Raw genomic sequence first — 107,392 nt, 5'->3', positions numbered from 1 at the left:
GGTTAAACATTCTGAAATATATTTTACCGTAGGTCCTAGGTAGTCATTTGAAATTATATTTTGCTATTCAATTATACTAAAATGTCATTGATTCATTAAAAAGAGGATAATGACATAAAATTTCATCTAATTAGGTAAATGATAAAAAGAACCATACAATGGGTAATTATTTTGAAGTTATTAGAAACTTATCTTAAATTAATTTTTCACAAATGACCATAATTCATCGAAGGTAAATGATAACTTCAGAGTAGTAAACGATTACTTTCATTAAGATGATTAAATTAGTGTAAAAAATGACTACTTCTACTTCTAAATTTTATTTTAACAATGTTATCTTTCTCCGAATTTTCTTTCCAACTCATTTTTCTCTTCTTAGCCAAGTAAGAGAAAATGTCATTTTCTCCCCACTTTTTTTCCCTAGTACTTTTCCCTTTTCTTTACTTTTCTCTCCTGCCAACCACATCATTATAATTTTATATTTTGTAACTATCAATTTATTTTAAATTTTTAGTATTTATAAATAATGCTTCTTAATTAAGAGAAATACTTCGGTAGACTGAGTGTGTACTACATCATTTATAGTCTATTCAATTAAAATATTTTAAATAATCTAAATAAAATCTTGTGTGATATTTTTTAATTAATTTTTATTTTTATAACAGAATGGGCATTTAATTTCTTGCCTTTTCTCTTTTTACTATCATTAATATCAAAATCAATTTATATTTAATATCTCTATCATGTTTTTATTAGTCAGACCACAAATGATGTGGAGCATCTAGCCTACCTAATTGTTTCTCCTTAATTATAATTGATTCTTTTTATTTTTATAATCTTAATTTAAATTTTATTATTTTTCTTAAAGAGGTCAAATTATATACCCACATATTATAACATTTATGTCATTTGAGTGAGAAGGAGTGGAATGGATGGAATATTTCATTGTCTGAAAGTTTTATTAAAAGAATGAACGCTTTTATTTAATCATTATAGGATTCAAACTAATTATAATTATTTTTTCTGTCTTAGAGAGGGAAGAAGTGAAAGACTGGATGAGAGGGAGTGAAAAAGATGAGGATAGTTGTGTTATAATGTTATTTATATTTTCTACTATTTTATTTTCAATTTCTCAAATTAGGGGGTTAGGATTAAAAAAATGAGTACAACAACAACAACAACAACAACAAGCTTTATCCCACTAGGTGGGGTCGGCTACATGGATTGCAAGACGCCATTGTGCTCTATCATTTATTAAGCTTTTAGAAATATTATTAATTAAGAGATCACGTTCAACAACTTCCAAGAGTGTTCTCTTAGGCCTTCCTCTACCTCTCTTAATCGGACTCAAAGTTATATGTTCCACTCTTCTCACTGGTGCCTCCCTTGGTCTTCTTTGTACATGCCCAAACCATCTCAACCGATTTTCTACCATTTTTTCCTCAATAGTGCCACCCTCACTTTTTCACGTATGTGCTCATTTCGAATTTTATCTTTACGTGTATGTCCGCACATCCATCGTAACATTCTCATCTCTGCTACTCCAACTTTATGCTCTTGCTGTCCCGTTAGAGCCCAGCATTCACTACTATATAACATTGCCGGTCTGATAGCAGTACGATAAAACTTTCCTTTAAGTTTATTAGGCACCTTACGGTCACAAATAACTCTTTAGCTTTTCTCCAATTAAACCACCCAGCTTGAATTCTATGTGAAATATCTCCACTGATTTCGCCATCATTTTGGATAATGGCTCCCAAATATCTAAACTTTTCCACTTGAGGTATAATTTGATCTCCCAATTTCACTTCCAAATTATTTTCGAATAGTCCTTTATCAAATTTACAATATAAATATTCCGTCTTACTTCTACTCAGACGAAAACCTTTCAACTCCAATGTCCTCCTCCATAACTCAAGTTTGCAATTAACCTCTTCTCTTGTCTCTGCTATAAGAACTATATCATCCGCGAAGAGCATACATTTCGGGATTTCCTCTTGAATATGTTCCGTCAAAACATTTAAAATCAAGTTGAACAAATAAGGACTCAGAGATGATCCCTGATGTAGCCCAATCTTTATAGGAAAATCCTTTGTTTGACCACTAGGCGTTCTTATACTAGTTTTTACCCCCTCATACATATCTTGTATGGCTTTAATATAAGCAATCCGTACTCCCTTTTTTTCCAACGCTTTCCAAAGCACTTCTCTTGGTATACGGTCATAAGCTTTTTCCAAATCAATAAAAACCATGTGTAGATCTTTATCTTTACAACGATACTTTTCCATTAATCCCCTTAGTAGATAAATCGCCTCTGTAGTTGATCTACCTGGCATAAAACCAAATTGATTCTCAGAAATACTTGTCTCCAATCTCAACCTGTGCTCAATTACTTTCTCCCACAATTTCATTGTGTGGCTCATGAGTTTAATCCCTCTATAGTTAGTACAATTCTGAATATCTCCTTTATTTTTATAAATAGGAATTAATGTACTTCTCCTCCACTCATCAGGCATTTTCTTGGACCGTAAAATCACATTAAATAACTTAGTTAACCATCTCACCCCTTCTTCACCTAAACATTTCCACGCTTCGATAGATATACAATCAGGTCCGTTCGCTCTACCATTTGCCATTTTCTTAAGAGCTTCCTTTACCTCCTTATCACGTATTTTTCGATAGAATGACAAATTTTGTTCTCCTTCACCAGTTACTAAATCCTCCAAGTTACTAGATGAATCCTCTCCATCATTGAAAAGTTTAGAAAAATAAGTCTCCCATCTATTTTTAATTTCATCATCTGTAACTAAAATTCTTCCCTCTTCATCCTTAATACACCTTACCTGTTCTAGATCTCTTGATTTTCTTTCCCTGCTCTTGGCAATCTTATAAATATTTTGCTCTCCTTCCTTCGTCTCAAGGTTCTTATAAAATTCTTCAAAAGCTTTAGAACGAGCTTCACCCACAGCTCTCTTAGTTTCCTTCTTAGCCATACGGTACCTCTCCCAATTTCCCTCATTGTTACACAAATGTATGGCTTTAAAACAGTTCTTCTTATACTTGATTTTGTCCTGTACACTATTATTCCACCACCAAGACTCCTTATCTCTCGGACCAGGACCTTTCGATTCTCCCAAAACTACTTTTGCAACCTCCCGTATCTTTTTAGCCATATCCTCCCATATGATGTTAGCACTTCCCTGAGAATCCCAAATTCCTTTATCCAAAAGATTTCGCTTGAAAATATCTTGCTTCTCACCTTTTAATTGCAAAAGATTAAAAAAATGAGTGATGGTTAAAAATGGCTTGGAAAGCCATCCCAAATCATTCCACTATTTCTTAATCTGAACAATATCGTATAAAGTTTATAATAATCGATCTCCCTCCATTCCATTTCATCCCCAAGATTTTAGATTTGCAAACATTAGTCTTAATAAACACATTAATGGCAGTTGTGTGGAAAATAACCCGGACAAGTGTTTATCATTAAGAATTAACTAAAAACTTTTCAAAACTAAAAAATAACTAAGATCAGTTTTTTAAGAAAATGATTTTTTAAAACATTGCAAAGATTTTTTAAAGTAAAAAATATATCTAAACAAGTTTTGGATTTTGAAAGTTACGTACTCAACGGAACTTTAGCTTCTTAAAAGAAGTAATCAAATCAAATGACAAAAAACTACTTGTAAAATATGCAAATATTGATAATTAGGTGTTTTTTTAGTAATAACTAGTTTTATTGAAAAAATAACTAGATAAAATAGCAAATTATAATCTCTTATAATCATGATAAATTCTTATTTTATACTTAAATAGGTATAAATTTTGGTTTATATTTAATTAAATTTATTAATATTTTATACATATTTAATTAATATGTATATATATTTATCACTTATTATCGGATTAGAAAGAATTTTTTTATAAAATTTATTTATATTTTTCTTTTTTTATATATTTTATAGGAAAGAGAATTAATCAAATTGAAGAACAGGAAGGAAAGAAGGAAAAAGGAAGAAAGAATCAGAAAATCAATAAAACAAAACAAAAGTCATGCAGGTCCCACGCTAAAGGATTGAAAATCGCTACATGAGTACATGGAGATTGGGAAATATTAAGCAGGAGTGAAGATCGCTTAGTCAATATTATGGAGAAATGATATAAAGGGAAGCAACGTTCGGAAAAAAAAATATAGAAAAATAATATTTTTGTATTTTATAAAGATTGGAAATTTTATGTTCTCATTATAAATAAAGATTTCTAGAGTTATTTACATTATCAAAGTTTATATTTGAAGACTAAAAAGCAATTTTGAAGCATGAATGAAGAGTTTAGAGGTCAGATTGAAGTTAGGAGAGTCATCGTGGAGCTTCTTGAGAAGATTTTTTTTTTTAAATTCTCTTCTTTCTTCTACCATATGCTTTTGATTCTTTATATTGTTTTTGAACTTTTATGCATATGTAGATCCATGTATGGCTAGTTTTTTTTTATCTTTAATAATTATATGAACTTTTTATGCTTTGTATATAGATTTCTTTTTAGTTATTGATTTTGATGGATAATTTAATACTTAATATGATTTATTTCATTCTGGATGGCCAACTTTAGTATGTGTGTGGATTTTGGAATTTGCCTTTAAAAAATAAATATCAATTAGACCATCTATTAAGCAACTTAAGATTAAAATTAATTTAATTCACGCTTGAGATAGACATATACTTAAGAGCCTCAGGTAATCTTTTAATACTTGTATAATACTTGGATTAGGACTTACTTAAGACATCATAATATAGTTAGATAACTAATTTTGTAATCGATAGATACATAAATCTAAATTAAAAACTTAATTTTAAAGTTAAACTAAAATGCGTTAGCTAGAACAAATTGAATTGCAAAATATAAAAAGAAATGCATATTCTTTGACCTTATCTTATTCATATTTATTTTTTAAAAGTCACTCTTTGATTAGTTTACTTAACTGAGACAAAAACAAAATTGGTTTGTGTCTAATTCCTGTTGTTTTAGTTCTTTGTAGGATGACATTAAATACTAAGTTAGATGAAACACTTTAAAATTTTGTGCTGATCAAGTCATCTTTATTTTGTTTATTAGAAGGGTCAAAAAGTCTTTTCATATTAAAATTAATACAGGAACTAGTTTTCAAGAACTAGAAAATAAATACTCTTTCCATTAAAAAATATAATACATTTATTGAGGAATTGATGTAATGCATTTTTAATGTTTCAAAGCTTAGTTATTGTGTTTTTTTTTTCAAAAGTGTTTATAATAAATAAATTACTTTATATTTATTTTAATATAAAATACTTTATTAAATAATAATAAATATAAAAAATAATGTTAGTTTGATAATAACTACCTACTTTATTAAAAATAAAATTTAATTAAAAATATTTTATATCTCTTAAAAGAAAATATTATATTTTAAAGTATATCATTATCATTCACATATTGAGAGTATTTCTCAGTCATTGTTGCTCACTCATATTCAAAGTCAAAAAACGTTTAAAAAAAGCAATCAATAAAACTAGCCTAAAAAAACGAGTCAAGGGTCAAAAAGCACTTTAAAACAAAGACTACTATTACCGGAGATCGTGTTGCCATGGGAAAACTTGCTTGAAGCGGTAAGATAAAATACAGGAAAATATAATAAAAAATAATTTTATATATTATAATAAAAATTGAATAACTTTTTCATCTTTAATTCCCTTGAACATGCGTAGCCGGCGGGGCACTTTTTTTTTTTTTTTGCCCCTTTTTTTTATTGGGAGGGGGTTTCAGTGCCAAACTTCTATATTTTAGTACTCGATAAAATAAAGAAAAAAGAAAAGATCAAGTCTTAATTGTCCTGACAAATTAACAAAGTTCAAAAAGAGTAATCGGCAAAAAGTAAGAAAAAATCAATAAGTATTATTCAGTTAATAAAGACTTAATTCGTAATTTTTAAAATTATAATTTCAAATTTCATTGCCAATTCAATGTAAGAGTAACTATGTTTGTGAATGATTTATAAGTATTTTTTAAGTCTGAAGGCATACTCTAATCTTAATAAACTTCAAGAGTAACTCACTTAAATTTTATTTTTACACCTAATTAACAAGAAAAGGACCAAGAAAATCAAAAGAAATCATTTCCTTCGGTCATTATTAATTAAAAGATCCTTTGTTAATTACGAAGTTAATTTTTTAAAATGGTTTTTTCTTTTATATTCTCTAATTAATTAAACAAGCCCTTAACTAAATGAATTGATCTCTCAGTAAAAGAGGATATAGTCCTTTAAACATTTGTAAGTATATAAAATGTTTTTAGAAGAATTACTCCTAATTAAACTAAACAATACTCCTCTCCCTCCCTCCCTCCCTCCCTCCCTCCCTCACATGATCCGATAGTAAATATGTCAAGGGCATTATTGAGATACTCGTGAGATTGTTATTCACTATTATAGAAATGGGCTTTAGTGGTATTTAAAATTTTAATTTCATGATGTTTATAAAACGTTATAAAATTCAATACTATATTAGATTTTAAGTAACATTTCATTAATTAATAAAACGCCACAAGAAACTAACAATAGCAATATCATTTTTAAAAGAAAATGCCACCTCTTTACTTACTTTTAAAAATAAAAAGGAAAAGAGGTTGCGTTTTTTATAGAAAATACCAACTCTCTACTTACTTTTTAAAAAATAAAAAGAAAGAGAGGTGACATTTCTTGCAAGATACACCACCTCTCTACTTAATTTTTAAAAAAAATAAAAGAAGATAGGTGGCATTTCCTATATAAGAAATGTCACCAATCTCCTTTTATTTTTTTAAAAAAATTAGAAAACATCACTTTTATATTTATATATATATATATATAATTTTTTATATATCTATCAATTCATATATATAATTTTCTTTGTAAATACACAGTTAATTTATAGAATAAATTTTATTCATATAATTAACAAAAATAAATAATCAATTTCATACTATATAAAGCTATGATAAATTTGGCAAGGTCACAAAAAATTAAAGATAAAGAAGAAACATAAATTAAATATTAGTTAAGAGATATAATAAGGTTTATCTGCAATTTTTGTAATATAGTTGTAAAAAAACAACACTCACAACAAAAATAAATGAACAATAAAATTAAAAAAATTATGACTAATGTTTAACAAGTTTCCTCCTCAATTATTAATAGAGATTATCATTATTACCTTTTTAAAAGTTTAAAACTTGATAAAACCAAACCATTTATCATTGAAAGCATAAAGATCAAGATCTCACTGTCTGTTCCCCAGATCTAAATAAAGATTTATACCTAGAGAATTATTTCACTAACAAATATGCTTGGTAGCAAATTAAAAGAACAAACCCTTCAATAATGGAAAGAAAAATTGTTAACTGAAGATAAACAACAGCAAAACCGTAAAAATATATATATGGATAGGTAGATAAGAGATAATAAAATGAAAAAAAGAACCCGTTACAAGCAACCATGGCTAGAGAAGACGACAAGAGCACCTTCAACAATTAAAAAATAGATAACTCATGGATTGTAAGATAGAAGAGTGAGCGGCTAGATAAAGAGAATGACTTAGATGAAGAAAATTAGAATTTAAAAATTTAAATAAGAGTTAAAATATATCCCTAACTTTTAAAAATAATTAAAACTCATAACGGTGGTGTTTCTTCATGTGATAGAAATGCCACACCTATCATTTAAATAATTTTTTAATATTTAAAATTAAATAAATAATATTTAATAATTATATATCTTAAAAATAAAATAATAAAAAAGGAAGAGAGGTGGCATTTTCAAGTTTGGAAACGCCACCTCTCTTCAATTATTTTTTTAAATATTATTTTATATTAATTATAAATACTAAATAAATAAATTATAATGAAATAATTATTTAACATGATAAAACAAATTTTTAAGAGAGTATAGAGAATGACATTTTCAAGATTAGTAAACATCAACTCTCTTATTTTATTTATTAAATAATATGATATACTGTATACAATCATTTATTTAATAAATTATAATAAATAATTATTTAATCTGATAGAACAAAATAATAAATCAATAAGAGGGCATAGAGCTAGCATTTTCAAGCTGAAAAAACACTACCTCTCTACTTTTAAATTATTAGATAATAATACACATTAATAATTAATATTAATTAAATAAATTATAATAAAATAATATTTTATCTTATAATAAAATAATTAAAAAGGAAGAGATGTGGCATTTTTAAGTCTAGAAATGCCACCACTCTTTAATTAGTTCTTAAATATTATTATATATTAATTGTAAATATTAAATAAACAAATCATAAGGAAATAATTTTTTACTATGAAAAAAAATTTAAATCAATAAGAGAGTATAGACAATGAAATTTTCAAGTTCAACAAACGTCGTTTCTCTTATTTTATTTATTAAATAATATGATATATTATTTAAAAAATTATAATAAATAATTATTTAATCTAAAAAATAAATTAATAAATTAATAACAGAAAAAGTGGTAGTGTTTTTAAGCTCAAGAAATGCCATATCTCTGCTTTTTAATTATTAAATTATAATACGTATTAATAATTAATATTAATTAAATAAATTATAATAAAGTAATATTTTATCTTATAATAAAATAATAAAATATTAAATAAGGAAGAGATGTGGTATTTCCAGGTTTGGAAATGCTACCTCTCTTCAATTATTTTTAAAATATTATTATGCATTAATTATAAATACTAACTAAATAAATTATAATAAAATAATTATTTACTATTGTAAAAAATTTTAAATCAGTAAGTATAGAAAATGGTATTTTTAAGCTCAACAAATATACCTCTTTTATTTTATTTATTAAATAATTTGATATGCTATATAAAATTATTTATTTAATAAATTATAATAAATAATTATTTAATCTGATAGAATAAAATAATAAATTAATAAGAGGACAAAGAGGTGGTGTTTTCAAGCTGAAGAAACGTCATCTCTCTACTTTTTAATTATTAAATTATAATACATATTAATAATTAATATTAATTAAATAAATTATAATAAAATAATATTTTATCATATAATAAAATAATAAAAAAGAAAGAGACGTGGCATTTTTGGCAACCTCACCTCTCTTTAATGATTCTTAAATATTATTATATATTAATTATAAATATTAAATAAATAAATTATAATGAAATATTTTTTTAATATGAAAAAAAAATTTTAAATTAGTAAGAGAGTATCAAAAATGGTATTTTTAAGCTCAACAAACATCATTTCTCTTATTTTATTTATCAAATAATGTGATATAATATTTGAAATTATTTATTTAACAAATTATAATAAATAATTATTTAATCTGATAAAATAAAATTATAAATTAATAATAAGGTAGAGAGGTGGCATATCTAAGTTGAAGAAATGCCACCTCTCTACTTTTTAATTATTAGATTATAATACATATTAATACTTAATATTAATTAAATAAATTATAATAAAATAATATTTTATTTTATAGTAAAATAATAAAATATTGAAAAAGGAAGAGAGCGGCATTTCCAAGTTTGCAAATGCAATCTCTCTTCAATTATTTTTTAAATATTAATTTGCATTAATTATAAATACTAAATAAATAAATTATAATAAAAAATTATTTAATATGATAAAATAAATTTTTAAATTTGTAAGAGAGTATAGAGAATGAAATTTTCAAGCTTAGTAAATGTCACCTCTCTTATTTTATTCATTAAATAATATGATATACTATATAAAATTATTTATTTAATAAATTATAATAAATAATTATTTAATTAAAAAATAAAATACTAAATTAATAAGAGGGCAGAGAGATGGTGTTTTCAAGCTAAAGAAATGCCACCTCTCTACTTTTAAATTATTAGATAATAATACATATTGATACTTAATATTAATTAAATAAACTAGAATAAAATAATATTTTATCTTATAATAAAATAATAAAAAAGAAAGAGAGGTGGTATTTTTAAGTTTGAAAATGTCACTTCTCTTTATTTGTTTATTAAATAATTGATATATTAATTAAATAAATTATAATAAAATAATTATTTAATCTCATAAAATAAAATATTAAATTATTAACAAAGTAGAAAGGTGGCATTTTCAATTGGAAATACCACCTTTCTATTTTTTATTATGAAAAAAAATTAATTTAATAAAAAAGAAGAGAGGTGGTGTTTCGCCACTTTTAAAACATCACCTCTTATTATTTATTAAAATTGTAAGTAAAAAAATAATTTATAAGCGCTAACATTTGAAATAAGAAACGTCACTTCTTTGCTTCGATTTTAATATTAGTGATGTTTTATTTTTTATTGCTGCAAAATATATACTATTAAATCTCATTTATACAGTAGTGATTGAAAATAACGATTACTTTAATAGATGTTCATATTAGTCTGGCTAAGAGGTGGTAGTATCCTCATATTTTTCAAGATAGCAATGATGGAATGAAAAAAAGAATGTGACCCAATAATATTAAATCTCATATAATCGTGTAAAATGAAAGAGTATCGGAACAAGCAGGAGTCTCCATGGGAAGACCTTGAAGGAATGAAGGGTATAGAATAAAATTACTATAAATAAAAATAAATATAAATATAATAACTAAATAAATACTTCTTTATTCTTACAACCGCAGAGAAATATAATAGCAGTGACGGACCAGAAACTTTGAACTATGGGTGCATTATACATCGACATGGGCACATACACTAACACACACATATATATAAGGATACATATTCTTGCAATACAAAAAAATGTATCATAAGAAACTTAAAAAAAAATTACTCGTAACCAAATCCTTTTTCATAAAAAATGGAGATATACACATTCCCACACGCACACAAATATGTTAATGTTGGGTTCAAACTTACTAAACTGTTTTAAGGAAAGTAATGTTGTCACTAGAATAACTAGTTGTTAACAATATCAAATTAAAAGAGACTATAGACAATTCAAATGAAAAGAATAAAGCAGTCACAAATAAAATAATAAATATAAAATATATGATATTTATTATGTGAATTATAAAACTTATATGAATATAAGAATAAAAATAAGTTAGGTGACATAAAAGAGTAATATTATCAATTATGGCCGGACAATTAATATCAACGTGAAACGGGGGCAAATGATAAACATATACATGTACCCTTCCGTTAGAAAATGCGAGTATCTTTTGAGGGGTTAGAGATTAAAAAATATAAGATATTATTTTTAATTTTTTAAAATATAATCATTACCTTTTATTAAAAGTGTCCCTATTGAATAAACCACTTTATATTTATTTTAAGGTGAAACATTTTATTAAATGGAGTTAAATATGAAAAAATAGTATTAATTTAAAAATAATTAACTACTTTATTAAAAAGTGAGATTCAGTTAAAAATACTTTACATTTTTTAATATAATATTTGTTAAATAAACTAAAAAAATTCGCGAGGGCAGCTGCTCCCATGTATAATACAGGTAGGTCAGTCCATCGTAATAAGTACATATTTGGTATCTTTGTACTTTTCATACTAAAAATGATTAATTATATCGCCCAACGCCATGTGTCTGAGGCCTGATAAGTTTACAAAATTCCAGTCTATCGCAAGAAATATAGCCATCCTCATTTTAGTTCGCAGTATAGAGTAATAATAAATATGAAGCAGAAAAGGGAACAAGGACAACGTCATGATGATGTTAATTAATAACAAACTCTGCCTATATATGAACATCGATGCTTTAAACGAGATTTAGAGGTTGATCTTATAAATATTTTTTAAAGAAGGATTAGCTCAAGAATGATTTTAATAAAGCTATAAAGATTAAATCCTTTTTTTTTTTCATGTCTGATTATGTGAAGCACCTTAAGTTCGCCTTCATTTAATTTATTCTATGATATACTCCCCCATCTTCAAATATAAACAAATTTTAACTAGCTTGCACAATTTAAAAAGACTGGTTAATCTTAATAATTATATTTGTACAAAAATACCTTTTGTAATTAATTCTTAATTTTTTCATAATTAATTTAATTCAATGACATTGAATGGAGGGTAATTTAAGGAAGATATTGCACTACAATATTTTTTGCTTCCGACAACACTTCACTTTATAACAGTTTTAAAAATATTGTCTAATATTATGTAAATAAGTGATATTTTTTAAGTGTTGCAATTGATCACTGCTCTAAACAACATACATTTGATAACATTTAAAAAATGTTGCCTCATTAAGAATAGGCAATAATTTTAAACTGTTGAATTTCAGTTTTATGTTGCTTATTTAAAAAAATGAATTTTTTTACACTAATTGGAAATTGTTCCCTTTTCTAATAAGCACTAATTATATAAAATATTGCTTTTAAATGCTTCTTTTTGCAATATTTAATAACTGCTGCATATTATGAACCTTTTTTAGACTTTTAAATATTTTTATTATACTTTTATTACTTAAATAAATAATTGATTGATTCATTAAATTATTAATTGGTTGAATTCAAAAATAACTTTAGAAATTATCTTTATATAAATTAATTTGCACTAAATGACATGACAGTGGCTAATAATATTATTTAAAAAAAATACTATAAACTATATGAAAGTTTTTCTCATATATATTAAAAGATAGACGAAATAATTAACATATACAGTACATCAAACCCTGCTTCTGGACAATTATGACAACTAAAACCGCAATCATGTTTAATTGTTAGATATCAAAGTCCCTTCCTTTTATCATGCCCCTCGGCCCCTCCTATATATGGGGTGTTTTTTAAGCCCACTTCTATAATAATGAACTACGTGTGTTAGCTAGTCGTCTCTCCTTTATTATGAGTCAATCGTGGCTTTTGTGTACAGTAGAAAAAAAGTCCCTTCCCATTTCCCTGCGTAAAAATATATGAACACTTAGCTTTGCATCATTTATCCAAATGTCATAGAGTCGAGTAAGATGAAGGACACTCATGAAAAAAAATAATAATAAAAGATGAATAAAACTCATAATTAAAGCATCAATCCTTTTGGGGGTCTCAAGTCCCTGACCAACAAAATCTTAACCAATTGTCAAAGTAAAAGCAAAAACAAGAAAAACAAGAAGAAGATGCATCTCAAGGAACAGAAAAATAAAAAATGGCCAGGAAAACTCATCTAAATCTGAAACGATCAAGTTGTTTTTAACTTATTATACACATGATCTTAGAAGAAACAAAGCACGAGTGATATATACATTGAATACAAAAGAAATTATCTACTCTGGCAAAGGACAGGCAAAAGCCCCTTAAGATCTAGCGAGGAAAAGATATACTTTGGGACATTTGGTCAACAGAACATTGATTGCGATCGGCAAGTTGAGCCTCCGGTGCTCTGGTGGTTGCTGAATCCATTTGCCCATGAATGAAGAATGCTGGTTCTTGAGGAATTGGCAAATGCATTGAATCATTACTTAGATATTGAACAACTCTATTCATGGAAGGCCTGTCTCCCGGATTTGATTGAACACATAACAAACCAATATGGATGCATTTGATCATTTCATTGTGATGAGAATCAGCTTCTACTAGATTTGAATCAAATATCCCTTTCAATGTTTCATCCCTCCAATGCTTCCAAGCCTGCAAGTCATCAAATTGTCAATTCAAATTAGGTCTCTGCCAATTTGATTATACAACATCGTTAACTATATATAAGCTCTGAAAGAGAGATGATTATATGAGAAAAATTAACGAGATCAAAAACATATGTAATTTAAACTTACACTACTTAAGAGCCCATAACTATACTGATGAGATTGATCTTGAGATCCATGATGAAACCCTGCATGCTCCTTTCCACTGACAATTTCTAATACCATAACTCCAAAGCTAAAAACATCTGATTTCTCAGAAAATACACCAAACTTAATATATTCTGGAGACATATAACCCCTACATTAAACATATCAACCCACACATAGAAATATATCAATGTTCAAATCTTAACAATATACAACTAGAGCAACATTATTCACTGCTTAAGTTCAATAGCAAGTCGCGTGCTTTGACTACACTCACAAACATTTAATTATATATTGATAAAAAGATAGAGAGCTAAGAGAAAGAAAAGTAAAACTTACAATGTTCCAACAATTCTATCAGTGCTTCCTCTAGTTTCACTAATACCAACCATTTTGGCTAAGCCAAAATCTGAAATTTTTGGATTCATTTCATCATCCAACAAAATATTACTAGGCTTGAGATCTCGATGAATGACTTTTAAGCGAGAATGTTCATGGAGATAAAGAATTCCTCGAGCAATTCCTCTTATAATTTTAAAGCGGTCTGACCAAGTTAATGCTCTTTCTTTTTGGGAACCTATATATATATATGATCAAAAATTCTGTGAGAATGGCACTTAATGACGATACAGTCTGCATAACTAAAATAAATTTTAGACAATAACAACTAAAGTATCAGCATCAATATAGGAATAATTGATGAGTGGAAAATGCACGAATAGAGAAAAAGTTTAACTAAAAGGTGAAATGGGTTTAGAAGGGACAGACCAAATAAGAAGAAATCCAAGCTTTTGTTTGGAACATATTCATAAACAAGTATTTTCTCCTGGCCTTTCAAGCAAAATCCTAATAATGCAACAAGATTTCTGTGCTGAAGTTTGGCAATTAGTAAAACTTCATTCTTGAATTCTGTTAAGCCTTGCCGAGAACTTTCTGACAATCTCTTCACAGCTATTTCTTTGCCATCAGGAAGAATGCCCTGTAATCATAAATTATTACATCATTAAAGGGGGAATATATGAACCGGCGAAAAAATCAGGGGAGAGGTGATATAAACATGCAATAATAATATATAAACATTAATTCCATTGGTCTAGTGAGCACCTTGTAAACTTCTCCAAATCCACCCTTGCCTATTCTATTTTCATTTGAGAACCTATTTGTTGCAGCTTCAATGGTAGCTAACTTGAAGTGTAACGACTCCAACGTTGCACTTTCACTTCCAACTACATATTATAACATTAAAAATTTAGTACACTTGATATATATTTTGATTAAGTTGAATGTTTTCTTTAATTATAATACATACAATTTTCCTTTAGAATAGCCTTGGAGCTCTTGATGATCTTTTTTCTCCGCCAGCAATAATAGCCGAAACCAAAAAGCACGGTAGAAACAACAATAAGGATCACCACAATTATAATCGTTCGTGATTTACCTTCATGTTTCCCTGCGAAAATTAACAAAACCATTTTCACATTTACATGCCATATACAGACAATGAATAGAGAAGATTGATAAAGAAAAATGGAGAGAAAATTAAGGCGATCTATTTATATGAATGGAATGAATTATCTTGGTGAAGCATGATTGGATCCTCAATTACTTCACCTGTAGTTCCTGGAGGATGAAAGGGGGGATGCGCAGGAGGCTGTGATGGAACAGCAATATTATCATAAAAAAATTGGTACAATTGGAACCTCAAGTTGCAGCTAGGATACATGACTGTTCCTCCTTGCTTTTCAATACAACACGAGATAATATCGTCTGTGGCATTTCGTAGACATTTTTCGCATTGTTTGCTGGACAGATCTGGTGTACATTGTGCAAGGGCGTAAAATTTTTTAAACCCTGAAGAACTGCCTGCTTCTTGTTTCGCAAAGTTCTTCACCTCCTTTGGCCCTGGTTTCGTTGTCTTCTTCACTAGTTCGTCCAAGTTAGTCGCTAATTGCCGATTGAAGTCTTCTTGCTCACCTTTTAGCATCTTTGCTGCAGATTGTGAAACTGCAGGTGGTTCTGTGTCCACGATAGAGAAGAAGGAGCGATTGGAATAGCGAAGCATGCACACGTCATACCACATGACAGCCTCCTTGCAACAGTCACAGAAAGCATTTAGCTTCTGAATTGCCTCATTGACGCAGTCACGGCAGAGACCACGAGACACGTCACCCCGACACATGAAAAGGCCATAGATGGTATCGGACTGCCTTCCTACAATCGTAGCATTGTAGAATCCATTGTTTTCGGTGCTGTTTGAAAATGTAGAAAGATTGAGAGTGAGACTTCGTACGTTGTTCCGATAGGCATTGTCAGCAGCATAGTGTCCGCAGTCGTAGTTTACAAGCTCAGGGTCATCCTCTGTTTATTACCAAAAGAAACAAAATCACAACCATCAGGAATAACAAGCCATGGGTTCAAATAATTTTTCTTAAATTAAACAATTTATTTCAATTCGCGTGCTATTCTTTGTTAAATTGAATCCCCCCAGACAGTTAAATAAAGTATCACACAAAAGGTTAAGATTGAATATAATATTTGATTATTTTATTTACTACTATCTTCTTGTTATTTCCCAACATTTTTTCTTTAATTTCACCACATGTGATTTGTTGTATTCCTTACATGCAAGGAAAAGTGGAAAACAATGGGATTGTTGTCAATGAATTGCAGCATGCAAGTGAAACACCGCACATTAGTTAATTACGAGCACATTTTTACTTCCGTGACTGAAAGGTCATCATATCTGTTATTACCGATCTCCTTACTTTTTCCCTCTCAGATCTCAAATATCAAAATACTCTTATGATTCTATTTATAAACAAAAAAAAAAGAGATTAATTTTGATTTTATTTATAAGACACTTCACTATTTTTATATATTTATATCTATCATTTGACATTATTAAATTGTAGAGAAAATTATTGAAAATTTTTTTTTATCCTGAATAGAATTGAGGTGGAAACTTGTTAGATTTTAAAATATAATTAATAATATTTTTTTTAATTCTGATAAATATAACATAAGTGGTATTGACTTATAAATAGGAGGTGCACAACATGTACAGACATAATCTACGATAAAAGTCACAATTCTATAAGTTATATAAAAAGTGTGGCCTACCTTATTATTGTATTGTTTATAAAAATTATATATTAATATATATTAACTATCAATCATTTGATATAGCACAGCTGCATAGCTGGAAAGAAAAAATATCTGTTGCATAAATTTTAACCCTTGACGAAATGAAAACCACGAAAATATAATCTTTGTACTTTGGTTGCGTTTTATTTTTAGTCTGCATAATTTTATACCAAGTCTTTTTAATTTTATTTTCTGCAATGTTAATTAATTTCAATAATTTTAAAAATATGCATAAAGACTATGAATTATCATTAAGAACTGTTTGTTTTAGATTAAAAAATAAATAATTTTTAGAAAGTTTAGAGATTATAAAAAGAGATTTAGGGCCTGTTTATTTAAGATTTAAAAATCAGTAATTTTTGGATAGTTTAAAGATTTTATAAAAAGAGATTTATTTTCTAGAGATTTTTTAAAAAAAATTATTTTATTTTTTTTCATAATAATAAAAAGTGATTATTAGTTAGTTATTTTTACATTTTAAAATATCTTTCTTGATTCTGTTTTATGAAAATAATTTATTATTGAAGTATTTTAAAATTTTATGATGTTTTCCTGTATCTCATATTTTAAAAATATTCTCTCTCATCTACCATATCAAATTATTTTTAGAAGGTACCTAAAGTAATTTATTAAAATAATTAGATTTCTAATTTTTTTAAATTCTGATTATTTTTAAAAGTTTAAACAAACATTATAAAAATTCACAAAATAAATTTTGTTTAAAAAATGTGATTTTTTTTCATAAAATAAGTTGAAACAAATGGAGGCTAACAAAATTAATTTCACTGTAACTTTACCAATCGCTTTGCTAATATGGGAAAAATATGTTGTCATGGAAATAAATTGACTATGCATGATTAAAAATACAAGGTAAGCTTTCTTGTATATATTTGGATTAAACTGATGTGGGAGATGAAGGCAAAGTTAAGTACACGTCAGGAAAAGAGTTAACAGAGTAAGTACATGTTAATAAAATTAACTGTCTTTGAAATAGCTCAGTCTGTATTATTAATTTTAATTAAAAAAAAAGGAACTAAGAACGACAAAAAAAAACTGCAATCAAAGTATATGGACCTAATTAATGATTTCAATAAAAACCATCATTAGAGAAGAGAATCTCTTAATTGTTACCCAATTATAGAAGGTGTTTTTGATATTTAACCAAAGCAAATGTGAGGGTTCAGGTCAAAAAAAAAAAACAAGAAGCAAATGTCAGAGTAGTTTTGGTCTAAACATGATATTTCAATAAAAACTGACGCAATATTAAATACTTCCTACTCGAGCTCAGACAATTATTTAGAAGATTTAGGGGGGAGAAGCCAAAAAAGTGACTTTACCTTCTGAGGTCGAACCAAAGGAGTCGGGGGGAGGGTCCTTGCCATGGTTCTTATAATAAAATCGGTATGTTCCAAATCTCAAGTTGCAGCTAGGGTTCACAATTCTTCCATAATCGAATGAAATGGAGCCCCATGGAATAAGTTGAATGACATGAAGCAGACACTTGGCACAGTTTTGCGGGGACAGATCCGGCGTGCATTGTGCAAGAGTGAACATAGTTTCTGAATCGCTCCTGTTTGCTTGTTTTGTCGCAAAATTCTTGACACTTTCATTGCCTGACTTCACCGCCTCCATCAACACATCAATCAATGTCCTGTTTAACAACCTACTAGAGTTTGCATCTGGCCCTTCCACCATCGTAGGTTGTTCCATTCCTGTTGGTTCTTAGTCGATGCCACCAAGGTTTGAATTCCAAGACTTTTTCCGGATCCTGCTATAACGCCCCAGGTACGAGAAGCTGGTTGCTGTAGGCTGCTCTTGGAGGGTAGAGAAGAAAGAACGGTTGGAATAGCGGACCAAGCACTCGTCGTACCAGATGATTGCCTCTTTGTTGTTGGGACACTCTGAGACTATTCGATTGGAGGCGTCTTGGATGCAATCCTGACAGACCTGCTGGGGAATGTCGCCGCGGCACATGAACTCGCCATATACGGTGGTGTCGGCGTCGTTGCCAGCGGTGGTAGTGCTGAATTTCGCAGTGTCACTGTTGGAGGCGTTGGAAAACAGAAAAGTATTGAGGTAGTACTGGTAGCGGCTATTGGCAGTGTAGTTTCTGCTCATTGTGCAGTTGTGGTCAAAGTAAGTTGGGATGTGCGGTTCCTTTGCAGCCAAACTAAACGAGGCAAGGAGTGAATAGGATATAAGTATAAGAACTGCCATTTTCATTTTGTCTGGGAAACTTTCTGGCTATCACGGGTTTGTTAATTAAACACGTAGAACCAAGCTTTAGTTAGGGCCATGGGGAAGACTTAGCTTGCTTTAATTCGCGGTCGTCTCTAAGAAATATTATGTAGTGGAGACACCTTTGATAAAGGCTGGTCTTAGGTCTCTGTTTCTTTTTCAATGACATGATCCTTTTGTATGAATATGCCGTGGAAAAAAAATTGTATCATCTTTTAATTTATGGATAATATAATTTGTTATGATTTTTTATATTGTAAACATAGAACAACAAAAATACAAGAAGCCAAAGTTTCTTTTTCAATGATATGATTTAATTCTTTTAGGGTAAAGGTGTAAATTTAACCTTGAACTATTTTTTGAAAATCGCTGGATAGTCTGTACTATGAAGTAATACGAAATAAATCCTGAATTATTAAAAACAGAGCAACGACTACCCACCATTAGTTGTATATAAATGGATGTTTATTTTACATTGTGGGGCCTATTTACACTCTATGACTCATTCACTATTTCACGCTTTCCTCCCCTCTGATCGCCTTTCCTGGGGTTTTTGCGTAAAGGCTGCCTATGTCCTAGAATTGAATGGAAGGAAAATCACTGATGCTAGCAAAAGAAGTGGAAGCAATAATTGATAAACCAAAATCTTCTCTGTTCCTCCTCTTTCTAGTCACTAACTCTTCACAACACAGCACCACTTCAATTCTCTAATGGCTCAATAACTCCAGCTTCACCACCAACCTTTCTATCATAAAGAACGTCATTTGAGTCCCAACTCAACCTTTAAGATGCCCAATGATCATGAGAAGGGCACGACCTTGAAGATGAAGAAGGTCCTGCTAATAATCAAGCCCAATTGAAGCCCTTTCCTTCTTATGAGATTCTAGAATCATCTCAATCTGATAGAAAGGATGAGCATAAGGGTATGGAGAGAAAGGATAAGAAAACGAAGAAGAAGAAATGCAAGCATGATGGGTACTCAGAGAAGGGGGATTGAATTTCTCTACTAAGATCATTGAGAGTATTTTGTTGTATTGATGGCAAGATTCTGATTACTTATATAAGAGTTGTAATCTCATAGCCTTGCTAAATCTCTCACTGCACGAAGATAACACACCGCTAGAGGTTAAGGTTCAAGACAGCAAAGGTGAAGGACTTCAAAATAAAGCTAGAGGGGTGGTTAGAAGGGAGGAAAGCGAGATGGATAGAGGCCAAATGTAATGAATGTGGGGCCCAAAGTAAAAATAAATAAATGGACATTTGTTTAGATTTAGTAGAGATTGCACTACTACATAATTGGCTACTTGACAGTTTTTTTGCTTATATTTAATGGTCAACAATCGTCAAGTAAGCCCCCATCATATATTAGGGATGGCTATATTTGATGGTTAAGAAATCGTCAAATATTATGCCTAAATATTTGATGGTTGTTACCAATTGTCATATAGAGGTACTCAAATTTGGATTATAAGAGAAGTTATGAGGTCATATTTGATGGTTATGGTATATAACCATCAAATATGCATCCTTTTATTTAATGGTTACTGCCATAACTGTCAAATATGATGATGCATATTTGACAGCTATATACCATAACCATCAGATATTATCTTTTAAAAAAAATTGAGGGTTATATATTTCATAGTCCCCTGCATTACAAATTAGAATACATGCATCCAGAATAATATTATTCTAGACTAAAATACTTTTAATACATAAATTTAGACTAATTGATTGAAAATATGTGCAACAATTATTTTCATATATAATATTATTAAATCCCTTAATAATCTAAATCGAAATTACCCCCTATGAATTTGTTGCATACTGAGCCAGCAATTGTAATGAATCTTGACATCATTCCTCAATAACTTTATTGATGCTAGCATCCCTAAAACTTCACAACATGTGTCTGGATAGTACTGTGTTATAAATAACTAAAGAAAAGTTAGTTGATAGATTTTTAATATTATAAAATAATTGAACTCAAATGACACACACACACCCACCCACCCATCCACCAACTGTCAAAGGAATGACAGTCTGCTGGCAAGTGATAATATCTTTAAGATACCTCATATGGTAATATCTACAATCCGGGCTATTATCCTTTTATCGAGGCACTTTAAAAAATATATTAATGAATTAGAACTAATAAACTTATAATAAAGACAATATTTAAAGGCAATACCTTAATTATGTTTCAAATGTAGGCTTGATTATTTCTTGCCTCTTAGAATATTGAGTTGCATTTGGGTGCAATACAAATGCCATAACCCTAATAAACAAACAAAAAATATTAATGTTTAGAAATTTGAAACAACAAAGAATATATAAGCTAATTAAGAAGCTTACATATTGAACATCTTCATCATATCCTATAGATTACTTAGTAGCCCGCCAACAGAATCCAAGTAGTAAAACCTTGTGCATGTACCAGCTAACTGGATGGCAACTAACATCTAATGGTTCCTAAGAGAATTTAAAAATGCTATAAAATGAAATCCTTAAAGCAAAAGTTAATTTGACAAGTTCAAGTAATTAACTCTCACCCTTGCACGTAAGGTGCGAAGAATAATAGTTCTTTTAAAGGGTTCCTTACTTCAAAATACGTTAACAAAGCAACTAATTGAGCTTCATGACTCTCAACAGATTGGTCACGATAAGCAACAATATCATAAGGACATATAAAGATAAACTTTAAGGCAAGGACGATGAAATTTTATAAAGGTACCTAAATAAAGAAATCAAGTATGCAATTTATTTGTTATAAAATAGAAAGTAGTCATGTGAAAAATAAGTACCTTATATGAAAGTGAACGATGGTTTAGCTAATCTCCTCGTCCTTAAGAACTTTATCAATCACTTTGATCTTGAGCATATCTCCTTGATCTCTGTTGTACATGCCATGATCAAATAAGATCCACATTGTAAGATTTTTAGCCCCAAACATAAAGGTAAACGCTTCAAGTACATATTGCCTTCTCATTGACAATTGAGACATACTTATCGAGGGTAGTCCAGCAACTTTGAATTCATGTGCCAAGTTTTTAGGGTAGTCATGTCCCTTAGACTATGAACTAATAGTGTTAGTTATGAATGAAAAGAAATTATGTATATACTTTATATGAGATAATGCCAACTATGATACATTTTTTGTCTTTTCTTCTGCATCTACTAAAAGTACAAGATTCCTGGGTCATTCAATAAAGGAGCCTACTGCATCCCCTATGATCATTGCCTCAATTATGGGCATAAGCAAAAAATAGTCAGCATTAAGAGGTTTATTGATCAACCCTCACTGTAATCTGCAAGAATTGTCACTATATGTAAAGTAGTCTCTCCCAAGACATTATACACTTTCCCTATCATGACATTGCATCAATCCAAGCAGTTTTCTAAGAAAAACTAGTCAAACATGCCCCTAAACATACAAAAGCATTAAGTCAGAAAATAATTGTGAACTAAAGTTAATACACAAAAAAAATACTACCTTAGGGAACTTTTTGAGAGGATGAAAAGGCTAGGCCACAGTACAACTGTATCTCTTGCTGGTGGGAGAAATCTTAAAATTAAGATGGCTTCTTGACTCCTTGGGAATTTCTAAAAATTTCTCAAATTTCTCAATCAATTTCGCTTGCCTTCTCACCTCTTGTCTCAACTCATCAACCTCTTTTGTAGTAGTCACATCCTTGGCCTTTTTCTTTGGTGGTGATGTTAGTATTTATTTTCTAGTGAAGCCAGGGCCAACACCTCTAATATGATTAGGGTGATCTTTATTGCCTAATGTCCTTTTCAATATATCTTCAGTCTTTGAAATCTCACCTTTAGAGACTTTTTTGAAATGGTAGCCTGAGCAGAAATAATGTTATATAATGAAGCACATGCGTATAAATAAAATTATTTGATAATTTAATTATTTAAACACTCATAACTTTTTCAACAAGCTTTCGAACTGAGTCATTAACAATATTTTCAAATTTGTCCATCCGACCCAATATAAAAAGTCTGTGATATCACTTTCTCTAATGCCTTCTTGCTCCAACTATATACAGGCATAAGTGGCAAAAAACATGTTAATAAACTTATTAAAAAAAATTTTTTAAGAACTTTAATCCATACCATTTGTTCATTAATGCTAGAATACCTTAAGCGCTCTTTCAAGAAGGGGTATGGATTCTTCAACCTCATTTCCTTATTCTTTTAGCTCAAATCCTTTAAAATAATAGACCAACTTGGTTTAGCATGATCAGGGACATAGAATACTTATCGAGCCTATAAGGCTAAAATGAAAGACTCATTTTTAGATCTTTCTCTATTAAGATTCACTATATAAGGCTTGACGCATTATCAAACTTGTAAAAAAAAGAAGAGATAAAGAAGGCATACCTAAGTGAAACCAAGCTTCAAACACACCTAAAAGTTGATGTTCTAGCAAAGAAAATACTCACTTGGTTGCCCTCTCACTGTTTCTGGTCTCACTCTCTGTTTTTGAACTAATTTTGCATGTTTAAAAAAATTGGTTCAAGAAATTATGCTAATTTTTATGTTGCAACATAACGCAAAGTAAGCTAAAAATCCAATTTCTTTCTACAACTTAAGCTCGAGTGATTCAATTCACTTTCAAACCCAATCCAAAGTCTAAAGCTAAGGCCAATAGCCGTCTTTAACTATCCTTAAACCCAATTATATTTAAATTTATAAATTTATCCTTCATTAGCTTAATCAATCAAGGGAATAATTTTTAGGATGTTACATAGCCCTTATTCTTGACTCTACCCTTTGATAGCATTTCATAAATGAGTGAAAGAAATCTTGTGAAGATCGTATCAGTCAAACCACCCCTTGCTTTTAAGTGGTACAATCTCAACACAGCAATCAATTCTGAGAATTCACTGCAATCGTTGTACCAAGATATCCCCGCATTACTTTTCAACCTCTCAAGCATTTCAAGATAGACCTTGAGTTCTTCCTCAATCACATTGGCCATCTCTTCAACACAGTCTACCTCTTCTGTATTTGTGTTGAAATCACATGATATAAAACTACCACAACTACTTTTGGTCACATTCCTTATCTCGCCATGCTCATACCAACAGTTGTAAGTTTGATCAATTATGTGATACACTAAATGATCCTCTAACTCACTTTTGCTAACACGCTTCAAGAGACCACATCTTACACAAGGGCACATAATATTGTTATGGTCATCTTCGTGCTTGAGTGTAAACCTAAAAATTATTTAACCCTATCCAAATATTCCTTTGACTCTAGATTCACAGACATCCATGTCTTATCCATAATTTTCATCTATCAAAAACTAACTTGGGAAATGTAATTAGTGGCTCAATTATATTGAAGGAGTACCTGAGACAAACACAAGGAATATTAACTACTTAAAATCATCCATAAGTCATGAGCCACCACATGCAACATATTCTCCTTTTTAAGCTAAATTAAGATAAATACTTCCAACTATACTTAATTTCTTAAGAAATTAAGTATATATTGCAAGTATTAAATAAAAATTCAGCAACATAATGACTTAAAAATGAAACTTCCTTGGACATATGCCCTCTATTCATACTTAATTTTATCCCTATTCAATCTAATTTAATTTCTTTCAAAGAAAAATCTGGCAGCATAATAACTTAAAAATAGAACTTTTCCTTGGCCTTTACTTCACACTAAATTTATCCCTATACAATTTAATCCAACCTAATTCAACTCCACTTAGCCATAACAACAAAAAGTTTACAATACAATAGCATCAATATATATTAATCCAAATCCTTTCACATTATAACAACCAATAGATAGAAAATTTCAGACAAAAATCACAAAGGTAGAATCAATTGCAAGTAGATCCATGTTTCCAACATATAATTGTAGGTAGATTTAACACCAAAAAATTCAAGTTGTATAGAATATCAATCAACCAAAAAAAGCACAGCAACATGTTCAAAAATTCAATTTTCACAACATAAAATTCAAAAAATGCAATTCCAACAATCAAAAAGCAAAATCATCAACAATAAATAATTCTAAAGCAATATAGGTAGAATTACTCACCAAAAATTGAGGAAAAACAACTCATAATGTTTCAAAATGGATACCCAATAGCAATTTGATGATTCATAACTGAAATGAGCATAAGAAAACCTTTAAAACAATTTGGAAAGTTCAAAAATGCTAAAACAATGATAAATTCCAACACTCATATGTGACAATAATGAAAAATCACTCAACCATAGTCGCAAAGCTAAAAGAGAGTGAGGAAGGATGAGATAGAATCCCAAAATGAGTGGGGGATGGTCAAAACTACAAATAAATGATAGGGGAGGGTCAATTTTGAGGTTGAAAGTTTGAAATGGGAGTGGGTTGGATGAAATTATGGAGAAAATGGATGGCATGGATGGAGAGGCGACTACACTATCGACGACATAATGAAGCAGATTGAGAATACAAGGGCTTTTTAAATTTCAATACTTGATGGTTGTTTATTGAAACTGTCAAGTATATTATATCATATTTAACATTCGTTCACTAAAACTATCAAATATATGACATATATTTTTTTAGAAAAAATTTTTTTCTTAAATTTGATAGTTCTCATTCTCAACTGTCAAATTGATGGTTAATAGAGGGAATTGTCAAATATAAAATCTTGCCTCTATATAAGAGACCATCAAATATAAAACGTCATTTATGATTAAATCTATAGTAAGGTTGTTGGATGTTAAGTTTTTTATAATTTATAATTTATTTCACACCTAGTTTTTAAAAATAGTTTGTCAGTAAATTTATACCTTATTTTTTATTTTCTTTTTATAATAAAGTGAAGAGGCAAGAAGGAGAAAATTGATGCGAGTTTGGCTGGCCAGAGTTTCAGGCTATCACAAGTTTGAGCGATCAATCAGTGGAAATCAGCTTTGAGAGAAAGGTAGTTGATCCCAATGAGGAAGACTTGCTTTAATTGGTGGTCTTCTTTGATAACAATTATTTAGGGACGGCTTTATCTAAGCCCTGTCTCAATTATTTAGGGACGGCTTCATCGATCCTAATGAGTAATTGATTATATCCTCTTTTTTATCTTTTATGCATCGGAAAGCATAAACAAACGAAAAAGAAACAAAAAGCAAGCAATAAAATCATCCACTAATAGCATCATTGTAATTCCCTGGCAATACTAGCATGAACCACGTGTAAGCCAACAGCAAGTGCAAGAGCTCGCTTTGTAAAAGAGTCTAACAACCTCATTCTTCCCTCGATCAACGTGAATCAACCTGAATTTAGATTTAACTTACAATTAATAATCTATTTCATTTTTTAAAATAAAGATAAAATTATCTAATTATTTAAAAATATTATTACCACCTCTTATATTTAGAGATAAAATAAATTTTTAAAAAATATCTTAATATAAAGATGAAGGGAGTATCTTAGATGTCACGAGAACATCGAGTTAATTTAATCCAATGGTTATAAAAAAGTTTATTATATAATACTTAAAAAAATATCAAATTTTAAATTTTTGAAAGGGACAATATAAGCAAAGAGTATTTTGATTATGATGATTGTGTTTAATTTTTTAAAAATATATTTAAATAATTTTTAAATATTAATAAAATTTAACAATTATAATTAAGATATTTATTGAGTAAATATGCTTAAACTTCCTACCAAAGCTAAATCCAAACCTTCCAATCTCTTTGCATTGGTTGTCAGCTCAATTGATTAGTAGTCTGGCCCATTAGCTTTCATTGTCCATGTGTATTTTTATTATTTTTTTTTTGAATGGAAAGGCAAGCCTGAGGCTTGAAGAAAGTACAACAAACTAAGTAATGTTTGAGCTATCCTCACGCAACATTGCGTGCAAATCAGGTGGTATTATATGAAGGAATTCAACTATTGTATCAGTCTAATGGCTATGTTTTGCCAAATAATCAGCACATTGCAGCACTTCTCGGTAAGCATGGTGAATCTCCACCTCTCTATTGCTATAGATGAGATCTCATATATCATTGATATCAGTCCTCCAAGAATGATCTACTACATAGTCTCGTAGTATCATGTTAATAGCATTCAATGAGTTAGAATATAGAATAATTTTGTTAAATCCAAGTTGGAAGGCAACCTCAAGTCCAGTTTTGATGGCCATCATTTCTACAAGTATGATTGGAACATCTCCCACTGCACATGTAAATCCACAAATCCATTCACCTTTATTGTTCTGAATCAAACCACCACATAAGGCATTCTTCCAAGGTGATATTGAAGCATCCACATCAACTCTTATAGTATTTTCTGGTGGTGGCATCCAAGTATTCTCCATTGCAACGAGATTGGGAAAAACATGTTTGAGATTCCCGAAGGCTATATGTTCATGAATGTGAAAGAGGCAACTATGAACTAGCTTTTAGGCGGTGAGTCTTGCTCCTTCAAAAGTGGCTTTGCACCTATTTTTCCACAGTAGCCAGCATCCCAGTCCAAATATTCTCATCCAAGGCCATTTAGAAAAGGTATTATTGGCCGGATTGTGCTTGGAGTTTCAGTTGAACTAAACCTGCAAATTGCATTGAAAGAAACTAGAGTAATAGTTAGTCAAAATCAAGTGTTTCCAGAAATCCTAGGCAATTTGACAGTCGCGAATAATTTGTATGACACTCTCCTCACTATGACACTCAAAGGGGTAGTCACCAGTGGGTAAAAGCCTAAGATTGGCTCGGAGTGAGTTAGTATTTAATCTCTCATGAAGTACTTGCCAAAGGAAGAATTTAATTTTCTCCGGGATCTGCCATTTCCAAATCTTTTTCCAAATGGGTTCTCCCACAGGTGCACTATTATGATAGATAAATTTGTAAGCAGATTTTACACTAAACCTGCCATCTGTAGAGGGTCTCCAACAGTAAGAATCTTTATTAGTGGAATAAGGGGGAGGTATGGAACAAATTTTATTCACGACTCAATCCAGTAGGAAGCATTTCCATGCATTAATATTCCAAAAGCCACTAGGGAGAACAAAGTCTTTGACTGATACACAAGGATTAAGAAGATGATGATTTTTGTCTACAAAAGTGATAAGGGGATGATTCAAAGGGGACCATAGATCCTACCAACATCTCGTATTAAGGCCACTTCCCAGTCTTCAACCAATACCTGAGGAAAAAGAGTCCCAGACAGTCGTAATGCTCTTCCAAATCTGTGAAAGGCTGTGTTTATTGCATATAGACGTAATAGGATTATCTTCACATCTATATTTGGCTTTCAAGCATCTAACCCAAAGGAGATTAGGTTGTATGAGGAGCCCCCAACAAAGTTTCATGATGAAAGCCCTGTTCTGATTGAATAAGTCCTTGAATCCTATTCCTCTATGTTGCTTGCTCTCCTTTGCCATCTTCCAAGATATTAAGTGCATTTTCCGTTTGGATGGGTTTTAAGACTAAAGGAATCTTTTACTATATCCTTTGATTTCTTTAATGATGCCCTTAGGAATAAGCAGAGATTGCATGAAGTAGTAAGGAACTGCTGAAAGAACTAATTTAATAAGAATTGAGTAACCAGCTATATTCAAAAAACGTCCTTGCCAAGAAGAGAGCTTTTGCTGGACTTTTTGGAGTATAGGTGCAAAGGTCAGCTTAGTTACTCGTGAATGAATCAAAGGCACCCCCAAGTATTTGCCTAAATCAGCTGTGAGATCAATACCTAAGATCTGGAAAAGGGCTCGACCACAGTTGAAATGCACATTTTTTGAGTTGAACGCTTTAGATTTTGCCAAATTAATCTTGTGGCCAGAAGCAAGGCAGAACTTTGCCATGATATCTTTAATCAGATGCATTTGATCGGAGGAAGCTTCTGCAAATAAAATGAGATCATCGGCAAAGAAAAGATAGGAGATAAAGGTCCTCGTAAGGAGAATCTGAGTGGTTTCCATTTTTTCATAACACAAGTATCCTTTATGAGAAAACTGAGTCTCTCCATGCATAGAACAAAGATATAAGGACTAAGGGGATCTCCTTGACGAACACCACAAGACAGTCTAAAAGTTTCAGTTTCTTCCCCATTCCATAAAACACGCAGAGAAGTAGTAGTAATGCAGTTCATGATGATCTGAATAAGCTTGTTGTCTAGACCGATAATGTGAAGAGTTTGTTCAATAAAATCCCAGTCAAGTCCATCAAAAGCTTTCTCCATATCAACTTTAATTGCCATATAGCTTTCTCCAATAATGTGAAGTAGTATTTTTATTATATTGGTTCATTCTTTTATTTGCTTTCTAGAATTATGTATTCCTGATACACTGGCATCTTGTGCATTGTACACATGTACCATTCTTTGATTATATACAATATAATATTTAGGTTCCCTCAAGAATAGAGAGAGAATTTCATTCAGCTTTTAGTATTCTATCTTGATAACTTTGAATCATGTGATGAACTTCACTAATGAGATTAAAATCTGCCTAGATGACAAATAATTGATCCTAGATAAGTTGAATCACAAGAGATCTTTGCATCTCCATAACTACCATGCATATCTCAAGTTCTGCGAAGCCCATCTACAAAGCTCCGCTGCCACGCTAACTCCTCCGTTCAGCCTCAATATTGAATTGCTTTTGCATTAACACACATAGTGAAAAATAAATTGTATTATTTACTATTTTTAAATAATGTGGAGGGTCTAGATTGATAATAATCAAGGGGAACAAGAAAGTTGTAACCCATATTATGTTATGAGTATTACATCGGAAAGTCTCACAAGTGGTGTGGGGTTTGTAAGTTCAAGGGACTTTCTTTTCTAATAGACTAGTCTTTTAAGATGGGCTCTCCCTTTAAACTTATACTCGTTACATTTGTACTTCTATTGAAAGGCCGGTGTCATGGAAAAGACAATCCACGAAGGGTTTTGAACTACAAAAGGCCAAGTCAAATGTCATGGAGTGAAGCCGTCGAGGACGTCGACTCTTGACAGAGTGGCATTGTCATGAGTTTCACATTGAGGAGTCTCACAAGTGATATGAAACTTACAAGTTCAAGAAACTTCTCCTTCTAATAGGCCAGTCTTTTAAAATAAGCTCTCTTTAGACTCATGCTTGTTACATATTATCGAGGTTAAGTGTCGCCTTGAGACATGAGGAAAGACCATAGTTACAGGCACTTAATTAAATCAAACCGCTCATTGATTAGTTCTAGCAAGATTAAGGCATTGACATTGATCATCTCCGTTGGGAAGCAAATTAACAAATGAAATACATATGGAGCTAACCCAATTGAAAGTAACACTATTGGGATCTCCATTCCTCTCTATGTAATAATTTCATGCACTGGGCTTAGCCTTTCCTTTTGTCAAAACTTTAATGATTTAACGGTAACCCATTAAAAAGGTTCACGGCTAGAAATAAAAGAGAGGAGGAGGTCGACGAAATAAAAGGTGGTACTTGGTTGACATGTAATGGAGTCTTCTTGTTTTTTTTTTTTTTAATTTTTGATAAAGATATGTAATGGGATCTGTGTAAACTTAGCTCCTGTTTTAATGACTTCGTTGGCCCAATCAACGGAAGAGTTTTGTTGGGGTTATACAACGATGGGCTAGGCCCAGAGACGTAAGAATCTGACTCAGAGGGAAAAGTCACCTGGAGTCGGACTCATCGAGTGGCCGAAGCAAGTTTGATTCTTTGGACCATTGTTTGTTCTCCAGACTCCAGTGGAGAAAGCGGGGGCAAATAATCCCAGAAAATGATTAACTATATAAGAGAAAATTGCTAGTAAATCCCTTCTTGATATTGAAATCGTGCTGGAGAACTAAAGGTTGATACAAGCAGATCAAGCAAAGGGCCATGAAATTCCAAACCCATTTACTTGCACCCTGATCCTTTAGTCTTTCAGCACAACTTTGATCCTGAGAAGAAACTTACTGGCAATTTCCCCTAACTAAAATTGATATTCCACCGTTGAGAAAGATGACAAAAAATAAATGCCTCTAAAAAGGCTAAATTATTACACAATCTCTTTGAATATTAAATCATTACTTACACTTTATAAAATCATTTGTACCCTCTCTTAGATAATCACAGAGACTGTATGTGGATTATACAGATTAAAACATCGATCTTATTTATTTATTTATTTATTCCTTTTAAATTAATTTTATTGGCAAACATAGAAAAAAAATAAAATGGAACTCTAAAAATACGTAATATTTTTATTGCCTATGACCTGTGACTGTGTCGGTGAGATGTGAGCTACCCCGCCACCGCGAGGCCCTAGTTCCTCCAGTGAGGAGATATTTCAGTGAGCTATATATCAATTGGTTTGCTGTTGAAGTCCATTTTGACGGCTGATGAATGAGTGTTGTCGTAGCAGGATGATAGCATTGGTTTAATTAATTAGTTTTTTTTTTCTTCTTCTTTTTTTTTTTGGTTACACATAGGTGGGCTTCTATCATTTCAGAGACAATTATTTTGGAGACACGATTAAAAATGTTAGGATCTTTCTTGTAAAGATTCAAATTTTAATTTATTATAACTAATATCTTTTTATTAAACTCAATCATTAGTTAATTAATTTATTCTTTATGAAAGTTGTTCATCATCTCATCTTCAAAGGGACCAATTACCCCCTTCGCATATGGTGAACTATGTATCACTTTTTTTTTTTTTGTGGGTTTACAAATTCTTCCACTAATCTTGCAAATAAATTATTGTCAAAACTCCCTATATAGTTGAATCACGACGTTCCCCCACTAGACACACTCATCACATTTAGTGCAGCAAGAAATCAACTGGTTGGCACATTAATTGGAGTCATATTTGGTGGCTCCAGATGATAGTCACCGATATTCAGGATCATGATATGCTCCATTATACTGAATTGTTATATTTAAAAACGGAGGGAGTATGTTACATTGACTGTTGGGAATCACTATATATATATATATATATATATTCCCTGCCAATGGTCTAAAGCTTATCATCACCTTATCATCTTTTTCTTTTCTTTTTTTTTTTGTTGGGCTAGGGTGGACAATGACGTAGGACGCTTAATCGTTCCAGAATCAGGATAATATACTAGTGGCTAATTAAAGATTATTGTTTATTATTTTTCATGTGCAGCAGAACCCCGTGAACGTATAAGCTTTCTGCTGTTAATTAAGCTCTGTTGTTACTGCCTCTCATGTTTTTGTGTTCTTAATGTTAACCAACTTTGATGCTAATTTATAAGATATTTAAATAAAATTACATACATTAATAAAACTTATTAAATACACTTTACAACTTTATTTTTAAAAAAATATAAATTTTTAAAAATACTCTTAGTTTAATACTCATCTAGTTCTATTTATAAATTACTTTCAATATATTTTACTGAAACTAAGAAAAGCTTTAAAACTTATTAACTCATAATCTCTCAAATTTGCCCCTATTGAATATACATATTTTAACAACATATTTTCTCTCTCTAATATTCAATGGAAGATAAAATAGAAAATTTGTGATAAAAATTTAATGATGTAACTGATAAATAAGGCAAAACAAAAATCTTATCTCTCTATTTTACAAAATAAGACTAGAATGTGTATCACCTTAAAAGATTGAAGAGAGAGAAAAATAAGGAGGGATGGGTAATATTGAAAAGATACATTTAATAAAACTTTATTTTTTTAATTGTCTTATATTTTAGAATGCAAAATCACTTCTAAAATTCTCTTACAATTTAGAACAGAGATAATACTATAAAATAAAAAGTAAAAAGTACTCATCTGATATAGCAAATAGTATTTATTTTGATTCTATTTACAGGACATTACATTAATTATTGTATCCCTCTTTACCAATGTTGAGAAAGTTATTAAACATTGAAGTGTTTTACTTTTATAATATATATATATATATATATTTAATAGGAATAAAGTTAGAATTTTGTTAAATTGTTAAATAAAATTAATGACATTTAAAGTTTTTTCTCCTTCCAATAAAGTAGGTGATTTATAAATAAGAAGGAACTGAGTAGAGCATATTCTTTTTGGCCAGAGAGTAGAGAGTATATTCAAAACATGTATCATGACGACATATATATATGGACAGGTTTCTATGTGCTCATTTCTGAGATGAGATCTGAACCATATAGATTTTAATTTAAATGGTCTAGATTTAATGCAATATTATATATGATATTTATTAAAATAAAAAAATATAAAAAATATAATATAATTTCAATAAGTTTTTTATTTTTAGCCTGATCTAAATTTAATTTAGGGGGTCCAATTTAATATTAAAATTTTTATAATTAATATATATTAATTATAAAAATTTTAATATTAAATTGGACTCTTTAAATTAAATCTAGACCAAATTTAAAATAAAAAATTTATAAAAAATTATTTTAATAAATTTTTATTTCAATTAATATAATATATAATAATATAATAATATCTTAAATTTGTACTATCCATGTTAAAAATTTGGATGGTTCAAATCTTATGAGCAGCACGTTCTCCTATGTATATAACCCTCGTCAGCTGCATTGCAAAGTTCACATTTTGAGAAGCTAATAACTGTAAGCCGTAGGTGGTGAATTTAATACAACAATAGTACAAAGCAAAATAAAAAGATCTTCAGACCTTATTGCTATATATAAATACAATATTGCCTGAATGAATGGCCGGCCCGTCATTCAAGCGGAAAACGAAGCAACTACAAACTCATACAGACACTTGAGAATTAAAACCTCCAACTTTCAATCCTATGGAGGAGGAATCACTTGATTAATTAAGTTTCAAGCTGGTGGAGGTGCAGGATCTTCCGTTTGATAGAAAGGGTACAATTCGTAGCGAACATTACAGCTAGGGTATAGAACTCTTCCTCCTTGCTTTCCAGTACAACACCAGTTAAGGTCCCCGATCACTCCGCTCAGGCACCTTCTGCAATCTTCCGGCGAAAGGTCTGGCGTGCACTGAGCTAGACAATACAGAGTTTGAAACCCCGAAATAAAAGCTTCTTTCGTCGCGTACTTCTTTTCACCCAAAGCCGGTTTCGCCGCCACATCTGCCGTCTCGTTCATTGTATTGAACAGTAATCTCATGAAGCTTACCGGGTTGGCGATATCGCCGGTGTTCAAGAGGCCGAGTCTTGGCCTCGTGTCCACGGTGGTGAAGAAGGAGCTGTTGGAATAGCGAAGCATGCACTCGTCGTACCAGATTATGGCCTCCTTAGAAAATTGGCACTCGGAAGTTAATCTTTGTTTTGCCTCAATGACGCATTGGTGACACACCAGGAGGGTGACGTCACCCCGGCACATGAAGAGGCCGTAGGCATTTTCTCCGCCACCGGCAACAGTGGTGTTGTAGAATTCAGTGTTGGCGGTGTTATCCGAAGCTAAGGAAGAGAGGAGAGTGGTGAGATCAGATTGAAAGGCACTATTGGCAGTGAAGGTTTTGTTGGAAGAGCAGACATGGAAAAGGTAAGTAGGTTGTGCTTCAGAGGTAGAAGAATAGAGGAAAGTGATAAGGAAGAAGAGAAGGATAGCCTTGTAGGAAGCCATAATCAACATATAAAGGCAAAGACTTACGAGTTACGACCTATACAGGCAAGGTCTTTATAGTTTGAGGAAGTTTTTGATTATTGGGTGCATTATAGTAGCACGTGAGGTAGATTGACGAATGATGATTGTGAAGCTCGAAGCTGGTCAATGAAATTGAGGAGATGGAGCTAAGTCAAGTTTTGCTACTTCTCGAAGAAGCCATTAACAAAAAATGAATTTGCAATTAAGATGCGCGCGCGCGCGCATATATGCGGAGGGTAAAATTTTAATATTTTTTATTTAAGTGCAAGATAAAAATATTAAAACCATGTTCTTCTAGCAGCCGCCGCTAGTTTTTAAAAGACGATAAAGTTTTATTTAATAAGAATTAAAAATAAAAAATTTTGGATTTAGTCGTCCATGCAAAGTTCAAACGTTGAATTTATTTCGATAATTCAAAGATGAGCACATATTTAACACCCAGCTCCAACAAGGCTATTAGTTTAAAGGAGCCAGAGACAGCGGACAGAAAAACTGGGCATATTGCTGGTTGTTAAAGCGTGATGAGGAAAATAAAGGGAGGCTGCCCCAAAAGTCACACTAAGACGGCGTCATGACAGTTATTAAACAGCATGCCGTATCGATGCTTCGAACAGAATGACAATATTTTTCGTATATTAGTGTTAGATTCGACTTATGACTTTTCAGAATCGGATTTCCTGCATGGTGCTAATTATTAATTAGTTGACCATCGTTAAATATTAGATAGTAATGCAAAAATAAAAAAACACAATAATATACCAACACATCTAGCAGAAGCAACTAGTCCCTAGTAATATATGACATATCAATGTTGAAATGCTTGCTTTAAGAGATGTCATCCACATTAATGGTCAAGTCATATCTCCAACAGGATTCCTTATTTCTCTCTCTTTTTTTTAATATTATTACAGTGGTTTGAATCTAGGCGTTACCGTTGTAAAAAATTATAGTACACACACCTCTTTCATTCCCAGTCCGCGTTAGTTTATCTTTAAAAATCAACGGATCTGAAGACTTAAAATAGTTGTTTGTATTCTTCAAAAACATTAGCATTATTTTGAAAATTATTTTCATGCTTTTGAAATTCAGGTCATTTTTTGTTTTTATGAAATATTCTCCAAATTAGAGCCTCTTGATATAGTTGACCTTTATTTCATGAGCACCTATGATACTTTCCTAATTGCAAACATTCCCACAACAAACTTCTTGAAAGTTGTCGTGAAACCGCAGCACTAACTAAAAAAATTATGTATATAGATTGCAGTTTTGACTAGTGTATCAAAAGGACAAGTCATAAACTAAACAGTAATTACGCCATGTCAAAGTTCATACTATGTACAAACCAAACCACATTCCTGAATTCAATTCAATATATGAAAAACAATCATTTGCTATATATTCACCATCTTGTCCTTGATATAGCCGTAATTTAGATGTTATTATCTTGCAGCAATTTAATAATATTTAGTAAGTCTTTATTTTTTTTATAAATACCCTTATGCATTGTGGCCTAGATGGATTATTTGAGAAAGAAACCTAATGCAGCTAAAATAGGTTAATTTTTATTTTTATTGGTGGAGGGTAATCATAAAAATTAATGATAATTTTTGACAATATCAATAATTTAAATTATTTTAACTAATTTCCTTAATTTACATGAAGCAATTGAACGTGGCTTTTGGTTAAGAAATAGTGGAAGTGGCTAAAGCATTGGCGTATTGGTATCAAGATTTGAAGAAGTATATATGAAAGTGCATTTTTTATTTTATTATTTAATACATCATAAATATGTTTCCACCTATTGCATCTTTTCCATAATAATTAAAAAAGACAAAAAGTAATGCACAAAATGCGCTGAGAAATGCATCAGATCCATTTCCAAGGCTCTCGATAGTCTACAATGATCCTTGATGCGTTTATGGTATAGGAGATCATGAGCAGCCTACGAGGCCGTTGCTTTATTCTTAAGCTTATATGAAGAGAAAGAAGAGAAAGAAGCTAAGTCCTTAATTGCACCAACAACGCTGTCCCGATAGTTTACTCTGCTGAATCGTGCCACTCTCATCTATCTATTTCCGAAGTATTCTGCAATTTTATAAGAGACAAAAGTTAGCAGCCTAGACCCAAATCTCAAGCGAAGAAAACATGTATAAATAATGATCACTTTAAAGGACCAAGTATCTATGTGGTACCAATGTCATGTTCGCACTAGATATAACATATATATATATATATATATATTATTGTTTCTCAAGTGTCTTTGATTTAAACCTGGAGTACCTGAGGGACGAGAATGCCTGGAATTGAAAAACGGGTAGAATTCATATCTGATGTTGCAGGCAGGAAGCAACACCGTGGCTCCTCTTTTTCCGTCGCAGCAATTAGGAATAGCAGCGATGGCGCTTCTCAAACACGTATTACAGTCGAACACTGTAAGGTCCGGGGTGCACTGTTCTAATCCGTACAGCGTTTCTGTTCTTGTGAAGTTCACTTGCTCGGTCGCAAACTTGGTCTGAGATTTCAAAACTTTCGCCGCCACAGAATTTAGCATCCCGGCCAGCAATTGATTGAACCTCTCCTTGTCCTCCGGAGCTATGTCCTCCGTACTCGACAGGTCCGTCGAAGGTACGATTCTGTTGAAAGATTGGTTCGAGTATCGAAGCATGCAGACGTCGTACCAGATTATGGCCTCTTTCTGAACTGGACAACGGCGTTTTATCTCTCCAGCCGCGGCGGAGACGCAATCACTGCAGGTGGCGACCACGATGTCGCCACGGCAGAGGAAGAGGCCGTTGACGATGTCGGGGGTAGCATCACCGGTTCTTGTTCGGTAGAAATGGCTGCCATCGCGGGCTTTAGAAGAAAGAGAAGAGAGGAGAAGGTTGAGGTTGGTTTCAAAAGTGGTGTTTGGTTTATAACTAATGGAATCAGTGCAAGCATGAGAACTGTAAATTGGATCTGCTTCCGTTAGAAAGATCAAGAAACTAAAGAAGGAGAGGAAAAAAAAGTACTTTGAGTTCGAACTTGACATCTTGATAATGTTAGGTTCTGGTGCTTCTCTCATGAAACTTAGCAGTTGTTTGGATAAATTTTCTTGAACCAGACACATTAAATTTTGCTTGAAAAAAGAAAAAAATCAAGCGGAGCTTCCCCACCTCTGGCCATTGGTCCCACCAAAAGTGAGGAAAAATCTCAGCGCACATAAAAAATAATAACAATTGGTTTTGCTGTTGAAGTCCAATTTGATGGCTGAAGAGAGAATGTTATCAAATAGCTAGCTGGATCTATAGAATTTTGTAGCGTTAATTAGTTAATTCTTAGAGAGTTGTTCATCGTCTTATCTTCAAAGCATATACAGGGGCGCCATCGTCTGATATAGAGTATAATCCCTTTCCTTTGCTTGTTTTTCATCCTTCTATATGGATGACGATGTATATGTTTTTTCAAATCCATCTAGAACGATGCTAAATAAATTATTGTTATAACTACATAGTTCGAGTCATGATGATGTCCGCTAGGCATGGTGGGAATTTTCAAATCCTTCAAGGGTTATATCGCAGGATGATGATGTTGCCTAGCTCGTTTCATTAATATAGACGACTGAGTACTGACAAATGAAAGTTGGGTCTAATAATAAGAAGTATCAATCCCTTACAGCGTGATGAATTAATGATTATTGGAAGAGATACTTTTTTTTTGACCAAAATTTAAAAGAGATACTTATATTTAATGCTTGACTAGTTTCAAACAAAAAATTATTTTAGTAAAAAGGATACTTGTCTCCAATTAAAAAAATATGGATTCACTTTCACTGTTCATGAAGAATCATGGTGGAAAGTTTATCACCATCTTTATTTTTTTTCCATTGAGGTGAGAAAATGATGTATTATGTGCGAGCACTTTCAAATCCATTTAAAATCAGCCTTAAACTATACGCTAGTTGCTTCATAGCATGGTTGTTCATTATTTATCCATCAGTTGTACAAAACCTTGTGAATGTATAAAAATGATGTGTTGTTGCTGCTGCTTGAAAAATGACAAACAATTTGACTCAAAAATCTTCCTTCTAATAGTTTCTGTTATCGTAATGTTGTTAAGGAGGACATAGAAACTAAACATAAACAGTTAAAATATGGGAAGGCATGTTATGTTACTATTTCCACGTCTTCTACGTTGTAAAATTGACATTTCAGGAGAGGCCAATAATTATTGGCAGATTCAACGCCAAATACTGCAGAGGGAAAATAAGAAGTCGTCTGCGGCCCACAGTTATGGGTGTAAATCCTACTCATACAGTTGCCTGGATGGATGACCCGTGATTCACGCTGAAAAGTCAGCAACTAGCCAACTAGAAAACTCATAATATTCTAAGAGTTCAAACTTTGGTCACAATGAACAATTGGTGGCCCAAATAAAAATTTTCGACTCGGATGACAATATATTTGTGTGTGTAAGATAAAGTATAAATCAACGTCATATATTTTTAAATGTTTTGAATTCATTAAAATTGCATGTTTGGTTTTTCAATTTACTTTCTCTGAATGCAAGAAGCAATATTCATTTGTTAGATTTGGTAAAAACACCTTTTAAATATTGATCAAATTTTCCATTTATATATATATATATATATGAAAATATGTATATCATTTAAACAAATCCATTTCTTACTATAATTTTAAATTCCCTTACCATAGTTGTTAAAAATTCTAACCATTCCAACTCCCTCATTCTCTTCGCATCAGTAATTCTATCGCTCTTGTCTTTTATCTCCTCTTTCATTTTTATCTCCGGCCAATTGAAGAATAAAGATACATTCGTTATTTATATTTATTTTTTTTTACTTCAAATCTCAAATTATATCTCTTTTAACATTTTTATACTATACAAACAAATGATTTTAAATAGATAATGTTTAAATATAAGATTTTAAATTCAAAACTCAAATCCAAATTCAAATCTATTCAGTTCAAACACCTCCTTAGAGATTTCTTTCTCTCTCTTTTTTTCATTTTCAAGTTGCTATATTTGTGTAAGAGCAATTGCTATGCTTCTTATAATACGTTCGACCCTAAAAGCAAGGGCTCAATGGCTCTTACGCTGTGTTTGGTATGGGGTCAGTTCAAAAAAATTTTGTAGTGCCTTTGGCTTTGGGGAAAAAAAAATTAATGTAGAGGATCCTTGTTTGGTTAAACAATTTTTAATGGAGGCCCCGCCCTATCCTGCTCGCCAAAAATGGGGAGACAACATCATTGATCATCCAATATTCCAAGAAGTGGTTGTATTGAAGCATATTAAGTCTGATTTTCAGACAACATCATTGATCATCCGTTCTAGGAAGTGATTCAGGCGGCTAGGATATTAGTCCAAAGAGATTGGCCAATGAGTATCTGCTAATACTTTGTCTAAAGTTGCTCATGATTTGATTTTTTTTTTTTTTTTTGAGTTTTTGATCATCCTCCACCTTGCAAACTGATGAATGATGAGATAGTGTCTAAAAACAGTTAATACATCTACATGTTAACTTGCTTTAGCTTGCTGCTTTAGTTTGAGTAATATATCAGTTTCCTTAATTTTATTCAAGAAAAGAGTTCAAGTTATTTCATCTTGCACTCAGTTGGCTCATATCACTATAAACTTAATGATAGATTAATGGAGCAGCTTGCTGGATGTCATGAAGCAGTGTTAGATGAAGAAAAAGGTAAGAAGAGCAGGGATATGATTTGCGAAATTTAAAGGCATTATGTCACAGAGAAGTTTATTTGATAATATTGCCAATCTATTATTAAGTCCATACTCCATTTGCGTCTGAGTTTGACTGAACCAATCCGAGGCCTACTCGGCCGAACTTGAGCCCGACTAGCCCATTCATACCCTATCTACTGTGTGTTTACTTATAAAAAACATCGGGCCGAGCCCGTAAGTGAATGATGAACCGAACGAATGAAAAAGCAAAGGACGATCCCACATATCACAGCTAAAATAGTAAAATCCATTTCCTTATTGTATAAAAAGTAAAATAAAATCCATGTTATTAAAAAAAAATTAATCCATTTCCATGTATATACATTGTGCTCGATCCAGGTATGATCTACCATTAGAGTTTCGCACTTGATCGCATTTCTTAATCCTCCTTTTTATACTTTGGTTCCAATTGCGATTCCATTTTAATTGGCTTAAATTATAGTTTACAGGCTTAAAAGCCAGTTAAGGGTGAAAAAACATATTTAGGTAAGACTAAGAGTAGTTGGCAAATGGGATTTTCTTTCCCAACTCTAGTTATGCTAAAAACTAAATTTTGAAGCTTTTACGTTAGTTACGTTAAAATATAATTGTTAGCAGCATTTAATACCTTTTAAATTTATTAAATAATCTATTTATTCTTTCACATTTTCTTTAGAAATTTGATATTTTTATTATTTTTAATTTGTGTGTGTTTATATGTTCTTTAAAGAGATCTAATTAATTTTCAATATTTAAAAATATTTTCTACCTTAGTACATTAAATTTTTTATTTTTATAGTTTTAATTTTAATTTTGATATTTTTTTCTTAAATTCATCAAATTGCATACTTGTGTGTGTAGAGACATTTCCTGTCCTTTTTAGTTTTTCTACCAATCCATGTCCTTTTTAGTCATTATATATTTAAACTTATTTTTAATTATATTATCCAAATAAATTTTAGTTTGTCAAATTAACTTTTTATAAAAGAATATCTAAATATAAATTACATTACAATAATTAACTTTTAACCCAACTTTAATTTGCAAACTGTACTTTATGCAAAATGTAGTCGTGCAAATGTTAATCCAAATAAGCTTGGAGTGATGTGATCCATCTCCAAATCTTAACTTCTTTGTCCTATTATTCATCAAGTTATTTTCAAGTATATAAAAGTAAATTAATGACATGATAAAATAATCATAAAATCAAAATATTATACAAGAACCAAGATCTGTTTAAAACCTCATAGCCTCTTCACTGAACCTCTTCTTTCTTCTGGGGCTATGTTCTATTTAGTGGGAGCCTTGGAGGTATTATGTTCTTTGAGCCATTAAAGTCTCTCCAACGGTAACCTTTAAATAAATTTTCAAATATAGTCCTTTTATTGAAAAACAAGTTATATGCCGATAAGCTCCTTGGAGCCTTATCGCTTGAAGAGAGAGAAGCTCAAAAGGAAGAGAAAAATATAGTACACTTTATAGTTGGAATTAGACATTTCTGAACCTTAACATTTGTTTAGAAAATATTGTAAAATTCCACTAATATTTGATGTATCGTATACAATTTTTAATCATAATTTTCTGATAAATACTAAAACAGAATATCTCTATTCATGTCCATAATATCAATAGATTAGTGTTTCTCAATGTCAAGGATCACATGGAATTAGGCAGTCCAAGATTGACTTTTTCAAAGCGCGTTAGTTAGTCTCTCACAATGCCTAGAACTATAATAACCCCAACTAAGGGTGGACGATTTGTCATCACCTTATCATCAGTGGATAATGATTTAGCAAGCATAACCCTTTTCAAATTCTTCTAGAATCAGCCAATCAGGCTAATAAACTAGCGGCAAAGGGCTTCATATTATTGGTTTTGTTATTCACGAGTTGCTGAAAACATTGTGAAAGTGCAGCAGCAAGCTGTACTGCTTGTTGCAAAATGACAATATTCATGTTTCAGTGTTCTTACTGTTAATGAGTAAGTGAAAACTGAAAGCTACGACATCAAAATATGTTGGATTGCAAGTTGCTATACTTTTCAAGTCTGCTACATTGCAAAATTGACCCTTTGAAAATCCAATAATTATTGATGGATACGACTCAATATCACAGAAGGAAGGTAAGAATATCGCTATAAATACAACTTTGCCCCAATGACCTGGAAATTCACACTGAAAAGGAAGGAACAACGAACTCAAATAGTATTCCAGCGAACTCTTGGACCACTTAGATAGAGGCACGTGTGCATTAAAACCTCCAACTTACAAGCTTACCGAGGAATTACTTCACTAACAGACATCTCATTGACTGACATTGGTGCTGACTTGGTCGTAGATTGACCAAATTGAAAGCCTTTTGGCATGTTAGGATCAGTTCCACTTTGCATAAAAAATGCAGGCTGCGAAGGGGTTGGCAGAGTCACGGAGTAACTATCAAGCATCAGAACTATGGAAGCCATTGTAGGTCTTTCTGCTGGATCTTCTTGAACACACAGAAGACCAATGTGAACACATCTCATAACTTCATTTGGAGTACAAGATTCTCTTATTATGGGATCCAACAGTCCCAAGGGCTCTCCATCCTTCCAAAGTTTCCAGGCCTGTATCAAAATATTGTAAACTATTTGTCATGCTGAGATCACAGTATTTTTCCTTTTCACAGAAAGCAAATGATTTGCTTGAATCAAACCAGAGAGAGTAGTGTTTGATATACTCACATAGCTCAGCAGGTCCTCAGCACCCTCCATTTGATAGAAAGAACTATTCTTCTTCCCACTTATAATCTCCATTAGAAGGACACCAAAGCTGTATACATCAGACTTAACAGAAAACTCCCCGTGCATGGCGTATTCCGGAGACATGTAACCACTAAAACATTGAATCATCAAAAGAGAACTGTTAGTGCAGGGAAAATTGCACAGATGTCTGGGCTGGTGGCAGTTCTTTCTTTGTCAAAGAGAAGATGCCAAGATATTTTATTAAGATTGCAGGGATATGTAAATTTGTTCTTACTATGTTCCAACAATGTGACTGGTGTTTCCTTGCGTTTGGTCCACCATAAAAATTCTTGCCATACCAAAATCTGAGATTTTTGGACTCATATCACTATCCAATAACACATTGCTAGCTTTAAGATCACGATGTATAATTTTAAGCCTTGAATCTTCATGAAGATATTGAATGCCCCGAGCAATTCCTTTGACAATCTTGTAACGCTTTGTCCAATCTAGTTGTCTTTGCTTTGCAGGGTCTACACATTCCACAAGAAAAAAATAAATTAAAATGTCAAATAAAAGAAAAGTAAATTGACTCAAAAATAAAAAGTGAAGCAATGCTTCCTCCATCTTAGTCTCAAACATAATGAGAAAAAGTTGGAAAACTAAAATCTAGCAAATTAAGTGTGAATTACGCAGAATTGATACAGATGAACTTACCAAAAAGAACGTAATCAAGACTTTTGTTGGGCACATATTCATAAACAAGTATCTTCTCTTCTCCTTGCACACAGAAACCCAGAAGCCTCACTAAATTTCTGTGTTGTAGCTTGGCAACCACTTCTACTTCATTCTTAAATTCTTGTACACCTTGTCCAGAGCTTCTAGAGAGTCTCTTCACAGCAATTTCTTGCCCATTTGGAAGTATGCCCTGAATTTCAAACATAAAGTCAAACACGAGTGTATGGTGCGGCCTAATTTTCTTCATGTCAAAAACCAAGAAAGCAAACAAACTTGATACCTTGTAAACTTCTCCAAATCCGCCTTCACCAAGCTTGTTATCTGCAGAGAACTTGTCCGTGGCTGCTTCAACTGTACTGAAATCATATTGCAGTGAATCCACATTGCTGATGTCACTTGCAGCTACACAACCAAATGGTGCATGCGTAAGATAAGATAAAGTGAAAACAGAAGAGCAAGCAGATATGAGACAAACGAGGAAAGAGTTCTTATATTTCCAATTGACTCTCTCACAGTCTTACTCAACATGAGATCCTTACATTTTCCATGGGGAACAGAGTCATACTTCTTCCTCATTCTCTTACTCAAGCAACAAATGCCGACTATAAATATCAGGACAGCCACTGAAATCGGAACCACAATCGCAACAATCGTCCCTGATGAGATCCCACTTTTTCCTGCATCATCCCAAAAACACAAAAAGGAAATATATGTAATAAGGTAAACTCATGAAAATAACAGAGAAACCAACTTGTCTCGACTAATATTCCACACCCAAGTCTGCTTCGTTCAAGATATTACAAATCATTCGGTTATTTTGTTCTTTTAGCCCACTTAGATTAGATGTTTTTCCACAGTTTTGAACCCTCCTCTTCTTTTCTTTCGCTCTCCATTCTACTTAGCTGTTTATTCACAATTTTAAACTCTCAATTTTGGCAACCTATGGCCCAAATCATCAAACAGATGAGAAATGTAAAGATGGTACAAAATATCCCAAGCATACAGGTAATAGGTTTACCTTGGGAACCTGTAGTATAAGTCGGAGGAACAATTGCCGGTGACGGAGTTGGTGCTTGAGCTGCCGATTGATAGAAAGGGTACAATTCATAGCGAACATTACAGCTAGGGTATAGAACTCTTCCTCCTTGCTTCCCATCACAACACCAGTCAAGGTCCCCAATCACGCCACTCAGACACCTTCTGCAATCTCCCGGCGAAAGATCCGGCGTGCACTGAGCTAGACAATACACCGTTTGGAACGCTGAAAAATTCGCTGTTCCCGTCGCATACTTCTTTTGCCCCACGGCAGGTTTCGCTGCCTCGTCTGCCGTCTTGTTCATCGTATCGTACAATGTTCTCATGAAGCTTGCCTGGTTGGAGACGTTGCCGGTGTTCAAGAGGCCAAGTCTAGGCCTTGTGTCGACGGTGGAGAAGAAGGAGCGGTTGGAATAGCGAAGCAAGCACTCATCGTACCAGACTATTGCCTCCTTCGAAGCTCGGCACTTGGAAGTTAATCGTTGGGTTGCGTTAACGACGCATTGGTGGCACACCGAGAGGTTGACGTCACCCCGGCACATGAAGAGGCCGTAAACGGTGTCGCCGCCACCGGAAACGGTGGCGTTGTAGAATTCGGTGTTGGTGGTGTTGTTGGAAGCTAAGGAAGAGAGAAGTGCAGTCCGGTCCGATTGAAAGGCGCTATTGGCAGCGAAGGTTTTGTTGGAAGAGCAGTTGTGGTCAAGGTAAGTCTGTGCGTCGGAAGTAGGAGAATGGAGGGAGGTAATGAAGAAGAAGAGTAAGGCAATTTTGTAGGAAGCCATGACCATGGACGTCATGATGGTAACGGTGAAGGATGCTTCAGATGTATTGGAGATGAGGCGTCAGCTCTATAGCTTCTGGAGTTATTACTGTGTGTATTTCCATGGCAAATAGGAGAGCATCTTTCATGAGGAACAAGAAGATATTACTGTGGCTGAGACTTGAGAAAGAGATGAGTTGACGATGAAGAAGGTGGAAGCAAGTCAACCAAATTTGTTCGCAGAAGACTTCTCAATTTCTTGTTGGAAAGCCTTGGCTATAATAAATCGGGCAAACGGCAAACCCACTCAACCAGGGGTTTCCTCAACCAAAAGGTGAGTACAGTAGCAACTCATTCAAAGCTATTCAGGTCATTTAGTTGTTTTTTTGGTCAACACGTCATTTAGTTTAATTTAAATTATATTTACTTTTTTGTATTAAGATTAGTGAATGGTAAAATTTTAATTTTTAAAAAAATTATTTTTAAGTAAATTTATTACACCCTAATGAGTAATGAATTAGTCCATTGTTTTTAGAATTATACAATCTTTTTATATTTATTTTTATTCAATAGTATGTTTTGATGAAAAATATTATTAATCATCCTTTCTAATTAAAAATATTTTAAAAAATATTAATTATATTTTAAAAAATTTAAAATATCTTATATTTTTAAATATTTTATCCTATAAAAAATACCATGTACTGTTTTCAAAGGGAGGGAGTAAGTAAAAGCGGAATGGCGTATAAATTAACCTATGCCTCTTTCATGAAAGGAACTTAGGAAAAACAAAAAAAAGCATGACTTTGAGACTTGAATGGCGGGTCAAATGGGACAAAAACCGCGTGTTGGTTGTGGAAATTAAAGGCCACGAAAGGTGGAAGAGTCGTCCGAGGATGGGAACCTGATTGTTTTAACTGAAGCGTTCTATTTCAATATTTGCATCAAATTTTGCGTTGAGATTTAAGAGAAAATTACAACGCAATTCAAATTTTAAATTTAAAAAAAATCAAAATCACTTATTCATCAAAAGATGAATTATCATTGTATTGAAAGTTAATGGCCCTGTTACACATTTTGTTGTATATATGTCACCTTCTCTTGTTAATTACTCCTTTTAGAACACAAGACATATTTTAAAAACATTACTAGATTTAAAACATAAGACATTAAATAATTTTTATATTTATTTTTATAATTATATCCCTGCTTTATTTATTATTTTTTTAAAAAATTATGTATGGAAATTTTAATTATTATTACCAAGGCTTTTACATAAAATATTTAATGAGGATATAAATTAAAAGATGTAAAAATTTTTAAGAATTTAAGATTTTAACTAATATTATTTATGAATTAATTAATTATAATTTATATTGTGATGTGGAATAATAATTATCAATAGTTTTGGAGCTAAACTAAACTGGTTTCCCCCCAAGTTTATGCTAAATTACACCTGATAAATCTCGTGCGTCCCCACATGAGCACAGTTTATAAGAGTATTTGAAAAGACCACGCATCACATTATCCATCAAGAAAAACGAAAATGCAAAGGGCAGGTTTGGTCTGAGACTGTGAGTGCCTTGGGGCCCCAACATTGAAGATAAGAAAATGAGTAGCCATCATACAATTAGCTGAACTGTGATATTTCATGAAAATGACAGTTAGATTGCCTTTAAAAAATAAATTAAAAATATATAATTATATATTTAAAAATTTAATTATAAAATATATATTTCAATATCAAATGTAATCTTAAATTATAATCAACATTTTTATTTATAATAATTTCAATTAATATTTATAACTCATTGTTTCGAAAATTTTGTCAATTTATTAATTCAAACTTTCATTTCTTACTTTTGGTGGGTACTTGCGCAATAGTACCTAGTGGGGAGGATCCACTTAACAAGTCGCAACATATAGACGTATATGTTTTTCATCCTTCTTAATTAATCATGTATGATAATTCTAGTTCATTTTCTGTAAAATCTACAGGAGTATATGATTAACAAAGATTCAAAGATTAATCACAGCTATATAGTAGTTGAAGTGAGTCCATCCATAATATTTCAAGTTACTTTTCTGGACACAATAGTTCAATCCATTTGATAAAAATGATAAGCAGAGCAGTACTAAACTCTTGCTAAAGTTACGTGAGATTTTCTTCCACGCACTTTCATTACTCATTACTACCTTTTTTTTTTTTTTTAAACTTCATTTGACTCTTTGGCATTTAAGTATAGAATTTTTTGTTATTTAAATGCCTTAAGGCAATCATGATGATACAAGTAAATTTACCCAACACACACCCCTTGTCACTTGTCAGTGGCTTGTCCTTTGGTTTTCTATAGCATCTTTTTTTCATTGACATAAAAGCATTCAAATTGGCCAAGATTCTCAAACAAACACAAAATAATAAATAATAATTGTTAAGTGGCAGGACAGAAATGAACCATCACCACCAAGTGCAGGCCTTTCTCCTAAGGGACATCACCAAAATGCCTAATTCCAGGTCATCTGTTCTAGTCTTCTTCCTCATTGGCCTCTTTTCTTTCTTTCTCAGTGAAGCTGCTCCAATTTACAGTTCTCATTGCTGCACAGATTCCATCAAATACAAACCAAACTCCACGTTCCAAACCAACCTCGACCTCCTGCTCTCTTCTCTCTCTTCCAACGCCACCCAAGGCAGCCGTTTCTTCCGAACCCGAATCGGCGACGGTACCGTCAACGGCCTCTTCCTCTGCCGCGGCGACACCCTCGCCGCCGCTTGCAGTGACTGCGTCTCTACCGCTGCCGGAGAGATAAAACGCCGATGCCCGGTTGAGAAAGAGGCCATAATCTGGTACGATGTCTGCATGCTTCGATACTCCAACCAATCTCTCAACAACATCGTACCTTCCACAGACCTGTCGAATATGAAGAACGTTTCGCCGGAGGATAAGGAGAGGTTCAATGAACTGCTGGCCGGGATGCTGAATTCTCTGGCCACGAAAGCTGTGAATTCTCAAAAGGGAAATTTTGCAACGGCAGATGTGAACTTCACGAGAACAGAGACGCTGTTCGGATTAGTACAGTGCACGCCGGATCTGACGGTGTTTGACTGTAATATGTGTTTGAGAAGCGCCATCGCTTCTGTTCCGAATTGCTGCGACGGAAAACGTGGAGCGACGGTGCTGCTTCCTGCCTGCAACATCAGATATGAACTCCACCCATTCTTCAACACCACCCCATCATCTGATCCCCCTGCCATTCAATCTCGTCCTTCAGGTATCTCAATATCAAATATTCGTTTTAAGGCAAAAAGCTGTACTTCCAAGTTCAATTTATACCAATCTTTTCAATGGCTTGTGTTTGTGTTCTCCAGTCTCCATAGTTATTAGCTATCAAGTATTATAGCATGATTATAATTGGAGGCTTTTGATTCAGCCTTGTATTTCAATTACATATGCGTATACTCTGCCAATTTGATTGATTTATGATTGGTCTGATAATGGCACAGGAAGGAGCCATGTTTCAGTAATTCTTGGATTCGTCATCCCTGTAGTTGCTTCGATAATGCTTTTTGCCTTCGGTTTCTGCTCTTTCGCGGGAAAACAAGGAAGAGAGATGCTTCTGTTGTGTAGGAAAACGGTAAAATAAGATAGAATATCATATCAATCCTTTTTAAAGTAATTCTATTTACTTGGTTTAATCTCTGGTCCAGGCATCTGACTTTTGTTTCCTTCATCAAAACGCAGCATTTGTCTGAGGTATAGATGAAGGCGGTATGACTCGTAAGAAATTTTGAGAAGCGGAGACATTGGGACAAAAATATTTTGATGAAACTTCAGTTTGCGTAGGTGGAACAGTCTTAGAAAAGTCTGTGGAGTGTGGAGTGCCACCTGCTGGCTGCAGCTGTGATGTGAGAAGTGAGACGAGAAGAAAAGTTGCGTGTGGCCCGAGTGCACGAGTTTGAACTTTAATTTGCAGTAATTGTTTTGTGCATTTTTTTCCTGATCTGTTCAACTTGTACATTTTTTTTTTTTGACCAAACGTTCAACTTGTCCATTAACCAATGGATATTTGGTTGATGACCTGTGGCCTGCCGGGCGCAATTAATGTCATGCCGAACGGGACACGACTCTCTTCAATTTTTTTTTCCTCCACTTCCTCCATTTCCATCATTTAAATTATTTTATTAAATAATTTTTTTAAATAATAAAATTAATAAATAATAGGGATAGGGAGAGTGGAGGAAAATGAAAAGAAAAAAAGTATAGAGACCCCTCTCTCATGCCGAACTCACTAACGCAATGTACGATTAGTCAATTACGTTACTCTGCGCCTACGGTCTACATCATATTCATTTGAATAATTTTGCTTCCCTCTTCTTGATTTTAAAATTAATAAAAATATATAACTTTTAATTTTATTAGTTTTTATAATTAGTAACTGTAATAAATTATTATCTAATAATTCAAATCATAAAAAATTCAATTTTAATTTTATTTTATATTAAAGACAGCATTAATATCATCAATTTTTAGTACAACAGTTTGTTAGTATGTATTTAATTTTCAGTTTATCAAAAATTTATTTAATAAAAGTATTAATTTAATAAAAATTAGTTATTATAATAAAATTTATATTTAAATATATTTTTTTAAAAATTAATTGGTAGACTGAAAATTGTTTGAAATATAATAGTGAAATATACTTTTACATGTATAATTATTAAAAAATACATTAATTTATAATAATTTATAATTTTTATTATATAAATATTTTAAATAACATAAAATTTAATCTACAATGCTAAAAATTGAATCTCTAGTTTTTTGTACTTTTAAATTTGTAATTTGAAAAAATGTGATAAAGATTTATAATTTTTATTATAGATTAATACTAAAAATTAACATAATTAATCATTTAATTTGTAATTTATAATGCTAAAAACTTGATATTTAATTATTATTATTACTGAAATGATAATTATATTTTTAATAAATGAATTATTTTTTAAATAAAAAATAAAAAATTAAATTTAAAATAATATAATTAAATAATACCTTATTTCTTAAATTTATTTTCAAAAGTTATAAAATGCAATTTTTATTTTTTCACATTTGAGCTCAGTTAAAAAGTTTTTTTTGAATCCACGTTTGATCTAATAAAATAACTTCATATAACTTTTCACATTTTAAAAATAAAAAAATACTTTTAAAAGGTCAAACGTAGACATGACAAATGGTGCCTTAAATTTGGAATGACCCAAAAATCCTGCCACAAGCAAGCGTCAGATTTTTTAGGACGATAAAGGGGGCTCGTTTGCTTTTTGTTTTTAAAAATTATTTTTTATTTTTTAAAAAAATAAATTTAAAATTTTACTTGAATAAGTACTTTTATCTAATTGTTTTTAAAAATTTTTTATTTAAAAAAATAAAAAATACAAACAACTTTGTTTTTATTTTTATTTTTTTATTTTTAAAATATATTATATTTGATTATTAAAATTATAGTTGCCTTAATCAATTTTTATTATTAATCACTTTCATTAACCATAATTATCAGTTTATTTTTAAATTTTAAAATTATTTTTAATTAACAATAACCAAACAGATTTTTATTTTATTTTATTTTAAAAATAATTTTAAAAGTTGTATTATAAATTAGTTTTTAAAAATAAAAAATGAAAATAGAAACAAACCACCTCTAAATTTCTGATTATGGACCGTACAAATGTCGGGATCAGTTCCTCCGGTAAATTTATCTATGGTACTCCATTTAATCTCATTTATAAAATAAATTTTATAAAATTTATTTAACCTCATTTACAAAATACAGCACAATTTTTAAATAATATTTAAAAAATATTTTTAAAATTATCTTTTATAACAGACAAAAATAACATAATATTATTTTTTAAATTTATTATAATAGACATATTTAAAAATTTATATTTTTTATTTTTTATTAATATTAATAAAATTGATAAAAATAATTTATAAAAAATATTCAAACAACGACTCATGGATAATAACATCTGCAGGGCGTCAGCCAGCCACCGATTTTGACTCAGACGAAGTTGGACTTCTCCGAAGAGAATCATTATCTTGATTCTCGCGCGTGAGTCTAAACTCTAAAGCCTTAACTTCTTCCTCCATCATGAATGGCGCGTGTATATCCCTTATTTACTACTCCCTTTATTATAAATTATAAAATATTTTTAAAAAAATTTAACATTTTAAAATATAAAATATTTTAATAAAAATAAAATTTTATTAATAATATTTTGTTAATATTATTTTTTATATATTTTTTAATATTATTTTATTAATAAAGTATTAAATGAATGATATTTTTATTTTAAAAAATAAAATTATAAAATATATTTAATAAATTTTATTAATATATAAAAATTTATTTAAAAAATTTTATAATTTGAGGCGGAAAAGTATTATTCTTTTTTAGATTTTTTGCATGCCATATCCCGCCTTGGAGATTCATTGGGCACTAGAGTACCGTTATACAGCTCATCAAGTCATCTTAGCCTACTGTGCTTATCCTGACTTTTATCGAATATTATATGCCGTCGACTTATCTACCCCCAATTAATGTGTTTTCAATTCTATATAATAATAAAAAAAAGGAATGTGACAATTAAGGAACTACAAAACCATTAATTATAATTAAAAAATTTTAAATTATTAAAATTTAAATAATAAACTATAATTTTTATTTAAAATTAAATATTTATGGGTTTATAAAATTATCTTTAAGTTTACAAAATAATAATTTTATTATTTTTTTTATTTTTCAAATGAAACTTGATTAGCTGTTTTTTATTTTTATTTGAAGACAATTTTACAAACTTATATTCCTCCGTTCAAAGATGTGAAATATTTTTAATCAAATTTCACTTTTCAATAAAATAGTTATCTACTTTTATTTATAATCAGAAGGATCCATAATTTTTTAATATTTTTTTATTCTCACCTCTCTACTCTCTTCTTCTTCACACTCGCAACATCTTCTTCTCCAACCTGTAACTCCGAACTTTCATCCCTTGAGACAACGATTGCTACAAACTTCCCCTCCCCCTTATTCGTCTTATCCGCTACCTTATGTACCGATAAGTATACTCTCTCTCTCTCTCTCATCCCTCTCTCCTTACTCTCCCCCTCTCTTTATGGATGGAAATGCAAGTCTAACATCGATGGTAGTGCCTACACAACCGTCTCTCTCTCTCCTCCCTTCCTACTTCGTCGTCTTCTCTATCAGAGTTGGTGGAGTAGGTGATCAAGTGGCAGTGCCTACACAGGCCCTTCAAGTGATCAAATGGCAATGCATGCATGATGGAAGAAGAGGCACCAATAGGGTTGAAGAAGCTGTGGAGAATAGTTGAGTTTATTGCCACCCTCCTCTTCCTTCGTAACCTCCTAAGGTTAAACCACAATTGACTCTAAATCATGGTAATTCAGGGTTTAACTCTCAAAGGATTACCACATTATAAAGTTTATAAAAGGAATTTCTCAAAATTCTTTTAAAAAAATTTTAATTTCGACAATTTAAATTTCAAACATAATTTAATAAGTCCAAATTAAAATTTTGAAAGTAAAGCGAAAGCTTTGAAAATCAATTGAAACCCAAAATAATGAGTTTTTAAACTCAAAAACAAACTTTGTGTAAAAGGTGACTTGTGTGCTGCGGCTTACGACATGTGCGTCGCGGCGTGTCTTCTTTGTGCCATGCGCTGTGGCGTGAGGCGTTGTGCTCCGCAGCGCGTTGCACGAAATTGACAGCATCAGTGCTGTCATTTGACAGCACGGGGAGTGAACTTCTGACATGTCTCAAATCTTCATCCGACATCTGATTGAGGTGATTTGGTGTCTACACGAAACTTTCTCCTAACTCTAGCTAATAGCACTGGTTTCACACTCAAACTCATTTTCTATAAAAAGTTAGACACCAAAACCCATTTTGATCACTCTTCACAAAATTTCATAAATGGAGCATTCCAACTTAACCACACGTGCTAATAGCTCATACTAAACATTCGACCACATTCAATATACTCTTGCGGACTCGTGCAATGCACCACACACAATCAAAAACACTTATGTCATAAAATCACCACTCAACCTTGATTTTCACAAAACATGGAGGGGGAGGAAATGTTGCACAAAATTAATCATTTTATTTTAAGTTTTTCAAAATACATATGTTTCTACTTACACAAGTATTTTGACTCTATCCATAGGTTCACAACCTAAAACTCATTAATCCACGGCATAAAATACACTAGTTATACATAAAATTATGCAAGTAGTGCATAAATCACGTCAAATAATTCTAGTTGGCAATTACATTAACAAATACACATGTAAATGATAAAAGAGAGGCATATAGATGATTATTCACAAATCCTAAGCCTCTTTATGTTTTCTCCAACTCGGATCCAATGAGCCAAATTCTGAAAATATTGAGAATTGAGAGGTGAGTACCACCATTCAGTAACCAAGTTTCACTTGATCCATACAGTTGCATATTAATTGTAAATAGATGCAATTAAGAAAATAAGCACAATTAGCACATAATATTCAATCGTAGTTCACAAAACTAAGAACCATGTAACTGGACTTGCCACGAAACACTTTATCACGTAATTCAATAAAAACATAACACAGGGTTACAAAAATAACAACCATGCGCCCTCAACACATGCCAGACCACAAAACTAACAACCATGTAGCCGAACTTATATGCATGATCATATGCCAACCTTATATCCACCTGTTACCTCTAATACGAAACCAGTGGCTATCACTTGGCTATGTCCTTCACGGACTTACCTAGCATTTTAGTTGTGAGGAGCTACCGGATCAGGGTTAACTCACTCACTTAATGTAATCTAGTTTCTCCCAATACTAACAATCATGGGGTGTCATATCTCTAATCTAGCCTTCTCATGAACCAGTAAAAACTAGTTAAGTTCGAGTCCATCATAGAACAAGTGAAACAGTCCCAAAACAATCATGGGACAAGGGCTATCTCTCGATTCTAACGGTCGGTGCCAAGGCCAATTCCCGATTCCAACGGTCACTGCCAATATCACGTGGTTTTCAACCAACCTACTTTTTTTCTAGGCAAACTCTCGTCGATGATCATACTGTGCACATTTATCACATAATATGCATCTAACAATAAATTAATTGCAACCAATCTCACATACTCATTTTAAATCACTCCACACATTCAACATATTGTATATATATCACAAATTTCTACTTTATAACAACATGCCACTAGTAAACATTTAAATCACAAGTAAATGGTATAGTCATCCTTTTCTTTTTTAAAATCATTTCACAAATCAAACACTTTACTAATATGCATCACTAATTTAAATTACAATTCATTTCACAAACACAATTAACATTCAATTATAAAGATTAAGTTTCCTCCGCTTACCTTAAACCTTTGAGATGTCAAAGATTTATCTCTCATTATTCTAACTTTTTTAAAGTTTCAACAAACTCGAATGGTGCCAAAAACAAACCTCTGCATCCATACCACAAGAATTTTATCATTATCTAACTTTTTAAGTTTTATCAATATAAAACTCCGTACACTCTACTTTTATTAACTCATAATCAGTATTCATTCATACCAATGGACTCATAAAATTTTATTAATAAACTTCATCATTGATAACATTTCAAACCATCATTAAAATTAAATATTTACTGTCAACTGAAATTCTCCCATTTATAATCTCCCCACCCAACCTTAATAATCGTCAAAAGGGTGTTGTCTTGACTTGTATCAGGAATGGCGTTCCCCACGCCACAACACAATCCCCCCGGAGTTCAACGCACTGCCTGAAAGATTGAAATCAATACAATACGAAACCAGATCGATACAGAGTTGTCAACAAAATACCATATATTATTACCCCTTTCATCAGAGTTGGAGCAGAACAAAACTATTGTTGAGCAATATGTCCTTCTCCAAATTCTCTGCAACACAATTCATACTTCTCGCTCTGTTTCTATTTCTGAGTTTAACAAGTGAAGCATCTCCTATTTTCAGCACCAACGCCTGTACAGACTCAGTCACTTACAAGCCCAACGGCACATTTGAATCCAATTTGAACGTCCTCCTATCTGTTCTTACCTCCAACGCCTCCCTCCACGACGGTTTCTACCGTACCACCTTGGCTCAGGGCACTCCCTCCATCATCAACGGCCTTTTCCTCTGCCGCGGCGATGCCACCCCCGACCTGTGCCATGAGTGCGTAGCCGACGCCGCCAAAGAGATAAGACGCCAGTGTCCCAACCAAACGGAGTCTATCATCTGGTACGATGTTTGTCTTCTTCGCTACTCGAACAACTCCTTCAACAACATCGTCCCTTCCACGCACTTGTCGGATAACGGCAGTATATCTAGCGCTGAACAGGGTCAGTTCGATCAATTGTTGTCAAACATGTTGCAAAATTTGACGGCAGAAGCTAAAGATTCCCAGACGGGGAAGAAATTCGCTGTGGGACAAGTAAACCTAACGTCGTCACAAACGTTGTACGGCCTAGTACAGTGTTACCCTGACCTGACGTCTTTTGATTGCAACATGTGTCTCCAAGGAGCCATTGGAAATCTGCCAAATTGCTGTAGCAACAAGAAGGGGGCAAGCGTTCTGTTTCCAGCATGTATCATTAGATATGAACTCTACCCATTTTACAACATAACCTTGACATCACTACCAGTTCCTCCTCGATCAGGTAATTTACTGATGAACACAATGCGCGATCAGCTTTCAATTTGGCTAAATTGCAATAAGAGAAAAACAAGTGCATGCATTATATTTATACATTGACTAACCTCTGGAAATAATCTGGTAATCTTGTTGTCCACTGATATATAGTTATGCAAGAGGACCAAGTTGTTCATACACTTGTCAGTTTACAGAGACTAAAGTTCAAATTGGTTTAAAATTGATCAAATTCTTCGTTCATGCTTTTAATTTCAGCCTTGAAAAAATTGATATATAGTTGTATATGTTCCTTTATGAGCAAGAGGGATCGTGTCCTGAGGTTTATTATACCGTAGTACTTTTTCTTTTCTTCACTTTATTTTTTGTTTTGTTTTTGTTTTTGCTTGATTGCAGGAAAAAGCAATATCTCAGTAATTGTTGCGACTACTGTGCCGATTGTTGCTTCTGTGACACTTTTTGTTGCGGCTTGCTGTTTCCTCCGTAAGAGGGCTGGCAAGAACAGGAAGTATACTTTCACGGAAGATGACCGTAATATATCCTTCCTACATTAATAATTATTGTTAATGAGTTCCATTTCAATCCTTGTTTCCAAAATCGGATAAGATAGTAATTTGGTGGCTCACGGCTTTATTTTCATCTCTTTGAAATGTAGTTCGAAATGATCTTACCGACATAGAGTCTCTGCAATTTGAATTGGCAACAATAGAAGCTGCAACGAAAGGGTTCTCAGATGAGAACAAGATTGGTCAAGGTGGATTTGGTTCAGTTTATAAGGTAATTAACTTTCTAATGTTACTTCTTGTTATATTTGTGCATTAAATTGAACGAAATTGGTCTAATTTCCAGCATGTTTACAGGGTATCCTCCCAAACGGACAGGAGATTGCAGTGAAAAGGTTGTCGGTAACCTCCTTGCAGGGTGCTGTGGAATTTAAGAATGAAGCTGCTCTTGTGGCCAAGCTTCAGCACAGAAATTTAGTGAGGCTATTGGGATTTTGCTTGGAGGGCCAAGAGAAGATACTCATTTATGAATACATCCCAAACAAAAGCCTTGATCACTTCCTATTTGGTTTGAACTTTGAATCTTGAAACAACTCTCCTGGTTCTTGATATCGCTGTAGAAATCAAGTCTAGGATGCAAATAATTCATTGCCATAAATATCTTATCTTTTACAATAATTCAAGAGCATAGTTATTTCTTGGTGTTCACATGATGTTACCTTTTAACTAAGTAATCCTGTTTGCATTGACTTGATAATTTCACTATGATGAATTTGCAGATTCTGAAAAGAAAGGAATGCTTGATTGGTCAAGACGTTATAAGATCATAATGGGAATTGCTAGAGGAATTCTTTATCTACATGAAGATTCTCAACTTAGAATAATACATCGTGATCTCAAAGCAAGTAATGTTTTATTAGATGACAACATGAAACCAAAGATTTCAGATTTTGGCATGGCAAAAATCTTTCATGGAGAACAAACTCAAGTAAATACGGGAAGAATAGTTGGAACCTTGTAAGTTTTAGACCATTACATTATCATTGGCAATATTTCATTGTTTTTTCTTAGCCTATGGATTAATATTTTTTTTTATAGTGGTTATATGTCTCCAGAGTATGCAATGCGCGGGCAATTTTCTGTGAAATCAGATGTGTTTAGCTTTGGTGTCCTAGTTTTGGAGATTGTTACTGGCAAGAAGAACACAGACTTTTATCAATCACAGCAAGCCGATGACCTCTTAAGCTATGTAAGTGAAAACTCAACAACTATAACATCTTCAATATCTGCTGCAAGTGCTTCCGAAATATGTATTTTTGGTGAGAAACAGTTGACAGATTCCAAAATTGAACACTTCTCCTTGTGTAAGTACAGGCCTGGACAAACTGGACACACAAAACACCTTTGGAGTTGGTGGATCCAACACTGGGAGGTTCATATTCAAGAAATGAAGTCACAAGATGCATTCATATTGCCCTGCTCTGTGTTCAGGAGAATCCTTCTGATAGACCTTCAATGGCAACTATAGCACTTATGCTCAGCAGCTACTCTGTTACTTTGTCACTACCTCGACAGCCAGCAACTTACATGCGCAGGACACCAAACAGGCAAAATAATGGTGTTGATTCTGATCAATCTACCTCTTCAATCCTATGGTCTACAAACGAAGCATCTATTACAGAATTGTACCCCCGATAACAGGTTTTTCTTCCATCAAGTGTCAGGTTAACTAATTAATTCTTGTGTTTAAATGAATTTGGTTGAGTTCATAAATTCCAAGTCCTCACAAGCTTCCGACTTTTTTCAGCTTCAGAACAAAACAAGCAAGGTAGACAGACTTATTATATGCGATCTCAATTACTTTCTTCTAGGATGACGTTAACCGGCTAATTCTGCTGGCGATATCATTCTGAGGAATTAGATTCTAGAAGCTGAGCCGAGTGCTATCCGCAGTGCGATTTACTTGTTGGGATAATCTCATTACCTTCAGTTTTGTTATATATTATTTGAATTTTAGAGTAATAGTAAAGTCTCTTGATTTGCTTGATCGGGCCTGTTCCACAATTCAGACATAATGCAGAAGTTTTTGTTGTCTCTATACAAGAGTTCAGAGACTAGAAATGCTATGGCCTTGACCTGACGACATGAACTTCCTGGCCCAGTTAATTTGAAGTATGTTTTTGGAAAACATGAAGACTGGCGAAACCAGCTGGCAACATTGAACGATTAACACAGCAAATATCATGTGTTAGGTCGTTCACTGCAACGGCATTTAGGTTGACTTGGACAGGATAGTTCCATAGACCTAAAGAGTAGAGACAAACTAAATCCATTTCTGCAAAATGGTTAATTAACAGACGCATGGTTCTATCCTACTGAACAACCTGCCTTGACGCAGTTTAGATTCTCGGGATATTTATATAGTAATTTATGCCTAAATAGTTTTGGAATTTTAAAAAAAATTACAGAATTGATAATTCAACGTATTCCCATCTTGAGATAAAAAACGTCACAAGTGGCTGATGCTGATTGTGCCACAGTGTCACCTACGTTTCTTTTCTTTTTTTTTTCTTTTTGATGAAAACAGTGACACCTATGCTTCTCTTGTTGCAATAGGAGAGGAGGCAGGTTCCAATCCAAAATGTTGAAATGTTAGGTGTAGTCTGTTATTAAAGGCTAAAATTCGAGAGCCCGTTTATGTTAAATTTATCATGTTTTTTAAGCTTGATCTTCATTGATAGGATTCAGGATCAAATTTGAAAGCCTGTATAATTTTTTATTTTTTAAAACAATTAAATTTGTAATTGTATTAATGCATAGATAAACTCAAATGAACCTAAATTAAAAATCTAAAGGATAATAATAAGCTCTAAAATATAACCAGATTTTTTTATTTAAATTTATAATTATGTCAATACACAATTTAACAAATTTTATTATTTTTATATATTAAATCAAAAATAAAATAAACCAATCGATTTTAATCATATTATTTTTAATATTAATAATTTCAACCAAATAATTTTTAACAAGATTGATTAAAAAAAGTGTGAAAAACAGCTTGTTTAAAACCGTAAGAGCCTTCAGTCAAAAAAAAAAAAAAAAAAAAAACCTTAAGAGCCTGATTTGAAGCCCGAACGTGAAGAAGGGAAGGGAGGACTTTCATGGACTAGCTTCATTGACTCGAGAGAGGAGACGTCAACGAAAAGATCTATTGCAGACCTCATCATATGAACAGCAAGAACTCATCCCTAGTGTAGGTTTCCAAGTTCCAACCATGGCTGGCGTCTCAGAGACTAACAGAATCATTACTATAACCAACTCTTCCTTCAACCTCATCCTCCTTCTTATGTTTCTTTGCTTCCTCTGTTCTCCCATCTCTGAAGCAGCAGAAGCCCCCATTTTCCTTCGGCAAAACTGCACAGGCACCGAAACCTTCGCTCAAAACAGTACCTTCCACTTCAACCTCAGAACCCTCCTCGATTCCTTAGCTTCCCACGCCACTGGCCACATCCAATTCTTCAACAACACCGTTACCACCGCCGCTGTCAGAAACCACTCCGACACCGTCTATGGCCTCTTCATGTGCCGTGGTGACGTCCCCCAGGACCTCTGTGAAGAATGCGTTTTTAACGCTACTCACAGATTCGGAGCCTCCTCTGGCACGTGTCCGTTTTCCAAAGGGGCTATACTCTGGTACGATGAGTGCATGGTTCGGTATTCCAACCAGTATTTCTTCTCAAAGATGGAGACAAGGCCGAGAATGCGCCTCAGGAACATCGGCAATGTCACCGACAATGTTAAAGAAAGGTACATGCGTTTAATGTATACAACCTTAAACGAAACGGCAGACAAGGCAGCGAAAGCTCCGATAGGGGTTGAGAAATATGCGACGAAGACATCCAATCTTTCTGCATTTCAGACGCTGTACTGTCTGACACAGTGCACGCCGGACCTGTCTCCCCAAGATTGCAGAAAGTGTTTGAGTCTTGTGATTGAGGATGTTGCGTGGTGCTGCACTTACAGGATCGGAGGAAGAGTTCTTTATCCAAGTTGCAACTTCAGGTATGAATTGTACCCTTTCTATAGACAACAGGCTTCAGTGGCTCCGACTCTCGCACCACCAGCACTTGTGAATTCTACACCTTCGTCGGAAGACAAAGGTCAGTTTAAAGATGATTCTTTCAATTAAATTTGCTTGTTTGTGTTGAAATTATTTTCTTGTACCGGAAAAAATGCAAGTGCCCAGATAACAGCAGTAGGCGTGAGGAAATTGAATGGTGATGAGTGAACCTAGTGAGCAGGGTAGACTAGACGAGTAATCAAAGAACTTCTGGAGTGTGAGTGAAGTGAAAGTGAACACATGAAAGGGGCTCACCACTAAGAATAACTGTGACTAGCTCTGCTAACAAGCCATTGACATAGAATTTTAACAGATAACCATAAAGCAGATGCAGGTATAAGGTGCTAAACCTTGAATGGAGATGAGCCATAAGCTGTCAATATGTTGAGAAAACGGGAATTATAGATGATTATGATGAAATTGCTTTCAATATCTGTGAAATAAATCTACAGCTAGTTTCATCATTTGGAACGATGCAGGTAAAAGTGGGAAATCTTCTGGGACAGTTGTTGCAACTGTGGTTTCAATTACAGTGGCTGTGCTGCTGTTTATAGTGGGAGTTTGTTTCTTGAGCAAAAGAACAAGGAAAGAGTATGACACTGTGGCAGATGGAAATTGTAAGGATCCACATAGTGATCTCAAAGTATCTAACTTTTTTCATTTATCTTACACATATACCATTTGGTTCTGCAGCTGCAAATGACATCGCTACTTTGGACTCACTGCAATATGATTTCAGTACTATTGAAGCCGCCACAAACAAGTTCTCTGCAGATAACAAGCTTGGTGAAGGTGGATTTGGAGAGGTTTACAGGGTATTGAGTTTGTATGCTTTTTGGTTGTCCTACATGAAGGAAATTAGATTGTTTTGCATATATCAGTTGATTATATGAATAAAACTCAGGGTATGCTTCCAAATGGACAAGAAATCGCTGTTAAGAGGCTCTCCCAAGGCTCTGGACAAGGTGGAGAAGAATTTAAGAATGAAGCAATGGTGGTTGCCAAGCTTCAACACAGAAATTTAGTGAGGTTTCTGGGATTCAGCTTGCAAGGACAAGAGAAGATACTCATTTATGAGTATATGCAAAACAAAAGTCTTGATTACATTATTTTTGGTAGGCTCATCTTATCTCAGTTTTGTGTAGGGAACAATTTATATGCTTGATCTGACCTTAGCTTTTCCTAATTCGACAATTTGCTCATGGTTCCAATATTGTTAAATGTGTAGATCATGAGAAGCAAAGACAATTGAATTGGAGACAACGTTATGAGATTATCAAAGGGATTGTTCGAGGCATTCAATATCTTCATGAAGATTCAAAATTTAAAATCATACACCGTGATCTTAAAGCCAACAATATATTGTTAGATAGTGATATGAACCCAAAAATATCAGATTTTGGTATAGCAAGAATTTTTAGTATTGATCAGACTCAAGGAAATACTAGTCGAATTATTGGCACATAGTAAGTACAGATTTTCAGAAGCTATTGCATAAAGTATGTTTTTGAAAACATATATATTTTAAGCTGTTCCTACCTTTTGATATTTTAGCATCATTGTTTAAGCAAACAAAAAACAATGTCACCATTGGAGAGTTTTGTGCCATTGGTTTTACTTTGCAGTGGTTATGTATCACCAGAATATGCTATGCATGGAAAATTCTCTGTTAAATCCGATGTATACAGCTTTGGTGTCCTCCTCATGGAAATTATTAGTGGAAAGAAGAATAGCTCTTTCCATCAAACAGACGGTGCTGTGGACCTTTTGAGCCACGTGAGTATATCATTAATTACGGCTTGATCCTCATTGGTTTGATTCAAGCAAGTCATCAGCTTCAAGTGTAAAGGAAAATTCTACTGATTTTAATGCAGGCTTGGAAACTTTGGAAGGATGAAACACCCTTGGAATTGCTGGACCCCACATTGATAGAATCTTACACTCCAAATGAAGTTATCAGATGCATCCACATTGGTCTATTGTGCGTTCAAGAAGATCCAACAGATAGACCTACAATGGCATCTATAGCTCTGATGCTTGATAGTTACTCTGTGACTCTGCCAACCCCCTTGCAGCCTGAATTTTTTGTCCCCAGTTATAATTGATATCTATATATATGGTTAGTTAGTTGTTTTCTATTAAAAAAAACCATTTATCCACCTGTCATCTGGATTGTCACTGTGATCTCTTGTTTGTTGCTAAAAATAGAGTGCAGCAGAAGTTGATGTTGGACTCACAAGTGGTAAGAATGTGAGATTACCATGGCAGCTGCATGAGACATCTATGTCTAGAAGTTTGAATTTTTAGTTTGTAGTTATTTCTTTGTATTGAATTCCTTAGGTTTTGGTTTTTGACTTTTTTCTTGTTTGTTGAGCATAAGCACTGACCACTGTATATTTGAACACGAGTAATCTTACGCAAGTGAGAAAAAGCAACCTATGTGAGATAATTTCATTTGAATAATCAATAGTGTTATTTATTTATTTTTTGGAAATCTGGTGTAAGGACTGTTAATGATAAAGAAAGACTAATTCTTCTGGGTAAACTTCATTAGATAACACAATTATCAATGTTTCCGTGATCCAAATTGAAAATTATCAATTTCAGTACAAGTGTTGACTAACACACATGTTTATGTTTGAGAGAACCAACAAGATTTGATCTTTCAATCTCTTTTTTCATTTCAGTTCGGTATTCCTTACTTCTAAAACATAAATTTTTTTAATAAGAAAAAATTGACTCTGAACATTTAATCTGATTAATCAGCAAAAAATATTAGAAATTCTTGTTAAATGTTGCAAGTATCACGTAATATTAAGAATTCATTAGACCAAAATTGTAAAAATAAATCTTTCTAAAAGATAGCTATTTGTTAAATTATTTTTAATTAACTGCAAGCAAGTGAGTTCCATAATATTCGAATCAGTTGACTCATCACCTAATTGGAGGCGGCGATATGGGTTGCTCGTGGACTCTAGGTGATATGGCCTGCTCGAGGGGTCCCTGTCAGCTGCGTGAAGCACATGTGGCGGGTGAAGTTTTACTTTCATCATACAACAATCATGCATGTCGGTGTTTTTTTTTTTTTTTTTTTTCACTTGAAATGAAAAGAACAAAATGGATAGCAATTTTTCCATTTACAGAGCGAAAAACTTTAACCACTGGCTGGAATCAGACAAGTCAAGTTGGGCTACAACTTCATTTCTTTCCCTTGGCATTGACTTCTTTAACGATGTAGTTTCCCCACCAATCTTATCTTCCACTATTTGGTACACATCGAAAAACAAGCTTAATCAACAGTCAACGAACTGTTCGTTAATAACTTTGACTACAACCTTATTGCAATCAATCCAAGTATCTGTTCGCCAACATGTCCATCTTCATCCTTCTCTCTCTCTGGGCATTTCTGAGCTTCACAAGCGAAGCAGCTCCAGTTTTCAGAAGTCATGACTGTACTGACGGAACCTCTTTCTCACCCAACAGTACATTCCAAGCCAATTTGCATGTCCTTCTCTCTTCCCTTGTCTCCAACGCTTCGCTCCAGGACGGTTACTACCGTACCACCGTGTCCTCGGCAACCCCTTCCACCATCACCGGGCTTTTCCTCTGTCGCGGGGACGTCACCCCGGACTTGTGCCAATCCTGCGTCGCCACCGCATCCAAGGAGATGACACGCCTCTGCCCAAACCAAACAGAATCCATAATCTGGTACGATTTGTGTATGCTTCGTTACTCAAACGGGGACTTGAACCCCATGGTCCCTGCTGTGAATTTGAGAGATGCCGATACCATAGCTAGCTCCGAACGGGATAGGTTCGACGCCGTGCTGTCGAGCATGTTGAATAACGTGACAGAAAAAGCTGAGACAGGGAGGAAGTTTGCTACGGCGGAAGTGAACTTCACATCGTCGGAAACCTTGTACGGCCTCGCACAGTGCACTCCTGGCTCGTCCGATTCTCTTTGTAATTCTTGTTTCAGAAGTGCCATCGGATCTCTTCCGAATTGCTGTAGTGGGAGCAAGGGGGCAACCGTCCTGGTTCCATCATGTAATATAAGATATGAATTTTTTTCATTTTACAATATGACCCACACGTCCTCTGAATCACTATTTCCTCCTCCTTCGGGTAATGATTGGATTTTAGCTCATTCATGATCATTTATTCATGATGATATTTGTGGTTAATATTACAATATTTTGTGCAGGAAGCAGAAATATCTCAAAAATTGTTGCGATTGTTGTCCCGACTGTCGTTGCTTTGGCACTTTTCGTTGTGGGTTGTTGTTTCCTCCATAGGAGAGCAAGCAAGAAGAACAACTCATTTACAGAGGATGGAAGTAATACTAATATCTCCTTCCCCATCTCAATGATTGTTCTTGTTTCGTTACTGACATTTTTCTCCCCCAAGGTTGGATATGGTTTCAGTAATTTGGTGGCTGACAGATTCCTCTGTCTTTGTTTTCATTGAAGATGGGACAGATCTTTCAGAGATAGAGTCTTTGCAATTTGACTTGGCTACCATAGGAGCTGCGACGAACAGGTTCTCGGATGAGAAGAAGATTGGTCAAGGTGGATTTGGGGCGGTTTATAAGGTAGTTAGTTTCTTAATTGTAAATTGCCGTCATTTTTGTCTGCTAAACTGGGGAAATTGGTCAGATATCTTATCATGTTTTTCAGGGCATCCTTCCAAACGGACAGGAGATAGCTGTGAAGAGGTTGTCGGTAGCCTCCTTGCAGGGTGCATTGGAGTTCAGAAATGAAGCTGCTCTTGTGGCCAAGCTGCAACACAGGAATTTAGTGAGGCTGCTTGGATTTTGCTTAGAGGGGCAAGAGAAGATACTTGTCTATGAATATATCCCTAACACAAGCCTCGGTAAGTTTCTATTTGGTTCGAACCTTTTGACTACTCTTCCTATTCTTGGGATCTCTAAATCTAGTCTTTTATGCAAACAATTCATTCTTATATCCAAATGATTTATTATATTCACATGGTTTTATCCACTGGCGGAAGGAGGGAGGACCAACAGGGCCGTGGCCCCCCAATGTTTTAAAATTTTCTTTATATTATATAGATGTTATATAATTTTGACCCTCTAAAATTTATAAAAATTTTGTAATATATATGTTTTTTAATTTTAGCCTTTCTTTATTTTTAAATCCTGACTCCGCCCCTAGTTTTATCATTTTTTGCTTCTTAATCCTGCAATTACTAACTTGAAAAACTCATTTTGACAAACTTGTAGATGTGGAAAGGAAAAGAATTCTTGATTGGTCAAAATGATACAAGATCATATTAGGCATTGAGGAATGCTTTATCTCCATCAAGATTCTCAACTTAGAATAATTCATCGCGATCTCAAAGTTAACAATATTCTATTAGATACTAATATGAACCCAAAAATTTCAGATTTTGGCATGGCAAAAATCTTTTAGGATGGTCAAACTCAAGTAAATACAAGAAGAATAGTTGGGACTTAGTAAGTTTTACATAATTCTCATCTCTGGTTATTTATTAATTGTTTTCCTAAGTTTAATGGATTGATATTGTTTATATGTAGTGGTTATATGTCTCCAGAATATGCAATGTATGGACAATTTTCTGTGAAATCAGATGTGTTTAGTTTTGGCGTTTTAATTTTAGAGATTGTTACTGGCAAGAAAAACACTGATTTTTACCAACCGCATCAAGCTGATGACCTCTTAAGCTACGTAAGTAAACTCGCCAAGTGCAACATCTTTCTTCAATGTGAGCAGCAAACGCTTGGGAAATATATATAGATAATGGATTCTAGTGTGAAACAATTGACAAATTCCCAATTTGAACATTGACTTCTTGTGTAACCGCAGGCTTGGAAAAACTGGACACAGAAAACACCTTTGGAGTTGTTGGATCCAACAGTGGGAGGTTCATATTCAAGAAATGAAGTCGTAAGATGCATTCATGTTGCTCTACTATGTGTCCAGGAGAATCCTTCTGATAGACCTTCAATGGCAACTATAACACTTATGCTCAGTAGTTACTCTGTTACTTTGTCACTACCTCGAAAGCCTGCATCCTTTATGCGTAGAAGAACACCAAATAGGCTCAACAATGATGTCGATTCTGATCAATCTGCCTGTTCGATTCTATGGTCTACGAATGACGCATCCATTACAAAACTTTACCCTCGATAAAGGGTTTTTCTTACACCCTGTGTGCGTTTGACTCTTCAAATTACATGTCTTTTATGTGAATCTGGTTGAGTTCATAACTTCATATATATGTGTGTGTGTGTGTATATATATCCTTACAAATTTCAGGCCTGTTGCAGGCTTGCAGTTTCAGAATGGGGCTAACAACCTTATTCTCCAGGATATGACTCCAAGCTAAGTTATCATTCTCATGGAGCTGAGTCCAAAAGCTAAGCCAAGTGGTTTTCACAATATGATTGGGACTAAGCCTCCCTCATACCTCATTCTTGTTGGGTTTGTCTCCTATTAGTCAAAGGGCTTTCGCTTTCTCTATGAGAAGCTCAGAACCGGCCCTCCTCTGTTCTTATTTTCATGCATACCATTAGAATTGCAGAATGCAAGTTCTTAGAGCTTTTAAGATACAGGTTTCAGACGTAGCAAAAGTCTTTGCTGTCATTTTATAGGAGTCCAAAAAGAACAGGAATTCTTGCTGTTATTTTAATCTGACAAAATGAGCTCCATTTTCAGATTAAAATTGTGTTGTGCAAATTTTATTCTTGTTCAGTGATATTAAGTAAAATACAATGGACTGCTTCATTCGTAAATTTGCTTGGTAAGGAATTACAGTTTAAAGCCTTCCCCTGCCTCCAATGGAGGAGGCTTCAACCACCATTAACATTTTGAACAGTCATTCTATTACTTTGTCTTTACCTCAGCATCATAGCAGTGGAAAAACAACATATTTTAATTCAAAATATCAAGACTCAAAATATCAAAGCTCAAGCTTATGGGTTATTCTTCTTTATTTTATATTGTTTATTAAGCTCAACTTTCAATTCACTTACACTTAGCATCCTAACAATATTGGCATATAAAGCTTGACTCTAATCAACCTTGCAACTCTTCAATTAGATGGACTAGGAATTGATTCATTAATTACTGGAAGTATACCCACGATAAAAGCTTGTTCTCATTGTATTACTAGATATGGGATCCCTATAATAATGGGATTAAAAATTTAAAGCCACGAGCCTGATTTACTAGGCTTGATCAACCGAATATAACATGGCTTCACTTCAGAGGCGTCCATATTTGGTGATGGGAGCTTTCAGTTGCATCCAGAATTAGCATAGCTAATTAAAATTAGTTGACCCATCTCAAGTCATAAAATCGGAACTCATCCTCACATTCTTTGATTGATCATAACTAGAGAAAGCATATATTGGGGAAAGATTGAACTTGCTGGTGGAATGCTTGCAGATACATAAACAAGAGCTACTTGCAATAAGTAAATGCACACATGCATTTTGCACACTCCTCAGATGATAATTATATATATACTCCTCTGTCTCTAGTTTTAAGATCTAATTTTGAATATTAAACTGTCCCTAATTATATAACCTCCTTCACGAAATTTCAAAATAAAAGAAGAGGACAACGAACAACTTCATCAACTTCTCCATTTCTCAACTTCACGTGATTATTCCTTGAACTGGAAGAAAGTCCTTCTTCAGTGACCACTGTCCTACCGGGGTTTGCGTCAGCTAAATTTTGATGCTGCAGGTTAATTTTATTTGTACCTAAGAGTGTAATCAAGACTTTTGTTTTGCATATGCTTTGTAACAAGCCAATAACACTGAATATGCAAAATGTATTGCAAACAGGTTATTTTACTAAATTAACAAGCAAATATAAATAAAATGACGAAGTTAAATTATTGTTTTAACAAGTCTACTTCCTATTATAAATGAAATAATGTTGGTATTGTATTAATGGGTAATAGTTTGATGATACAAGAGAGAAGTTCTGTGAAAGCAATAGGAAGAATAGTTCAAATACCAGCAAGTGATGCTTATTTGGGTCATGTTATAAATGCCTTGAAAAAACCTATTGATGGTTGAGAAGAAATTTCAGCTTCTAAATCTCATTTAATTGAATCTCTCGCTAACAATATTATTTTGAGATGTTTCACTTATGAGCCTCTTCAAATAAGACTCATTGCTATTGATTCGATGATCCCTATAGGGTGTAGTCAACGAGAATTAATTATTGGGGACAGATAAATCGAAAAAACAATAGTAGCTATGGATCCACCATTCTCAACCAACAAGGACAAAATGTGTCATGCTTATGTATCTATTGGCCAAAAAGCATCTTCTATACCTTAACTGGTGACTACCTTACTAGAGAAGGGAGCAATGGACTACACTATTATAGTAGCCGAAATGGCGGATTCACCAACTACATCACAATACTTCACTCCTTATACAAGAGTATTTTTGGTTGAATATTTTATGCATCGTGAATGACACATTTTAATCATTTAGGACGATCCCTCCAAACAAGCACAGGCTTATCACTAAATGTCTCTATCATTAAGAAGACCATTGGGTCGTGAATCTTATTTGAGAGATTTTTTTTTATTTGCATTCACATCTTTTGGAAAGAGCCACTAATTCAAGTTTTTGGTTAGGTAAAGGAAGTATCATTGTGTTACCAATAGTTGAAACCCAATCGAAAGAAGTTTTAGCTATATTCCTACTAATGTAATTTCCATTACAAATGGATGAATATTTTTATCCATCGAAGTCGACAAGATTTAATATTGAAAATGTATTGTTAACATGTTCTTTCACTGAATCAACAAATTAACATTAATGAAATAATAAGTTTCTCAAACTTCCAATTTGGAAACTTGGTTTACTTTATATATAAGTTTTTGCATTATATAATAAAGAAATATCAATAGCTTAGTAGTTATATTAGTTTTAGTGAATCAATGAGTTATATTAGTTTTATTGTTAGGAGTCGGAGCTATTGCTTGGAAATAGGAGAGGAGAAATAGGCAAGAATAGTGTATAATGACACTACATCTTAACTCATAACTTAAAAATTCAAGTTTATAGGCTATTTTTTATTTTATATTAATTATAAGCTTAACTTTATCTGATGCGAGACTTTTTATATTGACTTAGGTTGATACACACTTGAACAACATAATAATCTCCCTTTTAAATTTAAGCCTATAAGCTCCCCATATTAAAAATGTTCCAACACCAAATCATTGCTCCTACAATTAAGGTGAGCCTGGTTTTTAGTTTATAAACGGTGGGATGCATTCCTTCATGCATGATAAAATTAATTAATTAAGGTCTTTTGGGTCTTCTCATTAATTTAAGTTTTTAAAATTTTATATTATAAATTTTGTAAAGTTATATACAGGATATGGATGTAAGGTCAAAAGGTTGTTTGTCTCTGTTTTCTCCTCGAGGTAGGGTTAAAAGATATGTAGATTTATAAGATTTTTGTTTTTTATTCACCGTTCCATGCCTGTCCCACTTGTAAGGTTGAACACAAAATAAAAAAATATCAATAGAAAATACCTGAAAAAAATTTATATTAATCAATGATTATTTATTATCAAAATTTAAATAGATACTTATCAATTTTGATTAATCTTTTATCAATAAATATTCATTTAAGTTTTAATAATAACTTATTATAAATTAAGAATAATCTATTTGAACTTTCTTTATTTAAATTTTGACAATAATTAGTTTTAAATTGATATAAATGTCCTTCAATAGTACTTCATCGTTATTTTTTTTAAAAAAAAAAACACTCTACCTCTTCTCATATATAATATGGACCTCTAGATATTTAGTCCCATGAAAAAAGTTAACCCCCTCCCCTCTAGAAAAGATAAAAGAAGTGGATATTTATATACTGTTTTCTGTTATTCTACTTATAAGAAAGAGAGAATAGTTTTTAATTTTTGTCCTATTTAAAAATTATGTCATTAACATTTTTATTATAATTTTTTTATCTTTCATTATTTTCTACATTAAAAAATATAAGGCATTTTTAAGGGATTTAATGTTAAAAATATAAAGTATTTTTTTTATTTTAAGGTGTAATTATTATATTTTTTCAAAAATGCCCATAATAAATAAATCTCTTTATATTTATTTTAAAGTAAAATATCTTAGTAATTAAAAATAAATATGAAAAGATGATGTTTATTTGAAGATAATTAACTCTATTGTTAAGGGGTGAGATTTAGCTAAAAATATCTTACATTTTTAAATAGAAAGAGTAAATATTAGTGAGAAAAGTATACCATTAAAATATACATATTTAATGTTACGAAAAAAAGCAAGCATATTTAATAGGGATAAAACTAAAAACGTATTAAATTTTTGGATGAAATTAATGAATTTTAAGATTTCTTATAATTATAATAAAACATGTTGAATGTGGCTTATACAAGATCTAAGGATGATTTTCCCATATTTTTATTAAATAAAAATAAATATAAAAAGATAATATCAATTTAAGACCGTTAATTAACTTATTAAGAGGTATAAGTTGATTAAAAATGTCTTAAATAAAGAGAGTATATTAAAAAAAAATGGCCCCCTCTCAACTTGAAGCCTGGTTCCGCCCGTGCTTGGCTGATTAATAATCCTTTAAATAATATAACAAGCATTCAACAACGCATTATGTTTTGTAGATGCCAAATCCCAATCATATTCCACTGACCCAGAAAAGGTTTAAACAATGCACATAATATTAATTGATAATTAAAATGAAAATTTAAAGGGTCAAAAGATGGTTTGTGTATATGTTCATGTGCCCACAAATAATGTAAGATTGTGACTGCTTTGAGGCAAACGGCAGTTGTTTGCAGGAGTTAAAATTAAAAGTTTAAACTTGTCTTCTCAATATCTCAAACTATATGCGCGATGGTTCTTTTAATTGCGCCCATCTCTTCTTAGCTTTTTCCATGTACTTTCGCATCGCTGTGTTGGCGATATTTTGTTTGGTATTTGGCGTCAAACGGTCTGATGTGCCAGACTTGTCGATCATACGGTGAGTCATGAAATTTTCTACCACAAATTTTCGAGTCAAGAATAAAGAAAATGAAGAGAGATGTAGAAAAATGGAAAAACATTGTGATGGGAGCACATATGGTATTGATACTATTATAAAAGAAATTACATAAAGTAAGATGAAAACAAAAATAAAAGAAAAGGGCTGGAGAGGCAAGACTGCAGTTCTATTAGGTGCTGTTGCTCTGTTGGATGTGTAATGATCTACTTTAAATTAGTGTTCCGAAAGACTGAACTTATAGAAGCGCTCATGAGAGAATGTGCTCCTATTAATGTTTCGGTAAAAAAAAAATAATAATAAACAAATAAATAAATCAAGTTTCACTTTTTAGGATTATTTGTTGCAGGTTTACTTTAATTCTCTCCACTTGCCCAAGATGCTTGGATTATCATTTCGTTAAAAGCAATCTCCTCTTCCAGAAGCTGTTTTGGCCGAAATAACATCAGATTTTAGCTCAAATACAATGGCGTGTGAGTTTTGTGTTCTGTGTTTGAAATGAGAATTGCGTTTAATTATATCTTGTAAAAGAATGTGAATGTCTGTAGCCATTAAATATGAACAAGGCTTCCATAGAATTAATACAAGGCCATTCGGTATTTAAAATTGAATGTAAAAGGAAGAAAAAATGAAGTGAACATAATTGTATGAGTTAGAAATTTTATATGGGCCACTAGCCAACAAGAAACGATAAAGAACAATCGTTATTTAACAATGATAATATAAGTATACTAATTAAATACTATGTATATTGATGAGCGGAATTGTCTTCTAACATCAAAACAAATTAAAAGAGGGTGTATATGAAAATGACAAACAAACAATCACATTAATAGATACTTTACATGTGAGCAATTTAAAATGAGAAATAGGAAGAAAATGATATATGTATTGAGTATTAATACAAGTTGGAGTTCTTATAAGTTTTGGTTCCTTTAATTAATCAGAAGAAGAATAAAGATGGAAAAGTAAAACAAATGTTTTCCTATAGCAAGTCAACGGTCGTTGACCTAATTAGACAAAGGAGTTATCCAAAGTCCAAACCAAATGTGTGTAAAAAGAACTAGTTTTTTCATTAAATACAAGCAGACAATAATTTGTTTTATGGTGACTAAATAAAAATTCAGATAATATGCCAACAATGACCGGGGTTCTTTTTTCTTTTTTTTTTTGTGTGGACAGTGACTGAAGTTTGTTCCATATATTTTATTTTAAGTAACGTCTCAATAAATTCTTGTTCGAATATATACGTGTCATCCCATTGTCAGGTTGTCTAGCTCCATATATTATATATAAACCGATGAACACGTATAATCTCTTAATGGTTGTTCTGTCTCTATATAATCGATTTTTTATTAAAATATATAAGTTTCATAAATTAAATTAATTTTGGTTTACAATTAATTCTTATAAAATACAATTTTTGTAAATCTCATATTTTCTTGATATATAATATTATAAATCCTTTCCTTTAATTTTAATCTACAATTAATTTTTACATAACATGCATTTCTATCAAAAAGGTAGTTTTACATTATTGTTTTTACTGTTATAAAATTATATTAAAAATTATCAAATTAATTTTAAAATTATATATACAAAAAAATTCAAAAAAAAAAAAAGAAGGCCATATGCCAATACCCAAGGTTATAGCCAGCCATCAAATAAACTTTGCTATTTTATTTTTTTCCTTAAAATAGTGACAGACATCCTTGTAAGTTTCCTTCGGATAGAAGATCCCTTTCACACGTATTCCAAGAAAATTAAAATAGTTTTTTGCGGAGTGATCTACGTAACTACATAACTAGTATATAAACTAACACTAATTAATTAGTTTAGAATATGCACCAATATTCTTAGTGTTCGCTGCTGGTGAACCAACCGAAATACTTGGATCATCATTCAAAATAATTAATTAATCAAATCATTATATTATTTAGCCCCATCTGCATAGCTTAACGTTGCATTGAATACAACTTACCATCCGTCCATCAAATTTTTCGTAGCTCCACCGCCTCCACAGCATTTGTATGTCCGTTTACTTTGCATTTAGCTTGACTTACTTAGAGCTCCGTCAGCTCCTTGAAAATAAAATATCAAATTAAGATTAAAATTGTAATAAGTTAAGTAGAATGATTTTTTTTTTAAAAAAATCATATCAAACAATTGATATGATTTTTTACATAAATATATTATTATATCTTATCTCAATTATTAAAATATTACTTGTCTAATAAGTTGTTAAGCTCAAATATTTTTTATTTAGCTTAGTAGTGCAAAATATAAAGAGTATGATTGTAAAACTGCAAAATTTGCATTCAATGCTTATAATTTTCTGAAAGTGAGAACTGAGGAGGTGCAAATGGGTGAAAGGGATGCTTTTGTACCCTCTCACTAAGTCACTATGACGTGGCTATGTTAGTTACACGCGATTGCCAATAAATGGAGGTAAAAAATAGGTCAGATTTTTAACAAAACTTTATAACCTGATTTATTTCAGACCTAACTTAATTATTTATTAAATATATTTAAGTCAAGTTTAAACTTTTAATTATACCTATTTAATTAAACAGGTCAAGTCTATTTTTTTTTTAAATTTAACCTACGAGCCTAACAGGCCAATTTATATATATATATATATATATTATGTAATATATCACAAACATATTAATTTTATCATTTGATTTTTGATCAATTTATTCTTTTGTATTTCCAGTTATATTTTTAATCATATTAGACTTATATATTAATCTTAATATTATTACTTTATTGTTCTATTATATTGTAGTTAGTCAATCTTTTCAATTATTATATATTATAATTTATAAATCAGGTTATATATTGTATATTATAGTAGTCTCAAAGTATATTTGAGATATTTAAAACTAAAATGTGAGCCTATTTGTTTTTTAAATATACTTTTAGATTAGGTCAAACTTTAAATAGGTTTAGATTTGAGCCGTGAAAAAGACTTATATAAGTTTCAAGCAAAGCTTAAGCCTATAATTTATTATATAAACTCAGGTCTATTTGATTAAAGTCTAACTTGTCCTTGTCTATTTCCACCCTTACCAGAGACCAATAGTTAGTTTTAAATTTAATTTGCATAAATAACTATTATAAATTGAAAGGCAATACATATAGTTAGATTGGGCATCTAACCTATATTCAATTCGCGTAACAATAACAAATGGAATCCACCAGTACTCTACCAACTTTCTTTAAAGTTTCTGAATGAGATAAGCTACTTTAATTAATCCTTGCCATTTGAACCATTCAATTAATCATCAAAACACTTCTGCCTCCAAACACATTGGTAATGAATATTGTACATATGTTCTTTCCTTTCCTTCCTAAAATAATTAAATTGTGACGTGAAGTGACGTGACGACTTTTATGTTAGATTGGATGGTAAGTAGTGTGTCGTTGATGATTATAAAGAAAAAATATATATAAGAGTACGTTGTGCAAACAATTTTTAGTGTTCTGTTTTTCTGCAACTCTGTTTTATATTATATTTTGGGAAAGTGACAAAGAGTTCCCCTTTAAACAAGTTAACACCAACTAAATTCCAAGGAGCTGCTTAATTACAAATTAAATAAGTCTCAAGGAGTGTCAAGGGATTTAAATCAAGTCTTATTCTAATTAACTTATGTTAAAAGTCAAAATGCCTTTTTTAAACAATTTTGACCAACTCCTTTGACAGACTATAACTCCAACCAAGGTGCTCATCAAATGATGCTCATGAAAGTAATGAATTAAACTATTCAAATTTTTATATAAATAATCCAAAATTAAACTTTTTTATTTTTATTTTATATTTATTAAAATAAAAAATATAAAAATTATGAAAAAAAAGTATATAAATCTTTTCTTCATCAATTTAGACATGTTTAATCTAGATGGTGTAATTTAATATTAAAAATTTTGATAGTTTTATAATTTAACCATTCAAATTTATTTTAGATAATTCAGATTTAAAATTTTTAATTTTCAATCTTTTAAAAAATATTTTTTTAAAAGTGCCCATTTGAGGACTATCTTTATTTTTAATATTTTATTTATAAAAGTAAAATTTATAAAAAAATTAATACCAAGTTAATTGAACTGTCCAAATTACATCCAAATAGTTAATTTATAAAAATTACAAAAAAATGTTAATATTAAATTAGACCATCCAAGTTAAATCAGTATTATTCAGATTGATGATGAACATATTTACTAAAAAATGCATAAATTTTTATTTTAATAAATGTAAATTAAAAAATCTAGCCATCTAGATTAAATCTCAACGGCCTACATTTTTTTATTTCCGGCTGCTGAAATGCGCCGGGCATCCAAGACGGACCCCTCGAGTCATTAGTCAGTCGTTGGACCGCCATTGGTCAGTGAATTTCTTGTACAATTACAAGTCAATTTCTCCTGCCTATAAAAACATATGTGCATATTTTATATAAGTTTTTTAACTTTTATAAATTGACTTAAAACTTTAATTTACCACATATTTTTATAAGTTAATTAAATTATTTAGCCGGAATATAACTTTATAACCCTTTTTAAAAATCGTAAAGGAGTATATGTTTAAACGCATTTGTATCATTTTTAAGAAAAAAATTAATTACAACCAAGTCTTATGAATCAGTCTCTTAATTGAGATCTATTCATAATTTTCCTTTTTTTTAGGAATGAAATGAAGAAATAGCACCAATTCTTATTCAAGAACTTTTTATTAATATTAATAAAAATTAAATCTAGCAAAAGGAACTAATCTTTTATGATATAACAAATCAATATTTAAATCCTGGCTGGAAAGGTGCCCACATATCTCACCATAGACAATTGCTTTCAATTAAAAAAGACATGTATAACTAATGGGGTTTGATATAGTTGAAGGAGCTAATGGCTCTTAATGTGGCACATCAAAATTGGAATCCCTATTGAAAGAGATACTTATCATTTAGTGCTCAATCATGTTTCATATAAAATTATCTCTAATAAAAAAATAACCATGAGCTATGGAAAAAATAATAATAATACATTTGTATAATAAAACTTCCCATTAATCTTTGATTTCATGCATCCTATAAATTTCATCCCTCCACAAGCCAGTATCATCATCTCATTTCTGTCCCCAGCATATCAGGACCCAAGACCAGACGAAAATGTCATCTTCCAAAATCTTCGCACTTACTTCCCCCTTCGTCTTCCTAACCATCTTCACAAGCGAAGCTTCTTTCAATTACACGGCTCATTACTGCTCAAACGCCACCATCTTTCCCTCCAACACCACTTTCAAACGAAACCTCAACGTTCTCCTCCACTCCCTCACCTCCAACGCCTCCCAGTTCGGCGGCTACTACATGACCATCATGGGCTTCGGAACCACCGACGCCGTCAACGGCCTCTTCCTCTGCCGCGGCGACATCATCTCCCACGCCATCTGCCAAGAGTGCGTCACCACGGCCGCCAAAGACATAACTACCCACTGCCCTAATCGAACCGAGGCCATAATCTGGTACGACCAGTGCATGCTGCGTTACAGTACTAGTACCGACAAGTATTTCTGGTTCGACAGTGTCATTCCCAGGGTAAACCTCGATGATGGCAAGAGCTTCTCCGGTGGGGACTTGGAGCTGTTCAACGTCTCATTATTCAGCTTTCTGAACGATTTGAGAACGAAGGCAGCGAAATCACCGACGGTGAAGAAGTTTGCAGTAGGCGAAGCGATATTGTCGAGCTCGCCGGTGACAACTCTGTATGCTTTAGAGCAGTGCACGAATGATTTAACCAGTGATCAGTGTGAGACATGTCTGCAAAACGCAATTCGAACTTTTGCTAATTGTTGTGAGGGAAAACAAGGCGCGAGGGTTCTTCTTGCTTCGTGCAATATCAGATACGAACTGTACCCATTTTACAATGTGGCGGCTCTATCGCCTGAAACAGTACGATTGTCTTCTTCTTCAGGTAATTAAATGTTCATAATTGTGATAGAAATCAACCATGGTTTTACTAGCAGTATAAATACTTGTATGGTTAAATTATTATAGATATGAAGGGCAGATATTAAGGAGATTATTTATTTACTTGTTGGGTTTTTTACAGCTTCTATTTTTCTCCAGCAATTATTTATGCAGGCGAGAAGAAAATTGAAACACGAACAACTGTTCTAATTGTTGTCCCAGTTTCAGTCGCTGTTATGATATTCTGTCTTGGAGGGTTTTTTTTCCTGCTGAAAAGATGGAAGAAGTATATGATTAGTCTTAATGAAATTAGTAAGTGATTATTAATGTTACGAAGGAAAATTTGTTCAAAGCATTATCTTTTGGTTGAAACATTGCTGAGCTTTTAAAAGTTTCTTATTATTATATATCTATTAATTAGATAGAGAAGAAATTACACCTCAAGAGTCGTTGCAATTCTCTCAAGCTACGATTGAAGCCGCCACAAACAAGTTTTCTCAGCTTAACAAAATAGGCAAAGGTGGATTTGGGGAAGTCTACAAGGTGATCCAATGCATTTTAACAATAATAAAAGGAAATTCCCTGTTTTTTTTTTTTTCCTTTTTCGATATCTACATTACTATCTACATGTCTCTTTGTTTTCTTTCTTTATGTTTTTTCCCTTTTGGTTCTATATGTTAAGTTCTAACTATAATGACATGCGTATTTTCAGGGTGTGCTTCCAGATAAACGAGAAATCGCTGTTAAGAAACTTTCAAGTAAATCTAAACAGGGTGTGGTGGAATTTAAGAATGAGATTTCTCTAATTGCTAAGCTTCAACATAGAAACTTGGTGGCCTTATATGGATTTTGCCTGCAAGAGGAAGAGAAAATGCTTATTTATGAATATGTGCCTAACAAGAGTCTTGATTACTTTTTATTTGGTAGTGATAAACTTTTCTCTACATTCGTCTACGCTTAGCATCTCTGTTCAGAAAAATAATTTTATTTATTAATTCGATATTAAATTATGATTAGTTTTATACATCACTTATGTAGATTTTCTAACCTAATACAATGACTTGTGGCAACATTTTAGATTCAGATCAAAAGCGAAGGATATTGAATTGGCCTAAGCGTTACAAGATCATAGGAGGTATTGCAAGAGGGATTTTATATCTACATGAGCATTCACGATTCAAAGTTATACATCGTGATCTCAAACCTAGCAATGTGTTGTTTGATGATAATATGAATCCAAAAATATCAAACTTCGGCTAAGCAAGAATAGTTGCTATTGATCAAAATCAAGGAAGTACTAATAGAATTGTTGGAACATTATAAGTGTATATACATTAACCTTCAATCTCCTTACTTCATTCATGCTTAAAAAAAGTGCTTTTATAAAGCTATTCAAAACTTTAATAGTTGTTGCTTCGTAGACATTTTAAATTTGACTTTTTCCACGTTAAAGTAGATAAACTTGTGATGTTGATCAATTCAAAAGAGTATGTGTGTGTGTGTGTACACCTTAATTAACTAAGTTTCCGCCAGCAGCATTTAATTTTTTTTTATGTTCCATTTGTTTAATTGACTTTTTTTCCTTATTATCAATTTTTTATTTGTAAAATAATATTAGAAAGAGAGCTATACAATTTGATGTTTGATGCCTTTCAGTCTTTCACGCGGTCACGCCTTATATGACCTCCTTATAGCTTTAGTATTTATATCTTAGAAATTAAAAGCCAAAAGTTTATCTTTCCTTATAGCTTTAGTATTTATATATTTTTAATATCAATTTTGTTTTTCTGATGTAGTGGTTATATGTCTCCTGAATATGCAATGCATGGACAATTTTCAAATAAATCAGATGTATATAGTTTTGGAGTCATAATTCTTGAAATAATTAGTGCAAAAAGAAATGGTAGACCTCCTACAACATCCAAGACTTTTGAAGATCTTTTAAGTCATGTAAGTGTTGACCTTTCGCAAATTGTTCAAATTTTCATATTTTTTCAATATCAATGCAAGTAGCTTCGTGAGAAATTCTATGAAAGTACAAGTGCAAGTCCTGATCTTTTTTTGGTCAGCAATGCAAGTCCTTATCCAGTCATATTTTTAGATAATATTATATTGTCATCAAAATAAGAAAATCACAAGATTTTGTCACCGTTCAAAACACTTAATTGGTAAACTTGTTTTATTCACTTAGTAACACACTTGGCTAACTTAAGCTGTACACAGCAGGTGCAGCTAAGAATTATTGTTGTACATCTCTAAGCAGAAACAAAAAAAAAAAAACAAGAAAACAAGGAGCGCGAAATGTGTATCTTATGTTATCTGAGAATCTATTGCAGGCATGGAGACAATGGAGGAATCATACCCCACTGGAAATTCTGGACTCAAACCTAAAAGAATCATATTCTCACACTGAAGTCATAAAGTGCCTCCAAATTGGGTTATTATGTGTGCAACAAGACCCAGATGATAGACCTACAATGGCGACTGTTGTTTCATACCTTAATGCCCAATTAATTGATTTGCCATTTCCAAGAGAACCTGCACTCTTCAGGTACAGTGATGGGAAATCAACTAACATGGTAGATAGAGATTGCAGTTCAGGTCGATCCTCCAATAATTCCACACCATCTTCTATCAATGACATGTCCAAGAGTACTTTTTTTCCTCGGTAGTTTATGCTTTTGCTCTTGCAAGTCATTCCAATTCTTTAGCATAGCTTATGCTTTTATTCGCCGCTTACATCTGACAAGAGTGACAATGGCATCAATGGTGAAGAAGGTGAAGAATACAAAAGGGTTGGAATAAGTAGAATTTCAAATACCTAGAATCTAGTTAAAAGAAATTTGAAATTATCAAGGAGTTAAAATAAATAAGGGCAAATAAAAAATTTTAATAAAAAAGTTTTATATGACCTTAAATGCTTGGTGTACAACTTTTTTTCTCATCTTTTTCTCTTTCCTTTTCTACTTCTCTGAGAACCTTTGCCACCAACAATATAGTTAGAATATAAGATAGACAAATCCTCTACTAATCATTGTTGTGGCAGTAATTTGGAGAAATTGTGTCCCAAATGATGGTGATTGAAATATTAGATCCACAAGAAATGTCTGATAGACAAATTCGCAACTCATATTTGCCGCACAGAAAAATGTTAGTATCTTATGTTTAAAATAAGTATTACAAGTATCATTAGTTTGTTTTTTAAAGTCTCCTGTTGGCCTATTTTCCACGAAGGGTACTAATATTTTACTGCACATGAATTACAAATGTGTGCATCAAACATTTTGGGCACGCGGGAAAGGGGAGAAACCAAACAACATTGAGATCATGTTATTTTCTTTCCATGTGCACACAAATTTACAAACATTAAGATTGTAGATGCATGATTATTGAGCCATTAATTCTGGCCCAAACATATATGGCCTGTTTAGCGTACGATCAGCATTTTAGATCTACCGTGAAAGGAATGATTTTATATAATTTTTATATTATATACTAACATTCATTCTAGTCACAAATGAAGAAAACAAAACATACAAAACACAAAAGAAAAAATCAAGGTTAATGCAATTACTCATCAAAATTATTAATAACATAGTCTCTTCAATCCTAATTACAAGTCAAAGTTAACTAAATTTATGATTGAATGTCAATTAATATCTTTAAACTTGTTAAAAAATGTGTCACCTTGTATTTTTACTATTCAATCAAATTAACCATGACAATAAAATATTATCCGGAAATAAAAATATCAGCAACTTATATTATAGATTTTGTCTTCAGATTAATTTAAGTTTTTGAGATTTTACATTATAGGTTTAAGTTATGGTATTTGGAAATTAGGTGCAATTTTCTCAAAAGCTGAGTAAAAGAGAACAAATGAGCAAGTGTAACCATTTCTTAACTTAAATTCTTAAGGCTTGAATTTGAATTATTTTTTTATTATATATTAATTATTAAGATTAGTTTTATTCAAGGCGAGGTTCTCTACATCGGCTCCCACATGCTTAGATGATTTAATATTTTCCCCCTCCTGTATATAAGGTAAAAAAAAATTGTATGACTTTTTTTTCATTTTATGCTACATTTTTGCCTAATTAAGGTCAAAAGATATGTGTAAGGCTTATTTTCATTTCATGCCACATTTTTGCCCAATTAATAATCCTTTAAAGCATTCAATGATGCAAAATGTTAAAGAAATTAAATAATCACAAGAACCAGCCGAATAAAGCTGGCAATGGGGATATCTAGATCCGAATCTGACTGATAAAACTGTCAAAACAATGGACACAGAAATCACAAACTCTTGTGGATGCTTAGAAGGCAAACACCAGCTGTCAACAGTTGATGAAACTTTTATTAAAACCTTTCCTCTCAAATTATATATGCAACGGTTTTTTTTTTGTTTTTTTTATCTAGAGCAGTTTTTTAAGTGTTTTCTATTTTTAAAAATAAAAAAATTTAAAAAATTATTTGGATTTAAATTTTAGTATTTTCAAAAAAATTCTCATTTTTTTAAAAAAATAAAATATCTTAAATTTATTTTCATTTTCAAAACACATTGCTTTTGGTTATTGAAAAGAATAATAGATGTGGGAAACAAATGAGATTGAGTACTTGTATTCAGAATCAGAGCAAAATTTTCAATTAGCTTCAGCGTCAGGATCGAAGTGATTTATAGATGTGTGAGATGCTCTCGATAGTTAAGACTTAGGAGTACATGCTAATTAAACATTCTTGATAATTCACACGGTTAATTAATTACCAATATTCCTCTTGCATGCTGCTGCTGGCGAAGCTACCAGAATACTCTGATCATCCCAAAAAAATAATTAATTAATAATCAAGATTCAAGACCCCACATTGTGCAAAACAATTCTTCCTTGAAGAGCACATTTATAACCCTAATATTATACTGCCTTCCATCTAAATTGTAACACACTTCTAACTATATTTTATGTGCCAGTAAAAATAGTTATTTTCCTACTTCTATGAAAAAATAATATATATGTATTGCCTTTTGTGCTCTATTAAACCCTATTATAAAAAGTGAGAAGAAGCGTTTAGTTAGTTTATATTTTTCATATCTACATTAATTAATTTGGAAAACAAAATAATTTCAAAAAGTATGAGGATAGCATAGCAATGAAGGATTTGTTGAGACTAGTATATGTTAAAGTTTTAGAATAAGTCCATTCATCAGGTCAAAAAAAAAGAAGAAGAAGAATAAGTCCGTTGATTAGACGTAATGACTAATTCACATAAATGATAAGTAATAACTATATTTAAAAAAATCAGCAATAAGCCAATAAAGAATCTGCCTATAACCCATATTCAATAGATTGCTTAATAATTAATGGATATGTGCTTGGTGCAAAGAGGGGTACACAAGGAATGATCTCGAATCTTTGTTCAACGAGTTGTAATATTTAGTATTAGGAAACTCAAACAATAACAAATTGATTCCCCCTACTTTCATTGACTTCCAGGTCCAGAAGCATTCAATTTATTATTTTATTGAATTTCATTCAAAAACGCCACTCCTCCTCTACTTAAATTTTTTATTATGATGAATCCAGGGATCGCATTGGCTTTCTTTTCCTTCCTAAGATATTGATATATGTGGCAAAAACTTATTTTCATGTTAGACTGTTTAATAATTGGTGCCAAGTCATTGATGATTATAATTATAAATTATATAAAAGATTACGGTGATATATAAAAGAAAAATTAATATTTTAATCTCTCAACTTTTCACTTATTTGTAATTTAGTCCTTCAATTATAATTTGCTATTGCGACTCAATTCCTTAACTTTTGACTCTTCTATAACTCATTTCCTCAACTTTCAACTTATTTATAACTCAATCGTTCAACTTTTATTAGCTCTCTTTTTTCACATTAGCTTAGACCTCACATCAAAGAGCAAAAGGAGGATATTTTAGAGCAAGATATGAGCATTTTTTTTATTATTTTTATTTGGTAAGGATATTTTTTTCCAAAAAATTTGAAAAATAAGAACCATCTTATAAGTGAGTTAAAAATCAAAGGACTGAGTTACAACAAATCATAGTTAAAGGATTGAATTGCAGCAAGTTACAGTTGAGGGGACTGAATTACAAGTAAGTTAAGAATTGAAGAATTAAAAGATTAATTTTTTTATATAAAATTTACTATAATTATTTATTTGCATTTTTCTGGGAGTGTGTTGTGTGTCTAATATTTTTGTGATTTTGATCACTATACAATTCTGCAGAGTAGCTGTCGCTGTAGTTATAGTTATAACTTATACCATCGATTTTTTTATTAATTCCAAATATTTGTTGCCTCCATCAATAATTAATCAAGGACAAAAATTCGCCTGTGATGCTTAATTTCATATTCTTCAATCTTCCACCAGCCAATGCCGTCATCATCACATTTCTTTCTGCAACACATCGGAACTCAACGCCAAACAACAATGGCAGCTTCCAAAAACTACGCAATTTCTTCCCTCTTCGTCTTCCTATCGATCTTCACAAGCGAAGCTTCTTTCAATTACACGGCTCATTACTGCTCAAACGCCACCATCTTCCCCACCAACACCACTTTCAAACGAAACCTCAACGTCCTCCTCCACTCCCTCACCTCCAACGCCTCCCAGTTCGGAGGCTACTACATGACCATCATGGGCTTCGGAACCACCGACGCCGTCAACGGCCTCTTCCTCTGCCGCGGCGACATCATCTCCCCCGCCGCCTGCCAAGAGTGCGTCACCACGGCCGCCAAAGACATAACTATCCGTTGCCCTAATCGAACCGCGGCCATAATCTGGTCCGACCAGTGCATGCTGCGCTACACCAGCAAGTATTTCCGGTTCGACAGCGTCATCCCCGGGGTAAACCTCAACGACGGCAAGAGCTTCTCCGGTGGGAACTTGGAACAGTTCAACGACTCATTATTCAGCTTATTGAATGATTTGACAAGGAAGGCTGCGAAACCACTGACGGTGAAGAAGTTTGCAGTTGGCGAAGCGATATTATCATCAAGCTCGCCGGTGACGACGCTGTATGCTTTAGAGCAGTGCACGGATGACTTGAGCAGTGATCAGTGTGATACTTGTCTGCAAAAAGCCATTGGAATTTTGGGTAACTGTTGTGAGGGAAAACTAGGGGCAAGTGTTCTTCTTGCTTCGTGCAACATCAGATACGAACTGTACCCATTTTACAATGTAACGGCTGTATCACCTGGAACTGCAGTAAGGTTGTCTCCTCCTTCAGGTAATTCTATGTATCTGTTCATCATTGTGATAGAAATTAACATGATTGTTGGATTTAATTACTAATATATAATAAAGTGAAATATATATAAACATAAGCTTTGAGGTATTGAATCAAGATGTATGTTTTCACTGTTATTCACCCATGTTCTCCCTCACAACCGGTTTCCTAACAATTGTTTTAATTGCAAGATGACAATTGTTTTACTAGCTTGCAATTGATTAATGCTTGTATGGTTCATAATTGTGAAGATTATTCACTATTTTAGTTCACAAATATGATAGCATTTATGCGGATGTGAATGCAAATAATTACTTTGGTTACTTGTTGGCTTCATCTTGCTGATGTTTTAGATGGGAACTAATTTTTTTCCAGCAATTATTTTTGCGCAGGAAAGAGGAAAACTGAATCGCGAACAATTGTTCTAATTGTTGTCCCAGTTTCAATTGCTGTTGTGATCTTCTGTTTTGGAGGGTTTTTCCTGCTGAACAGACGGAAGCATAGGACTGCAGTAATTAATGAATGTCGTAAGTAATTAACGCCACAAATGAAATTTCATTAATTTAAATTATTCTCCTTTGATTGAAAGATTGCTGACTTTAACCTGATAATTATATATAGTGGATGGTGGAGAAGAAATTTCCCATCTAGAGTCGTTGCAATTCTCTTTTGCTACAATTGAAGCTGCGACAAACCATTTTTCACAGCTTAACAAAATAGGCAAGGGTGGATTTGGGGAAGTTTACAAGGTGATCCAAGATGCATTTATTTTGGGGGTGACATATCAATTATGTTAAGTTCTAACTAACAAGTGACATTTATATTTTCAGGGTGTGCTTCCAGATAAACGAGAAATAGCTGTTAAGAAACTTTCAAGTAAATCCAAACAGGGTGTTGCGGAATTTAAGAATGAGATTTCTCTTATTGCCAAGCTTCAACATAGAAATCTGGTTGCCTTATTTGGATTTTGCTTGCAAGAAGAAGAGAAAATGCTTGTTTATGAATATGTGCCTAACAAGAGTCTTGATTACTTTTTATTCGGTAGTAATTATATTTTCTTCTTCCCCTTCATAATTTTAAACTTTGCAATTATATTCAGAAAAGTAGTTTCATTTCTTAATTTGATATTAAACTATGGTTAGTATATAGAACTATACTCATATATTTTCTAACCTAATCTTGGTAAATTTTTAGATTCAGATCCAAAGCGAAGAATGTTGAATTGGTTTGAGCGTTTCAAGATCATAGGGGGTATTGCAAGAGGAATTTTATATCTACATGAGCATTCACGACTTAAAGTTATACATCGTGATCTCAAACCAAGTAATGTGCTGTTAGATGATAACATGAATCCAAAAATATCAGACTTTGGCTTAGCAAGAATCGTTGCTATAGATCAAGATCAAGGAAGTACCAATAGAATTGTTGGAACATAGTAAGTGCCATGTATACTAGAGAACCTGTGCTTTTAAAGCTACTCAAAGCTTGAATTGGATTAATATAGTTGTTGCTCTGTAAACATAATTCTTTTACTATATCTTTATTTTTTTATATTGTTTTAATATTGATTTTATTTTTTATACAGTGGTTACATGTCTCCTGAATATGCAATGCATGGACAATTTTCAGAAAAATCAGATGTGTATGGTTTTGGAGTTATAATTCTAGAAATAATTAGTGCAAAAAGAAATGCCCGATCTCCCAAGTCAAAGATTTTTGAAGATCTTCCAAGTCAGGTGAGTGTTGAACTGTAGTGGTTGCTGGCCAAATTTTGATATATTTTATAAATATAAGTTATCTGTCTAAATTTACACACACACACACATTGTATGTAAATTTATAAAAATGACATTATTCACGAGTCACATAAACACAGCCCAATCATTATTTATTTACACACGCATTTTTCCTTTCTTGGAAGGGCAAAGAAAGTGCAAGAGCTAAGTAAAAAAACATCAAAAGAAGTTAATGGCTATATTTTATAGCTAGCCGTTCAAACGTACATTTGCTAAAATTTACAAATGAATAACGAAATGTAAATCTTATTGGAGAATTTGTTGCAGGCATGGAGACAATGGAGGAATCATACCCCACTGGCAATTATGGACTCAAACCTAAAAGAATCATACTCTCACACTGAAGTCATAAAGTGCCTTCAAATTGGACTATTATGTGTCCAAGCAGACCCAGATGATAGACCTACAATGGCGACAGTTCTTTCATACCTTAGTACTCAATTAATTGATTTGCCATTTCCAAGAGAACCTGCGCTCTTAAGGTACAGTGCTGGGAAATCAACCAACATGGAAGATGGAGATTTCAGTTCAGGTCAATTCTCCAGTAATTCCACACCTTCTTCCATCAATGACATGTCCAAGAGTGCCTTTTTCCCTCGATAGTTTATGTGCGAGTTTGAAACTCCATTCGATCTCAAATAATTAAGAAAACATTTTGTCTTTGTAATTTTAACTCAAGTATTATTTAATTTTTTGAATTTTTGACTCGTTGTAACCCCAATAACTATTTTGACTCAATTTTTATGGTTTTAATCAATTAAAATATTGATCCATATTTTTTAAAAAATAAAATTATAAATATTAAAATTATTTTGAAATTTCTGGATTAATATTTTAAATTACTAAAACTTATCTTTATAAAGATTAATTTTTTAATCTATATGTTTTTTAACATTTTAAATTATAAAAATTAAAAATTAATTTAAATAATTTTATTTTTTTAAAATACATAGACTAAATCACAATTGAATTAAAATTATAAAGATCGAGTTATAATAAGTCAAAATTCAAGAACAGATGAACTACATGGATTAAATAATTAATTCTTAATTAATTAATCACGGAAAATCAATGATTTTCTTTCATAAAAAAAAGGAATACTGATTATATCTTGTGTAGGCTTGTAGGACATAACTTGTATATATATGTGCCTCTTGGTCGTTGTCGGTCATTCAGATATTCTATAATGATTGCAAGTATGTACATGATTTGAGCAATAGCAATACTAGCTAGTTTCATTTTATGAAACAATTTAAGTGCACAAATTATTATAAATATAGTTACAGGGAAAAACTGTGGTCTTGCTTGCACTCAACCGCTTCGACAGTTTTTTTTAATTATTATTATTATTATTTGAGTTCATTATTTTGTTCTATTGTATCAACTTGTGCTAATTAAAGCTATTAGACTGGTTGGCCACGTTTTACTCAGTCTTAAAAATAAATGATTGACTTTTTGAACATGGCATGGGGATAAGCTTTTAAATGGATATAGTAGTTTCAATGTTTGATGTTCTGTTCACGGAATGATTCTTTGTTTTTAATTTTATTATATCATTGATTATTGATATTGATATTGATTGAAGTTGGATTCATGATTACACGGAATTAATGTCTATATCCAGTGGAAAATGGAGGGGAATAAGATTATCAATGTCATATATATCCTTTGCGAATCATTGTTGGTGGAGTTTGGGGAAATATGTATATTTTCTTTCCAAATCTGATAGATGAATGGAATATAATAGAAAAGGTTTTTTTTTTCATGTACAGTGGTTAAAAAATATTTTTTACATTAATTCATGAAGTGATCTTGTTTTAGAGGATTTAAAAAGTTAACTTTTTTATATTAGTTGTACAATTGATACAAAAAATCTATTTTTTACTCCGAGTCTAAAGCTGGTCTAGAGACTACATTAATTTTTTAAAAATAATAAATAATAGGATTCTTTATATATCGATTAGGGAGCTTAGTATATCAATTTTAGCTATAACTGATGTAAAAAGTATGGCCACTTAATGTAGAAACTAGATCTTCTATATCAGGTGCTTCACACTCAATGCAAAAAAAGTCTAATGATCAATGACAAACATTGCAAAAATATCATTGCTTGAACTTTCTACATTGTTTGCATGCTTCTAACCGATGTAAAAAACCTCTAGGAAATGGTGATTGACAGAGACTAGGTCCAAAAGAAGATATGAATGTTAGCGTTTAAATGTATGGTAAAATGTTAGTATACTAAGAAAAACATGTGAACAGTTACAAAAAATATCAATGGTATAAGTTAATATCAGTTCTAAATCCATACAATAGTATCCGAAGTGTCAGGTTCTAGTGTAAAAAATAATTTAGACAAATATAAACAATAATTTTAATAATAAATTATGAGTTACATTTAAAATTTAAATGTTTTATAAAGGCTTGTAAATTGTAAATATCTCAATTAATATTTATCATAAATTGAATTTTCACGAATTTGATTTTTTTTATATCTAACTGCCGTTTTTCTTACTATATACAATCTCATATTTTATCTATAAGTTACGTTTAATTATTTCACTGAAATTAAAGTAAGGTGGTTAAAATATTTGTTTTTGGGTACCAACATATATATCCTCCTAATAGAGGTAATATTGTTTGAAAATTGAAACACTGTCAGAGGTTAAATATAGACACATCTCTCAGCAAAAATTTAAACTTTGATTTGTCATGTTATGATGGACTACTTCTTTTCGCTAGATCCAACCCTTGTTGGTGTTAAATTATTAATCTTGTCTAAATTTTCTTTTTGTTATCCTTCTTAAATGCATCATTTTTAAAATATTTTCTCTCTTTTGTAACTTTATACTCTTTATTCATAGGAAATTATTAAATAAAAATAAAAGCAATTATTTAACAATCCATCTTTTTATATAAAATCACTTATAAAAATTATAATTTTTTTTTTTAGAAAGTGACTGAGCGACTTTAATTGATAGGGGGAAAAAACAAAGAGTATATATAAATGATGTTGTTGGGCTATTCTTGAAGAATTTTGGTGCAGCCGCGGGAGAGCTCCTCTCATCCTTTATTTATGGTATCAGTTTGAGGCACGTCTTCAGGAAAGCCCACCAGCTCACTCATTGATGAGGCAGAGCCAAGAGAAGCTTAGGGCTTGTTTGGAAATCTATTTTAGGGATAATTTTCTGTTCTTCAGAACAAAAGAATAAAAAAATTTGTTTGGTAACATGTTTTCAAAAAGTGTTTTGGAGAATAAAAAAAATAGAATATTGTTCTGGAGAACAGAAAAATAAAAACAACTTTTAAGTGTTCTGTGATTATTGTTCTGGAAAACGAGAGAATGAGAAAAACACCTAATTTTATTATTTTTTTGTTCTCAGAACATGTTCTACAGAACACTAGTTCTCAGAACAATAAAATAAAAACAGTTTCAAACAGCCCCTTAAGGCCTGTTTGAAAACCTGTTCTGGGAACACTTACGATTCCACTCAATCCCTTTATTTGAAAATTAAAAAGAAAATTTAGACCAAATATTAATTCTGCAAGTGGTATTTAATGATAAATAAATCCTCTCTGAGTAAGCAAATGACAAAATGATTCTACAAAATGGGATAATTACTCTAAAATCTCTAGGAATTTATATATCATTTTTTTGTAAAATTACATTTTTAGCCCTTTACAAAATGAGATAATTTTTTTAATTATCGAAAAAATGTTTTTTTTATTGTCCTAGTCAGCTCACTTGCTTGTCATGTTAATCTACATGGCTGTCATATCATTTTTCTATTAGCCATGTCAGCATAGTTTAACGGTGTTAATTTTTCTTATAAGATCAAAGATTACTTAGATGAATTTATAAAACGTTAATAATTGAAATGATAGAAATTAAAGTTGAGGGATCAAATCAATAGAACCTCAAAATATAAGGGATTAAAAGTTACTTTATCCTTTAAAATAATAGAGATAAAATCATTAATATAGGAATCATACATAGTTTAAGTATTAACAATAGTTTGGTCATAACTTTAATTTAGTCATGCAATGATAATTATATTTTTTATATTAACAATTTTTTTATGAACAACTTTGGTTTAAGTATTAACGACTCTATTTTTTTAATATTTTGCTTAGGATAAAAATATAATCTTGCAATAGTTTTATTTAGGATGGATTTAAATCCTCTAAAATTGTAATTCATTATTTTTTGCAATTTTTTTAAGAAAAAGAGAGAACATTTTACATTTTATGAAAAATAATAAAACAAAAAAAATATTAAATTTTTTTATCTAAATTCACCAATCTCCAATAAAAATGGAGATTGAGGGAGTTTAGTGTTGGTAAATTCTCAAGAATGAGATAATAATGATATCCTTGTAATATAATTGTAGACCATTGATTTTGGCACTATTCAAGCTTAGAAAGAAGCTTTGAAAGTAGTTGTTTTGAGGGATAAACCTATTTTATATAGTTGAATATTAATTAATTACTTGTTGAAATGGTTGATTTAAAATATGATCAATGTCTTGAACTCTTGATGCAAAAATTTAGCATGTTTGAAATTATGATAAATTGATGAATTTGTGATAAATGGTTTTGGAAAAATGGATAACCTTATACATACTTGCACATTAGTGAGTAATGATTTTGATTGATGCCATGTCATTGTGAAATTGATAAAAATGTGATATTTTGTGATATTTGGCATGTGGAGTGAGTTGAGTATGTGAATATGAATATATGAATTCATGTGATGTGATTGGTTGATTAAAATGCATAAATATGTGTAAGTTTATGCATAGTATGATTATTGACGGGAGTTTGCCTAGGGAGAGAAGTAGATTGATAAACTCACATGATATTAGCAGCAACTATTGGAATTGGGAGCTTGCCTTGGCACCAACTGTTGTAATCGGGAGTTAGCCCTTATCCCATAGTTGATTTGGGACTATTTTGCTTATTTTATGAAGGATTTAAATATAACTAGTCTCCACCGATTCATGAGGGGACTAGATTAGGGGTACGACACCCTATGGTTGTTAGTATTTGGGGAAATTGAGCTACACAATTGAGAGAGTTAACCTTGACCCGGTAGCTTCTCACAAGTGAAAGACTAGGTTAGTTTATGAAAGATTTAGCCACATAATAATTACTGGTTTCATGTTGGAGGTAACAAGATGGTATAAGGCTGGCATTTAATCATGCATTTAGATCCAACCACATAGTTGTTATTATTGTGGTTCGGTGTGTGTTAGAGGTACATGATTGGTATTTTTGTGACCCCATAATATGCATTGTTATTAAATATGATTATATGTGCTTTGGGCACGGTCACATGGTTGTTAATATTGTGGACCGTGGTTATGTTTACCACATGTGTTATACATGTGTGTTTATTGCCAATTGCATCTGTTGTTAGTTGATATGCAACTATATAGATTAGGTAAAACTTAGTTATTAAGTAGTTGTACTTACCCCTCAATTCTCAATATTTTTAAGGCTTACCTTATCAGATCTAGATCAAGGGAACTGTGCTGAGGCATAGGATTATAGTGTAAATCCTATTATATGCCTCTTTATGCTGTTTTATGTATATTTAACATTATTAATTTTCCAACTAGGTCATATGTCATTATTTTAACTTTTAAGCCACTTGCATTATTATTGTGTATAACTTGTATATTTTGTACTCTAAATTAGAGAGTTTTAGTTGTAAATTCTTGTGTAGGGTAAAAATATTTGTACAAGTATGAAAATGTGTATTTTGATTGATTTGGAATGAATGTTTTATGCAAGCAATTCCTCCCCCTTATGTTTTATGAAATTTGCGGTTAAGTGGTGAATTTGTGTTATATGTGTATTTAATTGAGTATGGTGTTTTTTCACGAGTCCTATAGGGTCCATTGAATGTGATCGGATGCTCAGTGTAGGCTTTTGGCACTTGTGTGTGAGTTTGGACACCCTTGTGGTGAATTTTTGTGAAAAAAGAGTGAGAATAGGTTTAGGTGTCCAACTCATTGCAGAAAATAATTTTGAATATGAAACTGATATTATTAGCTAGAGTTAAAAGAAAGCTTTGTATAAAAACAAAAATCACCTCAATTGAACGTTGGACGAAGATTTAGGATGCGTTGGAAGTTCGTCCCTATGTTGTCATATGATAGTATAAGTTTGCTATCAAATATCATACAATACACCGCTGCGCATGGCACAGAGGCTAATAAGCCATAGCGTAATAGGGCTTAGCTACAGCGCACGTGCTGATCTATATAATTTTAAGTTTTAAATCAAATGTTTTGGGTCTCATTTGAATTCCAAGCTTTTGCATTGTTTTAAAGCTCTGATTTAAACATAATGAAAGTGTATGGGAGAGATTTAAGTGTTAAAAGTCTTGGGATCTCATTGTAAACGGTTTGAAATTGTTTCCTCTATTTGAAATTTTAAAAAGCTTGGATATTTCCATTGTACTTATTGTTAAGCAATTGATCTTATTGATTTATGAGAATTTGGGAGGATTAGTAAGGCTAATCTTACTAATCTAACTCAGAGAAGTTACACCTTTTAAAGGTTTGAGGTAATCGAGGAGAAATCTTTCCTTTGTAGTTGTTTGTTTATTGATTTATGTTTATGAAAATGAAATGATAGACTTGAAAGATTGTGTTTTATGATTAAAAGCATATGCAATATATTTGAAGTACTAATCATCATATTTTGGCTATAATTGCATATATGTGATTTTGAAGTTTGCACATCCTATAATTGTGGGTTGAACCATATTATTTGTCAAGTTGATGAGATGTTAATGTGGTTGTATTAGCATATGAATGCTATGTGTGTGTGAGATTGAGAATTTAAGTGGAGAATATTTATGAACATGCTAGTGATGCTCCCATGGGGTAACTATTATTGTAAACTCATTATGTTAACATTAAGTATGTGAATATATGAAATAAGTAAACATAGTATATAGCATGATACTTTTTGTAGGAATTTGCCTAGGGAGAAGAGTAGATAAAAATTCACATGGTAATGGCTATCAATCGTTAAAATCAAAGAGTAAGCCTTATTCCACTATTTATCAAGAGACTGTCCCATTATTTATCGAAGGACTTGAACCTAGTTAACTCTACCAGCTTGTCGAGGAGATTGGCCCAAGGTTTACAACACCCTAAGGATTTGAGGATGGGAGAAGTCGTGATTTGATAGTGATTATGGTAATTTTTGGCCAGGTTACTCCTCATAATTAATAAGCTTAGGTAGTCCATACACACGAATGAAACCTTAATTGAGTAATAGCTCACAGTTTCAATCAGAAGGTATAAGGAGAATATAAAGATAGCTAGATCATGCATTTGTATCTAATGTGTCATATGGTTATTAAGTTTGTAGCAAGTTAAGATAATTGTTGATATCATTATTATTTGATTGTCATTATGTGGCAACATATATTGTAAATAAAATGTGAATGAGATTATATGACTACTTGAGTTAGCATGGATAAATGTGAATTTTCTTGTAAATCACTAAATCTTTATGTTTATAAATGTTGCACAAATGTTATTATCAATTAATAAACAATTGTATAGGGTAAATATATTTAGTTATGAATGGTTGTACTTACTCATCTCTCTTAACATTTCATAAGCTCTAATTCAGGTGTAGAAAAGAGAAAAGCTTTGAGGCTTAAGAATTTTGTTATTCCTAATATAAAACCTCCCTATTAAATTCATTGATTTTTGTGTAATTAAATGATATTGCCAAGTTAAGAATGCATTTTGAGTATACTTGCACTATATGAATAATTATGATTGATTGTTGTATTTTAGGCCCTAAAAAGTGTGTATGTAAATTTGATTATTTTTTATAGGATTAAAATACTAGTGCAAGTATAGGGATAATATATATATATATATGTATGTATGTATGTATGTATGTATGTATGTATGTATGTATGTATGTATTACTTGTAAGAATATTGATTTAATGTAAATGATTGACCTTCCTTACAATTTTTGATATTAAGAGGTTGAGGCTTAGAAATGAATATTGGTTGATATCCTGTGTATATGGTGTGTTGTATAGATAGTTTCAAGTCTATTGAGTAAAATCTAAGTATTAATTATAGCTTTGGCACTTGTATATGGGTTTTGGACACCCTTTAAGTTGAGAAAAGTGGTAAAATTATGTCTGGGTGTCTAACTCTTTTGTATGAAATCTTTTGGGAATAAAACCCTTACCATTAGTTAGATTATAAAGAGAGCTTTTTGTAGAGACCTATATCATTTCAATTGAACTGAGAAATAGGAAAATTCGCCCCTGCTCCTGTCAAACTATACCATGTACTGTAGCGCATCGCATAGCAAGGAGTGTGCCCTGGTGCACCCCATGTTTTTTGCAATCTTTTTTGGTATCTTATGCTTCTGTGTTTATATTTTACTTTGATTCTAGTTTACAAAATGATATATGTGTATTCTTTTAAGTTTGAAAACTTAGGATCCTATCTGTGCAAACATTGCAAACTTGGTAATCCTATTGGGTTAATCAGATAATTACCTTGATTTTAATATTAATTATTAATTAGTAAGGGCGACCTTACAAAAAAAATCCTAAGCATAAATGGACCTATAATGAATACAACAACTCCGTGTAGTATATGTTTAAGTAGTGCTTGAAGAGGAATTAGATTCCATAGGCAAGCTTGAACCCTATTTGGATTGTCGGATTTTAGCAGCGAGAGAGGTGATAGTGGTACAACATTCCTTCCTTCCTTTGATGACCGGTAATACAAGTATGTTGACATATTATCTCCGCCTTCATGCCTTTCCGCCACAACTCCTAACTTTGAGTTCATGCTAGTCCTAGAGGCATGCTGTGTCATAAGCGTTTAAAAACTACCAAAGAAGAGAGACACATAGAAAGAGAGAAAGGAGGGAAATATCAGAGGATTCCACTACCCCTCAAAGTAACAAACATTTAGTCCAATTTAATGGTGGGTACAAGATTGTTAAAAGTTTTTAAAATGTACCTTATACAACTTTAGAATTTAAATAGCCCCTGGACCTATAATTTAAAATTCAAATTATATATTAATTTTATATTATATTATGTTATATTTATATAAAGGGTAGGGATGTTGGGGACCTGCTTGAGTATGTAAAAGGGGACGAGGAATTATTAGAAAGGAGAGGAGAGAGGTTAGGCCTTAGGCTTAAGGGTGCAAAGACAATGATAGTCATGCCACACAATTTTTTTAAAATTAATTGTATGAAACTCTTCTTATGTTGAAATATGAAGGGATGAAAGGGATTTATGGCAATTAAGATTGACTAGAAAAAAGCGTGATAGGGTTCGATAGAGGTTTGTTATTGATTGTCTTAAGGAATTAAATTTTTTTAAGAAGTTCATTCAGTTAATTGAGTATTGTATCTCTACTCAATCAATGCAACTTTTGTGGAATAGTAGCATGGAGACTTGTTTATCCCCGTTAGAGGCATGAGGCATGGTGATCCAATTTTTCCATGTTTATTTGTAATTTGCATGGAGAAATTAGCCTACATGATTCTTGAAGAAATTGCAAATGGGATGTGGAAACCTATTTGGTTAAATAAATTTGGGCCTCCAATATCTCACTTATTTTTTGCTGATGATTCGGTAATTTTTATAGACGCTAACTTGTTTTAAGCGATGATCATCAAAGAATGTCTATCAAAGTTCTGTGATGATTCCAGGCAATAGGTAAGCAATTCTAAGACTGGAGTTTTTTTCTCTAACAATGTGAACCATGTGGTCAAGGCTCAAATAAGTGAAGAGTTGGGATTTTCTCAAACTAATGATCTTAATAAATACTTGCATATCCCGTTACATCACAAACAGAGCTACGGAGACTTACCAATTTGTGATTGACAAGGTGCGAAGTAGATTAAGTACATGGAAGCTCAATCTTCTTTCTCTAGTTGGGAGGCATAGTCCTGTTCAATCCGCTTTATCATCCATTCCTTCATATGCTATGCAAACAACTTTGTTACCTATTAGTTGTTGTGAAGAATTAGACAAAAGTTCTAGGTAATTCCTTCTGGGCTCCTCATAGGCCAGAAATAAATGTCATCTAGTTGCTTGGTAAAAGGTCTGTGAAGAAAAGTAAAAAGAGGGTTTAGGATTGAGACACGCTAAACTCTAGAATCAAGCTTATTTAATGAAGCTTGGATGGGGTTTCGTGAATAATCGTGATGCATTATAGGTTAAAGTTTTGTGATTTAAGTACAGATGTGGTGATGATATTTTACTGACTATCAATGATAAATGCTAAGGTTTGAGGGTATGGAGTAGGATAAAAACTACACATAGTCATACAAAACGAGGGATAGAATTTGTGAATAGGCATGGAGTTGAATGTGCCCAATGGCATCATGAAAAGCATAGGGATTTTCCCCTCAAATATGCGCATTAGGTCCTATGTCTTAACATGAATAAGCAAGATTCTCTCTGATCTAAGTTGTGGAAGTTGCAAATCCCTTAGATATATATAGTCCATCTTTGGTTAGTTAGACATAAGAGATTGTTAACCAATGAGGCTAAGCTTAGAAGAGGGCTACATTTTATAGGATATTATGACATGTGTCCAAATGTCAAGGAAGACGTTATTCATGCACTTAGGACTGTGTGTGGGTGAAGGAGGTTTGGCTTGCTTATAATGCATCTTATTTTGTGACCAATTTCTGGAACTTAGAAGGTGCCCACTGGTTAGAAGCTTACTTGCATTGCTCAAGATGCTTGAATGAATGGAGGTGGAGCGAGTTTTTTGGAGTGGTATGTTGGTTGCTTTGGTGTCGTTAGAATGAACATGTGTTTCTTCAAACCACCAATATAGCTAATGCTTGCATAGTAGAGGCACAAGGCATCCTCAAGTATGTTTCTCGGTGTAAGGTCAAGGGATCAATGGAGGTACAAAGGCATGAGTATAATAGCCAACTCAAGAGCCTTAACAACATAAATAGGGGTGGGGGACGTGTTTACGTGGATAGGGCGTTCTCTCATACAACACGAGCTAGCGACTGTGGTGGTGTGCTTTCCATGTCTTCTGGTTAGATTGAAAAAGCATTCTCGATGCATCTTAATAAAGAGTACAGCCTATTGGCTGATTTATGAGGATTTTAATGGGACTTTGTCATGCATGGGATACAAATCTTTGGTACCTCAAGCTATTCTGTGATTCCATAGAAGTTGTTGAGCTGGTATACTTTGAGGTTTCTGACATATATGAGGACTAGCTTATTCTCCATGAGATTCAAAGTTTGTTGCAGAGAGATTGGCAAGTGGAGGTTCTGAAAATTGATCGAGATGGTAATAGAGTAACATATTTTCTAGCTAAGAAAGCTTTGGGACAAGTGACTCATTTGATGCTCTTTTCAAGCAATGAGGCGAACATTCTCTCGAGGGAAGTTAATCTTGGCTAGTTAGTCTCTTTTTTTTCTTTTTTATGCTATGTTGATTTTTTGTTTATTATAAAAAAAATCTTCTCATGTTAAAAAATAAAATTTAAGCTTGGCGTTATCAAAATCAATTTTTGAATATATAGTAATCTGATAAATATTTTTGAATGAATTGTATTTTTTTTGCCAATAAATATATAATGTTTTGGTAAATATTTTTTTTTTCTACTAATATGATGGTCAATTTGTCAAAAATATATTATTTTGAGAAGATGGAGACCTGAAAGACTCTGAACAAGCCCGCCAAGGGAGACTCCCGCTCCGCATTCGTCAAAAAGCACCAACCCTGCCCGGCGCGTCGGTGTCTTGCCGCTTCAGAATCGTCAAACCTTGATTGATCTTTCAATCTCATTCATAATCCATTTCCATGGCCATTTTTCAGCAATCACTACAGATTCCGTTGTTACTGTTATTGTATTCCCACCATGTTTCTCTTCAAAATTCCTCCTCTTCTTCCCCTTTCTGCGTTGCTTGTCACATCCTTCCTAGCAACCCAAGCTCTGGCAGCTCCCGTTTACAATGGCCATTACTGCAACGACACCACCACGTACACACCCAATTCCACATTTCATCGTAATATTAATGTACTCCTCTCTTCTCTCACCTCCAACGCCTCCCTGGACTCCTCTGGCTCCTACAACACCGTCATGGGCTTCGGCACCCTCTACGCCGTCAACGGCTTCTTTCTCTGCCGCGGCGATATCACCATGCTCACTTGTCAAGACTGCGTTGCCGCCGCCGCCACAGACGTTATTTCCCGATGCCCTAACCAAACAGAGGCCGTCATCTGGTACGACGTCTGCACTCTTCGTTTCACCAACACGTTCTTCCGGTTTGGGAGCGTCTTTCCCGGAATGAATTTGACGGATGAGAAGAGCGTATCTAGCACTGATATTATCCGATTCAACCAGTCGTTGTTCGGATTGTTGGATGATTTGGACACGCGAGCTGCGAATTCGGAGACGGATAAGAAATTTGCGACGGGGGAAGTGAAGGTTACGAGCTCGATGACTGTGTATGGGCTTGTGCAATGCTCGAAGGAACTGACCTCCGAACAATGTGAGACGTGTTTGCAGAACGCCATCGGAATTCTTCCGTCATGCTGCGACGGAAAACAAGGCGCCAGGGTTCTGCTTTCGCCTTGTAATGTGAGATACGAGCTGTTCCAATTTTACAATTCAACCACTTCGTCACCTGGTAATGTGGCTTCTTCAGAATTAATTTCCATGAATTTTAGCAAACGTATGCGCAAGCAGGACTGTTTGATTTCTGTACGTGCTCAGGAGAAGGAATTCTAGCTAAATGAGTCTGGTGAATTCTATGTGTGTTATTGATTTGATTATTCAAGTCTTTCCCGAATCAAGTGAGAATTGAAGCGAATGCATTCTTTTGAGACTTAATGGGATAGATACAAGACTAAGTGGTCTTAGGGGAGTGAATTTTCAGATGATACATTTCAGGCATCGAGTACTTAATTTTTGGCATTTGAGAGATTTTACAGTTCTGAGATTTGCAAGTGTTTTATGTTTTGACGACGAGTTGGTGCATAATCATTGATTGAGTGTTAAGCTAACAGCTTTGTTATATCCTCCTCATGATAATCTCTTTTTATGTACCTCTGGCTGTGACAATTGCCCACGTAAAAGTTATTTTTTATGTTTTTGTTATGACTGCTTTCTTCTTTTTTTGGTTCTTAAATTACGGAAGCTTGAATATTTTTCTTGGCAATAATTTATGCAGGAAAGAAGTATGGATCAGGAACAGTTGCAATGATTGTTATCCTTGTTGTTGTTTGCGTAATCCTCTTATGTTTAGGCTGCTATTTCCTGCTGAGAAGATCAAGGAAGAGTCATAGGACTATTCTAAGAGAACATTGTAAGTAATTAAAAAAAAAACATCTCATCCTCCTCAAATTAATAAAAAGAATGGATCATTAAACATTGTTACATACGAATTTTATGTTGGCCCAGTTGGAAATGAAAGTGGGGCTTTGGAGTCGTTGCAGTTTAGTTTGGCTACAGTTGAAGCAGCAACAAACAAGTTTTCACACCGGAATAAGATAGGCAAGGGTGGATTTGGAGAAGTTTACAAGGTAAATAAATGTAGTAAAGATATATCTATACTTGTTTTTTATGCTAAACTTTACTAATAAGAGCCATAATTTTAGGGTGTTCTTCCAGATGGACGAGGAATAGCCGTTAAAAAACTTTCTAAAAGTTCAGGTCAAGGTTTGATAGAATTCACGAATGAGATTTTACTCATAGCCAAGCTTCAACACAGGAATCTAGTGGCTTTGTTAGGATTTTGCTTGGAAGCAGAAGAGAAAATGCTTATCTATGAATATGTGCCCAACAAAAGCCTTGATTACTTTTTATTTGGTATGGAACTTTTTATTTATTTGTTCAAGGAAGCATTTTATTAATCTGATTCAAGTTATTGAAGGAATATTATGCACTTGCTTTCTTAGTTTCTTATTACTTGAATGACTTGTGGCGTACAGATTCTGAAAGGAGAAAACTACTGAATTGGGTTCAGCGTTACAGAATCTTGAAAGGAATTGCACGAGGAATTCTTTATTTACATGAGTACTCAAGACTCAAAGTTATACACCGTGATCTTAAACCTAGTAATGTGTTGTTGGATGATAATATGAATCCAAAAATTTCAGACTTTGGTTTGGCAAGAATAGTAGCTATAGATGATGATCAAGGAAAAACAAGAAGAATAGTTGGAACATAGTAAGTGATTCCAAAACTTGACTATCTCCCCATCGTCTTAATCTTATTATGAGACATTAAAATGTTAGAAGTAAAAGGCTACTTGAGGAATAGAAGTTTCGTAAATTATAAAATTAATCCTATTTTTTCAATTAACTCTTTGAGGTGGTTAAAAGTTTTTAGAAGAAGACTTTATAGACGCAAGGGACTTGGCTCAATTTGGAAGAGGAATATCTTCTCTTTCTGTCAATTTAACTTCAAGCCACCTAGTTTAGCAAAACCCCCAGACACTCTTAACCATATTAATATTATGCTTACTGGAGCCTCATTTTTTATGAATATGGGGTCCCCTTTATTTTACTTTTACTGATGTCTGATAAAAAAATTTTTGATAGTGGCTATATGTCTCCAGAATATGCAATGCATGGACAATTTTCTGAAAAGTCTGATGTATTCAGTTATGGGGTCATGACTCTGGAGGTCATAAGTGCAAAAAGAAATGCTTGGTCACTGGACTCACATAATGTTGATGACCTCATTAGTCATGTAAGTACCAAATTCTAATTTTCTAGGATATTATGTTCCTCTTTGTTGATGTAAGTGTTCCCATTTTCGTTGGATATTGAGATGGTAAAGAAACAAAAGGGAACAAAGGCTGACATATCTGATTCTGCAAAAATTATGCAGGCTTGGAGACAATGGAGGGATCAAACACCATTAGAAATACTGGACCCAGATCTAAAAGAAGCTTGCCCACATAACGAAGTCATGAGGTGCATTCAGATTGGTTTGTTATGCGTCCAAGAAAACCCAAATGATAGACCCATAATGGCAAACGTTGTTTCATATTTTGGTAATCCTTCAGCCGAATTGCCTCTACCTCGACAGCCAGCATTTTTGATGAACAAAGGAATAGCAGGGGAATCCAGTTCAGGCTCTAGATCTGTATACTCCGTAAATGATTTGTCTATCACTAATTCTTTCCCTCGGTAATAGGTCGATTTTTATAAACACTATGATTTGTTTATCGATATTGGATTCATAGAAAATATTATTCGCTGAGCAAATTTTAGAACGGGTCTCCCGGGTATGCCATAGAATCAATGATGTTAGTTAAAATTTGCTGGGATATATTTTAATCGATATTATTAGTGGGTCGATTTAGGGTGGGCATGTTGAACTGATTCTTTGATATTGATGGAATAGATAAATAAAATTAAATATTTGTTGGTTTAATTTTAATTGAAAACTACGTGATTTCTAAAATTTATCAAATTTTAGGTATAATATCCATTAAATATATCAAACATTTATTAAAACAAATACATGGAGTAGAAGCAAGGTTCTAATACTTGCAAGGAGGTATATTTATATTTAGTCCTTGATCATGTGTGAGATGAAATTATTTTTAATAAAAGAATACTTATAAGTAATAAAAAGAAAAAGAAAAAGAAAGGTTTAACAAAGTAAAAACGGTAAGGACAAAAAATTCAAACCAAAAATAAATAAATTCAAATCAGATAAAAGATAACTAATTAGGATGGAATTTAGTGAAAGGAACTAGTCTCATAATAAAATAAATTAAGATTCAAATTTTCATTAAAAATGTGTTGATATTTAATTATCTATCTTTAATAGGATCACATTGTATGCGTTAAAGAAAAACAGATAAAAGCAATTGTTTGTGCCAAAAATGGTTTATGGGCAAGACAAATCACTATGGGGCCCAAAATGAAGAATGCTGGGCCGAAGCCCAAGCTAACACCTTTAAAGGGATGGACTTCAATAAATTAGACGAACGCTGCATTCTGAGGGAGTAGCGACCAAATCCCGACCATGCAACCACGTTCTCGAGAAATTTGAAGCACTCCTTAAAACATGTTCTCTCATCATCGAGTGCCTGGTTCCTACAGATGGCATGAGCAATTATGGCTCTACTTAGGCAGGTGAAGTTTGAATTCAAAATGGGAGTAATTGCTTGAGAGTATAAAAGGCAAAGGGTGACACTCAGAATCTCTCTCGAACTACAATCAACACAATCCAAACACAATAGACTCTCAATCAAGCCAAAATTCATCTTGCGTGAACCCTATTTTTAATTTAGGTCATCTAAATTTATTACTTCGCACTTTGTTCATTAGAATCTTTAGTTCTCCAAAACCTATACTTATCTCCAAGTAATAGATGATTACTTCCTTGTAACAGTTTTCGTTTTTTAAGACTCTTGACAATTTAAACACTTCAAGAAACTGTGGTAAAGAATTTTAAGAACTCACAATCACTAATCTACACATACAGACAAGCTCATTTGACGTGTCTGGTTCACCCAAGGAACGTGACACTCCAGAAATCTAGCCAACAGAGAGGTTGAAGAAATTTTCTAAAAGAGCTTTTATAAAAATGAGGAGTGAGAGCTTTTTTTCTTTTTTTTTAAAGCTTTGCCATCAAGGCTTGTGGGCCCATAGGGCTTTGGATTGTAGCCCAAGCTTATACGACCTTGTTACCGGGACAATATTGCTTCAGCCTTTAGATCCGTTGATCATCATGGATAATAGATGAAAGAAAAGAAAAGGCACTATAACTAACCATGTGAATGTGTCGTAGTGATTATTTCATTTTATTCCTTAAGCATGTGGTGGGGGGTTTGATTCCTCACTCATGCAAATGGAAAGCACTCTATGGCCAGCCGTTTGCCCTCTTGTGGAAAATCTCGAGGTGAAGGGATTAGTCACTACTACCGACAGTGGATATCTTAGGCAACAAAAAAAAAAAGCACCATAACTCTCACAAAACTAATAGTATAGATTAGTGAATAATGTTGACCATCAAAGTCATAGCTTTCATCTAATATAGGAAGATGACTGTTCTTCAAGAACAGATTTAATATCTTCATCATCATTAAGATAAACAACAGTTTTAAAAGAGGGAATTTCAAGGGTCGCACACCGTTAAGTAGAAGTGATTAAGAGACCACATTGATCAATTTTAGAAGTTTGAACAATTTCTTTGGCTTGTGAGTGTGGGTCCTTATACCCAGAGTGAAAGAAAAGAAAAGCCACCTGATGACTTCTTACATGTCCAAAAATTATTTTAAATTTCACATTCATATCTTTATCCATATAAGCATATCTTACAAATGATCAAATTCTATAATTTATAAACTATAAATAGTCTAGTTTGTTCCTCATAACAAAACTAATTTTGATTGAAAAATCTAATACTCCCTCGTTCAATGTAGCAAGGTATTTTTAATCAAGTGAGTTATTAATTGTTTTTAAAATTGTATTTTTTTCATATTTACTATTATTTAGTATAGCATTTTAATTATTTTTTTTATTAATTTCACTCTTTAATTAAAGGTATTTTTGAAAAATATACATTAATTACATCTTAAAAAACCCAAAATATTTTATACTCTTTAATGCAATATTCGTTAACAAGTTGTAAAATCTCTAAATACTTAACTACAATTAACTCTGCAAATCCAAGACAATCAAGGGTCTAAACCTCAACAAGGATTACCAAGAGTGTAGTTTATAGAAATGAGATTCTAAATTTTCATGATTTAAAATTCATTCAAGAATCATTAATAAATTTTTAATCAGAGTAAAAATATTGTTTCAAAAACATGAAACACCTTGTGGAAGTGAAAAGATTCAAAACTAGTTTGAAAAATGTCAAGGAAAGAGAAATAGGGTAATGTGTCGCATCATGTGCATATGTGCTGTGACTATCCTACTTCGTGCCACTCGCCATAGCATAGGCACCATGCACCACAATGTGCTGCATGTATCAAACAACAATCCTGCTGTCATTTGACAGCAACCTAGTGCAATTTTCGACGTGCTCCATTTCTCCGTCCATTGTTTGAATGAAGTGATATAGGTATTTTTGGAAAGCTCTTTTTACAAATTAGCTAATAGCATGGGTTTTACTTCTCAAATTTTGTCACATATGAAAGATGAACACTAAATACATTTTCACAACCTAAGGGTGTCCAAAACCCTACACATGTGCCAAAAGTAATTTCTAATACCTAAAAACACTTTTAAAAGACTTAAGACTACCTGTACAACACATCATATGCACATAGACTTAACAATATTAAATTTTCACTCATCATCTCCTTTGATAACAAAACAAAAGAGGAAGGTTTTTAGCATTGCATTTTATGATCAACATTCATAGTCATTATCAAATTAACATCCCTACATTTGCATTAGTATTTTAGCTTTATCAATACTTTAACATCTTACATACAACAATCCAAGGCCCAAAATACATCTCAAATTCATTAATAATAATACAGTGTAAGTGTAAATAAAATTCATCCTAATTAGTAATATTCAATGTATTACACAAAATAAATAAGATAAGGAGGTTTTACAGTAGGAATTTCACAAATTCCTGAGCCTCTAGAGTCTTTTTCTTTTCTACACCTAAAGCTTGTAAAATGTTAAAAGAGAGGGGAGAGTCTAGCCACTCAATAATTAAGGTATACCTACCCTATGCAATTGCATGTCAATTGATTAAAATACATAACAGGAAGTGGAACACTCAAAATTATGTGATTATACATAACACAGGTTGAACTTTCACTCTTAAGCTCATTTTCATATTTCACAGTTCAAATCATGAGGTACATTGCCATTGTACTCACGAACCAGAGACAACAACCCAATTCACAACTCGATGCACATTACGACAATACAGACAATCATGTGGCAACATTATATTCACTATTATGTCTTGTTACAAACTTAACAATCATGTGACATGTCGGATATACACATACGCATGATTGATTCCTCGTTATAACTTTCTCATTTACTCCAATTGAAACCGTGGGCTATATTATCAATCAGAGCTCCGTTCATGTGCTTGGACTACCCAAGCTTAGCAATTATAAGCTATGACTCAGCTAAAGATTACATCAATTACTCTTAAACTATGACTTCCCCCACTCTTGAATCTCTGAGGTGTTATGTACCCTAAAATAATCTCCTTGACAAACAAGTGGAGATAGTTAGGTTGTAGTTCCTTAACAAACTATAAGACAGTCCTTAAACAGTGGGACAAAGTTAACCTTCATGCACCGAAAGGTGGTTATAAATACCATATAAATTTTTTACTCCTCTTCTCAAGCGAACTCTTACCAAATGATTATGTAATGTCTTATGCTCTCACACACATTCACGTAAACTTATAATATACTAGAACAAGCTTATTGTTTTAAAAGTTATTTCACCATTTAACACATGTGAACATCAAGAATTATCACATATTTCATACCATTTCCACATTACTCAAGCACAACCTTTTTACTGACACCCAATCATCACATCACATATCATCCACTTCTTGCATAAATTACATGTTCAAAATTTGCAAATTATTTTAAGTTCAACTCTCAGTTTAAACCAAGTCAAGGATTAATACACTATCACATAGTTTATGGTATGTTTTCATATTTACAAATTCAATTATGCATGTAAATATACCTATTTCACATTATAGCACAATTAACAAACAACTGTCTAAAATAGGTTTTCCCCTGTTACCTCAAATTTTTGATAGGTTAAAGGTCTACCCTTTAATATATGCTTCCAAACTTACTTTTCAAGCTAAATATAGTGTTCAGATAATTAATCTACAATTAATCAAATTTGAACTTATCAATATTATCAAATACACACTTCTAACTCTCCTTTTCCATTTCTAAAACACCCAATGCTCTTATTTTTTACATTTAAGCTAACCTATTGGGTATATTAACTCTCTTTAGCTCCCAATAGCTTCATTAAATTCTCATATTATCATTGATGGCCTCCTAACCAAGTCTATCTACTATAATAAATGGCATTTTTTGCCATTAATGCACCCCTAATGACCAAAACGGGTAAATCCCTTATCCTTAGGTTTAAATGTCTCAAACGACTTCCATTAACTTCATTTAAATCAACGGGTTTAAACTCATAATATATATAAATTGAAAATCATC

The 107,392-nt window shown here is 32.4% G+C and overlaps 10 protein-coding genes and 3 pseudogenes across 13 annotated transcripts; 8 read left to right on the top strand and 5 right to left on the bottom strand.

The window, feature by feature from the left end:
* Nucleotides 1-13,053: 13,053 nt before the first annotated feature.
* Nucleotides 13,054-18,683, bottom strand: LOC129286968 (cysteine-rich receptor-like protein kinase 25). The gene is made up of 8 exons (XM_054923081.1): nucleotides 18,304-18,683; nucleotides 15,434-16,180; nucleotides 15,132-15,272; nucleotides 14,927-15,048; nucleotides 14,591-14,801; nucleotides 14,162-14,399; nucleotides 13,805-13,973; nucleotides 13,054-13,661 (listed from the first exon to the last, which is right to left on the bottom strand). The coding sequence occupies exons 1-8, from the start codon at nucleotides 18,674-18,676 to the stop codon at nucleotides 13,335-13,337; spliced, it is 2,328 nt and encodes a 775-aa protein (XP_054779056.1). The 5' UTR covers nucleotides 18,677-18,683; the 3' UTR covers nucleotides 13,054-13,334.
* A 5-nt stretch (nucleotides 18,684-18,688) lies between these two features.
* On the bottom strand, nucleotides 18,689-19,084 carry LOC129286091 (cysteine-rich repeat secretory protein 1-like). The gene has a single exon (XM_054922119.1). It carries the CDS (start codon nucleotides 19,082-19,084, stop codon nucleotides 18,689-18,691), a length of 396 nt encoding a protein of 131 aa, XP_054778094.1.
* Nucleotides 19,085-33,754: 14,670 nt separating this feature from the next.
* On the bottom strand, nucleotides 33,755-34,857 carry LOC129286971 (cysteine-rich receptor-like protein kinase 25). Its single transcript, XM_054923085.1, has one exon. The coding sequence runs from the start codon at nucleotides 34,750-34,752 to the stop codon at nucleotides 33,979-33,981; it is 774 nt and encodes a 257-aa protein (XP_054779060.1). The 5' UTR covers nucleotides 34,753-34,857; the 3' UTR covers nucleotides 33,755-33,978.
* A 1,651-nt stretch (nucleotides 34,858-36,508) lies between these two features.
* LOC129286970 (cysteine-rich receptor-like protein kinase 25) lies at nucleotides 36,509-37,953 on the bottom strand. The gene is made up of 2 exons (XM_054923084.1): nucleotides 37,045-37,953; nucleotides 36,509-36,849 (listed from the first exon to the last, which is right to left on the bottom strand). The coding sequence occupies exons 1-2, from the start codon at nucleotides 37,871-37,873 to the stop codon at nucleotides 36,830-36,832; spliced, it is 849 nt and encodes a 282-aa protein (XP_054779059.1). The 5' UTR covers nucleotides 37,874-37,953; the 3' UTR covers nucleotides 36,509-36,829.
* A 4,531-nt stretch (nucleotides 37,954-42,484) lies between these two features.
* LOC129286969 (cysteine-rich receptor-like protein kinase 10) lies at nucleotides 42,485-46,048 on the bottom strand. Its single transcript, XM_054923083.1, has 7 exons — nucleotides 44,960-46,048; nucleotides 44,481-44,618; nucleotides 44,222-44,343; nucleotides 43,921-44,131; nucleotides 43,499-43,736; nucleotides 43,204-43,354; nucleotides 42,485-43,086 (listed from the first exon to the last, which is right to left on the bottom strand). The coding sequence occupies exons 1-7, from the start codon at nucleotides 45,771-45,773 to the stop codon at nucleotides 42,757-42,759; spliced, it is 2,004 nt and encodes a 667-aa protein (XP_054779058.1). The 5' UTR covers nucleotides 45,774-46,048; the 3' UTR covers nucleotides 42,485-42,756.
* Nucleotides 46,049-48,075: 2,027 nt separating this feature from the next.
* LOC129285310 (cysteine-rich receptor-like protein kinase 25) lies at nucleotides 48,076-49,872 on the top strand. Of its 2 annotated transcripts, none has more exons than XM_054920942.1 (3): nucleotides 48,076-49,006; nucleotides 49,239-49,369; nucleotides 49,443-49,872. In XM_054920942.1, the coding sequence occupies exons 1-3, from the start codon at nucleotides 48,187-48,189 to the stop codon at nucleotides 49,485-49,487; spliced, it is 996 nt and encodes a 331-aa protein (XP_054776917.1). In that variant the 5' UTR covers nucleotides 48,076-48,186; the 3' UTR covers nucleotides 49,488-49,872. The 2 variants fall into 2 exon arrangements, with proteins under 2 accessions (XP_054776917.1, XP_054776918.1); XM_054920943.1 differs by having other exon boundaries at nucleotides 48,084-49,006; nucleotides 49,477-49,872.
* Nucleotides 49,873-55,522: 5,650 nt separating this feature from the next.
* Nucleotides 55,523-59,129, top strand: LOC129285307 (cysteine-rich receptor-like protein kinase 10). 3 transcript variants are annotated; one of them, XM_054920940.1, is made up of 8 exons: nucleotides 55,525-56,496; nucleotides 56,883-57,017; nucleotides 57,142-57,263; nucleotides 57,347-57,557; nucleotides 57,769-58,006; nucleotides 58,088-58,238; nucleotides 58,364-58,690; nucleotides 58,797-59,129. In XM_054920940.1, exons 1-7 carry the CDS (start codon nucleotides 55,719-55,721, stop codon nucleotides 58,685-58,687), a joined length of 1,959 nt encoding a protein of 652 aa, XP_054776915.1. In that variant the 5' UTR covers nucleotides 55,525-55,718; the 3' UTR covers nucleotides 58,688-58,690; nucleotides 58,797-59,129. The 3 variants fall into 3 exon arrangements, 2 of the variants coding, with proteins under 2 accessions (XP_054776915.1, XP_054776914.1); XM_054920939.1 differs by having other exon boundaries at nucleotides 58,364-58,713; XR_008587157.1 differs by lacking the exon at nucleotides 58,797-59,129 and having other exon boundaries at nucleotides 55,523-56,496; nucleotides 58,105-58,238; nucleotides 58,364-58,504.
* A 958-nt stretch (nucleotides 59,130-60,087) lies between these two features.
* On the top strand, nucleotides 60,088-63,595 carry LOC129285306 (cysteine-rich receptor-like protein kinase 10). Its single transcript, XM_054920938.1, has 7 exons — nucleotides 60,088-61,152; nucleotides 61,592-61,729; nucleotides 61,806-61,927; nucleotides 62,017-62,227; nucleotides 62,341-62,578; nucleotides 62,738-62,888; nucleotides 62,987-63,595. The coding sequence occupies exons 1-7, from the start codon at nucleotides 60,267-60,269 to the stop codon at nucleotides 63,215-63,217; spliced, it is 1,977 nt and encodes a 658-aa protein (XP_054776913.1). The 5' UTR covers nucleotides 60,088-60,266; the 3' UTR covers nucleotides 63,218-63,595.
* A 709-nt stretch (nucleotides 63,596-64,304) lies between these two features.
* On the top strand, nucleotides 64,305-67,957 carry LOC129285309 (cysteine-rich receptor-like protein kinase 10; annotated as a pseudogene).
* Nucleotides 67,958-69,032: 1,075 nt separating this feature from the next.
* LOC129286090 (ATP synthase subunit alpha, chloroplastic-like) lies at nucleotides 69,033-69,884 on the top strand (annotated as a pseudogene).
* A 7,433-nt stretch (nucleotides 69,885-77,317) lies between these two features.
* Nucleotides 77,318-81,142, top strand: LOC129285313 (cysteine-rich receptor-like protein kinase 44; annotated as a pseudogene).
* A 3,409-nt stretch (nucleotides 81,143-84,551) lies between these two features.
* Nucleotides 84,552-87,858, top strand: LOC129285305 (cysteine-rich receptor-like protein kinase 44). Its single transcript, XM_054920936.1, has 7 exons — nucleotides 84,552-85,389; nucleotides 85,782-85,916; nucleotides 86,011-86,138; nucleotides 86,220-86,430; nucleotides 86,584-86,824; nucleotides 86,975-87,125; nucleotides 87,453-87,858. The coding sequence occupies exons 1-7, from the start codon at nucleotides 84,591-84,593 to the stop codon at nucleotides 87,786-87,788; spliced, it is 2,001 nt and encodes a 666-aa protein (XP_054776911.1). The 5' UTR covers nucleotides 84,552-84,590; the 3' UTR covers nucleotides 87,789-87,858.
* Nucleotides 87,859-98,927: 11,069 nt separating this feature from the next.
* LOC129285308 (cysteine-rich receptor-like protein kinase 44) lies at nucleotides 98,928-102,458 on the top strand. Its single transcript, XM_054920941.1, has 7 exons — nucleotides 98,928-99,871; nucleotides 100,415-100,549; nucleotides 100,645-100,766; nucleotides 100,842-101,052; nucleotides 101,175-101,412; nucleotides 101,787-101,937; nucleotides 102,079-102,458. Exons 1-7 carry the CDS (start codon nucleotides 99,100-99,102, stop codon nucleotides 102,382-102,384), a joined length of 1,935 nt encoding a protein of 644 aa, XP_054776916.1. The 5' UTR covers nucleotides 98,928-99,099; the 3' UTR covers nucleotides 102,385-102,458.
* Nucleotides 102,459-107,392: the final 4,934 nt, after the last annotated feature.

Source organism: Prosopis cineraria, unplaced genomic scaffold, assembly GCF_029017545.1.
Source record: "Prosopis cineraria cultivar Desert tree isolate PC_DT_omini unplaced genomic scaffold, ASM2901754v1 PC11, whole genome shotgun sequence".
Taxonomy (NCBI): domain Eukaryota; kingdom Viridiplantae; phylum Streptophyta; class Magnoliopsida; order Fabales; family Fabaceae; genus Prosopis; species Prosopis cineraria.
This window is presented reverse-complemented; position numbering and strand designations above follow the sequence as displayed.

What these genes read in the sequence shown, in the direction of transcription:
- LOC129286968 (XM_054923081.1), bottom strand. Translation starts at nt 18,676, where the DNA reads ATGGAACAACCTACGATGGTGGAAGGGCCAGATGCAAACTCTAGTAGG. An exon ending in CTTTGGTTCGACCTCAGAAG is followed by an intron (nt 16,181 to 18,303) that starts GTAAAGTCACTT and finishes GGTAATAAACAG; the next exon opens with AGGATGACCCTGAGCTTGTA. An exon ending in TCATCCTCCAGGAACTACAG is followed by an intron (nt 15,273 to 15,433) that starts GTGAAGTAATTG and finishes TAATTTTCGCAG; the next exon opens with GGAAACATGAAGGTAAATCA.
- LOC129286091 (XM_054922119.1), bottom strand. Translation starts at nt 19,084, where the DNA reads ATGAGCAGAAACTACACTGCCAATAGCCGCTACCAGTACTACCTCAAT.
- LOC129286971 (XM_054923085.1), bottom strand. Translation starts at nt 34,752, where the DNA reads ATGTTGATTATGGCTTCCTACAAGGCTATCCTTCTCTTCTTCCTTATC.
- LOC129286970 (XM_054923084.1), bottom strand. Translation starts at nt 37,873, where the DNA reads ATGTGTCTGGTTCAAGAAAATTTATCCAAACAACTGCTAAGTTTCATG. An exon ending in CAGGCATTCTCGTCCCTCAG is followed by an intron (nt 36,850 to 37,044) that starts GTACTCCAGGTT and finishes ATAAAATTGCAG; the next exon opens with AATACTTCGGAAATAGATAG.
- LOC129286969 (XM_054923083.1), bottom strand. Translation starts at nt 45,773, where the DNA reads ATGACGTCCATGGTCATGGCTTCCTACAAAATTGCCTTACTCTTCTTC. An exon ending in TTATACTACAGGTTCCCAAG is followed by an intron (nt 44,619 to 44,959) that starts GTAAACCTATTA and finishes GGGATGATGCAG; the next exon opens with GAAAAAGTGGGATCTCATCA. An exon ending in AGTCACATTGTTGGAACATA is followed by an intron (nt 43,355 to 43,498) that starts GTAAGAACAAAT and finishes TCAATGTTTTAG; the next exon opens with TGGTTACATGTCTCCGGAAT.
- LOC129285310 (XM_054920942.1), top strand. Translation starts at nt 48,187, where the DNA reads ATGAACCATCACCACCAAGTGCAGGCCTTTCTCCTAAGGGACATCACC. An exon ending in CATTCAATCTCGTCCTTCAG is followed by an intron (nt 49,007 to 49,238) that starts GTATCTCAATAT and finishes ATAATGGCACAG; the next exon opens with GAAGGAGCCATGTTTCAGTA. An exon ending in TTCTGTTGTGTAGGAAAACG is followed by an intron (nt 49,370 to 49,442) that starts GTAAAATAAGAT and finishes TCTCTGGTCCAG; the next exon opens with GCATCTGACTTTTGTTTCCT.
- LOC129285307 (XM_054920940.1), top strand. Translation starts at nt 55,719, where the DNA reads ATGTCCTTCTCCAAATTCTCTGCAACACAATTCATACTTCTCGCTCTG. An exon ending in GGAAGAATAGTTGGAACCTT is followed by an intron (nt 58,007 to 58,087) that starts GTAAGTTTTAGA and finishes TTTTTTTTATAG; the next exon opens with TGGTTATATGTCTCCAGAGT. An exon ending in CCGATGACCTCTTAAGCTAT is followed by an intron (nt 58,239 to 58,363) that starts GTAAGTGAAAAC and finishes GTGTAAGTACAG; the next exon opens with GCCTGGACAAACTGGACACA.
- LOC129285306 (XM_054920938.1), top strand. Translation starts at nt 60,267, where the DNA reads ATGGCTGGCGTCTCAGAGACTAACAGAATCATTACTATAACCAACTCT. An exon ending in CACTGTGGCAGATGGAAATT is followed by an intron (nt 61,730 to 61,805) that starts GTAAGGATCCAC and finishes TTGGTTCTGCAG; the next exon opens with CTGCAAATGACATCGCTACT. An exon ending in TCTTGATTACATTATTTTTG is followed by an intron (nt 62,228 to 62,340) that starts GTAGGCTCATCT and finishes TTAAATGTGTAG; the next exon opens with ATCATGAGAAGCAAAGACAA.
- LOC129285305 (XM_054920936.1), top strand. Translation starts at nt 84,591, where the DNA reads ATGGCAGCTTCCAAAAACTACGCAATTTCTTCCCTCTTCGTCTTCCTA. An exon ending in AAGGTTGTCTCCTCCTTCAG is followed by an intron (nt 85,390 to 85,781) that starts GTAATTCTATGT and finishes ATTTTTGCGCAG; the next exon opens with GAAAGAGGAAAACTGAATCG. An exon ending in GATTTGGGGAAGTTTACAAG is followed by an intron (nt 86,139 to 86,219) that starts GTGATCCAAGAT and finishes TTATATTTTCAG; the next exon opens with GGTGTGCTTCCAGATAAACG.
- LOC129285308 (XM_054920941.1), top strand. Translation starts at nt 99,100, where the DNA reads ATGTTTCTCTTCAAAATTCCTCCTCTTCTTCCCCTTTCTGCGTTGCTT. An exon ending in TTCAACCACTTCGTCACCTG is followed by an intron (nt 99,872 to 100,414) that starts GTAATGTGGCTT and finishes TAATTTATGCAG; the next exon opens with GAAAGAAGTATGGATCAGGA. An exon ending in CCTTGATTACTTTTTATTTG is followed by an intron (nt 101,053 to 101,174) that starts GTATGGAACTTT and finishes TGTGGCGTACAG; the next exon opens with ATTCTGAAAGGAGAAAACTA.